General features: G+C 42.5%; 1 protein-coding gene across 4 annotated transcripts; it reads left to right on the top strand.

The window, feature by feature from the left end:
* The first annotated feature begins 1,550 nt into the window (after nt 1–1,550).
* Nucleotides 1,551–94,118, top strand: dync2i1 (dynein 2 intermediate chain 1). 4 transcript variants are annotated; one of them, XM_080212749.1, is made up of 25 exons: nt 1,551–1,655; nt 13,917–13,970; nt 15,055–15,598; nt 20,304–20,392; nt 27,758–28,108; nt 29,613–29,683; nt 39,841–39,898; nt 44,554–44,658; nt 45,891–45,965; nt 50,555–50,744; nt 52,016–52,118; nt 53,398–53,527; nt 61,623–61,734; nt 65,103–65,194; nt 66,879–67,008; nt 71,466–71,638; nt 72,262–72,424; nt 74,817–74,924; nt 76,367–76,428; nt 81,818–81,869; nt 84,890–84,947; nt 87,680–87,779; nt 89,362–89,493; nt 90,886–91,109; nt 92,479–94,118. In XM_080212749.1, exons 1-25 carry the CDS (start codon nt 1,641–1,643, stop codon nt 92,648–92,650), a joined length of 3,363 nt encoding a protein of 1,120 aa, XP_080068875.1. In that variant the 5' UTR covers nt 1,551–1,640; the 3' UTR covers nt 92,651–94,118. The 4 variants fall into 4 exon arrangements, with proteins under 4 accessions (XP_080068875.1, XP_080068866.1, XP_080068858.1 ...); XM_080212740.1 differs by lacking the exon at nt 1,551–1,655 and adding an exon at nt 2,355–2,439 and having other exon boundaries at nt 44,596–44,658; XM_080212732.1 differs by lacking the exon at nt 1,551–1,655 and adding an exon at nt 2,355–2,439.
* The last annotated feature ends 27,778 nt before the right edge of the window (nt 94,119–121,896 follow it).

Raw genomic sequence — 121,896 nt, 5'->3', positions numbered from 1 at the left:
AGCATACAGTTCTGGATATTGTCTTTATTTTATGTAGTGTGCATATTTGCACTCAGTTTGTATAGATAATTGGATGTTATGAAGGAAGTTTACTGTTGCAGTTTGATTATTATATTCAATACAATTTAACATTCACTTTTGATTTATTTATTTTTGTCTCAGGTATTAGTATACAGTGAAAAGTATTGTTTTCTGCATGCCATACAGACAAAGCATACCATACATGGAGGAGAGGTGAGGGTGCAGAATGTAGTAGTCATAGCCAGTCATGATGTGCAGATACCGGCGTTGGACTGGGGTGGGCACAGTAAGAAGTCTCACAATCTCACAACAGCAGGTTAAAATCCAACAGGTTTATTTGGAATCACAAGCTTTCGGAGCATTGCTCCTTCATCAGATGAGTGAGGAAGAAACTGTGCTCTGAAAGCTCGTGATTCCAAATAAACCTATTGAACTTTAAGAACATAAGAAATAGAAGCAGGAGTAGGCCATCTAGCCCTTCGAGCCTGCCCCGCCATTTAACCTAGTGCCAGAGCTCGGGTTTAGAGAAAGATCAACATAATATATGGTAGGCCCATTCAAAATTCTGAGGGCAGCAAGGAAGAGCTGTTCTTGAGTTGGTTGGTACATGATCTCAAACTTTTCTATCTATTTCTCCACAGAAAAAAGTGGAAGTATAAACGTAAAAAATACAGAAACAGAAAAATGCTGGAAAATCTCAGCAGGTCTGACAACACCTATGGGCCCGCTGGTGTCCTTGATTATGCTGGCTGCTTTTCCGAGGTGGCGGGAAGTATAGACAGAGTCAGTGGATGGGAGGCTAAAAGTAAAGTTTATTTATTAGTCACAGGTAGACTTACATTAACACTGCAATGAAGTTACTGTGAAAATCTCCTAGTCGCCACACTCTGGCATCTCACTGCGTACTTGTTTTCTCTCCGGTACATTGAGGGAAAATTTAGCATGGCCAATACACCTAAGCTACATATCTTTGGACTGCGGGAGGAAACTGGAGCAGCCAGAGAACACCAACGCTAGCATGGGGAGAATGTGCAAACTCAACAAAGACAGTGACCCAAGCCAGTGATCCAGCCAGGTCCCTGCTGCTGTGAGGCAGCAGTGCTAACCACTGTGCCACCCTAGTTTTGTGCAATGGATTAGGCTACATTCACAACCTTTTGTAGCTTCTTGCAGTCTTGGGCCAGAGCAGGAGCTGCCTGACCAAGCTGTGATACACCCAAATAGGATACTTTCTATGGTGCATGTGTAAAAGTTGGTGAGAGTGCGGTAACAGACATCAGCATTCAGACAAACCCACTTACAGATGGACTCCAATGTCACTGCTACCAGCAGCACCAGCCTCACCCGACGCCTACCCGCACTCGGACTGCTTGGAGCGAGGGGGCGGGGCTCGCGGGAGGAGGAGGGGCCCGCGGGAGTAGGCGGGGCCAGGCGTGGGTGAGAGCGTGGAGGGGTGGTTGCCATGGCTGCTCTCGAGCCGACACAGTCGCTGTACCTCCCCGTTCAGCGCATGCGCCGCCTCCATCGTTTGTTTCCCTGAAACACTGTCAAGATGGCTACTGCCTGGTAACCAGGGAGCCGTCAGAACGCCGTAGCAACGCCGGCCCCTCCGCGGCGCCATGAAGTCCAGCAAGGTAAAATCAACAACTCCGGAGGAAAGGCGAAGGGTTTATATACTGTGAGGCAGCGAGTTCTCGGAACTGTCCGGGCGCGATGGTGGGGCAGCCCAGAAACAAACTTGCGGGGCCGCGCGGCCGCCAGTGACCACTCACAGAGATTTACAATCCCGATCTCACTTTCAGCAGCCGCCGGCCGCTTGTGCTTCATGGCCCTCTTCCAACCGCACACCAGCCGACCTCCCATCTCCTCGATTTAATGTTGAGGGTCAGGTCCCCTTTGTTTTAAAGTTCATTTGTCAGCGTCAGAAGTAGGCTTACATTAACACTGCACTGAAGTTACTGTGACAATCCCCCAATCGCCACACTGGCGCCTGTTCGGGTACACTGAGGGAAAATTTAGCATGGCCAATGTAACTGATCTGTATGTCTTTTGGACTGTGGGAGGAAAGTGGAGCACCTGGACAAAACCCATACAGACACAGGGAGAATGTGTCCACACAGACACACAGTGACTGGGAATGGAACCTGATTCCCCTGGTGCTGTGAGGCAGCGGTGCTAACCACTGTGGTGCTCTTGGGATGGAACATTCAATGAATTAATATCTATCCCCCATCTTCTGTCTGCTCCTGTTTGGAAAGGTACCGGGATTAGCACAGTTCTCCCTTTCCCCAGAGTGGGAATAAAGAATAACCATCCCACACAGGGAACTCGGAAAGAATCATGCTGGAGCTCCATGGTAAGAAGGGGCTCCCAGAGATCTTTGGCATTGCAGGCAGAAGAGAACAGAGACAGCAGCAGGTATGATAAACAAATTCAGAGCTCCTTGGATGGTAACTGAAATAGAGTGTAAATTGAGGTGGAAAAAGGCTGCAAGTGACAAATCTGGTGGATATTACAATTAGAAGGCTCAGAGAGGAATTAAAAACACAAATAAGAGAAGCAAGGATTGTATGAGAAGAGAGTGGTAATCCAGAAATTGGAGATTCAGAAATCCTTTCTTAGGAACAAAAAATTGTGAAAGGGTGGTAAAAGGTGTGGGGCTTTTGAAGATCAAAAATAAATTTTTGAATGCAAGCATGGGTCATGACTGAGATACTCAATGAATACTTAGGATCTGTCTTTACTGAGGAAGAAAATGCTATTTAGTTTGTGGTGAAATAGCAGGCATTTCAGATAAAAGCAAAATGCTGTGGATGCTGGAATCAGATGAAGGGTAATCCTTACTTGGAACATTGTCTCTTTTCTCTCTCTCCAAACATTTCAGACTCCTGATGTTTTTTTAAATTGATAAGGAGTCCAGAGATGTGCAAGTTAGGTGGATTGGCCATGCTCAACTGCTTCTTAGTGTTGGGGGACCAGCAGAGTAAATACCCCATCCACCACCTTAATCATTTTCTCCATTACCGATGCAGCAGTATATGCTCCTTTGACAGTATCTGCCAAATCTGCAACCTCTATCATCCAGAAAGACAAGGGCAGCAGATACTGAGGAACACCACCACCTACTTATTCCCCTTCAAGCCACACACCATACTGCTGCGCCTTCACTGTTGATAGGTCAAAATCCTGAAACTCCCTCCCTTGCAGCATTGTATTTGTACCTACACTTGATGGACTGTAGCAGTTCAAGAAGGCAGCTCACCACCACCTTCGCAAAGACAATAAAAACACTGGCCCTGCCAGTGACACCTACATCTTGTAAAAGAAAATAAAAAATATCCTTGCTCAAAAAGGGTGTCATGGTAAGCCCAGTAACTTCAAATCAGTCAGTTTAAGCATAGAAATAATAATTGGGATAAAAATAGTTGTTTGGGTAAGTGCAAGTTTGTTAAGAAAATTTAACCGATTTGTGAAGGGAAAATCTTATTTGACAAACTTGCTTGAGTTTTTTGATGAAGTAATGAAAAAGGAAGAAGGACGTTATGGGCTATTAATATGGTGTGCATGGATTTCCAAAAGGCATTTGATAGAAGTATCATACAACAGACTTTTGAGCAAAATTAGAACTCGTGGGTAGCAACATGTGAACGAAATTGGCTGAGTGACAGGAAGCAGTGAGTAGTGTGAGCAATTGCTTTTTGGACTGCTGGAATGATTGTAGTTGAGTCGCCCAGAACTTGGAATTAAGATCCCTGCTGTCCTGATATATGTTGGAGTACTCTGTTATTTTGGAGTACAGAGCACAATTTCAAAATTTGCAGGTGAACGCAAAATTTGTAAGTGTTTTAAACTGAGCAGGATGGCATTAAAGTTCAAAAAGACAGAAAGGTTGGAAGAATGGGAGGAAAAGTGGCAGATTAAGTTTAATGTAGGGAAGTGTGAACTGATTCATTTTGGCAAGAGGTATGCAGAGAGTCAATGTATCATTTTGAAGTGGGTGTAGGAGTGGGGATCCTGGGGGTATACGTGCACATAGAACATTACAGCGCAGTACAGGCCTTTCGGCCCTTGATGTTGTGCCAACCAGTGGAACCAATCTAATGACCCTCTAACCTAAACTATTCCAATGTTATTCATATGCCTATCCACTGACCATTTGAACGCCCTTAAAGTTGGCGAGTCCACAACTGCTGCAGGCAGGGCATTCCACGCCCTTACTACCCTCTGAGTAAAGAACCTACCTCTGACATCTGTCCTATAATTACCACCCCTTAATTTGAAGCTATGTTCCCTCGTGTTAGCCGAGGGGACATCTCATTCATAGAAGCACTACAAGTGCAGAAGGAAGCCATTTGGTCCATCCAGTCTGCACTGAATCAGCTTCTTACCCAAGCATGCACCACTGGCAACCCCCAAACCCCCACCCTTGTGCTATCCCTGTAACTCCACATAGTTACGCCACTATTTCCCCTAACCTACACATTGAAGGTGGCAGGATAGGTTGAGAGAACAGTTATTAAAGTATATAAGTTCCTGGGCTTTATAAATAGGAACTTTGTGTACAAAAACAAGGAGGCTATGATAAATCTCTATAAAACTTTAGTTGTTTTCCTTGGAGCAGAGGAGACTAGGGGGCCATGATTAAGATGTGTAAAATTATGAGGGGCATAAATAGAGTAAACAGGAAGAAATCCTTGGTGGAGAGATCAATGACCAGGTCATAAATTTAAGATAAGGGACAGGCATTTAGACAGAATGTGAGGAAAAGTTTTTCCACCCAGTGGGTGGTGGAGTCCGTTACTCACCACCTGAAAATGTGTTGGAGGCAGAGAAGTTTTTAAATGTGCACTTGCGATGCCAAGGCATACAAGGCTATGGACCAAGAGCTGGAAAATGGAATTAGAATAGTTAGGTTGTTTTGTCTTGTCTGGCACAGACATGATGAACTGAAGAACCTTTTTTCTGTTCTGTCTGCCTCTATGCTCTATGACCCTATAAGCCAAGCAGCATGCCTTAATGACTACCGTCCGGTGGCTCTGACAACCATCATTATGAAGTGCTTCGTAAGGCTAGTCATGGCACAAATCAATTCCAGTCTCCCAAACTGTCTGGATCCACTACAGTTTGCCTACCGCCACAACAGGTCCGTAGCAGATGCCATTTCCCTGGCCCTGCTCTCAACCCTGGTTCACCTAGATAACAAAGACACCCATGTCAGATTTCTATTTATTGACTACCGCTCAGCCTTCGACACCATTATTCCTGTGAAACTTATCTCCAAATTCCGTGGCCTCAGCTCCTCGCTCTGTGACTGGATCCTAAACTTCCTATCTCACAGATCACAATCCGTTAGGATAGGCAACAACACCTCCTGCACGATCATCCTCAACATCAGTGCCCCACAAGGCCATGTTCTCAGCCCCCTACTATAATCATTATACACCTATGACTGTGTGGCCAAATTCCCCTCCAACTCAATTTTCAAGCTTGCTGACGTAGTGGGTCCGATCTCAAACAATGATGAGACAGAGTTCAGGAATGAGCTGAAGAATCTGGTGAACTGGTGCAGTAACAATAATCTCTCCCTCAATGTCAACAGAATGAAGGAGATTGTCATTGACTTCTGGAGGCATAGAGGAGAACATGCCCCTGTCTGTATCAATGGGGATGAAGTTTTTAGGTGTCCAGATCATCAACAACCTGTCCTTGTTTACCCCGCCGCCCCCATGCTGACACTATAGTTAAGAAAGCCCCCACCAACGCATCTACTTTCTTGGAAGACTAAGGAAATTCGGCATGTCAGCTATGACTCTCACCAACTTTTACAGATGCGCCATAGACAGTATTCTTCCTAGTTGTATCACAGCTTGGTATAGCTCCTGCTCTGCTCAAGACTGCAAGAAACTATAAAAGGTCGTGAATGTAGCCCAATCCATCATGCAAACCAACCTCCATCCATTGACTCTGTCTACACTTCCCGCTGTCTCAGCAAAGCAGCCAGCATAATTGAGGACCCCACGCACCCCGGTCATTCTCTCTTCTACCTTCTTCTATTGGGAAAGCGATATAAAAGTCTGAGTCACGTACCAACCGACTCAAGAACAGCTTCTTCCCTGCAGCTGTCAGATTTTTGAATGGACCTATCTTGCACTAAGTTGATCTTTCCACTCTAGCTATGTAACAGTACATTCTGCACTCTCTGGTTTCCTTCTCTATGAATGAACAGTATGCTTTATGTGCATTGCTTGCAAGAAACAATGTATGCTAATACATGTGACAACAATAAATCAAGCCAAATCAAAGACCTTTAACTGCATTATTGCACCCAATTCTGGGCACCAAGCTTTGGGAAGGATATGAAGGTACTAGAAAGGATGCATAAAAAATTTAGTGTTTCCAGAGATGAGGGACTTCAGTTATGTAGCTGGATTGGAGAAGCTGGGACTGTTGTCTTGGGAGAAGAGAAAGTAGGTAGGAGATTTAATAGATGCATTCAAAATCATGAGGGGTCTGTTCAGAGTAGATTGGGAAAAACTGTCCCCATTGGTGGAACGATTGAGGCACAAATTTAAGTGCTTGATGAAAGAAGCAGTGGGGATGTGAGGAAAAACATTGTTACACAATGAATGGTTAGGATCTGGAATACACTGACTGTGGCTTTCAAAGCGGAATTGTATCATCTGCCAAGGAAAAATGTGAAGGGATATGAGAAAAAGGCAGGGAAGTGGCATGAGGTGATGTTCTTTTACAGAGCCAAATGGCCTTCTCCTGAGCTCTCTATGATTTTGACCTTCTAAGCAGTTCATAGACAATATTGTAGAGGATAATAAAGATCTCAAGGTTAGGGGTGGTCTCCAAGGTGTGGGAATGGAGAAGTTTCAAAATGGGGGGTGGGTGGAAGCTGTGAACTACCAAGAAATTTTAAAGAGAAATAGGATCATACCTCAAAGATGAGCACAATCTCAAGAAAGCAATATCACTGGTTTGCCCTCAAGCTTGATTATTGTGTACCATTGTTGGTACTAAAGCACCGTACAGCCAGATCGATCTGCCCAAAGGGAAAAATCCCCTTTTTTATTGTGCTTCCTGGGAGCCACACTGTTCGCTATAAACTTCCTTTGATGGTTTCTGCTGTTAGTTGCATGCTGTCTCAATGAATTCTGCTGTCCCTTGCATTTTTCGCTCTAAGGAGCTACATGATTTGTTCTGACCTCCTCCTTTCTGTATTATTCTATTACTTTATGAGCTATCTATGTGGGATGTAATGCTCCATAGAGAATTGGGCTGATTTAGCTAAACGTATCTAGTGTTAGGCTCTGATTTACAGAACATGCTAAACTGTCCATTGGAGTTAGAGAGGGATTTCCAGGAGATTTTCTTGAAAATCAGAGGTATTTTATAAATCCTTTTTGTCTTATGAGCTAGCATCACTAATGATTTAGGAAGATAATGCATCCATCCGCATCTTGATGGATGTGGTGTGCACTGAAATGCCTGATTGCCTTTTCTTGCCACCTTCTGATATGTTCATAATATTGGAAATGGGATCATGATTACTGTAATGAGTACAGAATATATTTGATTAGAACAGTACTATTTTGATACGGTGTGAGATATGTTGCTTAGAATCGTTTCTTTATTGATACTTTGTTCGAGAACAGCAGGTCAGCAGGTACATGCAGAGATGTGAAATTTGAAAATGTAAGCAATTTAAAAATGAAATTTAAAAAATAAATTCCTTTAATTGCAAGAAAATAATCTTGCAATTAAGGGAATTTATAGTATGCTTCTAGTCACATAGAGAGAAATGATTTGTGACAGACAGCTCCAAGTACACTGTGGCATTAAACATTAACCAAGAACGATAGCATTCTTGCGTTATTACTTACCACACAGGGAGGTGCAGCAATACTGTTTGCTATATCTGTTTTTATGGTTTGGTCTATTGAAACATTGGTTGATCAATTTCCTTTAGCAATAAAGGAGAATGAGACGTATTATCTATCATTTGGGAATCTCGTGGAGTGCCGTTCATTTTCCATTGTGACAGAATACTTAAGCAGTATGACAAAAAACAATCTCTGCAGTATGACAAAAAACAATCTCTACAGTATGTCCTTTCTTTGCAAAAGTGAAAATATGTCTGGAGATAAGCAGTTAGTCAGGGAGGGCATGGTAAGGTAGAAGACACAATAAATAATCAGATGGCCCTTGGGCCAATGCCATTCATCTGTGCAGCTATGGAAGTGACTGCCACTCACAAGTCAGTCTCTACAGCCACAGCAGACATTGTTCAATCCTGAAGTCATATATATCCGAGTCACAGAATGAAGAATGCAATATGCAAACATGACTTACATTTATATAGTAGCTGGAATGTACACAAATGTTTCAAAGCACTTATAGAGATGTATTGAAATAATACTGAGGCAAAGAAGCCTCAGTAAGATGACCAAAAGCATGACCAAGGAGGTTGTTTTTAAGAAGAGTTTATTTTATTTTTGTCACAAGTAGGCTTACATTAACATTGCAATGAAATACTGTGAAAATCCCCACGCTGCCACACTCTGGTGCCAGATACACTGAGGGAAAATTTTGCATGGCCAATGCACCTAACCAGTACGTTTTTCAGACTGTGGGAGGAAACTGGAACACCCAGAGGAAACCCACGCAGACATGGGGAGAACATGCAGACTCCGCACAGACAGCGACCCAAGCTGGGAATTGAACCTGGACCACTGGTGCTGTGAGGTAACAGTGCTAACCACTGTGCCACTATGTCGCAAAGCAGAGATGTTTGGTGGAGGATTCCAGTTATGGGGACTAGGCAGTTGGATGACAATGACTACCAATATTGGGCGCAGGGGAGGGACGTAGAAGAGGTCTGGGTGACAGTAATGTTGATTTTGGGGGAGGGTTGTAGCATTAGAGGGGATCTAGGATGGGATGTGACTTGGAAAAGATTTTAAACAGGAGGGATAAGCATTTTAAAGTTTGGGACATTGGGAACTCACAATATAGGTCAGCAAGGATATGGGTCTGCAGTGAATGAAGTTGGTGCAGGATAGAATACAGGCAACAGAATTTTGAATGTGTGAACATTTACAGAAGGTGGAGAATGGGAAAAATTGAGCTTTGGAATAGTTGAGCCTGGAAGTAATTTTGGCATGGATGAACAAATTACTGCAGGTGTATTGAAGTAAGGATGGAGGCAAATGAACAGATACCATGGAAAATAGGTGACCTTTGTGATGGAGAAGAAATATCGTCAGCAGCTCAGCTTGGGAATCAAATAGGATGCCAATTTGGAAACAGTTTGCTTTAGCCTGAAATTGTGGTGGGGGTTCAATGGCAAGGATATAAAGGAAGTAGTCGAAGCAGGAAGACAGGTGATTGGCAGTGATGTGTGGGAGCTAATTGCTTGTCTGCAGTGATAGTGTGGCGACAAGAAGAGAAAGAAGCTTGCTGGAGATGTTTTGGCCACAGTCAGATGGGCAGAATGTAGCAAAAACAGCTTAACTAAGTGTAGAGTGATAAGGAGGTACTAGAGTAGTATGATTTGGCTATCTGTATCATTGCCTGCGGAGAGACTGAGGAAGGTAGTGCATCACAAGTAACAAATGTTCATTGTTCCTTTGCTTAGGACTAGTTTGGTGCTGTAGCAGGTATGAAAACCTGATTCAAACAGAAGTTTAGGATGATGGCAAGGATTTAGGAGATGGTAGCATATCTAAAGACCTGAGTCAGAAAGAGAGATTGGAGGTAGAAGTGGCTGTTTGAGATTTTTCTCTCTCTTCCCCGGCTCTGCTGCGCCCTCACTCAGGCTGTTCCTGGCAGCAGCAGTTTCCAGCTGCTGCTGGTTCACCTCATTTTGTATGCCTTGCAGCTTGCAAATGCCTTGCTCAGTGCACTCAGTTGTTTGGGTCATCTATATTGCTTTTTCTAGTCAAATATTAGTTTCAGCAAGCAGTTTCTTTTGGATTGGAGGTTGTTGATCCCATAAACCAAACGATCCCTCAACATGTCTCTGAATGAAGGCCTGAACTTGCAGTACTCAAGCAGCCATTGAAGCCTGGCCAAGATGCCAGAGACCATCTCTTCTGGCTCCCTAACAGCAGAGTGGAATTTGTACCTCTTCATGATAACACAAGGTTGGGGGTTATAGTCATCTTTAACTACATTGACTAACTGGTTGAAAGTTTTTGTGTTACACTCTGGTGAGGAATTTAAGTCTGTGGGCCACAGACTGTGAGCAGTATCATCTTTTGTTTCACTTCAGTTATTTTGTTCGACGCGATAAAATAACTGTCAATATAGTGTCCCAACTCTCGACTTCTGGATCTTTCCCAAATAGTGGTACCTTTAAAACAGAATCTGTACCTCTTCTCCTTCAGCCTTTGAGTGATCATTCTTCACCTCATCCTCTCTGCACTGCAGACTTTCAGTGTCTGATCAGAGATTCGTCCTGCGATGGGTGTAACTCAAGGTGAAGGACGTGGCAATTAACAAACTTGAGAATTTATTGCATACAAAGATCTATTTGCAACTATAGGTTCAACAGCACAAATATATAGGCCTACTCCTAATAATGCCCTGATTCCAATAATGCTGACTTTCAGTCCCAGGGATGCTTGCTCCTGATTGGTCGAAGTTTGTGTGTGTGCGCTTCATCGTTTCCAGCCTGGTCAGGTGCTCTCCTAACCTGCAAAGATTGCCTCTTAAAGGGGCCATGCCACCACAGGCACACACAAACCATTGCTACCTGTCTTGAGTTATCAAATGGCATTATTATTGTTGATTACTTATGATAGATATGGAGTAAATGTACCACAATTTTAAAGTTCATCCTTTTTAACTGTGTGATAAACAGACAACAATCTCAATTACTGAAAATTTACTTTTACTAGTCTGGAGTTTCGTTATTTCAGATTCCAATTGCTGGAGATTTTAAAAATATAAATTACATTTTCTTTTACTTTCTTTCTCTTTAAATGTAATCTTTTTCTTTTTTGCTTTCTGTACCTTAAAATAAATGAATTACTCTAACTTGCACATCTTGGTACAGATTCTACACTGCTCATTCTTCAATCTTGATTGGTTAAGGAGCTTGTCCTGTTCATAGGTTGAATGAGCAGACAAAAAATGGGTAGATAGTGTATGATGTGGGAAAATGCAAACTTGTTCATTTTGGCAGGAAGAATAGAAAAGCAGCATATTATTTAAATGGAGTGAGATTAAAGAAGTTTTGAGGTACAGACGAATCTGAGTGTCCTACTACATAAATCAGGAAAGGTTAGTATTTAGGTACAGAAGTTATTAGGAAGGCAAATGGAATGTTGTAGGTGATTTACCTGTGGGAGTTTTGATGATCGAGAGATAGTATTGAGAGGACTTGATAGGGTGGATACCGAAAGGATGATTCCTCTTGTGGGAGAGACAAAAACTGGGGAACACGGTGTAAAAATAAGTGGTCTCCCATTTAAGATGAGAAGGATATTTTTCTCTTGGAGGGCCGTGAATCTTTGGAGCCCTTCCCTTGAGAGTGATGAAAGTGATGGTGAATATTTTTCAGGCAGAGGTGGATAGAGTTTTGATTAACAAGAGAGTCAAAGATTAGGTGAAATGTGGAATTGAGGGCATCATTCAGTCAGCCATGATCTTATTGAATGGCAAGAACAGGCTCGAGGAAAATGACCTACTCCTGTTCCTAAGTTGTATGTTCATATGATGTTTTAATCTTTCACTAGCAAGGATATTGGCTATGAGAAAAAGTTCAATAAACTAGGCTTATTTTCACTGGAAAGACGGAGACTGATGGGAGACCTGATAGAGGTCTAAAAAATTATGAGAGGCATCGACAGGATGGATAGTCAGACGCTCTTTCCCGGGGTAGAGGCGTCAGTTACAAAGGAGGGACAGGTTCAAGGTGAGAAGGAAAAAGTTTAAGGGAGTTGTATGGGGAAGGTTTTTCACACAGAGAGTGGTGGGTACCTGAAATGTACTGCCAGAGGAGGTGATGGAAGCAGGCACATTAGCAATATTTAAGAGGCATCTGGATGGGGACATGAATAGGGAGGAAATAGAGTGATACAGACTGAGTAAGGACAGAAGGTTTTTTAAATTTAGGGCATCATGATTACCACGGGCTTGGAGGGCCGAAGGGCCTGTTCCCATGCTGTACTTTTCTTTGTTCTTTGTTCATAAACGTAGTGCCCATTTGATTGGAGCAGCCTTCAGTTTTATCAAAAAACTTCAGCAGATGTTATTCTGTTGATTGCCTCTTAGATAAGAACATAAGAAATAGGAGCAGGAGTAGGCCATCTAGCCCTTCGAGCCTGCCCCGCCATTCAATAAGATCATGGCTGATCTGAAGTGGATCAGTTCCACTTTCCCGCTTTCTCCCCATAACCCTTAATTCCCCTGTCTGTCAAAAACCTATCTACCCGTGACTTAAATACATTTAGCAAGGTAGCCTCCACCACTTCAATGGGCATAGAATTCCAGAGATTCACCACCCTTTGAGTGAAGAAGTTCCTCCTCAACTCTGATCTAAACTGCCCCCCTCTTATCTTGAGGCTGTGCCCTCTGGTCCTGCTATCCTTTCTAAGCAGGAAGAATCTCTCTACCTCTACCTTATCGATCCCCTTCATTATCTTATACGTCTCTATAAGATCCCCCCTCATCCTTCTAAACTCCAACGAGTACAGACCCAGTCTATTTAGTCTCTCTTTATAGTCCAACCCCCTCATCTCCGGTATCAGCCTAGTGAACCTCCTCTGCACTCCCTCCAAGGCCAATGTATCCTTGCGCAAATGCGGCGACCAAAACTGCACACAGTACTCCAGCTGCGGCCTCACCAGTACCCTGTACAGTTGCAGCAAGACTTCCCTACTTTTATATTCTAACCCCCTCCCTATAAAGGCCAACATTCCCTTCGCCTTCTTGATCACCTGCTGCACCTGAAGACTGGGTTTTTGCGACTCGTGCACAAGGACCCCCAGGTCCCTCTGCACCGTAGCATGCTGCAGCTTTTCGCCTTTTAAATAATAATCCCTCCTACTATTATTTCTGCCAAAGTGGATAACCTCACACTTGCTAACATTATACTCCATCTGCCAGGTCCTCTCCCACTCGCTTAGCCTATCCAGATCCCTCTGCAGACTTTCCACACCCTCCACGCAATTTGCTTTTCCACTCATCTTCGTGTTATCAGCAAATTTCGTCACCCTACACTCAGCCCCCTCCTCCAGATCGTCTCTATAAATGGTAAATAGTTGAGGCCCCAGCACCGTTCCCTGCAGCACTCCACTAGTCACCAACCGCCAATCAGAATATCACCCAGTGATACCAATTCTCTGCTTCCTATTAGACAGCCAATCCTCTATCCACGCTGACACCATACCCCCAACTCCATGCACCCTAACCTTCTGTAGCAACCTTTTATGAGGCACCTTATCAAACACCTTTTGGAAATCTAGAAACATCACATCCACCGGTTCCCCTCTGTCTACCGCACTAGTCACATCCTCATAGAAATCCAATAAATTCGTCAAACCAGAAATCCAATAAATTTGTCAGGATTTTTGTTCTGCCGTGAATTAAAAATTGTCCACTCTGCTTTCAAAGAGAAAAATATTCAAGTGAGAAACTATTTGCATTGTAATAACTACATTTGTAGTTACTCGAGACTTAATTTATTTGTAGTTATTGTATATTGAGATCTGTGTATTTGAAGATTTTTAGTGAGTAACACTTTTATGCGTATAATTTATAAAATGCAGTAGTATTTCGTAAATTACTGAATTGATGTACCCTGCAGTAGCTTCTGTTTTTGTTCTAAATCCCATTTTTCTAAATGTTCTTCTTAAACATGTTCAATTTTGCTTTTATTATAGACAAAAACCAAAGAAGATACCTGGAAATCAGATGAACTGCTCAAGCATATTAAAGTAATTGCTTTTATTACAAATATAATACTTTCTTTGGCCAATCTGAATTGTAGAAATTGATTGTTCATTGGCCAATTTCCCAAGATAAACTTTGATATTGTAGAGTCAGTGTTTGGGATAGATTTCTGTTTAGATTTGTTTCCTAGAGATTATCACTGGTTTCATAGATTTTCCGATATGAATTATAGATGGAAGTCTCACAACACCCGGCTGTGCCCATTCCAATCCAACACTGGCATCCCTACATCATGGGTAATAGATGCAAGTCCTGAGCTGATCTTATTGTGTTCATTGATTCATTTTGATAATGATGTTCAGAGACCTTGATGTTCTTTATGGTACTTAACAATTTTATAGCTGTTCTTTATAACCAGTGAATCAGTCCAAAATTCAAATGGAGATTCAGTGGTATGATCACACTGGTTTGCAGACTATGTGTGGATTCAATTTAGTGCACACACAAACCATTGTCTAGGTTCAAGCCTGTTTTGGAGAGGGAGTGAATTTAGTAGTCTTCCATAGGGCAAAGTATCTGATAGAATGTGGAGATTGTCGAGTGGAATCGGAGATCTTATTTATCACTGTCACAAGTAGGCTTACATTAACAGTGCAATGAAGTTATTGTGAAAATGCCCTAGTCGTCACCCTCCGGCGCCTGTTTGGGTACAGTGAAGGAGAATTTAGCATGGCCAATGCACCTAACCAGCACATCTTTTGGACCGTGGGAGAAAACACATGCAGACTCCGCACAGTCAGTGACACAAGCTGGGAATCAAACCCAGGTCTCTGGTACTGTGAGGCAGCAGTGCTAACCGCTGTACCACAACTGGGATCTAGCAGAGTTAGATTTTGGGATGCAGCAATTTTTGTGAGCACGTCATGCCCATAATACATAATGGCAAAAGATAAATAGTTATTGTAACATTGCTGGAGGTGTGATGAGACATAACCTCAGGAAGTTCAAGACGCAACACAATCTACTTCCTATCATTTGAAGTTTAGTTTCAATTTCTTGTTAATTTGAATATCTTTTTAATAAAAAGTTCCATATGGTTTTACATTTTTTCATTTTGCTTTATTTCAGGCTGCCCAAGGGGATTGTACAGATGACAGTAGTAAAAAGAGCAGAGAAAGGAGAAGACATAAGGATGAAGAATCTCTTGGTATCTCTGACTCTAGGGAGCGTAGGCATAGAGGAAGGGAACAAGATAAAGAAAGGGAGCAGGATAAGGACAGAGTGAGGGCCAAAGACAAGGAGAGGGAGGGAGACCGACATAAAGAACGAGATCATGAAAAAGTCCGGAAAAAGAAGAATGATGAAAGGGACAGAGATCGGGACAAGAAACAAGAAAGGGAAAGCGAGAGACACAGAGACAGGGATCGAGATAAAGAGAGGGTTCAAAAATGGGACAGAGATCTAGAACACAGCACAGATCTTAGAGTTCGTGTCAAAGACAAAGAAAGAGAAACTTATACAGAGAGACCTACAAAGAGAGGCCATGATTCTGAGAGACACCATGACAAAGAAAGAGACAGGAAAAAAGTAAGAGACAAACAACAGGAAAAAGGGACAGAGAAAGATGAAAGTGATGACCAGCGACCTAAACATCGTCAGAGAAGAGATAAAGGTAGATTTGTATTTAATGTAAAAAAAATGAAAACCAGTTCCTTCAAACTCATGGTATTACTTTTTTTTATATAAAGATACTGAAATTGACTTTTAAGGAAAACCTTCTTTACAACTATCCTTGAGTTTTGCATCTGCTTGCATTTTGATTAATTTTATACTTTTAAAAGAAAATTTTGGCAGATGATTCAATAGATTTTATGTTCACTACTTTGTTATAAAATGATATGTTCCTCTTTTGTGGTCGTTTTCCAAGATAATCATGGATGTGGAAGACAATTTGGCTGTTCTCAGCTAGTCTGTCCAGAATGATTTGCGAATGGCTCCTTTGCAGCATCAATTGGTTCTTCAATTATTACTTTCACTACTTTGAGAGTCCATTCTAAGTCCTAATTATTCTGTGTGAAGAATTATCAGTGCTAAATTTGCTATTACTGGTTTAAAACTTGGCGCCCTCTTCTAGTCTAACAATTTAATTTGGTGTAATTTTCCATATTCATCTTTCTGATACTGTTTAAAATCTTGTAAAACTCGATAAGATCATCTCTCAGTTATACTCTTTCAAAGATGAAGAGCCCAAGTTGCTTGTTCTTCCTCATACCTGTAAGATTGTGACTCTTGTTTGTATTGTCCCCAGTGCTTTAATGTCTTCCTTGTGTTTTGGTGACTACAACTGATGCTCAAGATGCCATGGGGCATTTTACTACATTGAGAATAATATTATAAATGCAAGTTGTTGATGTGGTTTTACCAAGCACTGTACAGTTTGATCGCAACTTCCTGTGACTTGGATTCAATAGCCTTGAGACATAGAGTTCCAACATTCTATTGATTTTGTTGATTGATATTCTGCATTACTTGGACATTTGAGTGACTAAATGTTTGATCATCTTCTTATTTGGCTTGGTGTCAGATTTATTTTTGCTAATGCTCCTGTGAAGTGTCTTAGGGTGTTTTCTGGTGTTAAAGGTGCTGTATAAATGCAAGCTATTATCTGTTTTAAAATTATTCAAAAATACACGAGTTTCCTATTTTCTCTTCAGATATGCATCACATACTTTATCCTTTTCTAAGTTATGCTTCATCTGCCAGGGTTCTTCTAACTTACTTATTTTATTAAGTTCATTCTGATGCTGAGCTGAATTTATTAATTCCATTGACTCAGAGTTTGATGTCATCTGTAAATTTGATCAGCTTGTTTTGGGTTTCTGAGTCACTGATGTAAAGTTGAAATAGGAACGGTACCTATATTGATTGCTGATGTATCGTGCACTATTCCCCTAATTCCACTCTAATAGCTCTGTTGAGTATCTCCTGTTTTTCACCTTTCAATCTTTGTTTTACCTATTTCCAATATTTTCTGTGATTATCCACAGCTTCGAATGTTGTTGACAACTTCGTGAAATGCTTTGTAGAATCTAGATTTGCCATGTCATCTGGCTAGCCACAATCTATCTTCATGCTATTTGATCAGACAGGTTTGCTAGGAGATTAGACCCAAATTCAGAGGTTTGAGTACGAAAACTGTGCTAACAACAGTGCAGTGCTGCATTGTCAAAGATGCCATCTTCTGAGTAAGACATTGAATTGGGTCCTCTTCTACTTCCTTGAATGGAGATGAGAGACCCCTGACACTTTAAGGAAGACAAAGGGAGTCTCCTGTTGACCTATCCAGTATTTATCCTTCACCCAATGTTACCACCAAAGGTTATCTGGGCATTTACCTCTTGCTGTTTGTTAGTCCTTATTGTTCACAAACTGATAGCAATATTTCCCTACAACATGTTAAAAGCACTTTATTGCATGTGGAATACTTTGGGTTGTAATGAAATCATGAAAAGCATGATGTAAAAGCAAATTATTTCATTTTGTCATTATTTTGTTTTGTATGGATTGAAATAAGACTAATTTACCTGTAGTCTGATTTGTCAGCTTTTTCCACTGAATGTTACCTTTCCAGTAACCAGTGACTTGACCATAATGAATGCCAGTTTCTCCCTGATTGTCTTTAGCCCGCTGGGAATAGTCTGACCTTGGGTTTGATTTTTTTTTTTGAGGCCTTTCAGCTTGTTAAGTTCATTTATATTAGTTATTCATTTTGCTTAACTAACTGGGAAGGGCATGTTGTGGACACTGAAGAGGAAGTAGTAATTTGGAATGTTTACTACTTGTTTTTCTGTTGTCTCTTCACATCGTTACGATTTTCACTATTTCTGACTGCCCCCTTCTGAGTGAGAGAATTTCTTGCGACTTGCTCTTTTTATTTATTTTTTGTTCCTCCAGTCATCTTTTTAGCATATTTTTGACGCTATGTTCATTGTAGTGAATGATATTGCCATTCTCCTTGTAATATTTGTTAAAGTTTTTTTTCTCTTTTGCCTTTTCATTTCCTAATTAATCAATTTAATACACACCAGTTTAAGCTAAGTTTGTAAGTGTGCATTGATCCTGGATACTCAGTAGGATTCTTTTAGAGGTGTTGTAGTTGACCTCCTTTGCATTGCTGTTAATCACCTCTGTCAAACAAAATTGCCTGTTTTCCATTAATTTCTTTGAAGTATAGGTTTTGAAGAAGATACCTGGTCCATGATCTTTGGAATATCGTTATCCTTTCCTGCATTCTGTGATCACTGCTTACCACAGATGCCACAAATCCCATTTTTGTACTTAATATCACTTCCAAATACCAGTTCAGAAAGTGCCATCATTCATTGCTTCTCAATGCAAAGTAATGCATAGCATTTACCAGCTGTGTCCTTGGATCACTTGGACTTTGCCAATTTAAATTATGTTGATTAAAGTTGCTCATTCAGTCCTCATAGTTCTCACTCACCTGAGGAAGGAGCAGCACTCTGTTCCAAAAGCTCCTGATTCCAAATAAACCTGTTGGACTTTAATCTGGCATTATGAGACTTCTTACTGTGCCCATCCCAGTCCAATGCTGGCATCTCCATCTCATAATTCTCAGCTTCAAATCATTTTAATAAATATTTGCATCCATGCATGGAATACTGAAGATGGATGCCCCAGGCTGTTTAAGAGCTAGTTGAATCATGGGGATCTTTTTCATTGGCATTCTTAGCTTTCTTAGACCTGAGCTTGCAGTTGGAGTTGCTCCTCATTCGTGTCCAAGCTTGCTCCAACTGATTACCTTTACCATGTTATTTGTGGTCTTTCATTATAGTGTGTGAATTAATGTGTTAATTGTTCTATTGGGTTTGAACAGAACTATTGATTCACCAGTTGAAAACAGTCATGCTCTGGAGTAATCTGCGGCCTTGATGAAAAAGTGACACTTAAGAAAAGAATGATTTAAACAATCTACTCAAGCATGACAAAATGTTGATCGTCCGGCCTTACTCATTGCGGAGGGTTCTAAATTTCTCAGTCCTTCAAATCGACTTAATTGATTTTAACTGACCCTAATCCTTCTTGGGTAAATAACAAAACATATGGAATTGAGAATTTTAGAGTGCCCTTTTCAGTTTCGCTTGATGTAGAGGGAAGGAAACTTTAATATCCATCTAGTTTCACTGTACTTATCCTGGCAGTAATGCTGACTCACATTAATTGAAATGGAAAGTGCTTCATTTTCCAGTAATTTTTTTCAATATGATTGGTATACAAAGCAAGCTTAAACAAATGTTTTCCTAGTGCCTATTTTCATTATATGTTCCATAGACCAAAGTAAAGTATGAGGAGGTGTGTTTTGTGTCACCATTGTCACACGTAGAATCATAGGATCCCTACAGTGCAGTAGGAGGCTATTCGGCCCATCAAGCCTGCACCGACCACAATCCCACCCAGGCCCTATCCCCACAACTCCATGCATTTACACTAGCTAGCCCACCTGACACTAGGGGCAATTTAGCATGGCCAATCCACCTAACCTGCACATCCTTGGACTGTAGGAGGAAACTGGAGCATCCAAGGAAACCCATGCAGACACAGCGAGAATCATAGAAACCCTACAATACAGAAAGAGGCCATTCGGCCCATCGAGTCTGCACTGACCACAATCCCATCCAGGACCTACCCCATATCCCTGCATATTTACCTGTTAATCCCTCTAACCTACACATCTGAGGACACTAAGGGCAATTTTTATTAGCATGGCCAATCAACCTAACCCGCACATCTTTGGACTGTGGGAGGAAACTGGAGCACCCGGAGGAAACCCACGCAGGCAGTGACCGAAGCCAAGAATTGAACCCAGGTCCCTGGAGCTGTGAAGCAGCAGTGTTGAGAATGTGCAAACTCCAAGCTGACAGTGATCCAAGGCTGAAATTACATAGAATATTACAGAACCCAGGTTTCTAGTGCTGTGAGGCAGCAATGCTAACCACTGTGCCACCGTGCCACCCTAGGACTTGGATTCAAATCCCGGTGGATGAAGGGTTGATTTGCATTTATGTAGTGCTTTTCATTTAAGCAATATTCCTTTCTTGTCAAAATATCCAAAAGTGTCTCACATTAACTTTTGAAATGTTATTTTGTTATAATTAGCAGCACAATTTCTTTAATAACAATGAGATGGCCAAGTGAATTGAGTTTGGGCTGTTCCATGTTGGTGCAGTGGGCGTGCTATTAGATGCTTTCTTGGATTAGCATGTACATTATTATGTCCTCTACCATGTTGGGACTGACTCAATGGCTTGGAAAAGCTCGATATTTACATCCAATTTTATTGTCCCCTTACATTTCAGAAAATTTGGAATTGGAAATGGGTGACAAATATGAACGAAAAGAAAGAAAACGCCGAGAGCGAAAAGAAAAAGAAGGGAGAAGCACTGAAGTGAGTTAATGTTCCCTTTATTGTGCCCCCATCTTTGTAATTAACTTTTTGTTCTGTATTCACAGGCCACCCTTCATTTCCAATCTGAGAGTGAAAATGTGTAATCTGTTCTTGATTTTTGTCAAAATTGCTTTCAAGTTAAAGAAAAGCACCTGATACCTTCTCCTTTTAGTTTCCCCCGAAACAAATAAGTTTTTTTTAATGTATTTGTGTCACAAGTAGGCTTATGTTAACACTGCAATGAAGTTACTGTGACAATCCCCTAAATGAATCCCAAAATAGCATTTCAGGTGTCTGTGGACATGCTTGGCTTCTCCTTGGTGTTGCAGGTAAGATTGAGAAAGTCAGGAACTTGAATGATTTTACCTTCAAAGACTATTCAATATTGGCAAAAATACAATCCAGACCCATCAGTGGTACTAATGTGCTCTCTACTATTACAATATATTTACAATTCATTTGTCAGGTATTATATAACACACAAGAAGGTTTTGGAAACAATACTTATCACGGATTTTGAATTGAAACTTGTTGACTACAATAGAAGCAAACACTCTGGTGCTTGTTTATCGAGTAAGATTGGACATAGCTCATGGTTGTTGATTATGTTCTTTAAACAAATGAAATTAACATGATAGAATATCAGATAAAATGAGATGAGTGGTGATAGAAGGGAGCAGAGGGTGGAATCGTTGTGGGTGGAGATTAGGAACAGCAAAGGGAGGAAGACGCTGGTGGGTGTCGTCTATAGGCCCCCGAATAATGATCTGGAGGTGGGGCGGGCTGTTAACGTGCAAATAAGTGCGGCGTGCAGGAATGGGACGGCCGTAGTTATGGGGGATTTCAATCTGCATATTGATTGGTCGACCCATGTTGGACGCGGGGGGCTCGAGGAAGAGTTCTTGGAATGCTGCCGGGATAGTTTCCTCGAACAGTGTGTGTTGGAGCCGACGAGGGAGCGAGCTATCTTGGATCTGGTGCTATGTAATGAGGCGGGTAGAATTAGGGACCTTGAGGTGAAGGATCCTCTTGGGGAGAGTGATCATTGTATGGTGGAGTTTCTGGTGCAGATGGAGGAGGAGAAAGTGGGTTCCCGGACACGCGTCCTCTGTTTGAATAGAGGGGAGTACAGTAGGATGAGAGAAGAATTGGCGAATGTGGACTGGGGGAGCGCGTTGGAGGGAGGGTCTGTTGAGGAGCAGTGGAGGATCTTTAAGGAGATCTTTCTAGGTGCTCAGCGGAAATTTATTCCGATGGTCAAAAAGGATAGTAGGAAGAGAGGTAATAAGCCGTGGATAACGAAGGAGGTGAAGGACAGTGTTAAATTAAAAGTGGAGGAATTTAGAGTAGCTAAGAGTAGTGGGCGAGAAGAGGATTGGGAGAGGTTTAAATGTCAACAAAGATTGACAAAGAAGTTGATAAAGAAGGGTAGGAGAAACTATGAAGCTGGGCTAGCGCTTAATATAAAAAAGATAGCAAGAGTTTTTATAAATATATAAAAAGGAAGAGGCTGGCTAGGGTGAATGTTGGTCCTTTAGAGGATGAGAAAGGGGACCTAGTGGTAGGGGATGAGGATATGGCTAAGGTCTTGAATAACTTTTTTGTTTCTGTCTTCACGGAGGAGGACGTGAATAATTTGCCGGGTGTTAGCGATGGAAAGGTGGTAGGACTGGAGGGTCTTAATGACATTACTGTTACTAGAGAGGCGGTGCTCGACAGACTGGAGGGGCTGATTGTGGACAAGTCCCCAGGACCGGATGGAATGCATCCGAGGGTTCTGAAAGAAATGGCGGAGGTGATAGTGGATGCCTTGGTGGTTATTTTCCAGACGTCGCTGGATTCCGGGGAAGTGCCGGATGATTGGAAAACGGCTAATGTGACGCCGTTGTTTAAGAAGGGTGCCAGGCAAAAGGCGGGGAATTATAGGCCGGTTAGTTTAACGTCTGTGGTAGGTAAAATGTTAGAATCTGTCATTAAGGAGGAAATAGCGAGGCATCTTGAAGGGAATTGCTTGATAGAGCAGACGCAGCACGGTTTCATTAAAGGGAAGTCGTGTCTGACAAATTTACTGGAGTTCTATGAGGATGTGTCTAGGGCGGTGGATAGAGGAGAGCCGGTGGATGTGGTCTTTCTAGATTTTCAGAAGGCGTTTGACAAAGTACCTCACAAGAGGTTATTGCAGAAGGTCGAGGGACATGGAGTTGGGGGTAGGGTGTTAGCGTGGATAGAGGATTGGTTGTCAAATAGGAGGCAGAGAGTGGGGGTCAACGGGTGCTATTCGGATTGGCGGATGGTGACTAGTGGAGTGCCCCAGGGGTCGGTGCTGGGGCCTCAGCTTTTTACCATTTATATAGATGATCTGGAGGAGGGAACCGAGTGTAGAGTGTCGAAATTTGCTGATGACACCAAGATTGGGGGAACGGCAAATTGTGCGGAGGGTGTGGAGAGTCTGCAGAAGGATCTAGATAGGCTGGGCGAATGGGCCAGGAAATGGCAAATGGAATTTAATGTTGGCAAGTGTGAGGTGGTCCACTTTGGTAGGAAGAATGGTAGGAAGGACTATTACTTACGGGGCAAAAAACTGCAGCAGGTGACGGTGGAGAGGGACCTCGGGGTCCTTGTGCATGAGTCGCAAAAACCCAGCTTGCAGGTGCAGCAGGTGGTCAGGAAGGCGAATGGGATGCTGGCCTTCATAGCGAGGGGGATTGAATATAAAAGTAGGGAGGTCTTGCTGCAGCTGTATAGGGCATTGGTGAGGCCGCAGCTGGAGTACTGTGTGCAGTTTTGGGCGCCGCACCTGCGCGAAGATATTTTGGCCTTGGAGGGAGTGCAGAGGAGGTTTACTAGGCTGATACCGGAGTTGAGGGGGTTGAGCTATGAGGAGAGGCTGAATAAACTGGGCTTGTACTCGTTAGAGTTTAGAAGAATGAGGGGAGATCTCATTGAGACGTATAAGATGATGAATGGGATGGACAGGATAGAGGTGGAGAGACTCTTCCCGCTCAAAAAAGACAGTAGGACTAGGGGGCACAGCCTCAAGATAAAAGGGGGGCGGTTTAGAACGGAGTTGAGGAGGAACTTCTTCACTCAAAGGGTGGTGAATCTCTGGAATTCTCTGCCCGTTGAAGTGGTGGAGGCTGCCTCGCTAAATATTTTTAAGACGGGGGTTGATGGGTTTTTGATAAGATAGGGGATTAAGGGTTATGGGGAGAAAGCGGGAAAGTGGAACTGAGCAGCGACAGATCAGCCATGATCTTATTGAATGGCGGGGCAGGCTCGAAGGGCTAGATGGCCTACTCCTGCTCCTATTTCTTATGTTCTTATGTTCTTATTTTCAGTATTGTTTTTATCTTGCGCTTTCTCCATCTTGGTTTCACTTTTTAAAAATATTGCTGGTTCAGAGTTTGATTTTTCTGATCTAAAGTCGAAGAGAAGTGTAAATAATAATCTTGGTAATAATAACATTCTTAATGAAAGGGTCAATGTGTTTTGTATCTTATGCTGAACCAACAGTAAGGATACTTCAGACGCAAGCAATAAAAGAACTAACTTCACGTAATAAATCACAAAAAGGTTTAATAAAGAAACTTCATTACACCAACACTCAGGCCACTGCCTGGGCCACATACATTCCCCACAATCCCCATCTGCTTTCTATTTATACTGGGTCAGCTGGTTGGCTGACCACCACATCTTTCTGCCATTGGTTACATTGTCTACTGAATCAGTTGGTCAGCTGATCCTCACAGCATGTTGCCATTGGTTACATTATAACATCTTATTGTGAGTTCATAAAGGGAAGAAATCTTTGAAATGTGCAAAAACTTGTACTTGTGGGTTGCAATTTGCTAAAAAAAAGCACATGCCACTACTATATCTAGGAAATTATGGCATGAATTGGTCAAGATATTTCTTAGAACATTTATGATGATTTTACCTCATGAAAAAAATTTGAACAGCTAATTGATAACTTTCCAGCTATGAAAGTCAGACACGAGGTCAAATCTGCTGACTTAAAGTCACTGAGTTCGCCACTCACTTAGACCATTCCAGAATGGTGCTGATGAGCTGAATATACAGGAATCAAAAGAAGTTTTAAAGAGGAAACATCACTTTAGCTGCTAGCTCTATTCTGTGTTTTCTGGATCGCAATGATCAAAGCGGAACCACACATTTGAAAGCTTAGTGTAATGTAAATATTATTTTATACTTCTTAAGCCGCTAAACACGGTGATGGAAAGGTAGTGGAAAAGATCATGAAACATTGAAATTTCCCCTGGGGTGATTACTTTCAGCATTGCTTCTGAAATTGCTTCTTGATATGAATGATGGGTGAAATACAGGATTCTTCTGACAACTCCCAACCATAGCCTGAAAGTCGCAGAAAAAATATTTGTCCATTTATTGTTTAATAAGTTGCTCTCAAATGTTGGTTGGAGGTGGTGATCTGCTAGAGTTGGGAACTTTTGCATTTTCATGCATTCCTTAATGAGTTAATAATAATCAGCAGGAATACAAAATATTAAAACAAATCTATTGTGGTAACAAACAATAGCCTTGGGTTTTGAGGACAGCGGAAATGTGCACTCGCGTTGACAGTATAGAAAACTGGCCACAGTGATTTGGTGGGGTAGGATGGTAGCATAGTGCTTAGCACTGCTGCCTCACGGTGCCAGGGACCTGAGCTCGATTCCCAGTTTGGGTCACTGTCTGCATGTTCTCCCATTGTCAGTATAAGTTTCCTCCCAGTGTTCTGGTTTCCTCCTACAGTCATTGGCCATGGTAAATTCTCCCTCCGTGTACCTGAACAGGTGTCTTAGTGTGGTGACTAATTCAGGGGAATTTCCAGGTGTCCGGCAACAGTGATGATATCAAACAGGTTAAGCAACCAATCAGGTTAAATAATTCTCAGACATAGGAAACTGGGAGATAATACACTGATTATACTTCATTTTTTATGAATATTACAGAGAGGGAAATAAAAATTGCATGATGCAGATTAGAAACTGAAATATCCTAAACTGTTTCAGTACTGTGGCAGGGGTGTGATTGGAGAGCCTCAAATTTCAAAAGGGTGGAACTGGATCTGAGAGGCAACAACATATCTGAAGATTTTGGAGAGGGAGGTTGAAAATGGAACAGTAATTTGCAAGGGATTCAGGATTGTTTTTAAGGAAGGGACGATGATGGGAGAGGAGCAACCCCAGAAGAGAAGGGAACCATTACATGGTACCAGGAGGGAAACTTGGGTGGTCAGCAGCTTTGTGGGGTTAGGATGGAAGACTTGGAAGGTGATGTCATGAACAAGATGAGCTCAGAGTGGGTGGAAGGGAAAACAAGAGAGAAGGTAAAGAGTAAGTTTAGGCTGAGGAGAGGGAAACATTAGAGGAAGGTTTTTCAGGTGAACTAGTGGAAGGGAGGAAAACAGCAGAGGCAGCTACTCAGATGGTCTTGATCTCAATGACAGCAATTGTCATGAGCTGTTGGCACTCATTATTGGAGGTGAGGGCGGAGGGCATGGGTTTAAGAAGATGGGTTTGCATTGGGTTACTTTTGAATTCCAAAATGATCCTGAAGTTGTGAGTTTTAGCAGACGAGAGTAGGAAAAATAAAGTTTATTTATTAGTCACAAGTAGGCTTACAAAAGCATTTTATCTGGTTGGCACTGTAGCACTGTGGTCAGTGCTGCTGCTTCACAGCTCCAGGGACCTGGGTTTGATTCCTGGCTTGGATCACTGTCTGTGTGGAGTTTGCACATTCTTCTCTGTGTGGGTTTCCTCCGGGTGCTCCAGTTTCCTCCCACAGTCCAAAGATGTGCGGGTTAGGTTGATTGGCCGTGCTAAAAATTTGCTCCTTAGAGTGCTGAGATGCGTAGGTTAGAGGGATTAGCGGGTAAATATGTAGGGATATGAGGGTAGGGCCTGGGTAGGATTGTGGTTGGTGCAGACTCAATGGGCCAAATGGTCTCTTTCTGCACTATAGAGTTTCTATGATTCTATTTTGATGTTTCATGCTGTGATGAAGGTACTGTGAAAATCCCCTAGTTGTTACACTCTGGTGCCTGTTCAGGTACACTGAGGGAGAATTCAGCGCGGCCAGTGCATCTAACCAGCACGTCTTTGGACTATGGGAGGAAACCAGAGCACCCGAAGGAAACCCACGCAGACATGTTCTCCACGTACAAACTCCACACAGACAGTAACCCAAGCCGGGAATCAAATCTGGGTCCCTTGAGCTGTAAGGCTGCATTGCTAACCACTGTGCTACCGTGCCGCCCCTGATGATGGACCTGATGATGTTTTAAGTGACCCAGCTAGATTTGTTCATATAAAAAGCAGGAATTTTTATTGTGGAAATATTTGACATTTCACAAACATAGATTTAGTTTTCCAGACCTCAAGAGGTTCTTCAACACAAGTAATTGTATGGTATGCCATAAAAAACCCAGTTACACTTCATTAGCAAGGCTTAACTTTTGCAGAAATTTTTAACTGCGATATTACATTACAGAGGAGGACGTTCTTATCGGTTTGTTTCCTTCTGATTGATTCCTATCTGCAGGGAGTTCAACAATACATCCTGTAGAAAGATGTATAATTATTGACAATGACTTTGGATTTCCACATTTAATTGCTATATGTAGATTCCGGATGTTGCTGTCAATTTCCGAGGAGTATTGATGGTGTGGTGTGACAGTTTAATTGTCATTACTATCACTAGATCTCGGCCATCATGCTGGTGTTAGTGCTTAATTAGTCAATTATTTTTAAGTAGAATTGACATTGCACTCCCATGGAATTGAACAATTAATTTTATAATCAAAAGGTTAAAATCCCTGCAGAAATCAACAGTTAGAAATTTAAATTGGCCACGCTGCCTTCGATCTGCTGCTGTGCCAATGCAGCAATTTCTACTCTTTTCCAGTTGATTGTGCTGCAAATTTACTGTTGGAAACTTGATGACTTTGGTGGTCTAACTGAAGGCACTGGTTGCCATACCGACAGAACTGTCACTCAATTATGTTTGCCTGGATTTGATTTTGTAATTACATTTTTATATAATCATTCCTTGTAACAAATCTTTTACAAGTTATATACTGATAAATGATAAATTACCTGGTTACTGCAATTGACTATATTTTAAAGGTGCATTGTCAATTATTTTATTTTGTTCGACAGCATGACTTTTGTTTTCAAAACGAGGAATATTATGAAACCCAATGTATGAAAACTAAAATTAGGGCAACAGCTTGTAGGTGTATGTTTGATTGCAATGGCTATGTCTTGAGCTGAAGCAACTAATGAAACAGTTGCTTAGTTTTCCAAATAAATGAAATAAAATGAAAAATATGTTTGTATTGAACAGAGCAATGAAGAAAACAAAGAGAAGAAAAGAAGATCTTCTGAATTTAGAGCTGAAGATTACGATCGACGGTACACGGAACATAAGGAGACTGGGCCTCATGATGGATATCGTGAAAGGCGAGGAAAAGAATCTGGTCAGAAAGCAGGGGTTGAAGAAATGGATAGGAGACACAAAATCAGAAAAGATAAAGAACACAAACGGCATAAAGACAGTAAAGACTCTGCTGTGGAGTGGAAGGATAGAGAGTGGGAACACAAAGACAGAGAAAAAAGAGAAGACCGAGAAAGAAAACATAAACACAAAGTAAAGAAGGAAATAGAAGATAAAGAAAGACAAGGGGATTATACTGAGGTAAAATTGTATATTTTCCTATAATAAGCCAACAATACATCGGTGGTAGAGAGTGGATGCATTTTGCAGGATCAAATTTAGGAGTGAATTAAATGGCAGAACCCTTCGGAACATTAACATACAAAGGGATCTGGGCCTACAGGTCCCACTGTTCCCCAAAAGTGGCAACACAGGTGGCCAAGGTGATTAAGAAAGCATATGGCAGGCTAGCCTTCATCAGCCGGGCGTTGAGTACGGGAGTTAGAAAATTATGTTGCAGCTAATTAAAACCTTGGTTAGGCTGCATTTGTAGTATTGTGTGTAGTTCCGGTCACCACACCATCAGAAGGGTGTTGAAGCTTGGAGCGGTGCAAAGAAGATCCACCAGGATGTTGCCTGGTCTCAAGGGTGTTGGCTATGAGGAGAAGTTGAATAAACTAGGATCGTTTTCAATGGAAAGATGGAGGCTGAGGGGAAACATGATAGAGGTCTACAAAGTTATGAGAGGCATAGACAAACAGAAAGTGGATAATCAGAGGCTTTTTCCAAGGGGGGAAGTGTCAATTACAAGGGGGCACAGGTCCAAGATGAGAGGGGGAATGTTTAAGGGAGATATGCGGGGATGATTTTCCATGCAGAGAGAGGTAGGTGCTTGGAATGCGCTGTCAGAGGAAGTGGTGGAAGCAGACACATTAGCAACATTTAATGGGGTCATGAATAGGGAGGAAATAGAGGGATATGGACCAAGTAAGAGAAGAAGATTTTTTATTAATTAAGGTATCGTGATCGGCACTGGCTTAGAGGGCTGAAAGGCCTGTTCCTGTGCTGTACCTTTCATTGTTCCTTGTTCTAATAAGCTAATAAATTCAATCTTTATGTATAGAAATAGTAAATACAATGAAGTACAAAATAAGTGATCCATGCAAGAAGCATGTGCAAGAAATGACCTGAGTGTGTCTGCAATAGATACAAATTTTCATTGGCCATTCTTAATTTTGTAATATTTTCAGGTGATTTTTGTTACATCCTTTTTCTAAATTTAATTGGTGGGTATTTGAACATAAGTTGTGCGAAGCTAATTGTACTGAGCATTTGGACTGATCAAAGAGAATCAGCATAGATTTGACAGTGTAGGCTATGTTTTACTAATCTCGTTGAATTTTTGAGGAGGTCTTTGGAATGATGGATGGTGGGAAGAGGTTCTAGGGAGTCTTGGCTGTCTGGACATTTAGAAGGTATTTAATATGATTCCTCACGAGATTATTAGCAAAAATTGTAAGAGCATGGAATTGGAGGCGACCTTGTGATATGGATATAATTAGTTCGGATGGGAGAGACAACATAGAGATTAAAGGGAATGTCTCTTTCTCCCTGCCATCCTGTAGATGTTAGGGCCATGGATATTCCTGGCTGATAGAAGAAGCTTTCTGTGTATGGAAATAAATCTATTTTCTTTGCTTCTTGATGAATTATGTCTGAATGCATTTGATCTATTGGCATATCCTCACTATTATTTTATTTATAGGAACAAAGTAGCAGGAGGAAAAAAGACCGGAGGTCTATGCAAGAAACTGCAAATGAAAGCAAACGGAAAGGGTAAATTATTATTGTTTTGACCTAATTGATAACTTCACTCTTAATCTTTACACAAATAAATGAATGCTTTGGTTCAGCGCCATCTTTACGATGAGAGTTTGCTGTTTGCTGTGTTGTGTGGGGGTTTTAATGGTGTTGTCTGTATTTTACCGACAACAGTTATCAGTTCAGTACAAAGAGAAGAGGAGGCAATTATGTCTCCATTAGTAATTCACTTTATTATCGTTGTTAGGCAGTGTACCTACAAATCATACAGCTGATTAGAACATAAGCATGCAGTTTGTATTGAAACTGTGCAATTTAAAGTCACTCCCATTGGTTTCCATGATAATTCCTGAGTAATCACAGAATATGAGAGATATTACCTGAGGGGAAAAAGCTATGCTGGTCAGGCATTCACCTTCCCTCTGGACGCTTTCCTCTTCTGCATGATAACTGTGTGGAGTTTCACTGCAGCTGGTTTGGGAGTCTTTATTGTTGTTCTATTGTTTATCTCTTCCAAGATATGCTACCTCTTTGATGTTGGTTCAAACTTACATAAGAACATAAGAACATAAGAAATAGGAGCAGGAGTAGGCCATCTAGCCCTTCGAGCCTGCCCTTCATGGCTGATCTGTCGCTGCTCAGTTCCACTTTCCCGCCCTCTCCCCATAACCCTTAATCCCCTCTCTTATCAAGAACCCATCAACCCGCTTCTTAAAAATATTTAGCGAGGCAGCCTCCACCACTTCAACGGGCAGAGAATTCCAGAGATTCACCACCCTTTGAGTGAAGAAGTTCCTCCTCAACTCCGTTCTAAACCGCCCCCCTTTTATCTTGAGGCTGTGCCCCCTAGTCCTACTGTCTTTTTTGAGCGGGAAGAGTCTCTCCACCTCTATCCTATCCATCCCATTCATCATCTTATACGTCTCAATGAGATCTCCCTTCATTCTTCTAAACTCTAACGAGTACAAGCCCAGTTTATTCAGCCTCTCCTCATAGCTCAACCCCCTCAACTCCGGTATCAGCCTAGTAAACCTCCTCTGCACTCCCTCCAAGGCCAAAATATCTTTGCGCAGGTGCGGTGCCCAAAACTGCACACAGTACTCCAGCTGCTGCCTCACCAATGCCCTATACAGCTGCAGTAAGACCTCCCTACTTTTATATTCAATCCCCCTTGCTATGAAGGCCAGCGTCCCATTTGCCTTCCTGACCACCTGCTGCACCTGCAAGCTGGGTTTTTGCGACTCATGCACAAGGACCCCGAGGTCCCTCTGCACCGTCGCCTGCTGCAGTTTTTCGCCCCGTAAGTAATAGTCCTTCCTACCATTCTTCCTACCAAAGTGGATCACCTCACACTTGCCAACATTAAATTCCATTTGCCATTTCCTGGTCCATTCGCCCAGCCTATCTAGATCCTTCTGCAGACTCTCCACACCCTCCGCACAATTTGCCGTTCCCCCAATCTTGGTGTCATCAGCAAATTTCGACACCCTACACTCGGTTCCCTCCTCCAGATCATCTATATAAATGGTAAAAAGCTGAGGCCCCAGCACCAACCCCTGGGGCACTCCACTAGTCAACATCCGCCAATCCGAATAGCACCCGTTGACCCCCACTCTCTGCCTCCTATTTGACAACCAATCCTCTATCCACGCTAACACCCTACCCCCACTCCATGTCCCTCGACCTTCTGCAATAACCTCTTGTGAGGTACTTTGTCAAACGCCTTCTGAAAATCTAGAAAGACCACATCCACCGGCTCTCCTCTATCCACCGCCCTAGACACATCCTCATAGAACTCCAGTAAATTTGTCAGACACGACTTCCCTTTAATGAACCGTGCTGCGTCTGCTCTATCAAGCAATTCCCTTCAAGATGCCTCGCAATTTCCTCCTTAATGACAGATTCTAACATTTTACCTACCACAGACGTTAAACTAACCGACCTATAATTCCCCGCCTTTTGCCTGGCACCCTTCTGAAACAACGGCGTAACATTAGCCTTTTTCCAATCATCCGGCACTTCCCCGGAATCCAGCGACGTCTGGAAAATAACCACCAAGGCATCCACTATCACCTCCGCCATTTCTTTCAGAATCCTCGGATGCATTCCATCCGGTCCTGGGGACTTGTCCACAATCAGCCCCTCCAGTCTGTCGAGCACCCTTGTTTATTTCATACTCTTCCCTCATTGGCCCCCACTCCAAGGTCCTAGGTACAAAGAACAAAGAAAAGTACAGTGTGAGAACAAAAGCTATGGTCCTCCAAGCCTGTGCCAATCACGATGCCCTAACTAAGCTAAAAATAACCTTCTGCCCTTATTCAGCCCATATCCCTCTATTCCCTCCCTATTCATGTACCCATCTAGATGCTCTTAAATGTTGCTAATGTGCCTGCTTCCACCACATCCTCTGGCAGCACGTTCCTGACACCCACCATTTCCTGCGTGAAAAATTTCCCCCACGCATCTCCCTTAAGTTCTCCCCCTCTCACCTTGAACCTGTGCCTCCTTGTAATTGACACTTCTACTCCGCGAGAAAGCTTCTGATTATGCACCCTGTCAATGCCTCTCATAATTTTGTAGACCTCCAGCACGTGTCCCCTTAGCCTCTGTCTTTCCAGTGAAATTCAAATGATTGGATGAACTAGATGCTAGGTTGAAAGGCCATTTAGTGTCGGTGATTGGCTGAAATCACAGCATTTACAAAATAAAGCCACTTCTGAAAAGCTACAGGATTACCTCATTGCTTTCTGGTTAAATAAGGACTTGTGTCTTACAACATTTCCTTTGTAACTAAGTAAACTTAACCAGTTCAAGCCAGTTTCAAGCTTCAGGTTACTGCAGTTCAAGTAGAGTTTGCAGCCTTTGAATGCAGCCCCTTTTCAGTCCTTGGCCAACAGTATTAAGAGCTATGCGTTCATTTAGGTAATTCTTGAATATGTGCTTGCTATTTATGTGCCTTTGAGCCAGGACCTTGATGTATTTGTCATCGAGAGGTTTTCTGTCCATTTGCAATTTTCAGGGGGATGAACTTGTTTACTTGGTGCCATTTTTAGCAGGACTACACAAAATAACATCAGTTCCCTGTGGGAAACAGCTTTGCAGGTCAATACTTGCACACTCATTTGGCATTCTTAGTGATATTAGTGAGGAATGTGATACATAATATGTGGTATGTGAACATGTTTGTCCCTCTCACTCTTTTCAGTTTGCCGCCAAAATTATTTATAGCGCTGGCCAATAAAAGGCAACATGTGTGTGTAAATTCAAATTTACTTTATGATAAATTTAATGTCTCCCCCTTTACCCTTGAGAACATTTAACATAAGGATGCTATATTGACTTTGGCACCTGAGTTTAGGGAAGAGATAATTGCTGTTCCCAATTCACTCCATGTGACATAAGTAATTGGTTAAATGCATTGAATGTAGCAAAGGCCATGGGTCCAGACAACATTCCAACTGTGATACTACAGAATTGTGCTTCAGAACTAGCCATGATGTTTCAGTATTGCTTCCACCCTAGGAAACATTGAATACAGGAGTTAGGACATCTTGTTGAAGCGCTACAAAACATTGGTAAGGCCACATTTGGATACAGTTGAATACTGTATACATTGTATACAGTTCTGGTCACCCTATTACAGATATTACAAAACAAGAAAGAGTAGAGAAAAGATTTACTAGTATGCTACTGGGACTTGATGGTTTGAGTTATAAGGAGAGGCTGGATAGACTGGGAATCTTTTCTCTGGAGTGTAGGAGGCTGAGGGGTGATCTTATAGAGGTCTATAAAATAATGAGGGGCACAGATCAGCTAGATAGTTAATACCTTTTCCCAAAGGCAGGGGAGTCTAAAACTAGAGGGCATAGGCTTAAGGTGAGAAGGGAGAGATACAAAAGTGTCCAGAGGGGCAATTTTTTCTCAGAGGGTGTAGAACAAGCTGCTAGAGGTAGTAGTAGAGGTGGGTGCAGTTTTGTCTCTTAAAAAGCATTTAGACAGTTACATGGGTACGATCGGTACAGGGGGATATGGGCCAAATGCAGGCAATTGGGACTAACTTCGAGGTTTAAAAAAATGGGTGGCATGGACAAGTTGGACCAAAGGGCCTGCTTCCATGCTGTAAGCCTCTATGACTCTACTGCTACAACACTAGCATCTTTGTGAAAAGATGGAAAATTGCCCAGTTATGTGCTGTTCACAAAAATCAAGTCAAAGCCAATCCAGCCAGTTACTACCCCATCATTCTCATTCTAAAATTGTTAAGTTGACAATGTTTTCAAGTAGGAGTGATCACCACGCAGTCCTTGTGAAGATGAAATCCCGTCTTCACATTGAGGATACCTCCCATTGCGTTGTGTGACACTACCTCTTTACTAAATATGATAGATCCAGCAGCTCAAACTGGGCAGGCATCAGGTGCTTTGGGCAATCAACAGCCGAATTGTACTCAACCACAATCTGTAACCTCATGCAATCCTATATCCAGGAGTGAATAGTGGTAGATAATTAAACAACTAATTGGAGGAAGAGCCTCCACAAATATCAATGGGAGGAGCTGAATGCATGAGTGCAAAAGGTAATGCTGAAGCAGTTGCAACAATCTTTAGCTATAAGTGTTGAGTAGACCATCTTGGTCTCCTATGGAAAGCCCCAGCATCACAGATGCATATACAATAGTACTGAAGACTTGTGCTCCAGAACTAGCCAAGCTATTCCAGTGCAGCTACAACACTGGCATCTACCAGGCATTGTTGAAAATTGCCCAAGTGTGTCTCACACACAAAAGGTAGGAAAAATCCAACCCAGCCAATTACCAACTTATCTGTCTACCCTTAATCATCAGTAAAGCATTGGATGGGGGGTCACGAACTGAACTGGACTAGCCATATAAATACTGTGGCTATAAGGATAAGTCAGAGGCTTGGAATTCTGTGGCAAGTAACTCATCTCCTGATTTCTCAAAGCCTGTCCACCATCCATAGACACAAGTCAGGAATGTGATGGAAGACTTTCCACTTACCTGGATGAGTGCAGCTCCAACAACACCCAAGAAGCCTGACAGTACCAGGACAAAGCAGCCTGCTTAATTGACACCCCACTCACTTCTGCCATCACAATGCACAATGATAGCAGCATGCCTCATCGACAAGATGTAGGAGCTCGCATGGACTTCTTAGACAGCAGCTTCTAAACTCACATCTACCTAGAAGAGCAACAGGTATATGGGAATACCACTACCTGGAAATTTCCCGCCGAGCCACTCACCATCTTGGAAATATATTGCCATTTCTTCACTATTATTGGTTCAAAATCCTGGAACTTCCTCCTTAACAGCATTATGGGTGTACCTACATCACATGGACTGCAGCAATTGAAGGAGGCAGTTCACCACCACTTCTCAAGGGCAAGTAGGAATGGGCAATAAATGCTGGCTTAGCCGGGGGTACTCACTTCCCATCAATGAAGTTTTTAAAAAAATCTTGTAAGTAAGGTTTTTTTCTCATGTCACCTTTAGTTCTTTTGCCAATTACTTAAATTGGCGTCCTCTGGCTCTCAATCCTTCCACGAATGAGAACTGTTTCTCTCTATTTGTTCTGTCCAGATTGTGCATGATTTTGAATTTCTCTATCCAATCTCCTCTTGGTTTCTTTTTCAAGGAGAGCATCTCCATCTTTTCCAATCTGGCCCTGTTACTGAAGTTCTTCTTCTTTGGAACAATTTTTCTAATTCCTTTCTGCACTCTCTCCAATGCGGTCACAATTTTCCTAAAGTATGGTGCCAGAATTGAGCTCAGTACTTCAGTTGAGTCAGTGTTTCTTTCAAAACTGAACTGTAACCTCTGTGCATCAGTTATTGAAGTGTAGGATCCCATATGTAGTATTAAGTGCTTTCTCAACTTGCCTTGCTCCCTTCAATGATTTGTACACATGTATCTATAAGCCCCGCTATTCCTGTGTCCTTTCACAATTCTATCCTTTTTATGTCATCTTGCCTCATTCTTCCGAGCAAAATGTATTACTTCACACTTTCCTACATTAAATTTAATCTACCATGTAGCTGCTCATTCTTCCAACCTGTCTATACCATTTTGAAGTCTATTGATATTGTCCTCTCATCTGTGATATTTCCAAATTTTTTGTCACCTGCAAATTTTTACTTGTTGCCCTTACAGACCTTCATTAGTGATCTCTGTCCAACACAAGAACTGGAATGCTTCCTGATGCTTACATCTTATTCAGTATCAATCATAACCCCTCAGATAGTGACCCGCATTCAGCAAAACCTGAACAACATTCAAGCTTGAAATGATGAATAACTTTTGTGTCAGACAATGACCATCTCCAAGAGGAGAGAATCTAATTATCTTGACATTCAAAGGACTTACCAATGCTGAATCCCCCGCATCAGCGTCCAGGCAGGAATATTGACCAGAAGCTTTACTGGACCAGCCATATAAATACTGTGGTTGTAAGAACAAATCAGAGTCTGGAGATTTTGTGACTACTAATGTGCCTTGTAATTTCCCAAATGTCCACAATCTATAAGGCATGTGTCGGGTGTGATGGAATCCTTCCACTTGTCTGGATGAGTGTAGCTGCTGCAAACCACTGAAGCTCAATACCATCCAGAACAAAGCAGTGCTTAATGGAAAACCCTCACCACTATCTTAAATATTCATTCTATCTATCACCAGTGCATGTTGACAGCAGTGTGCATGAACTACAAGATGCACCCCTTCACAATGCCTTGAAAAACAGAGCCTCTACCATCTAGATGAACATGTGTAGTAGAAGCATGGGATCACGACCATCTCCAAGTTCCTCTCAAAGTCACACACCGCATTGGAACTTTATCACTGTTCCTTCACAGTCACTAGGTCAAAATTCTGGAACTTCCTCTGTAACAATATTGTGGGTGTATCATACAGTAATATATGAACGCAGTAGTTAAAAGGATAACTCACTGCCACCTTCCCAAGAGCAATTAATGATAAACAATAAAGGCCCATGCCATGAATGAATAAAACAAAAATCATTGTTCACTGATTCCTACCAAAGATGCGTGTTTGTAGATATCAAAGTAAAGAGAGAATTGCATTCAGCTTTTTACTGTGTCTCTACTGCCTGAATGGTTCATCGACATTCTGATGCTCATTGGTTAGGGTTCAATATGAAATCTGGCTTCTTGAGAGTGAGATATCAGATACTTTGGAATCTTTGGATGTAAACCCCAGTGAGAAATCAACTCAGAGGAAAAATTAGCAGATGAAAGAACACAAATGTTGGGATCAACTTTATAATGTTGTGTTAATTTTATTTCTATTGTTCTTGCAATGTGTTAGCATCTTCTACTGTCTTCTCAAAGCCAATTAGAGATGGTCAATACATACTGGTCTAGCCAGTGACAATGAATAAAAACAAATCTATAACAGAGCTTGAACTCAGTAATATGAAGGAACTGAATTAGCATTTCATTGAAGCTGATACATTCTCAGAAATAATATCAATTAATGTGAATTCAATTCCTTTGGATTAATGGGGAGGCTGTAATGTACTGTACTTGGAATTCCAGAAGGCATTTGATAATGTGCCACATACAAAGTAGATGTAGAAAATAAAAGCTCATGGTGTGGGTGGTTTACATACTAGCATGGATTGCTAAGAGGATGAATAAATGAGTCTTTGTCTGATTGTAAGTAGTCTCACAACACCAGGTTAAAGTCCAATAGGTTTATTTGGTAGCACAGGCTTTTGGAGCGTTACCCCTTCTTCAGGTGAGTGAAGGGTTCAGTTCACAAACAGGGCATACACAGACACAAACTAAATTACAAGATAATGGTTGGAATGCAAGTCTTAACACGTAATGAAGTCTTTACAGGTGCAGACAATGTGAGTGGAGAGAGAGTTAAGCACAGGTTAAAGAGGCGTGAATTATCTCCAGCCAGAACAGTTAGTGAGATTTTGCAAATCTAGGCAAGTCATGGGGGTTACAGGTAGTGTGACATGAATCCAAGATCCCGGTTGAGGCTGTCTTCATGTGTGCGGAACTTGGCTATCAATTTCTGCTCAGCGATTCTGCATTGTCGTGAAGGCTGCCTTGGAGAACGCTTACCCGAAGATCAGAGGCTGAATATCCTTGACTGCTGAAGTATTCCCTGATAGGAAGGGAACATTCTACTTGGTGATTGTTGAGCGGTGTCTATTCATCTGTTGTCATAGCGTCTGCATGGTCTCGCCAATGTACCTTGCCTCGAGCCATCCTTTCCGGCAGGAGACATTGTATCAGGTAGACAATGTTAGCTGAGTCCCAAGAGTATGTACTGTATGCCTGGTGGATGGTGTTCTCATGTGAGATGATGGCATCTGTGGCGATGATCCGGCACGTCTTGCGGAGGTTGCTGTGGCAGGGTTGTGTGGTGTTGTGGAGTATGTATATGGTATATACTCTTGTGACTCGGCCAACATTGTCTACCTGATATACTACAGGAATGGATGTCCTGAGGCATGGTACGTTGGAGAGACTGTGCAGACGCTATGACAACAGATGAACAGACACCGTTCAACAATCACCATGCAGGAATGTTCTCTTCCTGTTGAGGAATTCTTCAGCAATTAAGGATATTCAGCCTCTAATCTTCAGGTAAGAGTTCTCCAAGACAGCCTTCATGACGATGCAGAATTGCTGAGCAGAAACTGATAGCCAAGTTCCACACACATGAGGACAGCCTCAACTGGGATCTTGGGTTCATTTCACACTACCTGTAACTCCCACGACTTGCCTGGGCTTGCAAAATCTCACTAACTGTCCTAACTGGAGAGAATTCATACCTCTTTAACCTGTGCTTAACTCTCTCTCCATTCACATTGTCTGCATATGTAAAGATTTGATTACCTGTTAAGACTCACATTTCAACCATTATCTTGTAATTGAGTTTGGGTCTATAAATGCCCTGTTTGTGAACTGAACTCTTTGCTCACCTGATGAAGGAGCAGTGCTCCGAAAGCTTGTGCTACCAAATAAACCTGTTGGACTCTAACTTGGTGTTGTGAGACTATTTACTGTGCCTACCCCAGTCCAACACCGGCAATTCCACATTTTGTCTGATTGGTGAAATGAGACGAGAGTGGTACTGCAGAGGTCTGTGCTGGAGCCTCAACCTTTTTCAATTTACATCACTGATTTGGATGAGGGGAGCAAAGGCATGGTAGCGAAACTTGCAGGTGACACAATGATAGGTAGGAAAATGTGCTGTGAAGAAGACATTGGAGTTTGCAAACAGATATAGATAGCTTGAGTGAGTGGGCAAACATCTAGCAGATGGACTATAATGTGAGAATATGTGAAGTTGTTCATTTTGGCTGGAAGAATCAAAATGCAGAATATTGCTTAAATGGAGAATGACTGCAGAATCCAGGGTGCAGACAGATCGAGATATTCTAGTGCATAAGTCACAAATAGTTAGCATGCTTGTACAGCATGTAATCCAGAAGGCTATAATGGAATGCTATGAGAGGAATTGAACACAAAAGTAAGCGTGTTATGCTTCATGTCTTTGATGTGACGATATCTCGAATACTGCGTGCAGTTTTGCTCTCCTGTTTAAGTAAGGATGTAAATATGTTTGAGCCGATTCACAGGTGGTTTGCTAGATTAATACCTGGAATGAATGGGCTGCCTTATGAGGAGAGATTGGATATGCTGGGTTTAATTACACTAGAGTTTAGAAGATTGAGAGGTGACCTGATTGAAGTGTACAAGATCCTGAATGGTTTTGATGAGCTGGATTTGGTGAGGATGTTTCCTTTTGTGGGTGAGTCCAGAACTAGGGGCACAGTTCTATAATTAGATGTTGCCCTTATAGGACAGAGATGAGGAGAATTGTGAGGGTTGTGGGAAATGTGGAACCTGAAACGAACAGATCAACCACGATCCTGTTGAATGGTGGAGCAGACTCGAAGGGATGAATGGCCTATTTCTGCTCCTGTTTAATATGCCCCAAGACACTAAATGCATGCTGCTAGATTAAAATATACATTGAAATAGAAAAAAGACAAAAAGTTAATCACAATTCTTTGCATCAGTTTAATTTGTTCGAAAGGAACTTTTGATAGTGATGCTGGTGTGTACGCAATTTATAACTTTATTTTTGAATCTATTGTATTTATTTTTAGGAGCACAAAAGAACAAATTGATAGTCAAACGAAACCAACAGAAACTCTCACACAAGAGGTAATTTTCCATGTTAATTTCTTAGGCTGATAACTACATATTAGATTTGGTGGATGAGTAATATTGCTGAAAAGGTTATTGCTTTTTTTGGCCTAGTCTGACACACAAGCCTGTTTGATCTGTCACACAGTGAGAAAGTTAGCAAAGTCATTCTTTCACATTTCTGTCAGAACTGGTAATTAATGATCTATCTTTGGATCGCTGTACTTCCTTTATCTACACGTTGCCTCTTACTCATTTGCAGACATGGGATCAATTTTCATTTTACAAATACCCAACAGCTTTCTACTTTCAACTCTCCATCATTGTTTTTGATCCCACAACTTGTTCTGTAAGGCTCTGAAGTCTAGAAGTCGGGAATGTATCCAAACCTCCTCCGATTGAATGTTGGGAAGATTGAAACCATTATTTTTGGCTCTTATCATTTATATCATAAACACTGCTCTCTTCCAGCTAATTTTCTCTCTCTTTCTCTCTTCACTCTCTCTCCCCCATCCCCAACCAGTCCTTTGAGCTGAACCAGATCATATCAAACCTTTTTCAAAGCATATCAAGACTTTTTCAATGCAGAGCTGAGATTGAAACTTCACTGTGATATAGCACCCTGTTTACTTATCTAGAATGCTGTCCACTTCCATCCACACCTCAACCTTCCACTTCTGAAACTCTTTGAATGTTTTATTTCTGTTCAACTTCTCTAATATCTCCCTTGTTCTTTTCAGGGGGGTATAGTGGTAACTTAGTGTAGAAGACTGGTAATCCTGAGGTCTAAGCTAATGTTCTGGGGACCTGGGTCCAAATCCCACCATAGCAGCTCGTAGAATTTAATTTCAGTTGATAAATCTAGTATATAAATCTAGTCTCAGTCATGGTAACCGTGCGATGATTATAGATTGTCATAAAAACCCTTCTGGTTCACTGCTTTCCTTTAGGGAAAGGAAATCTGGAGTTGTTACCCAGTGTGGTGCACATGTGACTCCAGACTCACAGCCATGTGGTTGACTCTTAACTGTCCTCTGAAATGTTCAGTTTAATGGCATTAGGAATGGGCAACAAATGCAGGTTTTGCCAGTGACTACTATATCCCATGAACGAATAAAGAAAAAGGTTTTCGACCTTCATCAATTCCAATTTATCAAAACGTTAGCCAAATGATCCTAAGTCACTTACATTGGCAGAAATTCCGCAACATGTTTAACTTAAAATCCTTGCCTGTGTCTTCAGATTCTTCCATGTCTTCCCCAACCCCATTTTTTTTCAAGTGTCCTCTGGACTTGCAATCTGGAAACCTTTTGCAAACTCTGTTCCTATGATTCTGACTTCTTTCATCTTCCCTCTCATCATTGATGTACAACTGTCACAATTCTTTCATGACCTCTTTTTTTTCAATCTTTAAAAATCTCTCCAAACTCCATCTTTTCACCAAACTTCCAGTCACCCGACCTATCTGTCTCAATGTTCCTTTCAGTCTCTTATTCTCTAAAGTGCCCTGGACAATTTTGACATTAAAGGAACAGTACAGATGAAGATTGTTGTTCATTGTTGCAATAAGAGGTGAAATCTATTTATTTTTCCATTTCTAATTTTCTTTCCTCAAGGGGTTGACTGTTACCATTTCTATACTGATTTTTCCCCAACAGATGTGATTATACCAGTAGCAGACTGCACCTTGTATAGAAATTTCTATTAGCCACTCATTCATTACAATTGGATCTAGGTCTAACACAAGATTATTTCCATCAGGATCATGACACATCTAGTAGTCTTGCTCACAGTAACACAGCATGTTCCTGATAATGTTCTGGACCATCTGACAGACTGTTTTGTGTTGAACTTCGCAACAGTAAAATAATTTAATTGGGAGAAAGCCAATTTCACTGGGGTGAGAGCAGACCTAGCCCAGGTTAATTGGAATCAAAGATTGGATAATGTAATAAATAAGCTCCCTTTAAAGAGGAGAGAGTCGAAATACATTCCCATCAGGGCTAAAGATATAAGAATCAAAGTCAGATCTTCCTGGATGTCAAAAGGGATAGAGAAGTAAGCTGAAGTAGATAAAAGATACATATGATCGATGCTAGGCTAATAATACAAGTGCAAAGCAGCTGAATATAGAAAGTTCAGAGGTGAAGTCAAGAAAGAAAATGAGCAACAAATGAGAAGAGACTGGAAGTCAACATAAAGGGGAATAAAAGTCCTGACAACCATTATTTTTTGTTTCTTGTCACTGAACCAATTTTGTATCCAGCTAACTGCAATCGCCTGGATCCTACGAGCTTTAAGTTTTAAATTTTTATTTAATTTTTATAAACCAGCCTGCAATATGGAACCTTGTCAAAAGCCTGGCTAAAATCCATGTCAGCCATGGATAGATCACATCAACTCATCACTACTCTCATCAATCCCTGTTACCAGTTTAAAAATTTTAATCAAAAAGTCTAATCAATTTAATCAGACACAGTCTTCCCTTAACAAATTCATGTTGATTGTCATTAATTACTCCTTCCCTCTAAGTGACAGTTTATCTGTCAAAATTGCTTTCAATAATTTGCCCAAAATTGAGGTTAGACTATTTGGCCTGTAATTATTCAGTCTATCCCTCAACTCCTTTTTTAAACAAAAGTGCAATGTTAGGACTCCTCTAATCCTCTGATACCACAACTAAATCCAGTGAGGGTTGGAAAGAGTGGCCAAAGCATCTGGTATTTCCTCCCTGGCTTCTTCTTACCGCCTAAGGTATATTTCACCCAATCCTGGTAATTTATTCATTTTCAAGGATGCTTGTGTTTATTACCAATAATATTCCTTACACTTTCTTAACTACTATGATTCTGATGATTAGCTAAAGAACCAGAAACAATATGAGCAAAAACCTCCATACAGGTTAGAATCTGCGATGCACTGCCTGAGATTGTGGTGGTAGGAAATTCATCTATGGCTCTCAAAGAAAATTGGATAATGAAGTGAAGAGACAAGATTTGCAGAGCCATGGGGTAAAAGCGGAGCAGTGGGACTAACTCAGTTGTGCTTACAGGGAGCTAGCATATATGATATACATGGAGCAAAATTTCTTAGTGTAACCATTCAATGCCTCCATTGATAAGACTTAATATCCTTTGTATTGCCTCTGCTTGGTTATATTGGCTCCGACCTACTGGATGCAAGCTGATTATTGGGTTCAGTGAGTGACCCACCTGTAATAAAGCATATTCACAAACCTCATTAGAAACACAAAAGGATTTATTAACAAGAAAAGCTGTACTACAGCACAGCTGCACTCCTATCTTTTGCTGAGTGATGATTCCACCCCAGCTAGGATGGTTACCCACTCTGTTCCCAATTGGTTCTCCCAAGCCAGGTGACCCTTACTTTGCTTTACTTCACCCTTAAAGAGATAGTCACCACAAATCACCACACCATCTGTCTGTCGGTACAATTTTCCCACCCGCTCATTGAATTCAATGGTGCTTGAGATAATATAGCTGGCTCATTCAGTCATTGGATTCAGTAAATGTAACCACAAAACTTCTGTATCTACATTTTGAAAACAACCATTTTAATATTAATGTATTTACTTTTTTGTAATCAGTTGTCCCCCTCTAATCACAGTGTTAACTTTACATCTGTTTTTGTTACCAATTCTCTGTAATCAGACTTTCAAACTTAATGCAACTTTTAAAATTTCTGTCTGCGTGTTTCTGGCTACAGATAATGAGCAATGAAAATCATTCAGTTCACAGTTATTGGTGGCTTATTAGCTATTCAAAAATAATTTAGAATCAATCTATATTGTTCTCTTAAATTTGAATGCAATTAGATTTAACAATATTGTTTTGACTTATTGACTAGATCAACTGGGCTCTTAGACCCCAATCTTTTAGCTGATAAGCCATTCTTAGCTAGTTCAAAAAGTATTACCAAACATCTGCTACATAATTTGGTACCTTTCATATAGTTCTGTTGACACATTACAATTGCATTGTTGTCTTTGCTGAAAAGGGTAATCTGGTTGTGCAACAAGTTACCAGAGAAGACTATTGAAATGTGTAACATAAAATACATAACCGCAAGAGCCAATTGATGTGAAAGGTTTGAGGAATATGGTGAGAAGGCAGGTAGGGATTGATATCAATCAAAATAGGACAATCTTTATGAACCCACTGGGTTTTCCTGTTGCTTTCATGGTCAGATCTATAAGCAGAGAGAATTTAATTTGCCCTTTCTAGGAAGAAAGTATGTTTGATGTGCCCTACCTTTACTTAATTTGATAGAAGTGCCTATATTTTAATTATTGTAATGTTATGGTATTCTTGCTGGGCTACTTATTTCTTGCAATCAAGGCCATAGTTCTTCCAATATGAACATTCAAAATTTAAAGTACAAGGAACAGATAAGCATCTTGTTATTTTTAAGAGCTAGATGTTATTTTCTTTCAAGCTTGAGCATCACCCATGTCAAAGTCACGAGGGCATTTGTCTATAAGGTAGTCTGGAGCCCTCTTGAGGACAGAACAAGGAACTGCATTCCACACGGTATTTTCAGATTGGTGTCCATGCTCCACTATCTGGCAACATGAAATGCTTTATACTCCTTTAGTTTAACTCCGTAGGACTATCATGTTTTCTACTATGTAAAGTGCTTTGTGTTTATTGTAGCTCTTATCTATCTTTTCAACTATGTTCCGGGCAAAATCGCAGGGTGCAGACAAACTTCCATCCGCATGGCGGTCCAGTCAGGCTGGCTTAATTGATGATGATGCTGTAAGAATTTGACCTTTCTTGTAAACTAGTTCAGTAAATTCAGAGTTTAAAGTTATTGCATTTTTTCACTAGAAATGCTAGACTATTGGAGAAAGGAGGTTAGTTTGGTTTCCTTTTCAAAATATACAGGACTTTATTAAATGAGTAAATTCATTTTTTTATGCTCTGTTTATCTGCTTTCAGATGTTTATTTAGATGCAATGTGTTTTTTTTCACCCTTTTCAAAGTTATAAGTTATAAAAGCTGAAGTTGAATAACATCCATAAAGATTTTTCTGTGCATATGATGTTTGCAGCATATATTAAAGTGTTTTTTTCTCAAGAATTGTGAAAGAATTATTTTAGTGTTTTTGTGTTGGGTGGGAAGGCAACTTTTTATGTTTTTAAAGAAAAACACTATCAAATGTAGAATCTCAATCCTTCAGGTATCAATTCCTATTGAGTTTTAAAAATGTCAAAATTTATTTTTTTTTAACTGTCCCTTTCTCCGCAACTATCCAAGCTTTTAACTTTTACCTTTGAACAATATTTACCTATTTCTTTTTTCAAAACTACTGCCTGGATTCTGGGTGGCTCTTACTGCGGCCTAGTCACTAAACCTATGTGTATTCTTTCCTCATTGTTCTTCCTTTTTGTAGAACGATTGAATCATAGAATCCCTACAGTGCAGAAAGAGGCCATTCAGCCCATTGAGTCTGCACTGACAACAATTCTATCCAGGCCCTGCCCCTGTAACTCCACATATTTACCAGGCTAATCCTCTGATGCGAAAGGGCAACTTAACATGGCCATTCCACCTAACCCACATATCTTTGGACTGTGGGAGGAAACCAGAGCTCCCAGAGGAAACCCATACAGACACACGGAGAATGTGAAAACTTCATGCAGACAGTCCCCCAAGGCCGAAATTGAACTCGGTCCCTGGAGCTGTGAGGCAGAAGTGCTAACCACCATGCCATCCTTTTGTCAATCTTACATTTTTGTCACTGAATTATTGACTCACTGAGCAGTAGAAATTTTTGAAATAGTTTTTACAACATCACATCTCAAGTGCAGCTGTCAGATTTTCTCTTGCACTTTTCACCAGAGCAGAAAAGATTGTCATTTTCTCCCTGTCCCTACGATGAAAGGTTTACATTAGTGAGATAACTGGGAATTGGTTGGATTTGGTGTCAGTATTGCTGCAGATGACTGTGTTGTCCTATTTCTAAACAACTCTCAATTTCTTTGCAGTTTGTTGAAGGGGAGGAAATTGTTTTGGAGAGCCAATCCACTATTGAATCATCAAACTATGACGATGACTTTGAGGTATTGAACATTCGTCTACAGTGTAAAAGCAAAATTCTGTGAATGCTGGAATCTGAAATAAAAACAGAAAATGCTGGAAAATCTCAGCCGGTCTGACGGCATCTGTGAGGAGAGAACAGAGCCAATATTTCGAATCTAGATGACCCTTCAACTAGAGCGAAGAGCGCGGATTTATACTATTGGGGTGGAGGGCTGGGGAGAGGGTGAATTGGATAAAGAGAATGTAATTGAGGAAACAGGCTGAGAAAGTGCTAACGTCCATGAAGTGATCAGAATGTGAGAATGGTGGAACAGAGGTACAGATTGTTTAAGGTCTGCCTGAGTAATGTGGCAGTTGCACTGAAGCGGGAGAGGAGAGTGTGAAAAGGTGGAGAGCTGGAATAGAGAAGTGGAAAAATAGAAGTAAAAAGGAAGGGTGATAAAATAGATGAAATGGAATAAAATAAATGGAAATGGGGTGAAGGTGGAGCAGAGAGCTCATCCTCTGAAGTTGCTGAACTCAATGCTTAGTGCAGAAGGCTGCAAAGTGCCCAATCAGAAGAAGAGGTGCTGTTCCTCTAGTTTGCATTGGGGTTCACTGGAACATTGCAAAAGGCCAAAGACGAACATGTGGACAGGAGAGCAGGGTGGTATGTTGAAGTGGCAAGCGACAGGAAGGTCTGGGTCCTGCTTGTGGACAGACCACAGGTGTTCAGCAAAGCAGGCATCCAGTCTGTGTTCGGTCTCTCTGGCGTAGAGTAGCCCACATAGGGAGCAGGCAAATGCAGATACTTACTCCTTAGTAATATGCATGTGACCCAAGACATCACTGCTTGGTTCCCTTTTTTTTAGCACTCATGATGTTCTCCGCAGTTAACACCGAGGAGAAATATTTGTTTAAAAATCTCATCCATTTCCTGTGGCTCCACACACAGATGGTCATATTGATCTTTAAGGAGATCTATTCTCTCTCAAGTCACCCTTACTCTTAATATAGCTATAGAATCGCTTGGAATTTTCTTTAACCTTACCTGTCAGATCCATCTCACACCCTCTTTTTGTCCTCCAGCTTAAGTGCATTCTTACACTTTTTATAGTCATCAAGGAATTCACTTGTCCCCGATTGCCTAAACCCAAAGTATGTTTTTTTTTCTGACCAAAGCCTCAATGTCCCTCGTCAGGTAAGGATCTCTAAACATACCAACCTTTCCTTTCATCCTAATGGATACATACTGGACTCTTAATATCACACTCTTAAGGTTTGCCAGTCGTGCCTTTCCTTACAAATAGGTACACCCAATCAACCTGTTAGATCCTGCCTAATGCCCCCCAAATTAGCCCTGCTCTAGTTTAGGGCCTTAACTTGTAGACCCATCTGATCTTTTTCCATATTTCAAAACTAGTAGTGTGATGGTCACTGGACCCAAAGTGATCCCCGACTGACACTTCAGTCACTTGCCCTATATCATTTGCCATTCCGAATAGGGCCCTCTATACGTCGATTCAGGAAACTTTATTGGACACATTTAACAAATTCTATCCCATCCAGGCTCTTTGCATTCTGCCCATTCAATACTGCGGGAAATTAACATCTCCCACTAATACTACCCTATTGTTCTTACAACTACCTGCAATCTCTTACAAATCTCTTAAAAGATCCATTTTAATGAGATTATTCCACTTGAACATATCAGGAAGGTTTTAAAAAAGATATTTTCCTTAGGAAGCGTGTATTCAATGTGTTGTGTTGATGCAGTCACTGCTGGACAGTTTCCATGCTCTGCTCATATTATAGCAAGTTGGCTGTAGTACTCCCATGTAAGATAGGAAGTCAGATAATTCACTGGAATCATCCATCAGAGATAAAATCATAAATGTTTTGTTTAACTGATTTATGATATGATCATTTTGTATTAAACTGCCACCATTTTAGTTGATCAAAAGTCATGAAAACTAATGAATTCTAATGTGGTTGTTGTGGTTTTGTAAGATGCTAAATTGTGGCACGTTAGATAAAGGACCACTGTGGTGTTGAAAATACTATAGTTGGCAGTGTAATTACAAACACCAAGAAGTATTTACAAACGTATGTATACCTGTGCTTGTGTGTATGTGTTGTTAGACCACAGGAGGGCACATGCCAGGGCTTGCCCCTTCCTTTCCACTTCTTGGATAATCATAACAGTCTTTTTTGGAATTTGTAAGGATGAAGGTGTTAATTCAATGTCTGCCCTTAACCAGTTACATGTTAATTGCAAAAAAAAGTCTGACGAGCTTTCTTGAGTTTAAATGGAAGGATTTTAGTGAGCTAAAAACCCACCAAAGTAAAGATTTTTAAAAAGGTAGACCCACATTGACCTTTGCAACCTACAAACATGCCCAAGTAAGCAAAATTACTTATTCTACATCAGGAGGTTACACTTTAGTGATTTCACTGCTTGAGTTCTTTGCTGCTATCCATGGCTGAGGCAGAAATTTTCCTTGGTAGTCTTGAAATTCCAATGAAGTTGAAGCTGATGTAAACTGCAGTTTTTAGAGGCAGTCTCTTTTAAACTGTAATCCATCGTTTCCAAAAGTTGATACGATTATGCCTAAAGTTCCTTTGATAGAAGTTCAGGTTTCTTGTGGTGGCTTTCAAAATATATCAGAAATAGGGCTTGAACTTGAAGAGTAGCTTTATGGAAATGGAAATGGTGTGGGCCAGTGTAATTTCAGTAGATCTTTGTGAAGTCATTCTTGATGTTGTCAGGTGTGAAGTTTCATGGGAGATGGCTTTGGCTTGACTTAATTATAATCCACATTGGAACCGTCCAGAAATTGGCCAACTTGTAATACCGGACGTCAGGTGACTCGTGGCACCCATCTTACATCAGTATCATTGTTTGCTTTTTAAAAAAGCCTTTTCAAACAGTTCAATATCTATTTAATCAGTTATTGAAATTAAAGGTTATATCATTAACATAGTATAACCTTTAAGATTATGTTATGCATATGTCACATCATCATGACAGTTTGCATTTTTAAAGAGTGAGAAATATGAAGAAATTGCAAGGAAAAAAGCTGCTGATTGATCAGAAATGGAAATCAGACAGATATAAAGAAAATTAAACTGTGATGCAAGTTTTCTTCATGTTTCTGATTAAAAGCATACCAATAAGGGTATGGAAACATTTTAATTTCCATTCTAATGTAAATAAGGAATGCAGGGAACAACATTGTGGTAATACAGAGGAAGTGTTAATTATATATCAATTAAGAGATAATTGTATTAAGGCGGTGACATTAATTCTATACCAGAGCAGGCTGAAAGGTTGGTTCTTTGTTGGTAGAATACGATAAGCAATACATAGCTCTAAGTAGAAGCTTATTTGAATTCTGTCCATCACTAATTGGCTAATGGAATTCTGGTCAGCGAGATTATGTTATTAACAATGAGGCTTGTTAACATCCAGTTCACTTCTGCTATTGTGCCTGCAACTCTGTTGGATTTGATTACGTATTTATTGTATTTAAACTATGCATTTTTTAAAATTTCACTTTTTTACTCTGATGTATTTCAATTTGCTTTACTGCAGAGGATTAAGGAGTGAAACCAAAATGGTAGAAAAATGTCCTCCAATACCCAACCTGAATGGAAGATAATTAATATGTATATCAGATAAAAACATGTGTACAGTTTGTTGTATTCACCTATTTTCACAGAGAATATCAGATGGTCAGGGCACAAATTACAACACTATAACCAAACTTGGTTTAGGGTTCAGAAAAGACACTATCTTGGAACAATTTGTCATCCTAACCCACATTCTGAGATAATTAGAGTGTTTAAAACTCGCTCTCTGGTTTCTGTATGATTTAACTGTCTTGACTGATGATTCACTTTGTATCATGAGATGAACTGTAGTCAAGTCCTATATATAATGTTTATAGGAAGCTCCTTGCAATGTCATTAGAAGAGTTTCAACTGAAAACTGTGAGCAATAGAGTGAAACTAAATTACTTCTTTATGCTCCACTTTATATTTGTTTTGTTGTTCTGTCTCATGAGTGCAGTAAGATGCTGCTAGTACTCTTGACCCTCTTTATTGAATCACATTCGGAATGTGAGCATCACTGGAAAGGAGATCTGTAGTTTCCCTTGAGAATATGATGGTGGGCTTTGCATAACTAAATATAGCAGGCTTCGATTTGTTTGTCTATTATGTTTAAGTATCTAATTACCAACATTTACTTCTGTTACTTTCTCATTAAGTAAAGCTTGGAGTTTTCTTTAATTACACTGATCAATCAGTAGGACAATAATTGGGAAAAACAAGCAAGTGCACAGGACTTTAAACACAGGAAAAACTTAAAGCACAAAAACATTTTACATTAGTATTGACTGTATACAAAAATGATGCGGTATTTACTGAACAGTGTAGAGTTGTGCTCATAATTCACTGAGTTACTGATCATAGTAGAAACATCATTATAAGTAGCTTACAAAATAGTAGCATAAGAGCAAGTCATTAAAATCTATAGAAAGGGCTAAATAAACAAATACTCCAAATTGAAAATACACTGTAAAAGCTTTATTATGAAGTACAATAGACTTTGTTCTTCTGTGTAAAGGACTATGAGGATGATTTTGAGGAGGGTGAATATGAAGATGAAGAGGTAGAGCAGGAGAGAGAGGAAATTCCAGCGCATCAGCGAGCTGAACTTGAAGCAATTCAAAAAGCCATTACAGCAGAGAATGAACAGGTCAGAGAAACACGCACTCGAAGTCACAGAGAGACATACGATGAAGAACCAAACAAAGGTAGAGTTCGTTTTTGTACGACTTACCACACTTTAAAAATATGGTTTTTCAACATTACTTCTTAAAATCTCCAGTAATCTGTTGAGAACTTGACCTGTGTGTTCCTCTTTCGTTCACGCACTATACTACTACAAGTGTACCATTTGACATGAATGCTTTTGACAAATGTTGTTATATTCTCAGCATTGGTACCACTCACTTGAATGAGTACAACTTCACTCAAACGTCATATTTTTGGTCCTCTTCGTAATTGCTAGAATAAATTTGTGAATTATCCTCCTTCATTTTATATTTAGCCAGCAACGCCCATGTCTCATGAATGAATAAAAGAAAAGGGCTCCTCTGAATGGTAGCTAACGTGCACTGCTGCTGTTAAATTACTGTATTTTAAAATGTGTTAATTTGCCCTTTTGAGGACATTTTCTTCCAAAATTGGATAACCATAAACTGTTGTAACTGGGATTGAGCCTGTTTTTGAGTTAATTTGCTGTAATATGGCACTGCACAAACACTCAAGTAACAGCTGATCTCATGAAGAACCAGTTTAGTCCAATTTTACCCAGCATTACTGAAATGCTTCGTAACTCGCGGCTACTGCCATAATTACAAAACGAAAGGAGTTATCATGTTAGTATGCTCACTTATCTGGAAGCCCTGAATATAGTTTAATACAAATAGAAACATGCCTTCTATTTGTATGCAGTTTGCAGATCATCCAGGATGTACATGGGCAGTGGAGCTTTAGATTTTGGATTAAGTCCATGGGTAACAAAATCTAACAGTACGCACGGCACACTTGCCTAATGGCAAATTGCCTTTAATCCTACTGGGTGGGACTTAAATCAAATTTGAAACCATGACAGTTCTGTTGTGCAATCAATAATTGTTGGGCCCATACCTTCAGTTTATATCAAACAGTGATGCAATTTGAGACTTTGTTCAACTCTGGGAAGTAGACCTTGACATAATGTGCAAATATTAAACATATGTTTGTCACATTGTTGTATTGCCAGTGAAGCTCAGTTCAAATGTTCCAGCTCTGAAACAGCATGCAATGTGCAACCATGAATCTTGACTAACAGACAGCCAGCTAAGTATATTGAAGTGTCATGAAAATATTATTAAATCACTATCTGTTCCATCAAAAATGTGAATTAATAAAATAACTCAATTAGAATTGGATATATTTATTTCTTATCTGCATGTTATCTGCTGCTTCCATTATGCTATTCATTTTATTAGCTCGTAACACAATTTGTTGCCTAATTTAGATTTTGAAAACTCGCAGACTAGAGGACCTGCTCGAGGAATGTTCATTGATTTTGTGGCAGCAAAGCAGCGTGAGACCAGTTCTAAAGTGGCTAGTAAACAAAAGTAGGTAATTGAAGAAATGAGCTTATAGTTAATGTGCAAAATGTTACATACTTTATATATTAGCAGGGACCCACAAAACATTTACGGTGAAATTAGTATCAGCATAGTACTTTATATTCAGACTTTCAAGTTATTCTTTCACTGTGGATTTCAACAAAATCAAAACTACCCCCTTTGGAAAAAGCCACAGAAAACTGTCCATACGTAAAAACAGCCTGAGGACATCAATATAAATTTTGTCAACGGTTTGTCTGGCCTTGTGTCTTATTTATAGTCATAGAATAGGAAAATCTAATTGGGGACTGTTTTCTTCTGAGTTGAAAAATCTAGTTGGCTCAATACTATCAGAGGAATAAACACAGTATTTCCTTGAAGCCTGCTTGTTATAATTTCAGCATTTATCACTGGTAGTTAGGAAGCTGTTCTCTTTAATGTTGTTCCATTACAAAGTCCTTGTTTAGGATTCAAGAGTAATAGCAGCATTATGGGTGCTTCTTCCTTGAGTTTAAGTTTGGTGGCATTCCTTTTGAATTAGACTGTGAAGAAATGCTGAAGGCTACAGACTGTTACCATCATCTTCATCAAAAGATGTATTTTTTTAGTTCACCTGACAGTTTCTCTTTAAGTATAAAGACTGGTTTTAGAATAATAAGCTGTTCCAAATAATTGTCCCTGCCATTTTGTCTGACTTGACCAATTCCATGCCATCCCTATCTGTCCTACACCATCACATTCTTTGCATGTCATCCCTTTCACGCCATCCCCATCTTGCTCTTAACGTCTCCATCTCTTCTGTCAATCATATCCCATTCCTCATGGAAACAATCTGTCCAGCTAAGGTGACTGTTATTGTTGGGCTATCTTACCTCCTGCTGTTTTTGTTCTTCTCCAACCTCCCCACCCCTCCTCCCACCCCAGTTCTGCCACCTGCTGCATGTACATTACCTGTTCCAGACCCTGTACCCCACACACCCTTGTGTGCATTCCATCCTTCAAGTGCCATTTCTCTTCAAGTCCTTTGATCCTCACATTCTTTCCATCGACATCACAATAGCTTAATCTACATCCAAATGCAAATTTAAAAATTGATTTTTTTTGGCTAATCACAAAAGTTCAAAAACTTAGAAGTTCACAAGAAAAACTTGGATGAAGGCAATCCTTTGGTCCATTTATTTAGTTTGAACAATAAGATTTTTTGTGAGCTCTTTATACTGAAATGTCTAGAAATAAGCCTGTCTCTTCTGTACACATTAAAGCTCTGATTTGATGTTCTCTGCAGAAAGCGCAGTGTGGAGCTGCTCAGACTTATTGACTTGGATTTCTCAGTTAGCTTTTCAATGCTTGATCTACCTCCATTGAATGAGTACGATGTCTACATCAAAAACTTTGGGCGCACCAACACCAAGCAGGTTTGTGCAGTCATATACCACATTTTGAATCCTTTTATCAAGGGTGCTAAGACTAGATTTACATAACAAGTTTTTAAATCCTTAAGTTTTATTTGGGAACTTGCTGAATATAACTACTTCAGGTGTGAAGATTGATAACTTTGAATTGTAAATATGGGCTGTTCATAATGACAGTGTGCTTGTGATATTTTAAGTTAAATATGCATTTTAACAGTGAGGCATTGGCTTTTTCATTTTTAAATCCTTATGCAGTGGTAGTGTGGAATTCTTCGTGTAATATAACTTGGTGATGTTTATTTAAGAAAATGGCAGGACGAGGTGATAAAGTGGTTAAAAAGCAACTGGGTTACTTGGTTTTATAAACAGAGGACTAGAGTATACCAGCAGAGAGAGCAGGCTGGAATTTCATTAATCACTGACTTCAACTGGAGTACTTTGGCAATTCTGGTAAGATTGTGAAGCCTTAGAGTATTAGTGTTTACTAGAACGTTACCTCACTCATGGTAGCACAGTGGTTAGCACTGCTGCCTCACAGCGCCAGAGACTGGGTTCGATTGCTGACTTGGGTGACTGTGTGGAGTCTGCACTTCTCCCTGTGTCTGCGTGCGTTTCCTTAGGGTGCTTTGGTTTTCTCTCTCAGTCCGAAAGATGGCTGGTTAGCTGTACCAACCCGAACAGGCGCCAGTAACTTCATTGCAGTGTTAGCGTGACCAATGAATAAACTTTACTTTAAATACTCTTGTTAATACTCTACTTAAGAGGACAGGTTGGAAAAGCCTGCTCTTTTTGAAAGAAGGCTAATGTGATCTCATAGAATGGCTACAGCATAGAAGGAGGCTATTCAGCTGTTGAGCCCAGGCTGGCTCACTGCCAGAGCAATTTACCATGTTCCATTCACTGACTTTTTCCCAGTAAGAAGGCTCACAACACTATTGTTAAAGTCCGATAGGTTTCTTTGGTAGCCTGAGCTTTCGGAGCACTGCCCCTTCATCAGGTGAGTGGAGAGTTGGGTTCACACTGAGGTTATAAAGAGACACAGACTCAATTACAAGATAATGGTTGGAATGCGAGTCTGAACAGGTAATCAAGTCTTTACAGGTACAGCCAATGTGAGTGGGGAGAAGATTAAGCGCAGGTTAAAGAGGTGTGAATTGTCTCAAGCCAGGACAGTTAGTGAGATTTTGCAAGCCCAGGCAAGTCATGGGGGTAGCGTGACATGAACCCAAGATCCTGGTTGAGGCTGAGACTTGTGGAACTTGGCTACCAGCTTCTGCACGGTGATCCTGCATTGTTGTATGTCTTGAAGACCGCCTTGGAGAATGTTTACCCCAAGATCAGAGGCTGAATGCCTTGACTGCTGAAGTGTTCCTCAACAGGAGGGGAAAGTCCTGCCTGGTGATTGTCGAGCGGTATCCACTAATGAGTTGTTGTAGCGTTTGCATGGTCTCCTCAATGTCCTGTGCCTTGGGACATTCTTTCCTGCATCATATCAGGTAGACAATGTTAGCGAGTCAGAAGAATATGTACCGTTTACCTGGTGGATGGTGTTCTCATGTGGGATGATGGTGACCCCCATGTCAATGATCCGGCATGTCTTGCAGAGGCTGCTGTGGCAGGTTGTGTGGTCACTGTTCTCCTGAAGGCTGGATAGTTTGCTGCGAACAGTGGTCTGTTTGAGGTTGCGTGGCTGTTTGAAAGCAAATAGTGGGGATGGCCTTGACGAGATGTTCGTCTTCATCGATGACATATTCAAGGCTCCAAAGGTAATGTCATAGCTTCTCCGCTCCAGAGAAATATTGGACAATGAAGGGTACTTCGTCCATCATATCCCATGTTTGTTTTTTGAGGAGGTTGGTGCGGTTTTTCATTGTGGTGTGTCGGAACTATTGATTGATGAGCCGAGTGCCATATCCTGTTCTTACAAGGGCATCGTTTTGCGTCTGTATGTGTCTGTTGCGTTCCTCCTCATCTAAGCAGATCCTGTGTATACAGAGGGCTTGTCCATAGGGGATGGTTTCTTTAACGTGGTTAGGGTGGAAGCTGGAGAAGTGGAGCATTGTGAGGTTATCCATGAGCTTGCAGCATAGTGAAGTGCTGAGGTGACCGTCCTTGATGGAGATGTGTGTGTCCAAGAATGCAAGATTCTGGAGAGTAGTCCATGGTGAGTCTGGTGATGGGATGGAACTTGTTGATGTCATCATGTAGTTGTTTCATTGATCGTTCGCCATGAGTCCAAAGGAAGAAAATGTCATCGATGTATCTAGTGTATAGCGTCGGTTGAAGATCCTATGTGGTGAAGAGGTCTTGTTCAAACCTGTGCATGAAGATCTTGGCATATTGAGGTGCGAATTTGGTCCCCATGGCTGTTCCGTCATGTTTGGATGAAGAACTGGTTGTTGAAGTTGAAGACGTTATGGTCCAGGATAAAGCAAATAATTTGTAGAATTGTGTCTGAATATTGGCAGTTTTTGGTGTTGAGTATTGAGGCACTTGCAGCAATGCTGTCGTCATGGGGGATGCTGATGTAGAGTGCCGAGACATCCATCGTGACGAGAAGTGTTCCGGGTTCAACTGCTCCATGGGTGCTGAGTTTCTATAAGAAGTCTGTAGTGTTGTGACAGAAGCTGGGTGTTCCTTTTACAATGGGTTTCGGAATGCTCTTGATATAGCCGTAGAGGTTCTCATACAGGTTCCTATTGCTTGATACGATGGAACAGCTGGGTGTGTTAGCCTTGTGTATCTTCAGGAGGCAGCAGAGATCTCCAAAGTGGGGATTCATGGGATGAGAGCACGGAGGGTGCTCTAAAGGTCTGGATCAAAGGTCTTGATCAGTCTGTTGAGTTGGCGGTGTGTTCTTTGGTTGGATCTGTGGGTAACTGAACTGTTCCTCGTTGTTCAGTTGTCGGTACATTTCTTTGCAATTATCTGTTCTATTCAGTATGAAAAATCACACCGACCTCCTCAGAAGACAAACACGGGACACGATGGACAGTACTTCTCTGGAATGGAAAAGTTATTACATCATCTTTGGAGCCTTCAACACGTCATCGATGTAGATGAACATCTTACCAAGGCCATCCCCACTACTTGTCTTCAAACGGCCACGCAACCTCAACCAGACCATTGTCCTACCCAGTCTTCAGGAGAACAGTGACCAAGACACCACACAACCCTGCCACAGCAATCTATGCAAGAGGTGCCAGATCATTGACATAAATGCCATCATCTCACATGAGAACACCTTCCACTAGGTACATGGTACGTACTCTTGCGACTCGGCCAGCATTGTCTACCTGACATGCTGCAGGAAAGGATGTCCCGAAGCATGGCACATTGGTGTTCTTTGTTCTTTGAGACATGGTATATTGGCAGGACCATGCAGATGCTACAACAACAGATGAATGGACACTGCTCGACAATCATCAGGCAGGAGTGTTCCCTTCCTGTGGGGAACACTTCAGCAATCGAGGGCATTCAACCTCTGATCTTCCGGTAAGCATTCTCCAAGGGCGGCCTTCATGACACACAACAATGCAGAATCGCTGAGCAGAAATTGATAGCCAAGTTTCGCACACACAAGGACGGTCTCAACTGGGATCTGGATTCATGTCTCAACTGGGATCTGGATTCATGTCACTACTCTGAAACCTCAGGAGAAAAAACAAAAACAAATAAAAATGTATTAATTCATAGTAAAAATAACACCCCATTATCTAAAACCAACTGTTCTGCATTCTCAGCATGGAGCTACCTGGTGTAGACATATTTGAACTATGTAAACTGAGCTGAATTTTAAACATACCCCTCAAAGAAACATAATGTAAATGTATTTCTTAAAGACATAATATTGTCACACTTCCCACCCTGTGACATCTACTAGCCGGAAGAACTGCTGAAGATGCATGGGAACTCCGCCACCTGCAAGGCTCCCTCCAAGCCAAACACCATGCTAACTTGGAACCATTATCATCATTCCTTCAATATTGCTGGATTAAAAACCCGGAACTCCCTTTCTAACAGAACCCTGGGTGTACTTACATAAGATGGATTGGTTCAAGAAGATGGCTCACCTTCTCAATGGCAACCAGGGATGGGCAAAAAGTGTTGACCTTACCAATAACACTCACGTACCCCATAAATTATTTTTAAAAAAAATCAGTCACCCATTTCTCAACCTTTGATGATTTGGAAGGCATTGTGAAAGGAAACTTGAAAGGATTTTCAGTTATGCATTTTGTATGGTAGGCACTGCTACCGCTGCATGCTGGTGGCCTGATGTAGATGACCCTTGCAGCACAGGTCTTAATGAGGCAGTTGGGGCATTGAAAGGGAAAATTAATGATGCTGCTGAAACAGTGCTGTGAGGAAGGATGTTCCAGGTTCTGGACCCAAAATCAGTGAAAGATCCACGTCAGGATGGATGCATGGCTTGACGGAGAATCTGCAGGTGGTGTTCCCATGTGTCTGCTGTCTTTGCCTTTCTAATCAATACAGGTTGCATGCTTGGAAGGTGCAGCGAAAGGAGACTTGACAGGCTGCTGCAGTAAATCTTGCAGATGTGTGCTGGTGGGGGTGTGACTGTTGAACAGGATGGATTGAGTGCTGGTCAAGCGGGTGCTTCGTACTGGATGGTGTTGACCTTCTCGAGTGTTGTTGGAGTTGCATTCATCCAGACAAGTGGGGAGCATTCATTCATCTCCTGATTTCTACCTTGTAGATGGTGGACAGGCTTTGGAGAGTCAAGACGTAAGTTACTTGCAGCAGAACTTCCGATCTCTGATCTGCTCCTTTAGCCACATTACTTATGTAGCAGGTCCAGTGTGTCATCATTGGAATCCCCCATCAGGATGGGAATAGTGAGATATTTAGTGATAGTTATGCTGTTGAATGTCAAGGGGTTATTCTTATGGTAGCCTTTCTGTTGTAAAATCATGGTGTATTACATTCAGGTATGAAGCTGTGAATGTACTGACATTGGAGAGGGCCTAAAGGAAAAGGCTCAAATGCTTATGGTGACTCTTGTGAGATAGAAGGGAATGGCAGCTGAAAAATGGAATGGCTTAGCCACCTGTCAGTTCCAGCAACAAAAAATTATGAGACATTTTAAGACTCAGATATCATTTCAATGCACTGGCAAGCTATACGCAATGATTGATCCAAATAGTTATATATGAGCTAGTACAAAACAGGAAGGCGCAGGGTGCAAAATGGTATTTTTTCTTACTTTTATTTATTAGTAGGCTTACATTAATACTGCAATGAAGTTACCGTGAAAATCCCCTAGTTGCCACGCTCCGGCGCCTGTTCGGGTACACTGAGGGAGAAATGCACCTAACCAGCATGTCTTTTGAACTGTGGGAGGAAACCGGAATACCCGGAGGAATCCCAGAACATGCAAGAACCGCACAGACAGTCACCTAAGCCAGGAAACAAATCTGGGTCCCTGGTGCTGCGAGGCGGCAGTGCTAAACACTGCACCACTGTGCCGCCACCAATGTATTTGGGAGGATTCTGGGGCACAGGTAAGCAGTATTCCAAAATTCTGCCAACATGTTATGCATGTCATAGAGATTTGCATATTAACAATACCCACTGAGTGAAACAAGCAGGGATTTCTGTCACCCAGGATTGTACCCACATAGAATTGGCAGCAGCCAAAGCATCATTGTCAAATGAGCCTGTAGCCCCCACCCCGTTTTGAATGCATACTGGTCATACAGCAGATGCAGCACGGTTTCATTAAAGGGAAGTCGTGTCTGACAAATTTACTGGAGTTCTATGAGGATGTGTCTAGGGCGGTGGATAGAGGAGAGCCGGTGGATGTGGTCTTTCTAGATTTTCAGAAGGCGTTTGACAAAGTACCTCACAAGAGGTTATTGCAGAAGGTCAAGGGACATGGAGTTGGGGGTAGGGTGTTAGCGTGGATAGAGGATTGGTTGTCAAATAGGAGGCAGAGAGTGGGGGTCAACGGGTGCTATTCGGATTGGCGGATGGTGACTAGTGGAGTGCCCCAGGGGTCGGTGCTGGGGCCTCAGCTTTTTACCATTTATATAGATGATCTGGAGGAGGGAACCGAGTGTAGGGTGTCGAAATTTGCTGATGACACCAAGATTGGGGGAACGGCAAATTGTGCGGAGGGTGTGGAGAGTCTGCAGAAGGATCTAGATAGGCTGGGCGAATGGGCCAGGAAATGGCAAATGGAATTTAATGTTGGCAAGTGTGAGGTGGTCCACTTTGGTAGGAAGAATGGTAGGAAGGACTATTACTTACGGGGCGAAAAACTGCAGCAGGCGATGGTGCAGAGGGACCTCGGGGTCCTTGTGCATGAGTCGCAAAAACCCAGCTTACAGGTGCAGCAGGTGGTCAGGAAGGCGAATGGGATGCTGGCCTTCATAGCGAGGGGGATTGAATATAAAAGTAGGGAGGTCTTGCTGCAGCTGTATAGGGCATTGGTGAGGCTGCAGCTGGAGTACTGTGTGCAGTTTTGGGCGCCGCACCTGCGCAAAGATATTTTGGCCTTGGAGGGAGTGCAGAGGAGGTTTACTAGGCTGATACCGGAGTTGAGGGGGTTGAGCTATGAGGAGAGGCTGAATAAACTGGGCTTGTACTCGTTAGAGTTTAGAAGAATGAGGGGAGATCTCATTGAGACGTTTAAGATGATGAATGGGATGGATAGGATAGAGGTGGAGAGACTCTTCCCACTCAAAAAAGACAGTAGGACTAGGGGGCACAGCCTCAAGATAAAAGGGGGGCGGTTTAGAACGGAGTTGAGGAGGAACTTCTTCACTCAAAGGGTGGTGAATCTCTGGAATTCTCTGCCCATTGAAGTGGTGGAGGCTGCCTCGCTAAATATTTTTAAGACGCGGGTTGATGGGTTTTTGATAAGAGAGGGGATTAAGGGTTATGGGGAGAGGGCGGGAAAGTGGAACTGAGCAGCGACAGATCAGCCATGATCTTATTGAATGGCGGGGCAGGCTCGAAGGGCTAGATGGCCTACTCCTGCTCCTATTTCTTATGTTCTTATGTTAACATCAGCTCACTTCCATTGGCCTGGTATGCTATTGGCTGCTCTGTTATCTGATATCATTGCAGGAGTTTCTCAGATGATTGTCCGAGGCTCAACCATTTTCAGCCCCTTCATCAGTGACTTTCCTCTTGTAATAATGCATTCGCAGATGATTGCATAATGTTCAGCACTATTTGTGACTCCTCAGATACTGAAGCAGTCTATGTTCAATAGCAGCAAGATTTGGACAATATCCAGATTTGTGCTCAGAGTAACATGCATGCCACACAAATGCTAAGCAACGATCAATTCTGACAAGAGAAAATCTAACCATCATACCTTGATTCAATAGCGTTGCCATCCCCTCCCATCAATATCCTGGGGTTGCTATTGACCAGAAACTGAACTGGATTATCCATTTAAATACTGCAGCTACAAGAGCAGGTCAGAGGCTCGGAATTGTGCATTGAGTAACTCACCTCCTGACTCTCCAAAACCAACCCCTACTGACAAGGTACAAGTCTGGAGTGTGATGGAATACTCTCCACTTGCCTAGATGACTGCGCTGTAACAAGACTTAAGTAACTTGACACCATCCAGGGAAAGGCACTGCTTCCAGAAACATTCGGTTCCTCCACTGCCGATTTGCAGTGGCAGCCGTGTGTATCAGCTACAAGATGCACTGCAGGAACTTAAGCAGCACCTTCCAAACCCATGACCGTTCCATCTAGAGGGACAAGAACAACAGATACCACCTGGAAGTTCCCCTCCAAGCTACTTCTTTATTGACTTGGAAACATTGCCATTCCTTCACTGTCACTAGGTCAAAATCCTGGAACTTCCCCCTCAACGGCACTGTGGGCATACCTATACCATGTGGACTGCAGCAATTCAAGAAGTTCACTACCACTTTCTCAAGGGTAATTAGGGAAGGGCAATAAATGCTGGCTTAACCAGTGACACCCACATCCAAGAGTGAAGTTAAAGAAATCAATTCCTCCACATTAATAAAAATTTATGCAGGTTCAGCTTCTCATTGAAGTATGTTTGTTTAGTGTTTTATTTTTGATTTGATTTTATTGCCTGTAGGCCTTTGTTCAGTGTAATGAAGACAATGTAGACCGAGACATTCAGACAGATGAAATTGAAACTGTTGAAAAGTGGACCCAACATCCTGGAGAGGGTAACCTGGTGTGTGGGGGTAAGCATGTTTTATGCCTGAACTTTGTAGTTACAAAATAATTTGCATTTGCCCATTTAATTGCAAAAAAGTGCAAGCTGCCTGGCAAAGATTAGCTAATTTGAGGGTGCCTGACTTGGTCTTGAAATGTTTTGTTTTACATTAATCCCTCCTGCTTTGCTTCTAAATGTTCACTTTAAAGAGATCGGTTAAGAAAAAATGAATAGAATCTATCCACCTTGTTCATAAAAGATTATTATTTGTGATCTCCAAAGCTTGGAAGGGAAATGACAGCTTGTACATGGGATCTTGGGCATATTTCCATTAGTTTCAAAGAATGGTAGGTTATCTTACTGAAACATCTAAGATCATGAGGGAACTGACAGGGTGATGCGGAGAGGATTTTTTAACTTGTGGAGGAGCTTAAAACCAGGGGCAGTGTTTAAAAATGAGGTCTCCTATTTAAGACTGAGATAGGGAGATTTTTTTTTCCCTCCAAATCATTCATCTGTGGAATTGTCTTCCCTAGAGACCAGTAGAGGCCAGATCATTGATGAATATGTTTATGGCTGAGTTAAAGTTTTGATCATCGAAAGTGTCAAGTGTTATCAGGGCAGGCAAGAAAATGGAGTTGAGATCAGGCATATTCTTATTTAATGACAGAGCAGGCTCCTTCTAATTCTTTTGTTCTTGTGGAATCACCCCCACCAGTAATTTTTCAAGTCATTCACCATCCTGACTTTGATGTACATCTTTCCTTCATCGTTGTTGGGTCAAAACCTTGGAAGTCCCTATCTAACAGCATCATGAATGTACTCACGCCACACAGACTGGTGTGGTTCAGGAAGATAGCTCATTGCTACCTTCTCAAGGGTAATTGCAGGTGGTCAGTGAATTCTGGCCTTTGCAACTGCTGCCTCGCAGCTCCCGAGACCTGGGTTCGATTCCTGGCTTGGGTCACTGCCTGTGTGGAGTTTGTACATTCTCCCTATTTCTGCGTGGGTTTCATCTGGACGCTCCGGTTTCCTCCCACAGTCCAAAGATGTGCAGGTTAGGTGAAGTGGCAATGATAAATTCTCCTTCAGCACCCAAAAGGCACCGGGGTGTGGCGACTAGGGGATTTTCACAGTAACTTCATTGCATTGTTAATGTCAGCCTACTTGTGACTAATAAATAAACGATGTGCACAAAATATGAACAAATATTTTAAAAATCGTGCATTTGTACAGTATTGTACAGTAGTTTTCTCATAGAAGATGGAGCAGGAGGAGGCCATTGGCCCCTCCAGCTTCCTCCACCATTCATTACGATCATGTCTGATCATCCAACTCAGTAGCTTAATCCTGCTTTCTCCCCATAACCTTGATCCTATTTGTCCCAAGTGCGATATCTAGCCACCTCTTGAATACATTCAATGTTTTGGCATGAACTATGTCCTGTGGTAATGAATTCCACAGGCTGACCACTTTTTGGGTGAAGAAATGTCTCCTCATCTCCATCCTAAATGGAATCCTCTGACTGTGACCTCTGGTTCTGGACTCCCCCACCATTGGGAACATACTCCCTCCATCTACTCTGTCTAGTCCTGTTAGAAATTTATAAGTCTCTATGAGATCCCTCCTCATTCGGTCTGAACTCCAGCGAAAACAATCCTAATCTAGTCAATCTCTCCTCATGCATAAATCCCGCAACAGCTAATTGTAGTGCTTTGCTGCTGCTCTGAACGCTGCTCTAGTCTGTTGTTCTGCTGTTATGATTCGCTCAACAAAGGCTTGGCAACTGTTTTGATGGCTTCACTGTTGTGTATGTTCATAGCAATCAAACAGGGAGTTGAATCCATTTTGCATTATTTTCATTTTGCATTAACCATCCTATTAGTGAGTTAAAGATTTTTTAGAAGTAGATGATAAGTAGTTGTATGAGCTGTAAGTTCACAGTTTGATTAGTTGACCAAATAATTAGTCGTCTTTGATGTGGGGTTATGAATACAAATGTTTATTAGTATAGAACTTGAATATTGCTGAAAAGAGAGAATTGCTGTCAAAGCTTTTCCTCTTGTACAGATCAGAATGCAATGGAGAGTGTACCAGAGTGCCAATATTCCCCATGCTTTTGTTTAGTTAAAAAAGGTTCACTGCCTAGATGTGCTTTTCTGTTTACAGAGGGCAGGGCCCTGCATATGTCGCTTCCAACAAGTGTACATGAGCTATGTGTGAAACCCAAAATGTTCAGATTTAAAAAAATCATGCATTCTTTGTAACAGTTTGTCAATTGCAAACCTTCAAGGGAGCCTCTCTGCTTTCAGGATAATCTTCACTTGCGTAGGCCTCATAACATCCTGCTTTTTGACCTTCACTGGAGGGTGAGCAAGACCGGATTTTTCCATAGCAAATAACAAAGGCGAGATATGGGGATATGCTATGCAAATGGAGGATTAGCACAATTCTTCATCGAATGAGAAAGGGTGAAAAACCAGGATTTAATTGGCAAATGTCAAATGTGAACAAGTTGTTTGTTTTTGATTTGTTTTAATTGACTAACTGCTAAGTTGTTTCTCTGTAACATCAGAATCACTCCAGCCATTCCGATGGAGGAGGGGAGTTCTTGTGCACTAGTAATTAAAGACATTGCATTGGGATGCATGGTGCCTAGTGTTGTTCGTATCAAGAGTCGACTAAGTGTGCCTAAGGTTGCTGGTACCAGGATCTCTGACATACATTGTAATCTTCGGCAATGTTGCTCTCTTTTCAGTAATTTGAATCAAGCTTTCAACATAGCTCATATACACTTGCCAGAAGCTACATATATTCATATGCTGGTGACTCTAGACCCGGAGCAATGTGGTTGACTCTTAACTGCCCTTTAAAATGGCCAAGCTGGTAACTCTTAGATTTGTTTATCATTTCCCATATTAGTACTTTTATTGCCTTGTCTCTAGTCTATTGTGTACCACATTTTCCCCAATTTGATCCCTTGGTGCTATTTTGAAGGGCAGGGAGGTGTTCTGTCCAATATTTATCCTTCAAGCAACAGCATTAAAACAGATTATCTAGTCATTATATCATGGCTGTTTGTAAGATCTTGCTGTGCACAAGTTGCTGCATTTCCCAAGTTCCAAAAAAAATTAATTGGCTGTAAAATGCTTTCTGATGTTCTACGCTAGTAGAAGTCATTTTGCCAGTATAGAACGAAAATGCACATGTCTTTATTTGCTTCTTTAATGCTGCTTTAATAGGACTTCTAATGCCTGGTGGGTACATTCACTTTCTTCAATAATGTGTTCCAAACTTTTTGATTGCACTAAATTAAACCAACCAAATGAAGATTGAAAGTCTGTTAATGGATTTTAACTGAGGCAGTTTAATATTAAATATTCTTTCCTTGAGCAGGCGCTAATGTTAGTGAGGCCTTGTCCATGGATTCAGTGGCTAAGAATGTTGACTCTCGGAGACTGACCAACTTCCTGAGATCTGCTTGTCAGGTGTTGTATTTCACTTGGGTATCAAATATGAAGTATTATATTACAATATTTCTGCAGAGATCAAGGAAGATGACACAGCTAAATTAACTGCCTAACAATTTTTAAGTCAAAGTACCTTGCACACAAAAATTTAAGAAGATAGCAGGGATAACCCAGGTAATTATAGGCCAGTGAGCTTGACATCAGAGACAGTGAAATCGTTGGAGAAGATTCTTAGGAATGGGATCTATAAACATTTGGAATTGAATGGTCTTCTTAGCATCAAACAGCTTGCTTTTATACGAGGGAGGTCATGCCTCACTAATTTAATTGAGTTTTTTGAGGAGGTGACAAAAATGATTGATGTTGTCTACGTGGACTCTTAGTAAGGCAGGGTTCCTCATGGCAGGCTGGTGTAAGAGCTTAAATCTCACGTATTGTGGTGAACTAGCCTAAATGGATTCAGAACTGGCTTAGCCATAAAACACGGAGAGTAGCAGTGGAAGGATGTTTTTCTTAATGGAGGTCTATAACTAGTGGTGTTCCGCAGCGATCAGAGCTGGAACTTCTGTTTGTAATACATATAAAGAAGAAGGAGGAAAAATTGGAAGAAAATATAGCAGGTCTGATTAGCAAGTTTGCGAATGATACTGAGATTGGTGGAGTTGCGGATAGTGATGAAGATTGTCAGAGAATACAGCAGAATGTAGATAGGCTGGAAAATTGGGCAGAGAAATGGCAAATGGAATTTAATCTGGACAAATGTGAGGTGATGCATTTTGGTAAACCCAATTCGGATGGGAGCTATAAAATAAATGGCAGAGCAATCAGGAGCATAGACACACAGAGATCTGGAGTACAGCATAGAAAGTGGCAGCACAGATGGAAAAGATGGTGAAGAAAGCATATGGCAAACTTGCCTTCATTGGGACGGGCATCGAGTATAAAAGTTGGCTAATTATGTTACAGTTGTTAGGCCACATTTGGAATACTGTGTTCAATTCTGGTCACCACACTACCAGAAGGACGTGGAGGCTTTGGGGAGAGTGTAGAAAATGTTTACCAGGATGTTGCCTGTTATGGAGGGTGTTAGCTATGAGGAGAGATTGAATGAATAAACTGGAAGTTCTCCCTGGAAAGACAGAGGCTGTGAGACGACCTGATAGAAGTTTATAAAACTAAGAGGTGAACAGTTAGAAACTTCTTCCCAGGGCAGAGATAACAATCACAAGGGGGCACAAGTTCAATGTATGGGGGGGAAAAGTTCAGTGGAGATGTGCAGGGGATGTTTTTTACACAGAGGGTGGTGCAGGCCTGGAATGCACTGCCAAGTGAGGTGGTTGAGGCAGTTGCGTTAGCCACACTTAAGATTTATCTTGATAAGCATATGAACAAATGGGGAAGAGGGGTATAAGCGGTAGGTAGGTAAATGTGATTGGCGCAGGTTTGGAGGGCCGAAGGACCTGTTCCTGTACTGTTGTTTGTTATTTGTGCACAAAGTTAATTTAGAAGAAGTTGATGAAAATGGGAAGAATGAACGTTCAATATAGCAATATGATTCTTATGGTGATTTAAGTGGCAAATTCTAACAATACTGATTACCTGTGTTTTCAAGGAAGAGTAGATGCTAGATCAAACTGTTACTGTATAATTTTTTTTGTGGTGTCATCTGCTTGCTAACAATATCACACTATTACCGTGACAGGTAATATCTGTGTTGCTTGAAGAAGATCAAGCCGAGAATCAAGCGAGTCAGAATGTACAATCAAAAGCAGCCAGTTTTTCAGTCAGTGATGGATGCTCTCAACTGAACACAAACTTGGCATTTTTACATGGTAATAGTTTGAGGTGAAACATAGACATTATTCACATTCCATTGTCCCTTCCATGTAATTCATTTGTTTAATCAACCTGCAGTTAATTTTTTTTACACTCGTGACTATGCCTTCGGTTATCTAAATCGTAAGCTCTCGAATTCCCTCCCTATACCTCCCTATTTCACTTTCCTCCAATAAGACACTTATCTCTTTGACCAAGCTTTTGATTATCTGACCCAATATCTCCTTATGTGGCTTGGTGTCATATTTTCCTCCTGTGAATTGCCATGGGACTTTTTATTAAGTTAAAGGCACTATATAAATATAAGTTGTTCTGTTGGTCAGACTTTGTTTCAGTAGAAATTCTTCACCTTAAAATACAATTATTTTGGTATTTGAATCCTATATCAGCCACGCTGACTCCAGTTCTATGCGGCAGATGGCATGTAATTTCAGTTATCAGTTTCACGTTTTATTCGTCTTGTTGTCAGCTTGTTCAATCTTCTCCTTGGATTATCTTCCTGCATTATATGGCCTGCCTAGAGTTTCCTGCCCATCAATTTCTTTTCCCTTGCGCTGAAACATCTCATCTTGCTTGTAGTGATTGGCAAAGGCTTTGCAGACTCAAACTATACCACTTGGTGGGGCTATATCACCAGATTTTTAAAAATGACATACTGTACAATGCCCTAAGAACATAAGAACATAAGAAATAGGAGCAGGAGTAGGCCATCTAGCTCTTCGAGCCTGCCCCGCCATTCAATAAGATCATGGCTGATCTGTAGTGGATCAGTTCCACTTTCCCGCTTTCTCCCCGTAACCCTTAATTCCCTTGTCTGTCAAAAACCTATCTACCCGTGACTTAAATATATTTAGCGAGGTAGCCTCCACCACTTCAACGGGCAGAGAATTCCAGAGATTCACCACCCTTTGAGTGAAGAAGTTCCTCCTCCACTCCGTTCTAAACTGCGCCCCCCCCCCGCCTTATCTTGAGGCCGTGCCCTCTAGTCCTGCAATCCTTTCTGAGTGGGAAGAATCTCTCTACCTCTACCCTATCCACCCCTTTCATTATCTTATACGTCTCTATGAGATCCCCCCTCATCCTTCTAAACTCCAACGAGTACAGACCCAGTCTATTTAGTCTCTCTTCATAGTCTAACCCTCTCATCTCCGCTATCAGCCTAGTGAACCTCCTCTGCACTCCCTCCAAGGCCAAAATATCCTTGCGCAAGTGCGGCGACCAAAACTGTGCACAGTACTCCAGCTGCGGCCTCACCAGTGCCCTGTACAGTTGCAGCAAGACCTCCCTGCTTTTATATTCTATCCCCCTCGCTATAAAGGCCAGCATCCCATTCGCCTTCTTGATCACCTGCTGCACCTGCAGACTGGGTTTTTGCGACTCATGCACAAGGACACCCAGGTCCCTCTGCACCGTAGCATGCTGCAGCTTTTCTCCCTTTAAATAGTAATCCCTCTTACTATTATTTCTGTCAAAGTGGATAACCTCACACTTGCTAAGATTGTACTCCATCTGCCAGGTCCTCGCCCACTCGCTTAGCCTATCCAGATCCCTCTGCAGACTTTCCACACCCTCCGCACAATTTGCTTTTCCACTCATCTTTGTGTCATCAGCAAATTTCGTCACCCTACACTCAGCCCCCTCCTCCAGATCATCTATATAAATGGTAAATAGCTGAGGCCCCAGCACCGATCCCTGCAGCACTCCTCTAGTCACCAACCGCCAATCAGAATACCACCCATTGATACCAACTCTCTGCCTCCTATTAGACAACCAATCCTCTATCCACGCTAACACCTTACCCCCAACTCCATGCCCCCTAACCTCCTGAAGCAACCTTTTGTGCGGCACCTTATCAAACGCCTTTTGAAAATCTAGAAACACCACATCCACTGGTTCCCCTCTGTTTACTGCACTAGTCACATGCTCATAGAATTCCAATAAATTCATCAAACACGACTTCCCCTTAACGAATCCATGCTGCGTCTGCTCTATCAAACCATTCTTTTCCAGGTACCTCGCTATTTCTTCTTTGATGACGGATTCAAGCATTTTTCCAACTACAGACGTTAAACTAACTGGCCTATAATTCCCTGCCTTTTGCCTGCTATCTTTTTTATACAGCGGCGTAACATTAGCCATTTTCCAATCCTCCAGCACTTCCCCGGAATCCAGCGAAGTTTGGTAAATAATCGCTAAGGCATCTACTATCACCTCTGCCATTTCCTTCAGAACCCTGGGATGCATTCCATCCAGTCCTGGGGACTTGTCCACCATCAGTCCCGTTAGTCTATCAAGTACTACGTCTCTAGTGACAGTAATCGCATTCAGGCCCTCAACTCCTACCATCCTTCTATCTTTAATATCCGGCAAACTATTCGCGTCCTCCTCCGTGAAGACCGAGGCAAAAAACTTATTTAAGGCCTCCGCCATTTCCTCATCTCCCACCACTAAATCCCCCCTCTCATCCTCTAAGGGCCCAACATTCACTCTAGCCAGCCTCCTCTTCTTTATATATTTGTAAAAACTCTTACTGTCCTTTTTTATATTTATTGCTAGTTTAGCTTCATAGTCTATCCTTCCTTTCTTTATCAACTCCTTAGTCGTTCTTTGTTGATTTTTAAACCTCTCCCAATCTTCTGCTCGCCCACTACTTTTAGCCACTTTAAATGCATCAGCTTTAAATTTAATACTCTCCTTTATTTCCTTCGATAACCACAGCTGGTTATCCCTTCTCCTACATTCCTTCTTTACCATTGGAATATATTTCTGCTGAGCACTGAGAAAGATCTCCTTAAAGATCCTCCACTGTTCCTCAGCAGTCCTACCAACTAATCTGTGCCCCCAGTCTACATTTGTGCCCCCAATCTACATTTGTGCCCCCTCTCTCATCCTATTGTACTCCCCTCTGTTCAAACAGAGGACACAGGTTTGGGACCCTACTTTCTCATCTTCCATCTGCATCAAAAACTCAACCATACAATGATCGCTCGTCCCAAGAGGATCCCTCACAACAAGATCCCTAACTCTTCCTGCCTCGTTACACAACAGATCTAAGATAGCTCGCTCCCTCGTTGGTTCTGTCACACACTGTTCAAGGAAACTATCCCTACAGCATTCCAAGAACTCTTCCTCAAGCCCACCGTGTCCAACTTGGGTCAACCAAATCAATATGCAGATTGAAATCCCCCATAATTATCGCCGTTCCATTTCTGCACACATCATTTATTTGCTTGTTTATAGCCTGCCCCACCTCCAAGTTATTATTTGGGGGCCTATAGACCACACCCACCAGCGTCTTCCTCCCCTTACTGTTCCTTATCTCCACCCACAACGATTCCACATTTTGCTCTTTGGAGCCTATATCTTCCCTTTCTACCACCCTGATATTATCCTTAACCAGCAGAGCTACCCCACCCCCTTTTTCCTCCTGTCAATCCTTCCTAAACACTTGATACCCCTGGACATTCAGCTCCCAGTCCCTGTCACCTTGCAACCACGTTTCCGTAATGGCCACCAGATCATATCCATTTGTGCTGATCTGCGCCACCAGCTCATTCACTTTGTTCCGAATGCTTCGTGCATTCAGGTAAAGTGTCTTTATCCCAGCCTTTATCTGGACCCTATTTGAAGGAACGCTACCAACCTTTCTCATGCCCCCTACTCCCTTTATTATTGGGACATCCTCAACATTTTCCCGCGCCTGTACCCTCTCTTTTACTTTAGATATTGTAATTTCTCCCACCCCTGCACCACCCCCCCCCCCCCAATTAGTTTAAAGCCCTATCTACAGTCCTAGTTATATGATTCGCCAGGACTCTGGTCCCAGCACGGTTCAGACGAAGACCATCCTATCTGAACAGGTCCCACCTGCCCCAATACTGGTGCCAATGCCCCATAAATTCAAACCCATTCCTCCCACACCAATCCCTGAGCCACCCATTCATCTCTTTAATCCTATTTACTCTATGCCCATCTGCACGCGGTTCAGGTAGTAATCCAGAGATAACCACCTTGTCGGTTCTGCTTTTTAATTTGATTCCCAGCTTTGCATGCTCCCTTTGGGGATCCTGAGTTCCCATTTTGCCTATGTCGTTGGCACCCACATGTACCACAATGACCGGATTCTCACCCTCCCACTCCAGGTTCCTCTGCAGCCCAGATGAGACATCCTAGACCCGAGCACCAGGCAGACAACACACCCTTCTGTATTCTTTATCGTTGTGACAAAAGACAGTGTCTATACGCCTAACTACACTATCCCCAATTACCACTACATTCCTCTTTATTTCTTCCCCTTTGTCCTGCCTCATTTCAATTGATAAATACAAAATTGTAGATAGTAGGCAACACCTTATTTATTCAGAATTCCATAAATAGTCTCAGCCTAATTTTAAGATTATATTTTAGTAAAGCTGGAAATGCTAAGTGTGTACTTTTTGGGTTTTTTTTGTAGGTCGTGAGGTGTTATATCTACATTTTTCCGAGGTCCAGCGGCAAACCCTGTTTTCAGTCCACAGCCTTCCTAAAGAGCCTGGGGTTGTCCAGTTGGCCAGCAATTACATGATCTGTGTTTGGAACATCTGGGAACCATCAGCTCCTCAGAAAGTCCTTATCTGTGAATCTGAAGTTTGTGAAAATTAATTATTTATTTAATTTGTGGTGTTATAGGAACAATTGTTGATAGTGATTCAGAACTTGATAAAGGGAAAAATCAATCATAACATCATATATTCATGCAAAATTTTCAAATTAATTAATAGTGCAGTTGGATTGTTAGTGCCTATGCAGAGCACATTAGGTGTAAATCCGAGCCCCTCTGTCTTTTCGTTTCTGCCTCTTTCACCTTCCTCCTTCTCCAGGTAGCTTCCTCGATTGTTCAAAGGTTGATGATTTTTACTATGTATCAGGGTGAAGTGATTGGCAGGTTATCTCTGCCCCGACTGTATCCCCTGTAACCCCACACATTTACAATGGCAAATCCATCTAACGTATACATCTTGGAACACTAAGTGAAATTGCCCATCAACCTAACCCGCACATCTTTGGAGTGTGGGAGGAAACCAGAGCACCCAGAGGAAACCCATGTAGACACAGGAGCAACATGCCAACTCTACACAGTCACCCAAGGCTGGAATTCAACCCACTCAGTGATTATTCATACTCGGCTTTCTGATTTCAAGCTAGTTTTCAATCCATTGTGGAAGTTTATTAACTAAAGAAATGCTGTGATATTGTGATATCTATTGCAGGTGCGATGCTGTTGCTTTGGCCCAGGTAATGTGGTATCTTTATTTGCTGGAACGACAGATGGTTCTGTAGTGGCTTGGGATCTTCGTGAACACTCCATCATGCACTACACTCTGCAGATTGGGGGCCAAGAATGGACTCTCAGAACTCCAACATTCTCCACTGGTGGGTTAAAAATGCAGATGTGACTTAGAGAACCAACCCTGAATTGTAAAAGATAGGTAATGCCTAACAAACCTAGTTTTTTTTTAACAGAGAGGAGTATGACTACAAATGTACTTTATATGGGCTTCTAGAACCTATTCAATGAGGTTCTGCACAAGACACTTCTAGCTAAGATTAAAACTTGTGGAAGTAAAGGCAAGTTATTGACTTGGTTAGAAGTTTCATTAAATGGTGGAAGGCAGAAAGTAGGGACAAAGAGTATGTACTCAAAATGAAATGAAGTTTAAAGTTTATTTATTAGTGTTATAAGCAGGCTTACATTACCATTGCAATGAAGTTGCTGTAAAAATCCCCCAGTTGCCACACTCTGGCACCTGTTCGGGTACATTGAGGGAGAATTTAGCATGGCCAATGCACCTGGCCAGCACATCTTTGGACTGTGGGAGGAAACTGGAGTACCTGGAGGAAACCCACACAGAGACAGGGAGAATGTGCAGACTCTGCACAGACAATGACACAAGCCGGGAATTGAACCTGGGTCTCTGGTGCTGTGAGGCAGGGGTGCTAATCACTGTGTCACTGTGTCACCACCCCCCCCAGGTGACTATTGGTGCTCCAAAGGATCTCTCCTGGGGCTCAACTGTTTGCCATATTTTTAAATTACTTGGGTAATGCAATAGGGAGCCACATGTTGAAGTTTGCTATTGACATAAAGACTAGTGGCATTGTATATAGTGTAAATGGGAGCAAATAATTACAAAGAATCATTGATATAGTAAATGAGTTGCTGAAGCTGCGGCTAATGGATTTCATTGCACCTAAGTCCCAGATCCCCATATTTGAACAAATATGTTTATCAGTCAAGTAAACTTTCAACAGTGCTACATGAAAATATAGTTTTGAGTGATAGTGATTTTTGCACTTGGGAGCTTTTGTTACACTAGGTCTCTTTACATTGCCCCCTGGATTTCCAGAGTTACTCTTGGTTTGGAGCTGAACCAGTAACTACAGGAGATACTGGGCCATTACAGGCATGGTGGTGAGGTGACAGGGGTTCCTAGCCTGTTGTCATTTTTTACTTGTTCAGTGCTCAAGCCAGGTCCCAGTAGTTACGATCTGCCTCTGGATATTCACACATGTTGGGAGTATCATGGGGATCCAGGAGCAGACCAGAGATCTTGCAAATGCACATTGAAATACCGTCCATATTTCCTAACCACTGATTTCCATTCAGAGCCAGTATGCCAGGATTTTGGGAGATCTGGCACACAACTTCAGGCTGGAGAGGTCTGCAGTTTCATACAGCTCGTGACATAGAGCAGCCAGTTTAAATAAAGTCCAATAGTTAGCACTTCAAGATGAATTAACACTCTTTCTCACTGCACAGATGCTTTCAGACTTGTTGAGTTTTTCCAGCGTTTTTTTATTTCCGATTTCCAATATCCACTGTATTCTGCTTTTACTTCAAGATGTTATTGTGTTCTCCCTTCATATATACATTGTGCAGGAAGGATGTATCTAAAAGCAGTCATTTTTGGGTCACTGCTGTAGTTCTCCCATCAGCAGTATTTGGGTTGTACTGAGAGTAGGTTGAGCATCCTCTGACTATAGACCATATGTATTCCCTTGAGTCAAGAAGGACTGCAGCTGAATAGCAGAGCATTTTTTTTATGGTGCACCCACATTTTTAATATCAGTGTGGAGCACTTTTCAATGGCAACACTGTAAAGCAAGTTTGAAATCCAGGCAGAACCTCACATTTCTTTTATTTGAAACTTTGGGGGCGATTCTCCCAAAAGTGCTAAACTGGTGGGAAAATTGTTCTAGATAAAGACTGTTTTTTCAGTGCAGCTTCACATTCAAATCTCCCCACTCTGTGCAATGCAGAGGTCACAATCAGGAATATCATTAAAAACCCAGCATGCGGGGTCTATTCACGCCAGAGGCTGACAGCTCAGGAACTCTACACATGCGCAGTGGCCCCGATCTGTCAGTCTCCCTGTTTGTTGGCCAGCTCAATCACTGCCCAGCCTGGGACCCCTGCAGTGCTGGCCCACCCCTCCCCTTCTTGAGGCCTATTTCCGTGCTGTGGACCTATTCCCTTTTTGAATGGACTTGAACCATGATACAACTAGTTGTTGTGGAGTTCCAACAGCTGATCAAACTAAAGAATGGAAGCAAAAACCCAGTTCAAAGCCTTTAAAATTTCTTCAGGTTAGGTTTTCCAGAGACGCCTGGTCAAAGTGCACATCAGAGATACAATAGACAGACATTGAACACTAAGGTTGACAGAATTGAATATATCCTGTGGAAGTATGGTGTCATCACGTTGCAATAAGTATGATAATTTTCTGAAGATGTGGTGTTTGTCATAAGTGCATTTTAATTACAGATGGTGTTCTGACTGCTGTCAATCACTCTTGTGCAGTGAAGACTGTTTATCCAGTGTCATCTACTTGCTTTGATAATCAGGGAGTTGGACTTTTTTCATCCAAAGAAGGTATGTTTTCAGTCAGTATTGTCGTCCTTCCATCATGAGAGATTTCTATTTTATTTTCGTTGAGTAGAACTTAGAGCTAGCGAATGAAAAAATAAACTTCTTAAATATATATTATTTATTCTGGAAATGCATACCCAACTTTCTGTAATCTTTGTTTCATATCTTCCCCAACTGTTAGATGTTTGGATTCTCGTATTTCAATTTGAATAAAATCATGAGACTAAAAGTAACAATTTAATTACAGACCTGAGGTGTTAATGCAATAAGTCCTCTCTGAGTATTTGAAATAATAGAAGGCTGGTCAGTTCCGCCACTGTTTCTTCAGTTGCTTTCCTTCTGCTCATTTAGGATTTAAATATACTGTTCAACCTTTGTGGCCAGTGCAGCAGGCAAATTACCCCTGCCTAGCTTCTATTTCTGCATTCTGTAATCGCCTGCTTGGAGCTACAAATGAAGAGCACAATAACTTTGCCAAATCATTTTGCCATGTTTTTACCACTCCTCCTATTGGCAATGATTTTGCCTGCTGATTGGCACTTCCATTTGATGACTTGGCTGTGGGAAAATGTGGGTCGAACACCATGTTTATGTCAGCTGTGGCTTAGTTGGTAACGCTGTCGCCTTGGAAATCAGGTGGGGTTGTGGGTTTGAGTTCCACTCCAGCACTTGAATTCAAAACTCAAGGTGGACGTACCAGTTCTGTGCTGGAGGAGTGCTGAACTGTTGGAGATGCCATCTTTCAGCTGAGATGTTAAGCCTATCAGGTGGGTGTAAAAGATCTTATGGCTTTATTTCAATGAAGAGCAGTGGAGCTGTCCTTTTGTACTGACGAATATTTATTTCAGTCAGCATTTCAGCAGTAAAATAGATTATCTGACCATTATCACATTACTGTTGTGGGAGCAAAACATAAACAGGCTCGAAGGGCTGGATGGCCTACTTCTGCTCCTATTTCTTATGTATGTTCAAACAGGAGCACAAATTGGCTACCATGTTTCCTATATTACAACAGTGACTACCCTGTAAAAATGCAGTTCTAAAGATTAGAAATTTTGTGGAATATGTTTAAGAGAGAGAAATCAACATATTTGAGATTTATTGGGATAATACTGAAGGAACAATCCTTTAAAACAGAGATGAGGAGGAATTTCTCCAGCCAGAACATGACAAATCTGTGGAACTCTTTGCCGCAAAAGACTGGAGGCCAGGTCATTGAGTATCTTTAATACAGAGATAGATAGGTTCTTCATTAATAAGGGGATCAGAGATTATAGGGAAAAGGCAGGAGAAAGGGAATAAGAAAAGTATCTGCCATGATTGAATGGCAGAGCAGACTCGATGGGCCAAATGGCCTAATTCTGCTTCTAAGTCTTATGGTCTTGTAGTTACCAATTATAATTTTTGCACTTCAGTTTTAAAGATTTTCTTTTTTTCTACCTCAGGATGTTCAGGACTGTCATTTCAGCTCGCAACACTTGACGAACGTGGTCTGCTTAATCTGTGGGTAAGCACAAGTTGTGTCACTCCACATAAAGGTCAATATAATTTATGTTTTAGATTGGATTAGTTAACAGAAGTAAATAAATTAGTCTTTTCATCTTCTTGTCTAGTGAAGTTTCTGCAGTTTTGTGACCCAGAGTTGGTGATGAGCACATGAATAATTAGCTAGAACTGTTCTGTTTGCATCAGAATTTTTTTTATTCATCTGTTGGGCATGAGCATCTCAGGCTGGCCAGCAATTATTGCTCATCCCTAGTTGCCTAAGCGTAGTTGAGAGTCAACCACATTGCTGTGGCTCTGAGGTCACATGTAGAGGAGAACAGACAAGGATGGCAGATTTCCTTCCCTAAAGGACATTACAAAGAACAAAGAAAATTACAGCACAGGAACAGGCCCTGCGGTCCTCCAAGCCTGCACTGACCATGCTGCCTGACTTAACTAAAACCCCCTTCCCTTCTGGGGACTATATTCCTCTTTTCCCATCCTATTCATGTACTTGTACAAGTCACTACCGTATCCGCTTCCATGACCTTCCCCAGCAACAAGTTCCAGGCACCCACTACTCTCTGCAAAAAAAGAAGCTGCCCCTTACAGCTCCTTTAAACTTAGCCCCTCGCACCTTACATCTATGCCCCCTAGTAATTGACTCTTCCACCCTGGGAAAAAGCTTCTGACTATCCACTCTGTCCATAATCTTGTAGACTTCTGCCAGGTCTCCCCTCAACCTCCGTCGCTCCAGTGAGATTAGTAAATGAGGTGGGTTTTTCCGACAATTGACAATGGTTTCGTGATCATCAGTAGATTCTTAATTCCAGATATTTTTTATTAAATTCAAATTTCATCATCTGCTGTGGTGGGATTTGAACCTGAGTCCCCAGAGCATTAGTTTTGGGTGGGATTCTCTGACTGTTCACACCAGCAGGATTCTCTGATCCCGCTGAAGTGAATGGAGATTTGGCTGAGCGCCAAATTTTCCATCCTTGCTGGCAGTGGCGGTGGGGTGTGAACAGCCAGAGAATTCTGGCCATAGTTTTTGGAAGGACACCCCTAATACTTTTCTCAAATTATTTTGGTAGTGAGTCATTTCAGTGCTCAAGTAATATAGTTAGTTGTTTCAGTAAAATTGCCAACAAAGTTTTACAATCTGTCAAATTGCTGTATTATGTGGTAATTACTTTAAGTCTTAATAGGTAATTAAAATCTAATTTCTTGGAATCGGTTAATGCCATTCACTCACTCTAAATAATTGTTGCACGAGCTATGTAAGCTTTGAACCAATTTCCCATGCTTCCCAAGAGACGTTTTCCTCTAACCATTATTTTGATCTTTGCTATTGCGTGAGTCACATTATAAATCGTTTATAATGTTTACAGCTCTTTTAATGAGCTGTCAGCTGTTGCTGGTGTTTATATGAACCTAGGCTTTGATTTTGGTGGAAACGTGCATTGTTTAGACTGACTAGTCCTTAAAATGTGGCTGTGATACCACACTCTGGGTAACCTTCACTGTTCTTTCAAAAAAAGTGCTTTCACTGTAACCTAATTTACTTTCAATTTGGAAAGAAGATGAGTTGGAGAGCAAGTTTGAGATTCATGAATATTTGGACGATAATTGAAGAATGGTACACGAATGTGAAACATGGTTTAGTCCATTATTTATGAAAAAGAAATTAGATAATTCCTTGAAGAAGAGGGATATTTAAGAGTACAAGGAAGGTGAGCTGGAGAGTGGGGTTAAACTAGATGACTCATCGTGCTGCAACAATACTGAAAAAATTTAACACTATCGGGGGCAGAGGGTTCTGCCACTCAACCCAGCATTCTCTTACCCCGCCACTTGACTATGTTCAGCATGCACTGTAGAAAATCTGCCAAGTTTACTTCAGCAGCAGCTGTCAGCTCTAGCTTCTACCTCCAAGAATAATGAAATAATGTATAAATTAAATCTCTAGGTTCCCTTCCAAGTCTCACACCATGCTGTTATGTACACATTTGTTAGTTAAGGATTCTGACCAAGCAATATGAGATTCCTTGCCTAACGCCATATGGGAGCGCACAAACTTCAATAGTTCAAGGAGAATGTCCTCCTATCACTTAGGGCGACTGGGAACAGTAAAGGCAGCCTTCTCAGTGTCATAAAGGCCCTGACAGCTAATAATGAAAAAAGACAAAAAACATTATTGCAGATCTAACTCACAAACCATGAGACAATTATTTCATATTATTTTAAGTTGTTCACTCAGTTAATTTTAAAATTGAGGGGTAAGTTTTTCACTCAGAGGGTGATGAGTGGAATTGGCTGCCATCAGAGGTGGTAGAGGCGAACTCGCTGGGGTCTTCTAAAAGACTTCTGGATGAGTACATGGGATTTAATGGGATTGGGAGTTGTAGATAGTTCTATGGTCTGGTAGGTATGGATATGATCGGTGCAACTTGTGGGCCGAAGGGCCTGTTTGTGCTGTAGTGTTCTATGTTCTAAAAATTCAGCAGTTGTTCTGCAGTGCAACGTATCTTCCAATATTTAGGAAGGATTTTTCATAAAGATAAAATGGTTGTAGAGGATATAGTGACTTGACAGAGTTTGTACCTGCAGCAAAAAATAAGCCAGTGAGAACTGAGGAAACAAAATATTGTGGAGGAATAGTCTGAATGACTAGCTCTTTTTGTCTAACTATTCTCAATAAGGCGGCATGAAGGTACAATGGTTAGCACTGCTGCCTCACATCACCAGGGACTTGGGTTCGATTCATGGCTTGGGTCACAATCTGTGCAAAGTCTGCATGTTCTCACTGTGTCTGTGTGGGTTTCCTTCGAGTGTTACGGTTTCCTCCCACAGTCTGAAAGACATGCTGGTTAGGTGCATTGGCCGTGCTAAATTCTCCCTCAGTGTACCTGAATAAGCGCCGGACTGTGGTGACTTGGGGATTTTCGCAGAAACTTTATTGCAGTGTTAATATAAGCTTGCTTGTGACAGTAATAAATAAACTTGTTGAGAAATAGCTTTAAAAGCTTGTGATTCAACAATGTTTATCCATGTGAAGAACATTTTTTTCTTGAAATGAGAATTGACTGGATAAGAAAATAATTCTAAGATAGAAAATGTATTTTCGAATCAAAAATATGTGTAATGGGCCTCTGTGTGCTGGGACACAATCTGAGAGTGGGGGAAGATATGGTTGGGAAACCCAGAAGAGATGGTGTTATTGGATCCCTTAGAGTCCAAACTCCACGGCCTTGTCAGTTTTAATATTTTCCGAATACCTGCACTGGTAGGCTGCAGCAAAGGGCTGGAAATGTGTAAGAGAGAGCGATTGTGAGTTTGGATGGAGTGTGGAAGAGCAAAAATGCCCCAAGCAGAGTGGCTGATTAAGTGACCTAGGGGACATTATGGATGGAAGATTGGGAATAAAATTGTGGATGCAAGATTGTGGGTGAGGCCATGGCTCGGGTGGACATGGTGGGAGGCCCAGAGAGGTTGTGGACAGGGGGATTTGAGATATCAGAGGAGCTGGAAAGGTGAGTCAGTACTTGGGAAGTTCGAATCGGAGATTTGATTGCAGGAAGGTTCACAAGATTAACAAGTTCCTTCTAGTTTGAAGCAGTGCTGGAAAGGAACTTGTCTAATCCATCCAGCAGTTCTCATTTTCCATCAGGTATCAGGTTTCCTGAGGCTCAGCTCTGGAATGGAGATACAACCTGTGGTTTGCAGCATCATTAAAATGTCTATTGGGGGGATCAGTCTTCTCAAAACAGATTGACAACCCTTCCCTTTCTCTGTGCAAACCAGAAGTGGGCAGACTCATTGAAAGTTGAGATTGTGCTTTAAATTTTTAACATTTTAACTTCCCAACCAAACCCACTGTTTTCAGGGTTACAATTATCCAAAAGCATCTGAGAGGATAGACTAATATTGAGAGATCAGAATTTCTTTTCAGTTAATACTGAAAGTGCATCATGAGTCTGTCAAGCTTTTCCACTGTATGATTATCTTCAACTTTGGCTTAGTTGCAGCGTTGTTGCCTTTTAAACCAGAAGGCCATTGATTCGGGATGCATCCAGGACTTTAGTATGTAATTCCAGAATAGTCTTCAGAGGACCTTCCAAACCCACAACCACTACCATCTAGAAGGACAAGGATAAGAGATAAATGGGATCACCACCAGCTGGAGGCTTAACTCCAAACTAGTCACCATGCTGACTTGGAAATATATTGCACTTCTTCACTGTCGCTAGGTCAAAATCCTGGAACTCCCTCCTCAACAGCATTGTGGATGTACATTTTTAAAATTCATTTGTGGGATATGGGTGTCGCTGGCTGGCCAGCATTTATTGCCCATCCTCAGTTGCTCAAAGGCAGTTGGGAGTCAACCACATTGCTGTAGTAATGACAGCAGATTTCCTTCCCTAAAGGACATTAGTGAACCAGATGGGTTTTTCTGACAATTGACAGTGGTTTCATGTCATCAGTAGATTCTTAATTCCAGATTCCTTTTATTGAATTCAAATTCCATCATTTGCCATGGCGGGATTGGAACCCGGGTCCCCAGAACTGAGTTTCTGGATTATTGTCTCATGATAATAATGCTAGACCATTGCCTCCCCTTCTTACACTACAGGGACTGCAGTGGTTCAAGGAGGCAACTCACCATCACCCTCTCAGGGGCAATTATAGATGAACAATAAAGCTAGCCAGTGATGCCAAATTCCCATAAATGAATAAAATCAAAATGGATTCCTAAGAGCTGTGATACAACTAGATTTTGTTCCAGGAGAAGTGAAACAGTCTTCATGATCCTATAAGTTATAGGGGAGCTCTGGGGTGGAAATGAACAAAGAAGAAAGAGTGTGCTGTTGAGATTTTCAGATCTAAGTTTGTGAAATATAGTGTTGTTCTTAATATAAAATAATATAAAAACTAATGTTTTTAATAACTTACTAGCTCTTAATAAGTTACTCTTTTTACTTATCTTGTGCTCGCACCCCCGGCTTCCCACCACCTCACCGTAAGTGAGGGGGCTCACCATACGGGCAGTGTGTGGAAGGGAGTGAGAGCAGCTGTGAGTGGGAGGATCAAAGGAGGAAAGGGTGAGTGGGAGGGTCAGTAAACAGGTTACCGGAAAGACCACAAGTAAATGCCAGCTCTTTCACAGTACATAATTGGCTGTGAAATGCTGACTGGCCCCTAAGCTCTGGAATTCTTGCTCTAATCTTCCCTATCTCTCTCTTTCTCCTCCTTAAAGCCTACCTCTTTGACTAAGGCTTTGTCATCTGTCCTAAAAAGATGTTTGAGGCATGATGCTAAATTTAGTTTGGTAACACTGCCACGAAGCAGCTTGAGAGTTGTTGCTGAGCCAGTGAAAAGTGCTATATAATTTAAATGATTTGTTCTTTCAGGTAGTGGTTGAACTCCAAAAGGCAGATCTTGCTGGTTCTTTGACTGATTTGGGTATGTATGAAATATGGGTCAGAAGGAAAAATAATTAATCAGAAAATCAGACTGAAATGCCAGTCCTGGTCCTGTTTTAGAACTCTCGATTTCTGAGTTAGAACGGTTCCAAAATTACACTTCAGTACAGTGCGAAGGGGGTGCTTCTCTTTTATATGAGACATTGAACTGAGAAAAGATCCCATGGCACTGTTCCATAAATAAGCATTAACATTTACCTCTCAAGTGGCATAATCATAAACAAATGAAAATATCATTTATCTCATTACTGTTTGTGGGACCCTGTTTTGTGTAAATGGATTGTTGAGTTTGCTTTACAAAAAACAACTTTGAAAGTAATTCATCGCCTATGGGGCACTCTGGGATCACAAGAAGTGCTTTATAAATACATGCATTCTTTTGTTAAGGAAGACCAGATGGTTACTGAGCAAAAAGAAAAATGAGAAAGGTTGAGGAATGCAAGGTATGGGCCGAAAGAAGGATTTTGAGAAGATCTTTTGAAAATGGGAAGTGAGGTGCCAGGGTGGTTGAAACAAGGAGAGCATAGAACCTGAAAGTGTTGGCACTTGTGGTGAAGTAAAGAACAAGAGGACTATTGCTGGAGAGTGTGCATTGTTTAGAAAAATGCATGACCACAGGAGATCACTAAAGTTGGTTTAGTGAGGTCATGGAGGGACTTGATGGATAGGTTGACTTGAGTCATCCAGGGTCAAGGGCAGCAAAGTCTGGACTTGAGTCAGTGTTGAATGTCAGCAACTTACGGAAGTCTTGGTGTAGACGTATGAGCTGTAATTGACTGGGGTGTTTAAACTTCTAATGGCTGATTTATGTTCCCTGGCATGCTTTGTGAATGATGTGGAGATGTTGGTGTTGGGACTGGGGTAAACATAGTAAGTAGTCTCACAACACCAGGTTAAAGTCCAACAGGTTTATTTGCTAGTAAACGCCACTAGCTTTCAGAGTGCTGCTCCTTCATCAGGTGAGTGGGGAGTTCTGATCACAAATAGGGCATATAAAGGCACACACAGTTTACAGAATACTGATTAAAATGCGAGTTTTTACACCTAATCAAGTCTTAAAGGTGCAGACAATGTGAGTGGAGATAGCATTAAGCACAGGTTAAAGAGATGCGTATTGTCTCCAGACAGGACAGTAAGTGAGATGTTGCAAGCCCAGGCAAGTCATGGGGTTACAGATAGTGTGACGTGAAGCCAAGATCCCGGTTGAGGCCATCCTCATTTGTGCAGAACTTGGCTATCAGTTTCTGCTCAGCGACTCTGTGCTATTGTATGTCATGAAGGCCGCCTTGGAAAACGTTTACTCGAAGATCAGAGGCCGAATGCTCATGATGGCCTCTGATCTTCGGGTAAACGTTCTCCAAGGCGGCCTTCATGACATACGATAGCGCAGAGTCGCTGAGCAGAAACTGATAGCCAAGTTCTGCACAAATGAGGATGGCCTCAACTGGGATCTTGAGTTCATGTCACACTATCTGTAACCCCCATGACGTGCCTGGGCTTGCAACATCTCACTTACTGTCCTGTCTGGAGACAATACACATCTCTTTAACCTGTGCTTAATGCTATCTCCACTCACATTGTCACCTCGGGGTCCTTGTGCATGAGTCGCAAAAACCCAGCTTGCAGGTGCAGCAGGTGGTCAGGAAGGCGAATGGGATGCTGGCCTTCATAGCGAGGGGGATTGAATATAAAAGTAGGGAGGTCTTGCTGCGGCTATATAGGGCATTGGTGAGGCCGCAGCTGGAGTACTGTGTGCAGTTTTGGCGCCATACTTACGCAAGGATATTTTGGCCTTGGAGGGAGTGCAGAGGAGGTTTACTAGGCTGATGCCGGAGTTGAGGCGGTTGAGCTATGAGGAGAGGCTGAATAAACTAGGCTTGTACTCGTTAGAGTTTAGAAGAATGAGGGGCAATCTCATTGAGACGTAGAAGATGATGAATGGGATGGATAGGATAGAGGTGGAGAGACTCTTCCCGCTCAGAAAGGATAGTAGGACTAGGGGGCACAGCCTCAAGATAAAGGGGGGGCGGTTTAGAACGGAGTTGAGGAAGAACTTCTTCACTCAAAGGGTGGTGAATCTCTGGAATTCTCTGCCCGTTGAAGTGGTGGAGGCTGCCTCGCTAAATATTTTTAAGACGCGGGTTGATGGGTTTTTGAGAAGAGAGGGGATTAAGGGTTATGGGGAGAGGGCGGGAATGTGGAACTGAGCCACGACAGATCAGCCATGATCTTATTGAATGGCGGGGCAGGCTCGAAGGGCCAGATGGCCTACTCCTGCTCCTATTTGGGTCAATGTTTTTTTTAAAAATAAGACTGGTCGGCGCAACATTGTGGGCCAAAGGGCCTGTTCCGCGCTGTAATGTTCTATGTTCTATTTCTTATTTTCTTATGTTCAAGGCTTGATTAGGTGTAAAGACTCGCATTCTAATCAGTATTCTGTAAACTGTGTGTGCCTTTATATGCCCTGTTTGTGATCAGAACTCCCCACTCACCTGACGAAGGAGCAGCACTCTGAAAGCTAATGGCGTTTACTAGCAAATAAACCTGTTGGACTTTAACCAGGTGTTGTGAGACTTCTTACTGATGTGAGACTTCTACATACAAAGCAAGTGTGTCACCTGCGTATGCCACAAGTGACACATTTACTTTGAAATTAAAGAAAGACGGCCAAATGGGATAAAAGTGAAAGAGAGAGGGATGAATTCAGGTTGTGGAATGTCTATGTGGGCAATGAGAAGGACGAGAAGAATAGAGGCAGCTGAATGGATGAATATTATTTTGGAAACAGAAAGTCCACAAAGCCTTTCTACTTGTTATAAGCTAGGATGGGGAGTCGAAAGAGATGGATTTAAGAAAAAAAGTTGATGTGAGGAAAAGAAACCATGTTTTATCTTGGCTCTATAGAATAATTCTATACTCGTGGGTAGTTTTGGCTTTGTCATGTTGATACCACTGGCAGTTCAGGTGTGTTAAATGTCTTCATTTTTTCTGTTTTTCCAGGTCTAATCCCTGGTGGGAAGATAAAATTGATCCACAGTTCTTCTATTGACGTGAACAGGTCGGTTTGGTGGTGCTGATTGTACGTTGATGCACATTGTACGATGGTAGTTGTGGGCTGATCTTGCTGTATAATTGTCGGCTGTGTACTTGACTCAGGCCTGCTGAGTCCCAAAGCGCAGACAGAGCACGTGAATTTTAAATTTGCGACGCTTTCCCAAGCCTTAATTGGAAAAAGCCTATTTAAAATTGGCTTGGCAGGAATAAAATTCAGTTGATATGGAGCATTTCATCTTCAAGGGAAATGCTAAATTTGGCCTAAGTTTGTAAACTTTGCCTGCCGCCTGTTATTCTAGTGGGAAGCTGACATAGACACAGTGAGCCTAACTGTTTGTTTCTGAGCTCAAAACCTCTATTGTTTATTGTTTAAAACTGTACTAATTACAGATTCTGCCCCATTTGTGACTTTGAATTTCGAATTGTCTTAGTTATTTTTAGAGCATGTACATGTAATTTGGTTTTTGTTGCTCCTTATTCTGTCCAGTATAAACTAGAGAGTTCTTTTTTTGCTCATCTTGCTTTTAAAAGTAAGAAAACATGTTATGTGGAACATTAAAACGTTTCTGAAATGGTTGTGCATTTGCATCTCTGGGAATGAGCTACTGCAAGACAAGGTGCCTCACAAGAGGTTATTACAGAAGGTCAGGGGGCATGGAGTTGGGGGTAGGGTGTTAGCGTGGATAGAGGATTGGCTGTCAAATAGGAGGCAGAGAGTGGGGATCAATGGGTGCTATTCGGATTGGCGGTTGGTGACTAGTGGAGTGCCCCAGGGGTCGGTGCTGGGGCCTCAGCTATTTACCATTTATATAGATGATCTGGAGGAGGGAACCGAGTGTATGGTGTTGAAATTTGCTGATGACACCAAGATTGGTGGAACGGCAAATTGGGCGGAGGGTGTGGAAAGTCTGCAGAAGGATCTAGATAGGCTGGGCGAATGGGCCAGGAACTGGCAAATGGAATTTAATGTTGGCAAATGTGAGGTTGTCCACTTTGGTAGGAATAATGGTAGGAAGGACTATTACTTACATGGCGAAAAACTGCAGCATGCGACGGTGCAGAGGGCCCTCGGGGTCCTTGTGCATGAGTCGCAAAAACCCAGCCTGCAGGTGCAGCAGGTGGTCAGGAAGGCAAATGGGATGCTGGCCTTCATAGCGAGGGGGATTGAATATAAAAGTAGGGAGGTCTTGCTGCAGCTGTATAGGGCACTGGTGAGGCCGCAGCTGGAGTACTGTGTGCAGTTTTGGTCGCCGCACTTACGCAAGGATATTTTGGCCTTGGAGGGGGTGCAGAGGAGGTTTACTAGGCTGATGCCGGAGTTGAGGGGGTTGAACTATGAGGAGAGGCTGAATAAACTAGGCTTGTACTCGTTAGAGTTTAGAAGAATGAGGGGAGATCTCATTGAGACATATAAGATAATGAATGGGATGGATAGGATAGAGGTGGAGAGGCTCTTCCCGCTCAGAAAGGACAGTAGGACTAGAGGGCACAGCCTCAAGATAAAGGGGGGGCGGTTTAGAACGGAGTTGAGGAGGAACTTCTTCACTCAAAGGGTGGTGAATCTCTGGAATTCTCTGCCCGTTGAAGTGGTGGAGGCTGCCTCGCTAAATATTTTTAAGATGCGGGTTGATAGGTTTTTGATAGGCAAGGGGATTAAGGGTTATGGGGACAGGGCGGGAATGTGGAACTGAGACACGATAAATCAGCCATGATTTTATTGAATGGCGGGACAGGCTCGAGGAGCTAGATGGCCTACTCCTGCTCCTATTTCTTATGTTCTTACTGCATGCATTTAATTTTAACACTGTGGACTTGATTCACGCTATTCATTGATCTGTGTCATGAAATAGTTGTTTGCTGACAGCCTTTAAGCTTGCCCTTCCGCTTTGTGTCAGCGTCATGGATTAATGTTCACATTACAGCAACATTTACGTCAGGAGTGCTAGCTAAACAGGTATGACCTGTTGAAATGGTAGTGGCTACAGACAGTAGGAATACTGCAGCAAGTAACTCACCTCCTGACTCCCCAAAGCCTGTGCACCATCTGCAAGGCACAAGTCAGGAGTATGATGGAATACTGCCCACTTGACTGGATGGGTGCAGCTCCAACAACACTCAAGAAACTTGACACCATCCAGGACAAAGCAGTCCATTTGACTGGCACCACATCCCACAAACATCCATTCCCTCCACCATTGACGCTCGGTATCTACAAGATGCACTGCAGCAATTCACCAAAGATCTTTAGACAGCACCTTCCAAACCCATGACCACTTCCATCTATCACCCGCAAATTCCTCTCTAAGCCACTTTCCTCACAGTTGTTCGGTCAAAATTCTGGAATTCCCTCCCTAACGACATTGTGGATCAACCCACAGCACGTGGACTGCAGCGATTCAAGAAGGTGGCTCACCACCACCTTCTCAAGTGCAACTAGGGATGGGCAAAAAATGCTGGCCGGCCAGCCAGCGACACCTGTGTTCTGCAAATGAATTTCAAAAAATGGTTGTCCTGACAATGAAAACTTTTAAATGGAAGTAATCCAAAGATGGTCGTGAAGATCTCAAATGATGGGGCTGTGACTATTCTGTTTGGCAGCTTGTTCCATTGTGGGATTGTCTGTGTACCAATGAATAATCAAGGAATTGAACTATACGCTAGATGGGATGTTTTAATCATAGTCCACATCTTTCAGTTCAATTTATTGATACTATTTTTCTATTGTGTTTTGATCAGTTTTTTTCCAAGAAATCTTATGCAGCTGGGACCTCCTCAAACTCTGAGTATCAGGTTTCTGCCTTCTGATCCTAATCATTTCTTCATTGGAACAGATATTGTGAGTAGTAGCAAAATAAAAACCTTTTTTGTTCCCTATGAAAGCACTCTTTATTTTTTGTTTTCAGACAGCAGTACACCTGCTCCAGGCACTTTCTTTATTCCATTTCTTGCCCCATCTCTACTCCCTTTGGCTCTGGGAAACTAACTTTTATGTCTCGTATTTTGTACCCTATCATGCTCTTGCTCTTCTCCTACTTTTGTTCTTGTCCTACTCCACCTTGCTCGAACCTACTACATTTCTAACTTAACGTTAGAACATAGAACACTACAGCACAAACAGGCCCTTCGGCCCACAAGTTGTGCCAATCGCATCCATACCTACCAAGCCATAGAACTATCTGTAACTCCCAATCCCATTAAATCTCATATACTCATCCAAAAGTCTTTTAAAAGACCCCAGTGAGTTTGCCTCTACCACCACCGATGGCAGCCGATTCCATTCACTCACCACCCTCAGAGTGAAAAACTTACCCCTAACATCTCCTCTGTACTTGCTTCCCAGCACCTTAAACCGGTGTCCTCTCGTAGCAACCATTTCAGCCCTGGGAAATAGCCTCCGAGAATCCACCCTATCTATCTCTCAACATTTTATAAACCTCTATCAGGTGGCCTCTCAACCTTCATCCCTCCAGGGAGAAGAGACCTAGCTCCCTCAACCTATCTTCATAAGGCATGCCTCCCAATCCAGGCAACATCCTTGTAAATCTGCTCTGCACTCTCAACAGCCTTCACATCCTTCCTGTAGTGAGGCGACCAGAGCTGCGCACAGTACTCCAAGTGGGGTCTGACAGGGGTCCTATGAAGGTCCTATGAACTTCTCCCAGTTTTGTTGAAAGGTCACAGACCTGAAACAACCCAGTTTCTCTCTTCGTAGCTGTTGCCTGACCTGCTGAGTATTTCCAATGTATTCTGTTTCTATAGACGTTTTGGATACCATGGTTTTATTAGTGCTCCATTATGTTGACTTGCATTAAAAATAAGTTAGAACGGATTAAAGTTCAAAATCTGAAAGAGAAAAAATAATTTCATTATACTTTAGTGTTGAACAGGTTTAGATCATCTAGTGTTAGTTTTTGTTTTAATTATTTTTGTCTTTTATATTCATTTATGAGATGTGGGCATTGCTGGCTAGGCCAGCATTTATTGTCTACCTCTGAGGGCATTTAAGAGTCAACTACATTGCTGTAGACTGGAGTCACATGTAGGCCAGACCAGGGAAGGAAGGCAGATTTCCTTCCCTAAAGGACATTACTGAACAATGGTTTTGTGGTCATCATTAGACTTTTAATTCCAGATTTTAATTGAATTTAAATTTCACCATTTGCCATGGTGGGATTTGAACCCGGGTCCCAAGAGCATGACCCTGGATCTCTGGAATACTAGTCCAGCAGCAATACAGCTACGTCTCTGCATTAATTCATGGCCACTGTATCACCTGGAAGATTCACTGTGAAGAGATTCTACTCTTTTACCCTGTTCATTTTTATCTATTTTCCTTGTGTTTGATCTTTAAAACACTAATTGTAAAAGCAATGCTAGTTGTAACATACTTGAAATACTAATTTCTATTCTGTTATTAGGGTCTTGTGAGCCATGGTACACGTCATGGCTTGCAAGCTGCTCCAAAGCTGTACAAACCTCAGATAAATGGTGCCAGACCGATTCAAGTCACTTGTATTGACTTTTGTCATTTTGGAAAAACACTGTTCCTGGTAAGGATTTTATCAGTATGGATATGATTTACTTAAATGCTTTACTTATTCCTATTTCCTTTAGCTTGACCAGTAACAAAGAAAATCATTTTTTCTCACTCCTGTATCATTGACATTTGTTAGGATTTGGTACTGCATTTAGGTATGAGAGAGACAGCACAGTAAGTATCTTCTACCATTGCAGGGATCACAGTGGAGTCTGACCCTGACTTTGTTAAAATTCTGCCCCTGCAGCCCTCATAGGGAAGGCAATTAGGAATGGGAATGGTAACTTTTTTTTATTCTTTTCCTACTGCAAAGGATCTAAACCCAACTTGCAATGTACCAGCAGTCTCTGCTATCTTCAGTCCCTTTGGACTGTGGCAAGAAAAGTCAGCCTCACTTCTCATTCCCAACTTATATTCAAACTCTGCTAAAGGAAATAAACAAGCCTGTTCCATAGAATAGAACGGAATCCATAGAATCCCTAGAGAAGGAGGCCATTTTGGACAATCGAGCCTGCACTGACAATTCCACCCAGGACCTATCCCTGTAACCCCACATATTTACCCCACTAATCCCCCTAACCTATACATCATGGGACATTAAGGGGTAATTTAGTATGGCCAATCTACCTAACCTGCACATCTTTGGACTGTGGGGGGAAACCAGAGAACCCGGAGGAAGCCCACATGGACACAGGAAGAATGTGCAAACTCTACACAGTCACCTGAGGCTGGAATTGAACCTGGGTCTTTGGCGCTGTGAGGCAGCTGTGCTAACCACTGTGCCACCGTGCCACCTGTTCCTAAGCATGGCTGCAGCCTGGATTGAAGCAGTGGCACAAGCTGAACAGAAATCTGGTCCATGAGTTCCCCACCCCTTGAAGCTATAGTGTTACTAACATTAGCAAACCATAACATTGAAAAGCGCTAACACCATGTCACCTAACAAATATCGCACATAAATCTGGACTTTTATCATTGTATACTCGTTTGATATTGTTCCATGCATTTTGTAATGTGATCTTGTGGCCTGCCTGGCGCTTTGATATGAAGTAATAGTCCTGTTTAGTTCATTGGGTAAAATATAAAATGGACACTGCTTCGTGCGTTGAAGAGACATGAATATCACTGTGCAGGTGGAAACCTCCTGATAGAAGTCCCATAAAGTTCCAGGTTGTTTTGATTTAAAGAATTGCACTGAGTTTATATCAAAACTCTATAGCAATGCATGTAAATGCATCTAGAGAGCTTGGATTGATGATATTTGATCAACATTAAGTCATTGAAGGTAAGGATGTCATAGGCCATAGAAATGATAACTGTCAGTATGTATCCTTAACAAAAAGGCCATGGATTTTGTTTCAAAGTCAGATTGGTTTAAAAGGCTATTTGTTGTATTGTCTTGCAGGTTGGCTGTTCAGACGGAACAATCAGACTGCACTCAGTGACAGTAGAACGCCCCATTATTCAGTGGAATGAAAGCACTCGGGGCAGACCAGTCCGGGCTGCACTGTGGGCGTTGACACGACCTGGCATGTTTTTTGTTCTTGACGATGCATCTCATATTTACGTGTGGGATTTGTTGCAAAATGTTTCCATACCTGTCGCAGAGGAGAGTCTTCAGCCTGATCGGTAAGTACAGTAACTTCAGCAAAGCAAAAGTTGGAGCTCTGTTTCTAATCACTAAAGCGCTACAAAGCTGCACTATGTCCTTTACATTGTTGCTCACCAAGAAGATAGATTGTGTTTGGTAGTTTCTTTTAAATGTCAAAGGTAACGCACACTCTATTGTCGCAATTCATGAATTTACCTCTTGAAGCGCCAATCCGCTAACCTCGCCCACCTGTAAAGGTGGGGATGTTGGGAGATGGGGGTGAGATGCTTTGTGAAACACAGTTAATATCAAAGCCTCGGTGTTCCAATTCATTTTAAAAGACCACACAGGTAAGGGAAAAGATCTTCCATGTGTGCATCAGGCCCCCATTGTCGTGCTCAAATGAGGGTTAGTGTGTCAATCAGTAATTCAGCCGTGATTTTCCTCACGTTAGCCACATTGGCGGAAGGGCATGGAAAGCCTGAAGAAGCAGCATGATGCGTTCTAGGTTTTTGAGAGGGAGGAGACAGCTCGGACTTTAATTTTAAAGAATTACCTTACCAGCTAGGTCACCATTAAGAGGAAGCACAACATAGGATAGGCTGCAGCTGGAACCAGGAAGGGCATATAAGTCTGCTTGGATTGCTAGTCTCCTGCCTGCCACTGGGAAGCTGCATCCAGGCAGCTACAGTGTTTTCCTGACTCCTCTTAGAACCTGGTCTCCATTAGCTAGGCCTGAAGTGGCTCAATTGGCTAGCTGTCATTGGCGAGTTCGTAGCCCTGTTACTACCCGATCACTCATCCGACCTGGAAAATGGATGCAATTGGCATGCTAGCCAGCCATGCAAAATCCTGTGCCTGCTCCCTTCAGAAAAGACAGAACAGGCTGGGCATCTTTGGGTAGATTTTGGGCGATGATTTTTTTCAGCTACGGTTTTTGCCAATTTGCAAATATTGCGCACTTCCTTCTGTAAATATATTTAGATATTTTAATTAAACTTGGCCAAATTCCTATTTTATTTCTAATTTTATATCATAATATTTTACAGCAAAGATTACTGCAATTAGAAATATTCGCACTTCTTCCCCTACACATAATGATGTCTTTATAACCATGAGATTGTATTTTCTAGTGACAAAGGTTTTACTGCAGCATGTAAAAGGCTCAGTTCAACTGTTAAATGGCACCAGATGTAATTTTAAGAAAAATTCAATGACTTTTTAAAATATTTCTGAATCTTTTCTTGCATAGAGATTTTCTACTTTTATTGATGAAATAAACTGAACATGTATTAGCAGCGCATTGGATTTAGGATTTTTGTTGTGTGTTCTGGAATGTTTGTATTTAAAATAAGCCCTTTTATTGATCTATTCCTTTCTCCCTCCTCCCTGCACCCCCCTTAACAGGATTACAGCCATAGCTACTCTAGGTGATCCAGAGAAACCAAGTGCATCTTCAGGCCTCATGTTGGCTAAGCAGTCTGGAGCAATTGAGATTCAATATCTAATGAAGCAGTGGTCAGAACCTCATCTAAATGAATTGGAAACATTGCATTATATCCTGGAGAAAATGGCATAGAATTGTGTACAGACTATGGGCAAGAGCTCTATGAGTTTGCAAAGCTTACCCAAGGTTTCTATTCTGTAAATGTGCTACTCCTTGTACAGTCAGCTGTCTTTTTGTAAAAGTTATTTATAAATTTTAATTATAGTGCATCAGACATATAAAGTATTTATAAAGCCACTTGTTTTGTACGAATTTTTTCTCCATATATAGACATGCAAATCCATTTTTTTTTGTGGCTCACTGAATATGCCAAACTAGTATTGGAATAGTTCTGTTTTGTACCTCAACATTAGGATATCAATAAGTTAATATCACTGATGTGGTTTCAAAGCTTTACAGATGTTCAAGTCTAATAAAATGTCAGTCAGTGATTTTATTACAGTGCTGATAAAGGGCAACAGCTCTTGTCTTTGTTAGTCATGATTGCTGGCATGTATATGTTGTTAAAGTGTAGAATACAGCATTTATTTCACTATGATATAACTAGTGACAATCACTGTTGCCATTTGGCTGAGTCCCACTTACTAGTCAGAGCAATTATGTATTTCTGACGGATATTCCTGCATTTTTGTATAACAATGAGGTATAAGGTAAAATGGTAGAACATTAATTTTCTCCTCATTTTACTTTAGCCTATGTTCTAAAAGTGCATATAATTAGCTTGTTAAGCTGATAAAAATTCTCATTCTGTTACTGATTTTGTCAGTGTTGACATGTAGCCTTGCAACTAAACCCAGGGGCTCACTTATTTCTAAATATATATTGTATCAGGAAATGAAAAACTAATTAACAGAAGATATAATTTTCTTCAACATGACGTTGCAAGAAAATTCCTGTGATTGCTAGCGTTTACTCTATGTCATTCTATTTTCTATAGCCAGCATAACAACTTAATTGTAGATAGGGCAAAAATGGCTTGAGCAAGAAGGGTGGACCTACACAAGCTAACTGTAGGAGGAAATACTGAGACAACAGGAATATTTTCACTGTATTTAGGCTCTTTTTCCAGAAGTTCCCACTACTTGTGGAGGAAATTGCACTACATACAATAAATGCAGTTTAAACATGGACATTTTCTTGCAACACCAGGATTCTGTCTAAAACTTTGCATGTTCAGTTCAGGGTAATTATACATGATGCTCCATGATTCTGGTTTGAATTTGAGGATTTCCCTGCACCGTGTAGCTTTCTTCAATTTTCCCCGTTGCTGCTGTGTAATGTTGGGTAACGTCAACCCATGAAGATGGATGCTGTGAGCACAGAAAATCTCTACCAGCCCAAAACCAGAATGTTACGTATGTGAGGAACAAGTCAGTAATAAAGTACATTTCAACCCCATAGTGAATGAACACAGATATGTAACGGACCATTCTTACAATCTGTTTAAACAGACCGTAGCTCCAGAATTGTTCTTTGGTTATGTATTTTAAATATGAATCAGCAATACCTCACAGGAAAATAAAGTTTATTCTGCTATTAATATTGTTTGGGAGCATTCCTTACTGATCCAAGCAAACATGATCCTTGGAAGCCTTATGAACGAGCAGCATTGCTATTGCATTCCACTGTTTGGGAAAGCTACAAGCTAGATTGCTTTGTTAGTTAGTCAGCACTTCACGTTAACTTTCCAATAAGCCATTAGCATCTTATGAGCCTGAAATAAACTAATATAGCTTAAATAAGATGCAAGCATATGCTTTTTTGGACCACTGTTTTAAAATTAATTATGGGATGTGGACATCACTGACTAGGTCAGCATTTATTGCCACCCCTAATTGTGCAAGTTCTGAGGGCATTTTTAAGAGTCAACCACATTTCTGTGCGCCTGGATTCATTTGTAGACCACACCAGATAAGAACAGCAGATTTCCTTCCCTAAAGGGCATTAGTGAACCAGATGGGTTTTTACGACAATCGACAATGGATTTGTGGTTGTCTTTAGATTTTTAATTCCAGGGTTCTTGGATTCAAATCCCTATCTGCTATAGTGAGATTCAAACCTGGGTCTCTGGATTACTGGCCCAGACACATTACCACAAAACCACTGCCTCCCCATAAGAAAGATGGTGCAGAACTTCAGAAGAGCATTAACACGCTGGTGGAGTGGGCAGATAGGCATATATTTTACAAAAATACTTCAAAAATAATTCAGACTTTTCAATGAAGATCTTACTGTGAATTTGAATGGTGGAAAGCCCTGCATTTATGTATCCCCTTTCACAGGACATCCCAAAGAGCTTTAAAACCAATGGAGCACTTTGAGTTACAGTCACTGTTTCAATGTCAGAAAATTGGCAACCAATTTGCGTACAGCAAGTAACGTCTCACAAATACCAATGTGGAACTGACCAGATCATCTTTTTGTGATGTTGATTGAAGGATAGATTTTGGTTAGCACGATGGTGTTGCAGACCCCTTTGAACCTATAAACTAAAATACTCAAACTTACTGAACACCCCAAATGAAGAAATTCTACTTTTTGTAACTGCAACACAAGCCAGAACTAATGTCAATTAAACACGAATTAACAGGCAAATCATACATCAAACCAAAGGAAAGATACTATTGCATTAACGAATTAACCAAATGTGTTATGAAATGCCTTTTGCACAATGCCACCAAATATGTCCCATATAGCTGTGTTGTGATACAGCAATTACACAGCCAATTTCAGTGCAGTGAGCTCCCATAAATAGCAATGTGATAAACCCTGTAATTTATTTTTCTGATGTTGATTTGGGATAAATATTTGGCAGGGCATTTTGCAAAAGTACATTGGGATCTCTTGCTTCCATCTGAGGGGGCAGATGAAGCATCTGTCTTTGAAAGTTCAATACTTTCTCAGGAATGTCAGCTTAGATTTTTGGGCTCAAATCCTAGAACGGGGTTTGAACCCACAAGACAAATTGTCAAAATTCAACCTGGGATGCCATCCATCTTGGATAGTCACTGTTGTACTTTGAATGATATATTTCTTCTTCAGATTTTAATTTGATTTATTAATGTCACATGTATTTGTATACAGTGAAAAGTATTGTTTCTTACGTGCCATGCAGACAAAACATACTGTTCATAAGAGAAGGAAACGAGAGAATGCAGAAAATAGTGTTACAATCATAGCTAGGGTGTAGAGAAAGATCAATTTAATGTGTGACAGGTTCATTTAAAAGTCTGATGGCAGCAGGGAAGAAGCTGTTCTTGAGTTGGTTGTAATATGGCCCCAGACTTTTGCATCTTTTACCCGACGGAAGAAGGTGGAAGAAAGAATGACTGGGGTACGTGGGGTCCTTGATTATGCTGGCTGCTTTGCCAAGGCAGTGGGAAATGTAAACAGTCAATGGATGGGAGGCTGGTTTGCATGATGGACTGGTTTTCATTCATGATCTTTTAATTTCTTGGACAGAGCAGGATTGAGGTGAAGAGAAATTTCTTCATTCAAAGGATTATGAATCTTTGGAATTCTCTACCTCCGGGGATTTGGATGCTCCTTCACTGAACACATTTGAGATGGAATAAAGAACTACGAGAGTGGGCAGGACAGTGGGGTTGAAACTGAAGGTCAGCCATGATTGTGTTAAATGACCATGTGCTTGACTCCTGTTCCTATTCTTGTGCATTATTGCTTTATTGCAATATTTCTAAATAATTCTTGCTATGCAATTTCAACACCATTTTTATATATATTTTGTCATATGCATCTCTTTATTATATATATAAAATGTGCCCATATTCCAATTACTGGTCTTGATTCTATTAATGTAAAGCACAGCATGAACCTATCTCAGTGTTGCATATTTTATTAGAGTAAATTCAATTCCATTTTTGAAGTACATCGGTAAAGATAGTTTATATAGAAAGAACACAGGGGAGGAGATAGTCTAGTGGGATTATCGCTAGACTATTAATCCAGAAACTCAACTAATGGTTTGGGGACCCGGGTTCAAATCCCGCCATGGCAGATGGTGGAATTTGAATTCAATAAAGAATATCTGGAATTAAGACTCTACTGATGACCATGAAACCATTGACAATTCTGGGAAAAACCCATCTGGTTCACTAATGTCCTTCAGGGAAGGAAGTCTGCTGTCCTTACATAGTCTGGTTTACATGTGACCCCAGAGCCACAGCAATGTGATTGCCTCTCAACTGCCCTTCAAAAGCAACTAGGGATGGGCAATAATTGCTGGCCAGTCAGCGACATCCATGTCCCAAGAATGAAAAACAAGATTGTGTTGACTTGTGTATTGGTAAGTTTTTCAATGTAAAAGCCTATTTTCTGTTTTTCCTGATAAATGCAGGAATAGACTTTGAAAGTTTTATTGCATTTTGTGAAAGCAAATACATAAAGGTTGGCCAACATGTGAGAGAAAAACAGTTTGAAACTTATGATGAATCAGTTGGAAACACTTTTTTTAATGGCTTTTTGTGTAGAACCGTTTGACAGTGTATTTAAGGCTGTAAAAATGTCAAACTTAATGGCAATACCAGTACCCTAACAGATGGAGTTTGTTGAGAAGCTGTGTCTCTACATTTCTGGTAACCTAATCTTTGGAACAAATTATATTATTGCCTTTGACAATTTGCAGAGCTGAGACTTGCAGAGTTAAGATTTAACATGAGGAGCACCTGATACTGATGTAACAGGATGCAGAATCACATAACATTGTGATCATTGTGTCACACTGTAATGTGGGGAGCAAACCAACCTTGTTTAAGGTACTGAGATGTATATAGATCTGTAAATAAAGAATGGGTTTTCCAAATAACAGTCTATGGTAGCATTCTTAGGGTAACAGGCAAACCCAAAGAAACATCATCTACACCCGCAGTACAAGACACAACATGGTGGCAGCTGATGGCTTCTGTCAAGTATTTATGTGCACTATCTGAAACATGGTGGCAGTGGATAGAGTGTAAGGACTCAGTACTGATGGTGGCACCACTAGTGGTGGTACATAGAACATAGAACATAGAACATAGAACATTACAGCGCGGAACAGGCCCTTCGGCCCACAATGTTGCGCCGACCAGTCTTATTTTTAAAAAAAAACATTGACCCACTAATCTAAACCACTCCTTTTTCGTCCATAAACCTATCCACCAATCTCTTAAACGCCCCCAAACTAGGCGCATTTACAACTGCAGCAGGCAGGGCATTCCAGTCCCTCACCACCCTCTGGGTAAAGAACCTGCCCCTGACATCCGTCCTATAACTACCCCCCCTTAATTTAAAGCCATGCCCCCTCGTGCTAGATTTCTCCATCCGAGGAAACAGGCTATCACCATCCACCCTATCTAAACCTCTAATCATCTTATATGTTTCTATAAGATCCCCTCTTAGCCGCCTTCTTTCCAGTGAAAACAACCCCAAATCCCTCAGTCTCTCCTCATAGGACCTCCCCTGCATACCAGGCAACATCCTGGTAAACCTCCTCTGCACCCTCTCCAAAGCCTCCACATCCTTCCTGTAATGTGGGGACCAGAACTGCACACAGTACTCCAAGTGCGGCCGCACCAGAGTTGTGTACAGTTGCAATGGTGGTGATGGAACTGATGCAACAACAATAAGCTCTCCCTCAATGTCAACAAAATAGAAGAGATAGTCATTGACTTCAGGAAGCATAGTGGAGAACATACCCCTATATCTACATCAATAAGGACAGAGTAGAAATGGTCAAGAGCATCAGGTTTTTAGGTGTCCAGATCACCATCAACCCGTCCTGCTACCTCTCCCCCCGCACCCCCCCCCCACCCCATGCCAACACTACAGTTAAGAAAGCCCACCAAGGCTTCTACTTTCTCAGAAGATTAAGGACATTTGGAATGTCAGCTACAACTCTCACCAACTTTTACACATGCACCAAAGAAAACATTTTATCCAGTTGGTTTGGCTCCTGCTCTGCCCAAGATCACAAGAAACTACAAAGGGTCATGAATGAAGCCCAGTCCATCACGCAAACCAACCTCCCATCCATTGACTCTGCTCACGCTTCCCGCTGTCTCGGCAAAGCAGCCAGCATAATTAAGGACCCCCACGCACCCCGGACATTTCCTCTTCCACCTTCTTCCCCGAGGAAAAAGAGGTCACGTACCAACAGACTCAAGAACAATTTCTTCCTTGCTGCCATCAGGCTTTTCAATAGACCTACCTCGCACTAAATTGATCTTCCTCTACATCCTAGCTCTGACTGTAACATTACATTCTGCACACTCTCATATCCTTTTCTGTGAACAGTATGCTTTGTATAGTGTGCAAGAAACAATACTTTTCATTGTATACTAATACATGTAACAATAATAAATCAAATTGGCAAAACTCCAGGAGAAGACTACAGACCCGAGTACGGATCACAATCAAATGTCAAACAACTGAATGAACAGCAGAGCCAGAGCTCAGGGTAAGCATGTAGTCTGCATTGCCACTCCCGAAACTGTTTGGAAGCACTGAAGGGTTCACGACATGCTCAACACTGGGACAACTGGAGGAAGAGATTCTCTGCATACAGAACAGCTTCAGGTTTACATAGGAGAGAACAGAAGGATCAGGTCAGTACTTCAATGGAGTAGAGATAAAAGCAAGCACGGTGTCAGTGATACTTCAAGCTCATATAAGAAAGCCTTCCAGGCATTTGATTCTATCTTCAGTGTTTGAAACAATTTGATTACTTGAAAATTTCATACAAGAGATGGGCAAATCCATGGGCTCGTTTATAGTTCAGGCTGAGGAAAAATTGTCACTGGGATCCTCAGAAGATAAATAAGTTAACGTCTATTCATTGAGATCTTAGATGATACTCTACCAGCTCTTTCGCAAATGAGGGAAGATTCAACTCTCACATAGGCAGGACAAATAGTGCGACACACCGAACTTAGGAAGCTAAACAGAGTGGTTGGAGGGGGAATTCATTTTTGTTTATGGAATGTGGGCGTATTGCCCGTCTGTAATTGTTGTATGGGGAACGGTTGAGGACTCTGGGTCTGTACTCGTTGGAGTTTAGAAGGATGAGGGGAGGATCTTATTGAAACTTAGAGGCTACTGTGAGGCCTGGATAGGGTGGACATGGAGAGGATGTTTCCACAAGTAGGAGAAACTAGAACCAGAGGGCACAACCTCAGGCTAAAGGGACGATCCTTTAAAACAGAGATGAGGAGGAATTTCTTCAGCCAGAGATTGGAGAATCTGTGGAACTCTTTGTCACAGAAGGCTGTGGAGGCAGGTCATTGAGTGTCTTTAAGACAGAGACAGATAGATTATTGATTAATAACAGGATCGGGGTTATAGGGAAAAGGTAGGAGAGTGGGGCTGAGAAAAATATCTGCCATGATTGAATGGTGGAGCAGACTCGATGGGCTGAGTGGCCTAATTCTGTTCCTATGTCTTATGGTAATTGTCCTTGAACTGAATGGTTTGCTAGGCCATTTCAGAACCAACCATATTGTGGACATCCAGTTAAGGATGGCAGGCTTCCTTCCCCAAAGAGCATTAGTGAACAAGCTAGGTTTTTACGCCACTCTAGTCATGGTCAACGTATCAGGCTTTAAATTTAGCTTTCTATTGAATTCAAATCTCACCATCTGCCACAGCGGGTTTCAAACCCGGGTCCCCGGAGCGTTACCCTGGGTCTTTGAATTATTAGTCGAGTAACAGTACCACTGTGCCATGAGGCCTCTTGGCGGGGTGGGGTAGAAAAAGAGTGAAGCCATTCAATATATTGGGCAAAAAATGAGAGAGAGTGCAGTGAGGCAAAAGCCTGTGATGTAAGGGGGGAAGGTGGGGGGAGGGGAGAGGGGGAAGCTGCCATCCTTAGATGCTCTTGATGACACTGATGTGAAAACCGTGCAAGTGGGAGGAATGCCCAGCAGGGGGAGCTGAATGCCACAACTGGGAGGTTAGGATGTTGAAAAAGAAGTCTGCAGATCCAAAGTTGCTATGACGAATAGGATGGAAGCAATAACTGGAAAATCTAAGGAGTGGATCCAAAAGTCACAGAAAAGAAAAATTAGCTTCTTAGGAGGAGTTAACAAAAGAGAAAATGATTACTGGAGGTTTAGAAGTTGAAGGTTATCCCACGCTCCAAAAAAAATTTTCAAGGGTGGTTGAATGGCAAACTGTATCACACTGACCCTCCCAGTGGGAATTTCATAAGAACATAAGAAATAGGAGCAGGAGTAGGCCATCTAGCCCTTCGAGCCTGCCCCGCCATTCAATAACATCATGGCTGATCTGTCGCTGCTCAGTTCCACTTTCCCGCCCTCTCCCCATAACCCTTAATCCCCTCTCTTATCAAAAACCCATCAACCCGCGTCTTAAAAATATTTAGCGAGGTAGCCTCCACCACTTCAACAGGCAGAGAATTCCAGAGATTCACCACCCTTTGAGTGAAGAAGTTCCTCCTCAACTCCGTTCTAAACCGCCCCCCCTTTATCTTGAGGCTGTGCCCCCTAGTCCTACTGTCCTTTCTGAGCGGGAAGAGTCTCTCCACCTCTATCCTATCCATCCCATTCATCATCTTATACGTCTCAATGAGATCTCCCCTCATTCTTCTAAACTCTAACGAGTACAAGCCTAGTTTATTCAGCCTCTCCTCATAGCTCAACCCCCTCAACTCCAGCATCAGCCTAGTAAACCTCCTCTGCACTCCCTCCAAGGCCAAAATATCCTTGCGTAAGTACGGCACCCAAAACTGCACACAGTACTCCAGCTGCGGCCTCACCAATGCCCTATACAGCCGCAGCAAGACCTCCCTACTTTTATATTCAATCCCCCTCGCTATGAAGGCCAGCATCCCATTCGCCTTCCTGACCACCTGCTGCACCTGCAAGCTGGGTTTTTGCGACTCATGCACAAGGACCCCGAGGTCCCTCTGCACCGTCGCCTGCTGCAGTTTTTCGCCATGTAAGTGGTAATCCTTCCTACCATTATTCCTACCAAAGTGGACCACCTCGCACTTGCCAACATTAAATTCCATTTGCCATTTCCTGGCCCATTTGCCCAGCCTATCTAGATCCTTCTGCAGACTCTCCACACCCTCCGCACAATTTGCCGTTCCACCAATCTTGGTGTCATCAGCAAATTTCGACACCCTACACTCGGTTCCCTCCTCCAGATCATCTATATAAATGGTAAATAGCTGAGGCCCCAGCACCGACCCCTGGGGCACTCCACTAGTCACCATCCGCCAATCCGAATAGCACCCATTGGCCCCCACTCTCTGCCTCCTATTTGACAACCAATCCTCTATCCACGCTAACACCCTACCCCCAACTCCATGTCCCCTGACCTTCTGCAATAACCTCTTGTGAGGTACCTTGTCAAATGCCTTCTCAAATCAAGAAAGATCACATCCACCGGCTCTTCTCTATCCACCGCCCTAGACACATCCTCATAGAACTCCAGTAAATTCGTCAGACACGACTTCCCTTTAACGAAACCGTGCTGCGTCTGCTCTATCAAGCAATTCCTCTCAAGGTGCCTCGCTATTTCCTCCTTGATGACGGATTCTAACATTTTACCTACAACAGACGTTAAACTAACCGGCCTATAATTCCCTGCCTTTTGCCTGGCACCCTTCTTAAACAACAGCGTAACATTAGCCGCTTTCCAATCTTCCGGCACTTCCCCGGAATCCAGCGACGTCTGGAAAATAACCACCAAGGCATCCATTATCACCTCCGCCATTTCTTTCAGAACCCTCGGATGCATTCCATCCGGTCCTGGGGACTTGTCCACAATCAGTCTCTCCAGTCTGTCGAGCACCGCCTCTCTAGTAACAGTAATGTCATTAAGACCCTCCAGTCCTACCACCTTTCCATCTCTAACACCCGGCAAATTATTCACCTCCTCCTCCGTGAAGACCAAAACAAAAATGTTATTCAGGACCTCAGCCATATCCCCATCCCCTACCACTAAGTCCCCCTTCTCATCCTCTAAGGGACCAACGTTCACCCTAGCCAGCCTCTTCCTTTTTATATATTTATAAAAACTCTTGCTATCCTTTTTTACATTAAGCGCTAGCCCAGCTTCATAGTTTCTCCTACCCTTCTTTATCAACTTCTTTGTCAATCTTTATTGACATTTAAACCTCTCCCAATCCTCTTCTCGCCCACTACTCTTAGCTACTCTAAATTCCTCTGCTTTTAATTTAACACTTTCCTTCAGCTCCTTCGTTATCCACGGCTTATTACCTCTCCTCCTACTGTCCTTTTTGACCATCGGAATAAATTTCCGCTGAGCACCAAGAAAGATCTCCTTAAAGATCCTCCACTGCTCCTCAGCAGACCTACCTTCCAACGCGCTCCCCCAGTCCACATTCGCCAATTCTTCTCTCATCCTACCGTACTCCCCTGTGTTCAAATAAAGGACGCGTGTCCGGGAACCCACTTTCTCCTCCTCCATCTGCACCAGAAACTCCACCATACAATGATCACTCTCCCCAAGAGGATCCTTCACCGCAAGGTCCCTAATTCTACCCGCCTCATTACATAGCACCAGATCCAAGATAGCTTGCTCCCTCGTCGGCTCCAACACACACTGTTCAAGGAAACTATCCCGGCAGCATTCCAAGAACTCCTCCTCGAGCCCACCGCGTCCAACATGGGTCGACCAATCAATATGCAGATTGAAATCCCCCATAACTACGGCCGTCCCATTCCTGCACGCCGCATTTATTTGCGCGTTAACAGCCCGCCCCACCTCCAGATCATTATTCGGGAGCCTATAGACGACACCCACCGGCGTCTTCCTCCCTTTGCTGTTCCTAATCTCTACCCACAACGATTCCACTTTCTGCTCCTTGGCTCCAATATCATCCCTTGCTACCACCGTGATGCTATCCTTAATCAGCAGAGCTACGCCACCCCCTCTTTCCTCCTGCCTATCCTTCCTAAACACTTGATAGCCCTGTACATTCATCTCCCAGTCCCTGTCACCTTGCAGCCACGTCTCTGTAATGGCCACCAGATCATATCCATTTGTGTCGATCTGCGCCACCAGCTCATCCACTTTATTCCGAATGCTTCGTGCATTCAGATAAAGTGCTTTCATCCCAGCCTTCACCTGGACCCTATTTGCCGCAACGCCACCAACTATACTCACGCCCCCTACTCCCTCTATTACTGGGACATCCTCGGCCTCTTCCCTTACCTGTACCTTCTCCTCAACTTTAGACCCCATAATGTCACCTACCCTCGCACCCTCCCCCCCTCCAATTAGTTTAAAGCCCTGTCTACAGTCCTCTTTACTCTATTCGCCAGCACTCTGTTCCCAGCACGGTTCAGACCAACCCCATCCTGCCCGAACAGGTCCCACCTACCCCAATACTGGTGCCAATGCCCCATAAATGCAAACCCATTCCTCCCACACCAATCCCTGAGCCACCCATTCACTTCCTTAATCCTATCAACCCTACGCCCATCTGCACACGGTTCAGGCAGTAGTCCAGAGATAACCACCTTGTCGGTTCTACTTTTTAATTCCATTCCCAGCTTCTCATACTCCCTCCCCAGATCCTCAGTCTGCATTTTGCTTACGTCGCCGGTACCCACATGTACCACAACGACTGGATTCTCACCCTCCCACTCCAGGTTCCTCTGCAGCCCAGCTGCGACATCCTGTACCCGAGCACCAGGCAGACGACACACCCTTCTGTGCACTTTGTCATTGTGACACTGGTTTTCACTGGTTTTCCGGCTGGGGACAACACTTAGAATGGGATTTTATGGCGTCGCTTGTCCGAAAACCTGCCCGAGGTCAATAGAGCTTCCCACTCAGATTCCCGTGGCGGGTGGGTGGGTAAAATTCAGGCATTAGAAATTTTTTGGAAGAATTCTGCCCACTGTTTTTGTGCTTTGATGAGCAGAGGGATTTTCAACTATCCTGAGTTGTGCTTTTACAGCTGCTGTGACTTCAGAGTGGGATTGAATCCATGGGACTGGTTTCCCGCTCACCGGTTGATAAAGCAGTGAGGACCCCACGTCATGGGGGGATTTTTTTTGGCCGTTCACCTCCCGCCGCTGCTACAAGCAAGGACGGAGAATCTGACGCTCGGCCAAATCTCTGTTCACTTCAGCAGGACCAGAGAATCGCGCTGGGTGAATGGCTGAGAAATTCTATCTCACTTCCCTCTGGAAGGTCCCATGCAAACACCAGGTAACAGGCATTTATCTGGACAGCCCGGGCTTCCCATGAATCAGGCCCCATAGGTTGGAATCCTGTCCTCGAGAGCTGCCAACCAATCAGAGGTTGGATGGCAAGGGGAACTTGTGGATGTGATGTTCCTGTGTATCTTGTGGCCCTTTCGTTCTCGGTAGTAAAGGTTAGGGCTTCGGAAGGTGCTGTTGAGGGAGCCTTGCTGCATTGCTGCAGAGCGCCTTGTAGACCACACACACTGCTGTCAGTGCATTGGTGGTGGAGGGGGTGAGTGGTGAAGATGGCGGATAGGGTGCCAATTAAGCGAGCTGTTTGTCCTGGCTGGTATCAAACTTCTTGAATGTTGTTGGAGCTACACTCACCCAGGGACATGTGGCGCATTCCATCACACTCCTGACTTGTGTCTGCTGATGTTATCTTCTAGATGGTAGCAGCCGTGGGTTTGGAAGGTGCTGTCTAAGGAATGAACCTTGGTGAGTTCCTACAATGCACCTTGTCGATGGCATACACAGCTGTGAGGGAATTGAACCAGTCCTGTTGTTGTCAGTCAGCAGAGCAATGCCAACAACATGGGTTCAATCCCTGTGGTGACTGAGGTTATTCATGAAGGCCTCGCCTTCTCAACGTTGTCCCTTGCCTGAGGTGAGGTGACCCTCAAATTAAATCCTCATGCGTTAACTCTCTCACAGAGAGACCAGCGTATGGTCCTCTGGGACTGTACCGATATTTGAGTTTGCTGATATGAAAACATAAACTCCAAATGGCCAGAGACAGAGCTTAGGAGGCAGGGCGGATCAGGGGAGACAAAGAAATGCAGCAAAAGGACACCAGCTACAACAGAGAGGAGAGACGATCTTCTCCTTCTTATAGTACACATTGCTGCAGGAGACAGATTGTTGACAATGTATTTGACCGGTTGATTTCCCATGACATTTCATATCAGGAATTAAGAGCAAGTGTTTCATCAGACTGAATGACATTAAAGGCTGGAGAAGAATCAGGGAAGGGCACTGAGGCACAATGAAGTGTGCATTTTAAAGCAATACATTTTTAAAAACTACACAGGGGATTTTCACAGTAACTTCTTGTAGTCTTAATATAAGCCTATTAGTAAGTAAGTTTATTTGTTAGTCACAAGTAAAACTTGTGGCTAATAATAATAGACTAATTGTGACTAATAAATAAACTTTACTTCACTCATACAATACCCATTGCTTCAAGTTTTTTTGACTTTATTTATTAGTATCACAAGTAGACTTACATTAACACCGCAATGAAGTTACTGTGAAAATCCCCTTGTTGCCACACTCCAGCACCTATTTGGGTACACTGAAGGAGAATTTGGCATAGCCAATGCACCTTTTGGGCTGTGGGAGGAAAACGGAGCACCCGGAGAAAACCCACACAGACGCAGGGAGAACGTGCTGACTCCACACAGACAGTGACCTAAGCCGGGAATCCAACTCGGATCCCCGGCACTATGAGGCAGCAGTGCCAACCACTGTGCCACCTTGCTGCCTTTTACTGCAGCAAACTCTGGGCCGTTATCATTCACCTTTTGAAGATGGTATGATTAAGATCACATGTATATTGTTTCCTACTCAGCTCCTCTGTTATGATTCTCAATGCAATCATCTGAGGAATCACAAACTTAAGAGTTATCTTCATGTGCAACCGTAATGGACTTCATGCTATTTGCATAAATATGCATATTTATAATTAAAATGACAAATATTTCATGACAGTTTATTTCTATTTATTTCATGCTTCTTTAATTTAATGAGCCAATCTAAATTTTAATGAATACATTCAATTGATTCTACCATTTAGATTATATTCTGGAAATCACTTCTGCAATTGATTGATGATGTTTTCTGCAGCTCATTTGCGAGGTGGTTATGTTCCGTTTTTTCTCTTTAATTTGTTCCTGACACCTATTAAAGGCAGTGACTTGTCAAGGATTTTTGGAAGAGTGCCGCACATGTGCTTTGACCCCTGGGCAATGCATCTCTTGTGCATTTTTTTTTGTAACGGCGTCGTGAAACTTTTATCATCATTTGATCACATTCCGAATGCTGACATTGCCACCCAAACCACCAAACCTATTTTGGTAAAAGCGAAATACTGCGGATGCTGGAATCCGAAACAAAAACAGAAAATGCTGGAAACCTCAGCAGGCAGTGACATGGTGGCACTGCTGCCTCATAACGCCAGAGACCTGGGTTCAATTCCAGCCTTGGGTGACTTTGTGGAATTTGCACGTTCTCCCCATGTCTGCATGGGTTTCCTCCGGGTGCTCCAGTTTCCTCCCCACACTCCGAGGTGTGCAGGTTGGGTTGATTGGCCATGCTATCCCAAGATGTTTTGGTTAGGGGGATTAGCAGGGTAGATGCGTGGGGTTATGGGGATAGGGCCTGGGTGGAATTGTTGTTGGTGTGGATACGATGGGCTGAATGGGCAGGCGCTGTAGAGATTCTATGATTCGAGGTGTGACAGTGTCTGTGGAGAGGGAATCGAGCCAGCGTTTCGAGTCTGGATGACCCTTCATTAGAGCTGGAGACAACAGAAAACAGGATGTGATTTACACTCTTTGGGGGGGATTATAGAATCTGCAGTGCAGAAGGAGGCCATTTGGTCTGCACCAACAACAATCCCACCCAGGCCCTATCCCCAAAACCCCACGTATTTTCCCAGCTAATCCCCCTGATGCTAAGAGGCAATTTAACATAGCCAATCAAACTAACCCGCACATCTTGTGTGTGGGGAGGAAACCAGGGCACCCAAAGGAAACCCACATATTTAACCTCCTAACCCCCTGACACTGAGGGACAATTTATCATAGCCATTGCAGAGTGAATGTAAGCCTACTTTGTGGCTAATCAATGAATAAACTAATGTGCAAACTCCACACAGGCAGTGACCCGAGGCCGATTGTTGGAACTTGGTGGGTGCTGGATAGAGGGCCAGCGATAGGTGAGGCTAGGGAGAGATTGACAAAGATGCCATGGACAAAGGGAATATAAATGGTGGTGGTCATGGGTAAGAAGGGTGTTGAAAGTAAAGACGGAGACAGTCACTGGATGTGAAAGTGAGTTTTGGTAAACACTTTGTCAAACACCAGGAGGGAAATGGAAAGCAGTGAAGGTGGACAGGGTGAAAGGGACAAATGGAAGTCCTATCGAAGAGGAGAGCAGTAATTCTTCAGGGAAGGAGCTCCCTGGCGGTGAGTTAAACACTGGATAAAAGAAAAAACGCTGGAATCGGAAACAAAACCAGAAAATGTTGGAAAATCTCAACAAGTCTGACAGTTTATTTATTTATTTGTGTCACAAGTAGGCTTACATTAACACTGTAAGGATGTTACTATGAAAATCCCCTAGTTGTCACACTCTGGTGCCTGTTCGGGTACACTGAGGGAGAATTTAGCATGGCCAATGCACCTAACCAGCACGTCTTTCAGATTGTGGGAGGAAACCAGAGCACCTGGAGGAAACCCATACAGACACGGGGAGAACATGCAGACTCCACACAGAGTGTGACCCAAGCTGGGAATTGAACCCAGGTCCCTGGCACTGTGAAGCAGCAGTGCTAACCATTGTGCCACCGTGCCAATGACAGCACCTGTTGGAAGAGAACAGAACTAATATTTCAAATGTGGATGACCTTTTGACAGATTGGAAGACAATTGGAAATAGGATGAGATTTATTTTGGGATTGATGTAGATATAGTTTACCTATCCTGCCAAGTCTGGAAGAAATGAATCAGTTTGGAGCCTGTAACTTGAAGAGTTTGCTTTAAGTTTCTGAAGAATTTTGAAAGTGCTTTTCAGCCTTATACCTGGGACGAATCTGAATTGCCTCTGACATCTGATGGTTTCACAAGCTCCCAGACTATTCATTCCTCCACACACCCACCACACCCCACCCCACAACCCTGTATCCCCTCTCCCACCCTTCAGTAAGAGGTTGTGAGTACGGTGGCACAGTGATTAGCACTGCTGCCTCATGGTGCCAGTGACCTGGGTTCGATTCCTGGCTCGGGTCACTATCTGTGCAGCGTCTGTACATTCTCCCCATGTCTGCATGGGTTTCCTCTGGGTGCTCTGGTTTCCTCCTACAGTCCAAAGATGTGCAGGTTAGGTGGATTGGCCATGTTAAGTTGCCCCTTAGTGTCAGGGGGATTAGATAGGGTAAATGCAGGGGGTTATAGGGGTAGGGCCTGGGTGGGATTGTGGTTGGTGTAGACTCGATGGGCTGAATGGCCTCTTTCTGCACTGTAGGATTCTATGAGAAACAGAGGAGGGACTCTCCAAGTACATTCCCTTGTTGGCGATTCTAATGAAGGTGGAGGCATAGAGGGAGGGGGTGAAGGAGGACTGCAGGAAAAAGGCAGCATTTGAGAAATAGACACCAGGAAATCCTGGACACATTCAGTAGATCACTCAGCGTCCGGGGAGAAAAAGCTCCAAGTTAAAGTTTCTGGTGCAGATCTTTTATCACGATATATTTGAGGAAAGACTTCCAGATTTTACTATTCCCCAGCTTCCTCGTCATCCTGACGGAGTCTCCTCCCCTTGGTGATCAGCCTTAAAATTCCTGCAGCGCAGAAGGAGACCATTCAGCCCATCGGGTCTGCACTGACAATGATCCCACCCAGGCCCTATTCCCATATATTTACCATGCTAATCCCCCTGACACTAACGGACAATATCATGGCCAATCCACCTAAGTCGCACACCTTTGGAGTGTGAGAAGAAACGGGAGCACCTGAAGGAAACCCACGCAAACACGGGGAGAAAGTGCAAACTCCACACAGACAGTAACCCAAGCCAGGAATTGAACCTGGGTCCCTGGCGCTGTGAGACAGCAGTGCTAACCCCTGTGCCCTCAGCCAAATGAGATGATGGATCCAGGAAGGTGTAACACTGGGACAGGTGAGCATTATCCTTGGGTTTAAGGAGACAGAGATGGATGTGGAAGTTCTGGATTATTGCTGCCAGTGATTGTGAACCTACGAACCCAGTCCCTGCACTGCTTTTGCCTTTTTCAACAGCTGCACTGAATCTCCAAGGCTCCACTGTCTGTTCCCCACAGGGGTTGTTATGCTGTTCTGGGAATGATAGATGTGGGAGAACAGACATTGTGTTCCACTGCTACATCCCTCTACATGGCTGCTATTTTTGTAGTTTCATCTGACACCACTGTTTTGCCTCATTTCATCCAGGGGCATTTTGCCAATCTATTCTCATTAAAACATTCATGTTCCCCTTTTCTGCTTTCTTCCAAATGCCTCACTGTCCTCTGTGAGTGCCTCTGACAACAAAAAAACCCCCAAAACTCAGATGGCGATCCATTAAATTCCTACCATCAGTCTGGTGAAATGTTCACTCCATATGTCACTCGCCCATTGCTTAAACCTGGCACAGTGGTTAGCACTGCCTGTCTCACATTGTCAGAGATCTAGGTTCAATTCTGGCCTCGGGTCACTGTCTGTGTCACATCCTCTCCGTATCTGTGTGGGTTTCCTCCGGGTGCTCCAGTTTCCTCCCACAGTCCAAAGATGTGCAGATTAGGTTGTTTGGCCATATTAAATTGCCCCTTAATTTTGGGGGACTGGGAGGGTAAATATGTGGGGTTACGGGGATAGGACAAGACTTGGGTGGGATTGTTGTTGGTGCAGGCTCGATGGGCCAAAGGTCCTTCTTCTGCACTGTAGATTTTATGATTCAGCTATTATATAATCTGCTTCAAGGCCAAACACGGACACTCACAGATCCCTCAGGGCCATGCTCATGTGTACCCTTTGAACACTGTGTGATGAGCCACTGTTGGTGAGGCTGACTGGGTTCAGCTGCCATCTCCTCAGCACAGTGCCAGTGAAAATGGACTCTCAGGGGCCTAAACTGGTGATGTTCATCTTCCACTGACCTAAAGTGGCATTAGCTAGATTGACTGGGATGGGAATCTATGCCACTGGAGGTGCAGTTTGTAAGACAGGTAACTGATCAGCTCATGTCTGATTTATAATGTTGACTTCTGCTTCCAAAATATTATCAAATTGCCAAAGCACTTTGCATCATTAATCACTTTTAGAATGCATTAATTGTTGCTGTGTATAAACGCTTGTGCGATATTAACATCAATGGTGGCACAGTGGTTAACACTGCTGCCTCACAGCATCAGGGACCCGGGTTCAATTCCAGCTTCGGGTGATTGCGTGGAGTCTGCATGTTCTCCCCGTGTCTGCGTGGGTTTCCTCCGGCTGCTCCGGTTTCCTCCCCCAGTCCAAAGATGTGCGGGTTAGTTTGATTAACTATGCAAAATTGCCCCTTAGTGTCAGAGGGATTAGCAGGGTAAATATGTGGGGATACGGGGATAGGATGTGGGTGAGATTGTGGTCAGCGTAGGCTCGATGGGCCAAATGACCTCCTTCGGCACTGTAGGGATCCTATTAAAAAATCAAATATACCCAGGCAGCACAACGATCTCACATAGTTACAGCATGCTGCCTCAGGGGCTGTAGTCTGTTTGGAATATTACAGCATGCAGCTTATGGACTTGTTATCCTCCATGGCTCAAGGATGAACAGCATGAACAGTGGATGTGTTTGTGGAAGTTGTGAAACATTACCTTCTTCCTGAAGAAAATGGAGAACAATTCCTGAAAGGCTTGCTGGTAAATTCAGTACCTGTGTCAGAGCATCTAGATGGGACCAGTTGAGGTTGGCCTTAATGGGCGAGGGGATGGCTGAATAGTATTATCGCTAGACTATTAATCCAGCAAATGTTCTGGGGACTTAGATTCCAATCCCGCCACGGCAGGTAGTGGAATTGGACTTCAATAAACATGATTAGATTATGGAATTAAGAATCTATTGATTGTCGAAAACCCCATCTGGTTCATTAATGTCCTTTAGGGAAGGAAATCTGCCATCCTTACCTGGTCTGGCCTACATGAGACTCCAGAGTCACAGCAATGTGGTTGACTCTCTACTGCCCTCCAAGGGCAATGAGGGATGGACAATAAATGCTGGCCCAGCCAGTGACGCCCATGTCTCAGTAATGAATAAAATAAAAAGGCTGGAATTCAATACACCATCAACATTCGGGTAAGACCAGTTTGTTTTGATCGAAGGCGCCAACCTTCACCCACTTGGAGAAGATGGACTTCCCAAGCAACAGTGCCTGAAACTTGCTCTGTGCAGCTGGAAGGAGAGGGAAGTCTCATCCATTCTGGATCAATCGAGAGCTGTAAGATCTTTCTACTGATTTTAATAAACTTGGCATTTGCTGATTATCTCTGGTTTCAGTTTGTATCAACAAATTACAAACAGTTCTTGCATGCAATTTTTGGCACAGGAGACGCCTGATTAAAGTACTAAAATCAGATACAGAGAGAAATGTGAGGTTTGAACTCTGCTGACTATTTCATCATTCTCCTCAATGTATCTGGCCAAGTGATACAACTTACAATTCCCATTTTCCTGGACCTTGGTTCTGTTAATGTAAACGGGAAATGCTGGAAAATCTCAGCCAGTCTGGCTGTGGAGGGAGAATAGAGCCAACATTTCTAGTCAAAATGACACTCAGATCGAGAGATGTGCTGGTTGGATGCACTGTCCGTGCTAAATTCTCCCTCAGTGTACCCGGACAGGCGCCGGAGTGTGGGGACTCGGGGATTTTCACAGTAATCTCATTGCAGTTAATGCAAGACTACTTGCGACACTAACAAATAAATTTAAATGAAGTTAAACTTAAACCTCACGAAGGCTCATCCAAACTCAAAATGTTGGCTCTATTCTTTCTCCACAGATGCTGTCAGACCTGCTGCGATATTCCAGCATTTTCTGTTGGTGTTATTTTTGTTTTATTTGGGCACATGATCAAAAATTTGAATCACTCCAGAAAAAGAGATGGCTTGCACAAAAAAGGAACCAGTTTATTTTCAGCGTATTCTTCGCGGAAAATAATTTCCATGAGGAATTCAGATTAACAAGAGGATACAAGATAATCGGGACTCGGCAGGAATGTGGCGTTACGGTTACAGTCATGATCGGCCACGATCTCGTTGAATGGCTAGGCAGGCCAGAGGGGGCCGAGTGGCCTACTCCTGCTCCGAATTTGTACCTTGGTAAAAGATTCCAAGATTTATCCCAAAATTGAGTTAATTTCTCAGTTGCTGGAACTCAGCTCAAAATCACAATGTGCCGATTGGACTGATTCCTGGAAGGGCAATGTTTCACGTGGCTTCAGCTGAAAAGAGTGACATTTCCATACCATAAAAAGAAAGAATACGTGAAGCAAAATTCTAGTTAGAAGAATGTGTTGAGAGGTGGCAGTTGATGTTAAACCCATTGAGGAGTGAGCTTTGGACTGGTTTTTGTATGCTATAAATTTGATGAATGTTCCACCGTCTCCTTTCCCCAGCATCAACCGTCACCATGTACTCCCGCTATTTCTTTCAAGCTCTGAGCTGCCAGAGTGGTTCTATGAAGGATGTATTTCATTTTGTGCCAATCCAGGTTTCAAAGCAGAAAGTATTCTTATCATTTCCAACCTGCCCCACTGTAATCTTCACTGGCAGTGTTCAACTCTCTACTCACTTATAAATAAATTACAACTTTGTCTTTTAAAAAGCATTTAGACAGTTACATGGGTCCGATGGGTATAGAGGGATATGGGCCAAATGTGGGCAATTGGGACTAGCTTAGGGGTTTCAATAAAAAGGGCGACATAGACAAGTTGGGCTGATGGGCCTCTTTCCATGCTGTAAACCTCTATGACTCTGTCTGAACATCAGTCATCTACAGAGTCATGGGGACACATAATATCCACCCAAACTAAAGTGGCTTTGCTGAGGTACATCTACAGTCCTGTAAGGGAGGGAGTTCCAGGATTTTGGCACAGCGACAGTGAAGGAATGGTGATATATTTCCAAGTCAGGGATTCCTTCCCTAACAGCACCATGTGTGTACCTACACCACAGGGACTGCGGCGGTTCAAGAAGGCAGCTCACCACCACCTTCTGAGGGGAAATTAGGGACGGGCAATAAATACAAACCCAAATTCCTGTAAGTGAATAAAGTTTATACAATGAAGCAGATATTTCGTCATTTCATTTGATTTATCTTTTGGAGAGGGAATGTGGTGCGGGGAAACATTAGCCTTTATTTTCTGGTTGGTGTTATTTCATGGCAGTCTCCCACCTAAGATAAATAGGTCTTTGATGATCAGAAAATCTGGCGAAGGTTGTAGAGCATTTTGACAGGATCATATTGGTGCTTTCCGCTGATGGTTTTTAGTAAAAAGTACTCTATTTCTAGGTACAGCAGTCCAAATATTCAGTTTTGTTTTTACAAAAACGCTGTAGGAAGTGGAAGGTTTTACCTGGTATGCAAATTTCAATTACCACAGGACAGAGTTAGGGGAAAAAAGATTCAGTTTTTACCGACTGAGAGTTTCGATAGCGCTCACAATATGTTCTGTGTTTCCCTATAGTACTCTTCTCAAAGCTTCACTTTACAGCAGGTACTTGTAAGCCGCAAAGTCTGCTGGATCACCCTACATTAAGTACATGAGGGAGGAAGGAATCGGAGTAAGATGGGAAGAGGCATTTGGAGAACACAAAAACTGGAATAGATCAGTTTGGCCAAGTGGCCTGGTTCTGTGCTGTTAATTATAAACAAAACAACAACAAAGAACAAAGAACAACCCAGCACGGGAAACAGGCCCTTCGGCCCAACAAGCCCGCGCCGCCGCATCACCCTACACCTATTCTACCCTGCGTATCTACGAATAGAACCCCTGACTTAGCCAGATTCAGGGGAGAATAGTGTCAATTTGGTAAAACCAATCAGCCTAAGAGCACATCTTTGGGGTGTGGAAGGAAACCGGAGCGCCCGGAGGAAACCCACGCAACCACAGGGAGAATGCACAAACTCCCACAGACACAGGCCCAAATCCATGTATCTGCACAGCTAGCAGTGCTAGTCACCGAGCTGTTGCGGCGCCCGTCTACCGGTCCAGGATCAAGTACACACACCGACACGAAGTACTAGGCCACTCCCGGAACCTCCAAGAGTAGCCCACGCACGACCCACCGTGTCCATGCCCCTCGTTTGACAACGAGGTGGACCTCCACCTGCGGAATAAAAAGACAAAAACGTTAATCACAAGTCTGGTTTTCCGGTGTCTCCCGAGGTTCTAACCCTTATTCAATAACCCCTACCATAACCCTCCATCCTCGTTTCACTCATGTGCCTATCTAACTGAACCTTAAATGAGTCTAACGTTCCCGCCTCCACCACCCTACTCAGTAGCGCGTTCCATACCCCCACAACTCTCTGCGTAAAGAACCTTCCTCTCATATCCAAATTATATCTCTCCCCCCTCACCCTTAAATCATGTCCTCTTGTATTTGTAACCAATCTAGGGAGCAGTCTCTCACTATTGACTCTGTCTATTCCCTTCAGTATCTTATATACCTCTATCGTGTCCCCCCTCAACCTCCGTCTTTCCAAGGAGAACAGTCCCAGTTTCTCCAACCTTTCCTCGTAACCCAGCCCCTCCATGCCAGGCAACATCCTGGTAAACCTCCTCTGCACCCTTTCCAGAGCCTCCACGTCTTTCCGGTAGTAAGGTGACCAGAACTGGACGCAGTACTCCAAATGCAGTCTAACCAACGTTCTATACAACTGAAGCATTAGACGGCAGCTTTTAAACTCTATACCCCTTCCTATAAAGGCTAGCATTCCATAAGCCTTCCTGACAACATTCTCCACTTGTGCCGCAACCTTCATGGATTTGTGAACCTGCACTCCCAGGTCCCTCTGTCTGTCTATACTCCTAATTTGTCTACCTTTAATCACAAAGCTCCTCTCTACATTATTCCTTCCAAAATGCATCACCTCGCATTTGTCAGGATTAAATTCCATCTGCCACCTATCTGCCCAATGCACCAATCTATCTATATCCTGTTGTATCACCTCACAATCCACTTCGGTACCCGCCAACCCTGCCATCTTGGTGTCATCAGCAAACTTGCTGATCACACCACCTACGCTCTCTTCCAAGTTGTTTATGTATACTACAAAGAGGAGAGGTCCCAGTACCGAGCCCTGCAGCACACCACTGGTCACTGGCCTCCAGCCGGACAAAGTCCCCTCCACAACTACCCTCTGTCTCCTATTGCCCAGCCAGTTCTCAATCCACCTAGCTACCTGACCTCGTATCCCATGCGCCTTAACCTTTTCTACCAGCCTACCATGAGGGACTTTGTCAAACGCCTTACTGAAATCCATATAGATGACATCAACGGCTCGCCCATCGTCAACCGTTTTTGTCACCTCCTCAAAGAATTCCACCAGATTCGTAAGGCAAGACCTCCCTCTAACAAAGCCATAATTATATGTAATCCTTCAGTAAACAGGAGCTAAATAGCACTCTGTCAAACAGTGGTACAGGCCTGTGATGATACCTACTTACAGTGCTGCTTGCAGAAACGGGGAGAATGTGCAGGCTCTGCACAGACAGTAACCCAAGCCAGGAATCGAACCTGGGCCCCTGGCGCCGTGAGGCGGCAGTGCTAACCAATTCATGATCCTCTATTTCCTTTTCATCCAAATGATGTAATTATAATTAGACAGAGTTGACCTTTATGATAACACCAACTGATTCAATCCGAGATCATTTGAACTCAGATGGGACACTTAGCGACTAACGACTTACTGATCCAAAAACAAAGATGTGCGGATTTAGGTCGATTGGCCATGCTAAATTGCCCCTTGATGTGCAAGGTGTGTATAGGTTATTTGATTTGATTTGATTTATTATTATCATGTGTGTTAGCATACAGTGAAAAATATTGTTTCTTGCAGGCTATACAGACAAAGCATACTGTTCATAGAGAAGGAAATGAGAGAATGCAAAGTGTAATATTACAGCCATAGCTAGGGTGTAGAGAAAGATCAAATTAATGTGAGGTTGGTCCATTCAAAAGTCTGATGGCAGTGGGGAAGAAGCTGTTCTTGAGTCAGTTGGTACATGACTTTTGTATCTTTTTCCTGATGGAAGAAGGTGGAAGAGAGAATGTCTGGGTGTGTGGGGTTTTTGATTATACTGGCTGCTTTGCCAAGGCAGCGGGAAGTGTAGACAGAGTCAATGATTGGAAGGCTGGATTGTGTGATGGACTGGGCTTCATTCACAACCCTTTGTAGATTCTTGCGGTCTTGGACAGAGCAGGAGCCGTATCAAGCTGTGATACAACCCGAAAGAATGCTTTCTATGGTGCATCTGCAGAAGTAGGTGAGTTGTAGTGGACATGCCAAATTTCCTTAATCTCCTGGGAAAGTAGAGGCGTTGGTGGGCTTTCTTAACTTTAGTGCCTGCTTGGAGGTTAGATGGATTAGCCATGGGAAATGTGTATAGGGTTACAAGGATAGGGCTGGGGAAAGGGCTGCATAAGATACTCTGCCAGAGAGTTGGTGCAGACCCGATGGGCTGAATGGCCTCTTCTGCACTGTAGGGACTCAATGATTCTATGAAATAGAACTCTTTGTTTTAATACCACACCCTCCTACAGCCTGTCAGTTGAGTTTTTCTCAATGCCAACCTTATGGAGAGTATCATTGTTGTCAGAATAGTCCATTTTATAATTGCATCAAAGGCAATCATTTTGTTCTTTTTTCAACTGAAAGATTTCAATTATGAATCTATCGTTTCCAATCGTGAATTTTATTATATGCACAACAAAGAGGAGAAATCAAAGGGAATCAATCACTTTGAGTTATTAATTGGACAGCTTTCTCCTTGGAAGAAGTAATCATATCTGATTTACTAAGTTTGGTTTTCTGTCGAAAAATATTTTTTCGATGATGTAGGGAATGGATGTTGATCTTTTGTTTGTTTGCACTCGATCAACTTCACAGAAGCGAAATCAAACAGACATTGCATTATTTGATCTTAGATGCAATGGAATTGTGTGTTCTGCAATAAATGACAACAGTAAAATGAAATTTATATTTTAATCAGCGTTGCAGGGTTGTTAAGACAGGAATGGTAAATATACTAGTGTTACTGAATGTGCAATTCACTAGCGGGAATCAGTCGCAGTAATGTGCACAGATTAACCAGATTGGGGCAGCACGGTGGCACAGTGGTTAGCACTGCTGCCTTACAGCACCAGGGACCCAGGCTCGATTCCCGTTTTGGGTCACTGTCTGTGCAGAGTCTGTCTAGTCTCCTGGTGTCACTACCGTGCTGCCCAGATGATACAAAATTTGCAAGTATTATGAACTGTGAGGAGAGTAGTGTAGAACTTCAAACGGACATAGACAGGCTGGTGGATAAGCAGCAGATGAAATTTAATGCAAAGATGTGCGAAACGATTCATTTTGATCAGAAGATGCGGAGAGGCAACACAAACTAAAAGGTGCAACTTTACAGGGAGTGCAGGAGCAGAGGGAGCCGGGTATAGATGTGTATGGATCACTGAAGGTGGTAGGAAAGACTGAGTGTCCTGGGCCTTATCAATAGGCATGTCAAACACAAAAGCAAGGAGGCTATGTTAAACCTGCATAAAGCACTGCTTCATTGTGTCCAGTTCTGGGCATCACACCTTCGGAAGGATAAGAGAGCGCAGGAAAGATTCACCAGAATGTGTTCCAGGGATGAGGATCTTCAGTCACGTAGACTTGAGTCGTTGGGAATGTTCTCCTTAGAAAAGGGAAGGTTGGGAGGAGCTTTATGAGGATGTTGCTAGGATGGGAAAATTGCAGCTGTGAGAAAAGATTGGATCGGCCGGGGTAGTTTTCCTTGGAATTGGAGGAGGCTGAGTGGAGATTGTACAAAATGGCGGGAGACCCTGGATAGAGTGGATGGGAAGGGCCTGTTTAACTTAGTGGAGAGGTCAGTGACTAGGGAGCATAGTTGTAAAGTGATTGGTGGGAGGTTTAGAGGGGAGATGAGGAGAAATCTTTTTACCCAGAGCTGTGTGTGTGCATGGGACGGTGGGGGAAGGGTGGGGGGGGGAGAGGCTTGGGGGGTGGTGGAATAGGGGATCTGGAACTCACTGCCTGAAAGGGTACAGGAGGCAGAAACCATCATCTCATTGAAAAGGTGTCTGGATATCCACCTGAAGTAACCTGCAGAGCTATGGGTCAAATACTGCAAAGTGGGATTAGGCTGGGTGACTTGTTCTCTTGGCTAGTGCAGACGCGATGGGCTGAATGGCCTCCTTTTGTGCAGTAATCCTGCTATCATTCTGTGCTTTTATAAAATATAACTTGATTCAAACTCCCTTCCAAAGCATTGTCCAGGGCTGACGATGCCAAAATAGAGGATGGATTATTTATGAAGTGTAGCAGAAACTAGATTAAGGAGGTTCCCATGCCTGACAAAACTGCAATAAATAATTGAAGTAACTCTCATTTCCCTTCTATTCCACACGACTGTTTTTAATTTTTTTCCTATTCTTTAGGCGCTCTTGTTGATTATGCCCTGACTGGGGATCCATGGCTGGATTTCAGTTCCAAGGCATTGACTTTGAGCGATAAATATATAACAATTATCTCTGAGGTCACGCGGAGTTGCTAAGTGATTTCAGAATCTGTTGATGTGGATTTGGGATTGGCTGTGATTCTGCTGATTGTAAATGCGTCCCTTCATTACAAACACAGAAAGCTGGGGAGCATTCTAGAAAGTGCGCATGAATATGAATTCGGAAAGTTACTTTGCTACTTTATCAGTGTTGTAAATTCTGGAAAGGAAGCATCAGTAACGCATTGGTACGCGGAATAAAAAGAGGTCTTCGTCCTCAACACTTTACACTTTGGCAGAAGAAATGCGTGATCCTAATAGAATCATAGAGTCATAGAGGTTTACAGCATGGAAACAGGCCCTTCGGCCCAACTTGTCCATGCCACCCTTTTTTTTAAAACCCCTAAGCTAATCCCAATTGCCCACGTTTGGCCCATATCCCTCTACACCTAATGATATAGAAACACAGAAAATGGAGCAGGCGTAGGCCATTCGGCCCTTTGAGCCTGCTCTGCCCTTCCCGGGTGCTAGGCTGCTTTCGCCAGCAGAACGTGGCCAGCAGTACTGTGAGAGATGAGAAACAGGACGCGAACACCATCTTTAGCCTCTCACTCAGATTTCCTGTCCCGCTACGCTACTCGCCCAGCGGAAAATTCCCGCCCACAATATTTTGACCTCAACAACTTTCTGTGGTGGTGAATTCCACAGGCTCACCACTCTCTGGGTGAAGGAATTTCTCCTCATCTCAGTCCTAAAAGATTTACCCCATATCCTGAGACTATCCTTGATTTTGGATACCCCCACCATCGGGAACATCCTTCCTACATTGATCCTGTCTTGTCCTAATTAGCATTTTCTAAATTTCTATGAGATCTCCCCTCGTTCTTCTAAACTACAGCAATTTAATCCAAACTGACTTCTTCTCCTCATTCCAGGAATCAGCCTGGTAAATCTACGCTGTACAGTCTCTGTAGAATATTGCACACAATATTCCAGGTGTGTCCTGTACAACAACAGCAATTCGAATCCCCTCACAATGAAAGCCAGCATACCATTTGCCTTCTGCACCTGCATGCTTACTTTCAGTGACTGATATACAAGGGCGCCCAGATCCCAATGCATATTCCCCTCTCTCAGATAATAATCTGCTTTCGCTACCAAAGTGGATAGCCTCACATTTATCCACATAACGTATCTAAAGTTTATTCATCACAAATAAGGTTTACATTAACACTGCAATGATGTTACTGTGAAATTCCCCTAGTTGCTACACTCTGGCATCTGTTCGGGCCAATGCACCTAACCAACACATCTTTCGGACTGTGGGAGGAAACCGGAGCACCTGGAGGAAACCCATGCAGACATGAGGAGAATGTGCAAACTCCACACAGACAGTGACCCAAGCTGGGAATCGAACCCAGGTCCCTGGAGCTGTGAAGCAGCAGTGCTAACCACTGTGCTACCGTGCCGCCCTGTCATTCACATGCCGACTCACTCAACTTATCCAAATCATTTCTGTATCTTGCACACAGCTCATCCTCTGACCCGCCTTTATGTTATCTGCAAATTGGAGATATTATACTTAGCTCCCTCTTCTACCTTATTAGAATATATTTCACAGCCTTGTTTTACAAAAGGCCATATTTAGTTCAGTTTTTGGGAGTACGCTCAGTTAAAATGTAGAACCACATAGTGGAACTGGTTACCAGAGTGAATAAACACAATGTTTCCCTTTCAGCTTCGGACACAACTTGGACTGGTGTGATGAATGAGATATGAAGATTCTTCTGGATTAAAGAGACAAGTTGGCCATGAGACCAATGGTGAGCTCATTGTTCCTTGGGAGCACGGAAGAGAGGCAGTGAATTGTAAGAGGAGAGCCTGTGGGTAAGTTAAAGCGATTTTAAAAATTAACTTTGCTAGTTTTTTTTTAAATTTTATTCCGGAAACCGGAAGTAGTTTGCAAAGGGACTTGGGTAGCTTTTTTCCTCCTTACCGTAAATTGGACTGGTGAGGTAAGAAAACGAGCAGCAAGGCAGTGTTAATAGGGGACTCCACAGTGAGGGGATCAGACAGGCGTTTCTGCGGGCGCAGACAGGAGTCGCGGATGGTGGTTTGTCTCCCTGGAGCTGGGATCCGGGATGTCTCTGGATGCGTCCCAGACATCCTGAAAGGGGAGGGTGAGGAGCCGGAGGTTGTGGTTCACATAGGTACCGCTGACGTAGGCAGGAAGAGGGAAGGGGTCATGAAAAGGGATTATAGGGAATTAGGTAGACAGCTGAGAAAGAGGAATGCGAAGGTAGTAATCTCAGGATTGCTGCCTGCGCCGCAGGAGAATGAGAGCAGGAATGGAATGAGGTGGAGGGTGAATGCGTGGCTGAGGGACTGGAGCAGGGGGCAGGGATTCCGGTTCCTGGATCATTGGGACCTCTTCAGGGGCAGGTGTGACCTGTTCAGTAAAGACAGGTGGCACTTGAATCCCAGGGGGACCAATATCTTGGCGGGAAGGTTGGCTAGGGCGACTGGGGGGGCTTTAAACTAGAAAGGTTGTGGGGAGGGAATAGAGATGAGGAGACT

The sequence above is a fragment of the Carcharhinus amblyrhynchos genome, chromosome 2 (assembly GCF_965287045.1).
Source record: "Carcharhinus amblyrhynchos chromosome 2, sCarAmb.v2.hapA, whole genome shotgun sequence".
Classification (NCBI taxonomy): domain Eukaryota; kingdom Metazoa; phylum Chordata; class Chondrichthyes; order Carcharhiniformes; family Carcharhinidae; genus Carcharhinus; species Carcharhinus amblyrhynchos.
The sequence above is the reverse complement of the archived record's forward strand: the minus strand, read 5'-3'. Positions and strand labels throughout refer to the sequence as shown.

Bases quoted from the DNA above. Each gene is read 5' to 3' on its own strand.
- dync2i1 (XM_080212732.1), top strand. From the start codon at position 2,362: ATGCTGGAGCTCCATGGTAAGAAGGGGCTCCCAGAGATCTTTGGCATT. The intron at 44,659-45,890 runs GTAAGAATTTGA...ATTTCTTTGCAG, and splicing joins GCTTAATTGATGATGATGCT to TTTGTTGAAGGGGAGGAAAT. The intron at 91,110-92,478 runs GTAAGTACAGTA...CCCCCTTAACAG, and splicing joins GAGAGTCTTCAGCCTGATCG to GATTACAGCCATAGCTACTC.